The 141176-nt window shown below is 52.0% G+C and overlaps 5 protein-coding genes and 2 long non-coding RNA genes across 16 annotated transcripts; 3 read left to right on the top strand and 4 right to left on the bottom strand.

Moving 5' to 3' along the window:
* The first annotated feature begins 11733 nt into the window (after positions 1–11733).
* Positions 11734–14235, top strand: LOC135291644 (uncharacterized). Its single transcript, XR_010354408.1, has 2 exons — positions 11734–11897; positions 13911–14235. It is a non-coding gene; the product is annotated as an uncharacterized LOC135291644 (long non-coding RNA).
* Positions 14236–39805: 25570 nt separating this feature from the next.
* Positions 39806–43256, bottom strand: LOC135291662 (uncharacterized). The gene is made up of 2 exons (XM_064405923.1): positions 42282–43256; positions 39806–41016 (listed from the first exon to the last, which is right to left on the bottom strand). Exons 1-2 carry the CDS (start codon positions 43221–43223, stop codon positions 40933–40935), a joined length of 1026 nt encoding a protein of 341 aa, XP_064261993.1. The 5' UTR covers positions 43224–43256; the 3' UTR covers positions 39806–40932.
* Positions 43257–55952: 12696 nt separating this feature from the next.
* On the bottom strand, positions 55953–63917 carry LOC135291672 (uncharacterized). Of its 2 annotated transcripts, XR_010354429.1 has the most exons (4): positions 62775–63917; positions 61471–62478; positions 58427–61235; positions 55953–58243 (listed from the first exon to the last, which is right to left on the bottom strand). XR_010354429.1 is itself a non-coding variant. In XM_064405931.1 (3 exons), exons 1-3 carry the CDS (start codon positions 63801–63803, stop codon positions 60369–60371), a joined length of 2904 nt encoding a protein of 967 aa, XP_064262001.1. In that variant the 5' UTR covers positions 63804–63917; the 3' UTR covers positions 55953–60368. The 2 variants fall into 2 exon arrangements, 1 of the variants encoding a protein (XP_064262001.1); XM_064405931.1 differs by having other exon boundaries at positions 55953–61235.
* Positions 63918–64078: 161 nt separating this feature from the next.
* On the bottom strand, positions 64079–66907 carry LOC135291665 (uncharacterized). Its single transcript, XM_064405927.1, has 3 exons — positions 66785–66907; positions 65427–66425; positions 64079–65014 (listed from the first exon to the last, which is right to left on the bottom strand). Exons 1-3 carry the CDS (start codon positions 66797–66799, stop codon positions 64757–64759), a joined length of 1272 nt encoding a protein of 423 aa, XP_064261997.1. The 5' UTR covers positions 66800–66907; the 3' UTR covers positions 64079–64756.
* A 3048-nt stretch (positions 66908–69955) lies between these two features.
* On the top strand, positions 69956–81176 carry LOC135291654 (uncharacterized). Of its 7 annotated transcripts, none has more exons than XM_064405904.1 (4): positions 75930–76746; positions 77118–77227; positions 77992–78118; positions 79276–81176. In XM_064405904.1, exons 1-4 carry the CDS (start codon positions 76732–76734, stop codon positions 80140–80142), a joined length of 1119 nt encoding a protein of 372 aa, XP_064261974.1. In that variant the 5' UTR covers positions 75930–76731; the 3' UTR covers positions 80143–81176. The 7 variants fall into 7 exon arrangements, with proteins under 7 accessions (XP_064261976.1, XP_064261974.1, XP_064261973.1 ...); XM_064405908.1 differs by lacking the exon at positions 77118–77227 and adding an exon at positions 77228–77415 and having other exon boundaries at positions 75933–76746; XM_064405907.1 differs by having other exon boundaries at positions 76727–76746; positions 77118–77415.
* On the bottom strand, positions 80977–83403 carry LOC135291656 (uncharacterized). The gene is made up of 2 exons (XM_064405911.1): positions 83251–83403; positions 80977–83016 (listed from the first exon to the last, which is right to left on the bottom strand). The coding sequence occupies exons 1-2, from the start codon at positions 83263–83265 to the stop codon at positions 81829–81831; spliced, it is 1203 nt and encodes a 400-aa protein (XP_064261981.1). The 5' UTR covers positions 83266–83403; the 3' UTR covers positions 80977–81828.
* Positions 83404–88208: 4805 nt separating this feature from the next.
* Positions 88209–105452, top strand: LOC135291667 (uncharacterized). 3 transcript variants are annotated; one of them, XR_010354424.1, is made up of 9 exons: positions 88209–88282; positions 89875–89992; positions 90808–91501; positions 93453–93582; positions 94398–94428; positions 98872–101413; positions 101956–102067; positions 103639–103873; positions 104986–105452. It is a non-coding gene; the product is annotated as an uncharacterized LOC135291667 (long non-coding RNA). The 3 variants fall into 3 exon arrangements; XR_010354425.1 differs by lacking the exons at positions 101956–102067; positions 103639–103873; positions 104986–105452 and having other exon boundaries at positions 88249–88342; positions 98872–101637; XR_010354426.1 differs by lacking the exons at positions 94398–94428; positions 101956–102067; positions 103639–103873; positions 104986–105452 and having other exon boundaries at positions 98872–101637.
* The last annotated feature ends 35724 nt before the right edge of the window (positions 105453–141176 follow it).

The raw sequence follows: 141176 nt of genomic DNA, 5'->3' as shown, positions 1-141176 counted from the left end.
AGCCAGCATTCAGGCATGATTTTTTTAAAATTTATGTTGAAAATAGTGTGTGGGAAAGCAGCATTTAGTTACCAGAGCCTGAAGAGTACTTGAGATGGACTGGGAAAATACGTGTGAATGGAGTAGAGTAAGATTTGCTTGAAATTTAAGAAAGAAGGAAAAAAAAGTTGTGGGGACAGTGCTGGGATAAGCCAAGAAAATGGGACACAAAGCAAGCAAAGAGAAAACCCCCAGGGGAAAGGGGAGCAGGGAAACATCAATGGATATACCTCCAGATAGGCCCTAGGGATAAAACTGGCACAGTGGGAACATAACCCTGACACAAAGAATAAAAATAAAATTAAAATATACATTATTATGTAAGAAAACAGACTAATCAGGAGATAAGGTCTGATCATTTATCATTGATGTGATCTGGCCAAAATAGAGTTCCTTAGAGGGTTGGATGTGCCAAACTTTGAATATTCATGTGAATGCCTAAGAACCAGACAGTCAGGAAAAAACTGATTCTGCTGCCAGTTGGAAGGGTGAGGCTTCCGTGGAAAAGGAGAACTTGTTTAAATAAAGAGAAATGAAAAACTGGGACCCCTTAGAGTATGTGTCCCCTCCATATCTGCCAGCACCCGATGCACCCCCTGCAGCCCCTGATGGACCCAGCCAGAATATCTGGGGCAGACCGGTCCAGCCAGAGGAGTGGAAAAATGAGAACCAAGCAGTGGCACTAAACCCCCTCTGGGAAGTGACATTGGCTGGGGCACACAGGGGTTCAGGTTTGTCACTGCCCCACTTAATTCCTGCAAAGTGAGAGCATTTAAAAAGGAATTAAAAATTCTACGAGAAGATCCGATTGCATTAGCAGAACAAGTAGACCAATTTTGGGACCCAATGTTTATACCTTGGACAAAGTACAATCTATAATAAACCTTTGGTTTAAAGCTGTGGAAAGACAAATTATCTGAGCAGCAGGGATGTGGATTTGGGAGAGGGAACATGTACACCACGGACGCCCCGAGGAGCAGAAAATGCCCTTGCAATGCCCTAATTGGGACCACCATAACCCCGGGGGAAGGCAAAACATGGAAGATTATAGAGCATTAATTGTCAGGGGGAATTAGAGAGGCTGTTCCCCCCAAACTCAGAACGCCCACAGGGCATTTGCTGAACAACAAAAGAAGGAGGAGACTCCAAGTGAGTGGCTGGAGAGGTTAAAAAGAAATACGAGACAACACTCGGGTATAGACTCTGATACAACAGCTGGACAAGCTTTATTGAAGATAACCTTTGTCACTCGTGCTTGGCTGGATATAAGGAAAAGCTTGAAAGACTGGGGGAATGCAGGATAAGGGATTGAATGACATGATTAATGAAGAAGCCCAGAAGGTCAAGGTACGGAGGGACGAGGAGAAAGCCACGGGGAAAGTGAAAATAATGGCAGCTGCTATTGCTGAGGGGAACCAGCGTGCACGGACCCACCCCCAGAGGGAGGTGAAACCCTGTCAGGGCAAGGCAACTGGGAGCAGGGGGAGGATAATGGGACCAGAGCTCCCTGGGGGTGAGACCCTAAAAGGGAAAAGGGCAATTGAATAACCCCAGGCCAATCTGTCACCAATGCAGGGAAATTGGGCATTTGAGATGAAACTGCCCACAAAGGGAAAGGGACCTGAAGGTTTTTGAGGAGGCTCAAGAAATGATCTGCTGCACCCATGATGGAAAGTTGCCTCATTCACCACCACCAAACCGCCAATGAGTGTCCCTGAGTGGCCCCAGAGTGTCCCAAGAGTGTCGGCATTGATATGACCCCAGCAATTTCCATCAGGATTTTGAGCAATTTGAATGAAAATTCCCAGGAAATTCCCCTAACTTGTCTCAAATCTCTGGCGGGGAGGAGAGAGTGCACTGGTGACACCAGTGATGTCCCTGATGATTTCACCACCCCTGATGACATCACAGCGGTGACTTTACTGTCCCCGCAGCATCTTTGGGATGTCCTCAACGGCTTTTTGGCACTGCATGGCCACTGCATGGCCAGTGGGGCCACCAGGGCCACCAGGGACACTCGAGAGGAGCAGGCGGATGTCCCTGAGTGTTCCCAGCAGGTGACGTGTGGCCAGGCAGGTGCTGGCATTCCACACCTGCTCGGCCTCGGCCACCGCAGTCACCAAGCTGTTGGGGACATCAGCTGTTTGGGACATCCCCTCCAGGGAGGCCTGGATGGCCCTGAGCCGGCGCAGCAGCTCCTGGGGGAACGCGGTGGCTTTGTCACACGCAGCCACCAAGCGCTCCAGTGGGCCCAGGGCCACCTCTGCCCGCTGTCCCCTCTTGGTGGCCGCCCTCGCCTTGTTGGAGGCCACCACGGCCTCTTCCATGGCCTTGGTGGCTGCCTGCTCCTCATTGGCAGCCAACTCCATACGGGCATCGTACTCAGTGATGGCCGAGGCCATCTTCTCCTTGGCCTGGACCAGCGGCGGCTGCCGGGCCGTGGCCACCAGGCTGTGCCGAGATTTCTCCCAGCGTTTTTCCTTGACCCACAGGTCCCCGGCCCAGGTGTTGGCAGTGGCCGCAGTGGTGGTCTCCCTGCTGGCTGTGTCCCTGCAGGTGTCCCGGAGCTCGGTGGCCTCCCTGGCCAGCCGGGCCCAGCTGTCCTCCAATGTGGCCACCGAGTCCCGCCAGATGCTGGCCGCATCTCTCACATGAGCCCAGGTGGCCCCCAGGTTGTTCCTGAGGGCAGCCAGGGCCTGACCCAGGGAGGTGACTCGGGGGTGGTCCAGGGTGTCCCGGAGGTGGCTGATGAAGGTCTCCAGGGCCTTGTGCAAGGACCATGGGGACACGGCCAGCAGCACGTCCCCGTACGGCCCAGCCACAGTGGCTGCCAGCTCACCAAGCCTGGCCACCACGTCCACCAGCAACTCCAGCAGCTGTGGAGGGGACAGGGGAGGTGGCAGGGACCTCGTGGCACTTGTAGCCTTCTGGGATGGTCCCTCTTCCCTCCTGGGGCTCCCATTTGTGTGCTCCCTGGAGGGCTCTGCTGTCCCCTCTGTCCCTTTGTCACCCCCTCGTCACCTCTGCCACCCCCTGCAAACCTCCACTGTTCCCCCATGCCACTCTCGGTCCCCACCACCCCTCTGTCACCTCCCCGTTCCTGCCACGCTGCTGTCCTCTTTGCCATCCCCTGTCCCCTCCTGCCCCCCTGCACCTGGATTGTCATACCTCGCAGGGTTCCATGGCCTCAGGGGACAGGACAGGGACACGCCTGGGAGACACTCGGGTGACACGCAGGAACGCAGGAAAGTGGCACAGCCAGCAGTAAACAGGAAGAGGTGACATCACCACCCCAGCCCCGCCCCCCCATCTACCGATGTCCCCTCAGGGTCTCCACATGGCCCCAGTGTCCCCCAACAGACCCCCAGTATCCCCTCAGTGTCCCCAACAGGGCCTCAATGTCTTCCCTGATGTCCCCAACAGGAGCCCAATGTCCCCAAAATTCCCTCAGGGCCCCCAACAGAGCCCAAATATCCTCCCGGTGTCCCCAACGGGACCCTGATGTCCCCTGAGTGTCCCCAACAGGCCTTGATGTCCCCCCCATGTCCCCAGCAGGGCGCAAATGTCTCCTGATGTCCTGCTGGGGACACTGGGATCCTGTTTTGGTCACTGTGGGGACATCAGGGACATTGTGGTGCCCCAAAACAGGACAGGGGATGTCAGGGTGGCCTGGGGGTCCCCAAGGGAAGGACACGGGGATGTCCCTAAGGTCCCCAATGTCCCTCAGGGTGTCCCCGTGCCCCAGCGGTGACAATGCCACCCCCATGTCCCCAGTCCGTCCCTACCCCTGCCCCACCAGCGCTCTATGGGCCGCCTCCAGCCTCTGCATCAGCTCCTTGTCCACCTCCCTCCATTTCCCCGAGGCCTCTACGATTTCCCCGAGCTTCTTGGCAGCGCTGGGGAAGCCCTGTCCCCGTGTTCCCCACGGCGTCACCTCCCTATCCTGGTTGACAGCCTTCACCAAGTCCTTCAGTGCCTCCTTCACCTCCTCCAGCCGCCCCAGTGCATCCGCGGTGGCCCTGTTGGTGGCTGTGGCGGCCTCGGCGCTGGCCCTGTTGGCCGCCACCTGCTGGGCACGGTCATGCAGGCGCAGGGCCATGTCCCGCTGGTGGCCTGCAGCATTGGCCAGGTGACGCCGCGATGTCCCCAAACCCCGCAGGGCCACCTCGCAGGACACGGCCACCACAGTCAGGGCCAGCAGCAGGTGACCATCGTCAGTCACCCCCAGGGCAGTGCGGGCCGAGTCCAGAGACACTGCAGGGACATGGGGACACTGGACATGTGGCACCAGGGACACGGCAGTGCTACCTGTCTAGTGCCACCAGACTGGTGGCACCAGGGGCAGAGCAGTGGCACTAGTTCCACCCCCGTGCTAGCACCCCAGTGTCACCAGCTCCATCCCAGTGCCACCAGTTCTGTCCCACTGTCACCACCTGAATGCCACCAGCCCAGTGTCACCAACCCAGCTGCAGAAACAGTGTCCTCAGTCCTGTCCCAGTGCCACCATCTCAGTGTCCCCAGCTCCATCCCAGTGCTTCCATTCAATCCCAGTGCTTCCAGTGTCAGCCCACTGCCACTGCCCCATTGTCCCTATACCATTGTCAGCATCCCAGTGTCACCAGATCCATCCAAATGTCCCCATTCCAGTGTTCCCAGTGTCACCAGTTCCCTCCCAGTTTCCCCAGTCCTGTCCCCCTGTTCCCCCCTCCTGTCCCAGTGTCCCTGTCCCAGTGTTCCCTGTTGTGTCCCAGTGTCATCAGTACCATCATTGTTCCACCAGCCCAGTGTCCCCAGTCCTGTCCCAGTTGCCCCATCCCAGTGTCACTGGTCACCTCCCACTGTGCCCAGTTCTGGCCCAGTGTCCCCGTGCTGGTGTCACCACCCCAGTGCCAACAGGGTTGCTCCAGTGTCACTACCCCAGTGTCACCAGTTCCATCCCAGAGCCACCAGTTCCATCACAGTGTCACCACCCCAGTGTCCCCAGGGCTGTCCCGATGTGACCAACCCAGTGTCACCATCCCAGTGCTCCCAGACCCAGCCCAGTGCGCCCAGTTCCAGTCCAGTGCCACTGCCCCCTTGTCCCCATACCAATGTCATCATCCCACTGTCACCAGATCCATCCAAATGTCACAATCCCTGTGTTCCCAGTTCCCTCCCAGTGTCACCAGTCCCATCCCAGCGTCTCCCATCCTGTCCTAGTGTCCCTGCGTCAGTGTTCCCAGTTGTGTCCCATGTCCCCAGTCCCTTCCTGATGTCTCCATCCCAGCGTCCCCTCCCAGTGTTCCCAGTTCCATCCCAGTACCCCAACCAAGGAAGTCATCCCAGTGACACCAGTGCCACCCATGGCACCAGCCCAGTGTCACCAGTTCAATCCTAGTGTCCCCAGTTTCACCCCAGTGTCCCCCGTTCTGCCCCAGTGTCCCCATCCCAGTGTCACCAGTCCCACCCCAGTTTCCCCAGTCCTGACCCAGTGTCCCCCATCCCATCTCAGTGTCCCTGTCCCAGTGTTCCCAGCTGTGTCCCAGTGTCACGAGTTCCATCCCAGTGCCACCACCCAATTGTCCCCAGGGCTGCCACAGTGCCACCAGCCCCATGTCAACATTCCAGTGTCACCAACCTAGTGTCCCCAGTTCCATCCCAGTGCCACCACACCCGTGTCATCATTCCAGTGTCACCACCCCAGTGTCCTGAGTTCCATCCCAGTGCTCCCACTGCCAGCCCAGTGCCACCACCCCATTGTCCCCATACCAATGTCACCATCTCAGTGCCACCACCCCATTGTCCCCATACCAATGTCACCATCCCAGTGCCACCACCCCATTGTCCCCATACCAATGTCACCAGCCCAGTATCACCAGCCCTGTCCCAGTTTCCCCAGTCCTGTCCCACTGTCCCTGTCCCAGTGTAACCAGTTCCATCCCAGTGTCCCCATCCTGGGGGCAGGGGAAGGTCTCTACTGGTCGGTAGGGCTCCATACTGGTCTGAACTGGTCTGTACTGGTTGCTGCATCCCCTGCTGCCCCATGATGCTCTACACTGGTCCATACTGGTCTATACTGGTCTGAACTGGCCTATACTGGTAAGGAAAATCTATCTTGGTCTGTAGATATTCATATTGTCCATATTAGTCTGAACTGGTTTATACTGGTTCATACTGGTCTGAACTGGTCCCCACAGCTCTGTACTAGTCCATACTGGTCTATACTGGTAAGGGCAGGAGAAAGTCCCTCCTGGTCTGTAGAAACTCACACTGGTCTGAACTGGTCTGAACTGCCTCCCACTGTTCTATAAAGATGTATACTGGTTTGAACTGGTTTATACTGGCCTATACTGGTTCATAATGGTCTCTACTGGTCTATAGTCGTCCATACTGCCTCCCACTGCTCTAAACTGCTCCATACTGCTCCATGCTGGTCTATACTGATCACTGCTGGTCTGTAATGGTTTACACTGGTTTATACTGGTTTCTACTGGTCCATACTGGTGTTTTACTCACACACGGCCCCGCACAGCATGATCAGCCCCATGGTGACCCCGTGCCAAGCCCGTAGCCAGTGCTGCCACTGCCGTGCCCGTCCCTCCTCGCGTCCCAGCGCCGCCGCTGCCGCCTCAGCCTTGGCCACGAGATGCCGCAGCCGCTGCTCATCCTCGTCCCCCAGGGTCCCCAGGGCCACCGCTGGGGCCACCGCAGCCTCCCGGGCTGCCTCCAGCCCCTTCAGGGCCCCCTGGGCCTGCCTCAGTGCGGCCTCGGCCTCGGCCAGAGCCACAGGGACACTGTCCGGTATCCCCAAGGCCTCGGCCAGGGCCACCAGGGCCACCAGGGCGCTGTGCCGTGCGTCCATCGCCGTGTCCACCTCGGGAGGGAGGGCAGGAGGGGACACCTGGGGACAGGAGAGGGGGGTTGGGGGGGGGGGAGGGGTTGGGGGGGCTTCTGGAGATGGGGGAGCTGGGGGGACCCAGGTGGGGTTTGGGGGTTCTGGGGGAGATTTTTGTGGGTCCTGAGGGGTATTCAGGGATGACCCAAGGGGGTTTGGGGTGTCTCAGGCGAGGTTTCTGGGGCATGGGGGGCCCCAGGTGAAGTTTGGGGGTTCCTCCGGGGGCTTTTGGGGGCCCTGGAAGGGTTTGGGGGAGGGGTCCACATGGGGTTTTGGGGGTCTCAGGTGAGATTTTGTGGGTCCCAGGTTAACAGAGGAGTCCCAGCTGCACAGGTGAGGATTTGGAGGGTCCCAGGGGTCCAGGTGAGGGTCCCAAGGGACTCCCAGGTGAGATTTGGAGGGTCCCAGGTGAGAATTCCCAAGGATTTGGGGTTTCCCTGGTGTCCCAGGTGAGGCTCCAGGGAGGTTTTGTGGTTCCCAGGTATCCAGGTGAGATTTTGAGGGGTTCCACCTGAATCCCCCCAGGAATTTGAGGAGTCTCACCCCTCTTTGCCCCCTCCCCGGCCCCTCTGAACTCCCCAGACTCCGGAACTTTCCATTTTCCTTTTCCCCAGCTGCAGCCCCCCAAATCCCCTCAGGTGCCCGCTGGGGGTGATCCCAGGGTTTTGGGGTACCCACCTTGGACTCCATCCCTGTCCCCCTCCGGAGGCTGCGGCCGGAGCTCTGAGGGCAGAGGGCGTCGAGGCTGGGAGGAGGGAGGGCCCCACGCCCTGATCCTCCCCCGAGGGGCAGAACTGGCCCTGCCAGGACCTCAGGGAACCTTTCGGGGCTGGCTTTAACCCTTTGGGGCCTGGATCCACCCCCCAAGGCTCCATTTCCCTGCTAGGACCCCACTGACCCTTCAGGGCCCTGATTTCCCCTGCCAGGACCCTGATTTACCCCCATTCATCCTTTCAGGACCCCACTTACCACTCAGGGCCCTCATTTAACCCCTCAGGATCCCATTTACCCTTCCAGGACCCCATTTATCCTTCCAGGACCCCACTGACCCCCTCAGGGCCCATTTACCCCACCCAGAGCTCTGATTTCCCCTGCCAGGACCCTGATTTGGAATTGGTTTTTTGGGATTGTTTCTGGAGATCCAGCAGGATTTGGGGTCTGGGATTTGGGATTGTTTGGGGACCCAGGGCTGGAGATCTTTCAGGATCAGATTTGGGGTATCTTGCAGCATTTGGGATCTGGGATTTTTTGGGATTCAGAGTTTGGGATTTGAGAGGATTTAGAGCTGGTTTTGATTGTCCAGTAGGATTTGAGATCTGTGATTTGGGATTGCTTGGGATCCAGGATTTGAGATCATTTGGGACTACGCCTTAGGATCCAGCAAGATTTGGGATCTGGAATTTAACACTGCTTGGGATCCGGGATTTGGTGTAATTTTGGGATTGCTTGGGATCCAAAGTTTGAGATAATTTGGGATTATTCCTTGGGATCCAGCAGGATTTGGGATCTGGGGTTTGGGATTGTTTGGGATTGGTTTTGTGTATCCAGCAGCATTTGGGATCTGGGATTTTTTGGTATTTGAGGATTTGGGATTTGAGATCATTTGGGATCATTCCTTGGGATCCTGCAGGATTTGTGATCATTTGGGAACCCAGGGGCCCCCAAACCCCCCCGATGTCCCCAAGGGGTCCCTTTTACTCCCCTTCCCACGTTCCCATTGATAGCCCCACCCCTTTCTCACGCCCCATTCATTGCCCGCCCCTTCCTGCCCCTCAGGCCACGCCCCCTCCACTCCCCATTGGCTGATGCTCCCGCCCCTTTCCCACGCTCCCATTCCCAACTCTCCCCAATCCCCGGCCCCTCCCCACTCCGCCGCTTCCCATTGGCCGAATCACGCGGCCCCGCCCCTCCATGGGCGTGGCTACAACATCGATCGGTGTTCATTGAAAGGCTCCGAACAGCGGCGGCCCCGGGGGTGGAGCCAGCCCGGCCCCATCGGGGGGATCAGTGCGGGCCGGGGGTCAGGGCAGGGGCTGGGGGTGTTCAATCAATGGGGGGCCCGGGGGGTGCCGAGGGGGGGCGTGGTGAGTGTGAGGGGCGGTCCCCCACACATGGATTGGGGGTTCCTGGTGAGTGGGAGGGCAGTGGGGGGGGGGAGGGGGGTCCCCTGGGTGAGGGAGGGGCGGTGAGTGAGGGGTCCTGGCGCACTGGGGGGGGGTCAATGGACTGGGGGGGTCCCAGCGCTTTGGGGGGGTCGGTGAAGGGGGGGAAGCAGTGAATGGGGGGGTCCCGGTGCATGGGGGGACTCTGCTAAATTGAGGGGGGGGTCACAGGGACCATTACACTGCCATTAAATCGGCTGCACGGGGCACACGTGAGCAGATGGATTATATTGTACCAACGAGCAGCTGCAAGGGATTATCAATAATCAATAATCAAGTACCAGTGCAAAATTCTCGTGAAATTTTTTTTTTGCAGAAGCCAATGCAGGATTGCAGAAGCCAATTATTAAATTGTCATTCATGACCCAGCTCTGCTGCAGCCACTGTGGAAAGCTGGAAGCTGCTGAGGGGACTGATTCACCCCTGTCCCTGAGTGTCCCTGAGTGTCCCTAAGTGTCCCCAGAGTGTCCCTGAGTGTCTTCCTTGAGTGTCCTCCCTGATTTTTCCTCAGTGTCCCTACGTGTCCCTGAGTGTTCCCAGACTGTGCCAGCACGCCCCGGAGTGTCCCCAAGTGTCCCTGAGTGTCCTCCCTGATAATTCCTGAGTGTCCTCCCTATGTGTCCCTGAGTGTCCCCAGTGACATCACCCCAGGAATTCCCATCAGGATTTGGGACAATTTCAATGAAAATTCCCCAGATTTGCCTCAAATCCCCTGTGGGGAGGGGAGAAGGGACAGGTGACAGCAGTGATGTCCCTGAAGATGTCACCACCCCAAAGAGGTCACAGCAGTGACATCACTGTCCCCGCAGCAGCCTCGGGATGTCCTCGATGGCTTTTTGGCACTGCTCGGCTGCCGGGGCCACTGGGGCCACCTTGGCCACCATAGGGACTCAAGAGGAGGTTGTGGGTGTCCCCAAGTGTCCCCAGCAAGTGATGCGTGAACTGGCAGGTGCTGGCCCCCCCACAGCCACTCAGCCTTGGCTCAGGGTCATCGGGGAACACCTCTTGTGCCCACTTCAGGGTGGTCTCAATGTCCTTGAGTCAGCACTTGATGTAACTGATAAACTCGGTGTCTCTGTCACACGCATCCACCAAGCATTCCAGCGGCCCCAGGGCCACCTCTGTCCAATGTCCTGCTCCTGATGGTCGCCCTTGCCTGCCTAGTGGCCACCACGGCCTCTCCCATGGCCTCCCTGGTGGGCGCTGCCACCTGGGCATCGTGCATGGCCCCCGCCGAGGCCTCCTCATCCCTGTCCAGGGCCACCATCAGCTGCTGGGCTGTGGCCACCAGGGTGCCCCCAGCTGTGTCCCTGTGGGTGGCCTCATCCTGCTGATCCCTGGCCTGGGTGATGGCCACGGCGGTGGCCGTGTCCTCGCAGGTGTCATCGAGCCTGACGACCTCCTGAAGCAGCCGTTCCCAGCTCTCCGTGAGCACTGCCATCAGCTCTCACCAGGCCTTGGCTGCAGCTCTCACATCGGCCCAGGTGGTCCCCGGGGTGGCCCTGAGGGTGGCCAGGGCCTGACCCAGGGAGGTGACACCAGGATAGCCCAGGGTGTCCTGAAGGCTCCAGGTGAATCTCCTCAGAGCCACGTTCGGGGACTTTGGGGGCACACAGTGCCACATGTCCCTGTGTGGCCCAGTCATGGTGGCCGCCACGGACACCAGAAACCTCAGTGGGAATGGGGACAGCTGGGGAGGGGAAGGGGCAGTGGCAGGGACCTGGTGGCATTTGTGGCCTCCTGGGGTGGCCCCTGTGCCCTCCTGGATTCCCCTTTGTCCCCTCCCTGGAGCACTCTGATGTCCCCCCTGTCCCTTTGTCCCCCCCTCGCTCCCTCTGCAACCACCTGCCACCCCCTGCTGTCCCCTCTGTGACCCTCAGTCCCCTCCTGCCACCCTCCATGTCTCCTCCATCCCCCACTGCCCCCTTTCACCACCCCCTGTGTCCCACCACCCCGCCTGTCCTCCCCCATTCCCTCTGTCACCCCCGTGTCACCCCATCCCCTCCCACCACCCCACACCGGGATTGCTGCACCTCGCCGGGCTCCATGGTCACTGGGGACACTCTGGGGACACTCCGGGAGGTGAACACACCCGGGTGACACTCAGGTGACACTCGGGTCACACTCGGGTGACACGCAGGGACATGGTGCAGCCGGATGTGGGAAGCAGGAAGAGGGTGCATCACCATCACCCCCTACCCGTGGGACCAGGGCAGGGTCCCCAGTGTCCCCCCGACATCCCCAACGGAGTCCCAATGTTCCCTCACGGTCTCCACATGGCCCCGATGTCCCCCCCATGTCCCCAACAAGGCCCAAGTGTCCCCCCATGTCCCCCTGTGTTGGGGACACCGGGAACACACCGAGGTCCTGTTTGGGACACTGTGGGGACATAGTGGTGACCCAAAATGGGACAGGGGATGTCAGGGTGGCCCTGGTGTCCCCAAGGGAAAGGACACCTTGGGGGACCTCCACAACAGAATCCCAGTGTGTCCCTGGTGTCCCCAGCTGGAGATCAGGGGACACTTGGGCCTTGTTGGGGACATCGAGGCAACACCAGGGCCATGTGAGGACACTCAGGGGACATCGGGATCCCACTGGGGACATTGGGAGGATATTGTGGACCCCACCCTGGCCCCAGGTAGGGGGAGCAGGGGGGACAGTGACGTCACCTCTTCCTGCTTCCTCCATCTGGCGGGGCCACGTTCCTGCGTGTCCCCAACTGTCACCCGGGCGTGTTTGTCACCCAGACTATCCCCAGAGCTTCCTCAGAGTGTTCCCAAGGTGTCCCTGGAGTGTCTCTAGTGACCATGGAGACCCAAGAGGTGCGACAATCCCAGCACAGTGCTGGGGGGGAGGTGACGGGGGGACAGAGGGGTGACAGAGGGGACAGGAGGGCGTGGCAGGAAGGGGGGAGGTGACAGAGGGCCAGAGGGGACTGAGGGTGACAGGTCTGGCGGAGGTGACGGGGGTGGCAGAGGGGATGAGGGGATGAGGGGGTGACAAAGGGACAGAAGGGGCAGCAGAGCCCTCCAGGGAGGGGACAAAGGGACCCCAGGAGGGCACAGAGGCAACCGCAGGAGGCCACAAATGCCAGCAGGTCCCCGACACCTCCCCTGTCCCCTCCCCAGCTGCTGGAGGCACTGGTGGCCATGGTGGCCACCCTGGGCAAGGTGGTGGCCACAGTGACTGGGCAACACAGGGACGTGCAGCAGCGTGTGTCCCCAAAGTTCCTGCACACGGCCCTGAGGAGATTCACCTGGAGACTCCATGAGAACCTGGACCTTGGCAATGTCACCTCTCTGGGCCACCCTTGTGTCACCTCCCTGGGCCAGGCCCTGGCTGCCCTCGGGGCCACCCCTGGGACTACCTGGGCCGATGTGAGAGCTGCAGCCGAGGCCTGGCAGGAGTTGGTGGCCACACTCCAGGACAGCTGGGACTGGCTGGCCATGGAGACCTCTGAGCTCCATGAAGCCTGTGCACACGGTCTTCAACATGGCCATCGCCCGGGCCAGGGACCCGCAGTACGAGGCCACCCGCCAGGCAGATTGGGACACAGATTTGGACAAGCTGGAGGCCATAGTCCGGCTGCTGCCGGTGCCCCTGGGCATGGATGAGGGGCCTGGGCACGATGCCCGGGAGGCCGCGGCCACCAGTGAGGCCATGGATGAGGCTGCGGCAGCCACCATCTGGGCAAGGGCAGCCACCAGGAGGGGAAATTGGGCAGAGGAGCGCCTGGGGCAGCTGGAGCGCTTGATGGAAGCGTGTGACAGAGCCGGGTTGTTCCTCCAGGAGCTGCAGGGGCAGCTCGGGGCCATTGAGCTTTATCTGGAGGGTACAGAGGAAGTGTTCCCCAACGTCCCCGAGGCCTTGGTGGCCCAAGTGGCCAAGTTTGAGCAGCTGTGGAATGCCAGTGCCCGCCTGGCCAAGGATCACCTGCTGGGGATACTTGAGGTCATTGACAACATCCTCTTGAATCCCTATGCTGGCCCTGGTTGCCCCAGTGGCCACAGTGGCCCTGGCAGCCGTGCAGTGGCTGAGCAGTGCCACAAAGCCATGGAGGACATCCCGAGGCTGCTGCGGGGACAGTGATGTCACCGCTGTGACCTCATCGGGGTGGTGACATCTTCAGGGACATCACTGCTGTCACTTGTCCCCTCTCCCCTCCCCACACGGTATTTGAGACAAATCTGGGGAATTTTCATTGAAATTGTCCCAAATCCTGATGGGAATTGCTGGGGTGATGTCACTGGAGACACTCAGGGGAGGACACTCAGGGACACACAGGGAGGACACTCAGGGACAATCAGGGTCACCTGGGGACACTCTGGGGACAGTCAGAGACACTCAGGAACACTCAGGAACACTCTGAGGACACTGAGGGACACTGTGGAGACACTCAGGGACAGGGGACAGGGGTGAATCAGTCCCCTCAGCATCTTCCAGCCTTCCACAGTGGCTGCAGCAGAGCTGGGTCATAAATGACAATTTAATAGCTGGTTTCTGCAATTCTGCATTGGCTTCTGCACAATGTTATTGATCACAAGTATTTTGCTCTGGTATTTGATATTGATACTGATTATCAACAATTCCTTGTAGCTGCTCGCTGGTACAATGTAATCTATCAGTTTATGTGTGCACCGTGTAACCAATTTAATGCTGGGGTAAGAAATAGATATTATATCATACGCCTTAAAATATTAAAAATAGACAAATATTAAATAGATAAGTAATAAATGTTAAAATAGAGACTGTGCAATGGTAAAATGCTTTTGTGTAACTGACTCAAGTGTAAAACAATTCCCTTGTTTCTCACACCTGTGGACTGGCCTCTCCAGGTGATAACAGTGACACAAACCTGAGAAGAATTTATCAATTGATCAGGGGGTGTGAAAAAACAGGATGGAACCAGGAGAAGAAATCAAATATATTGACCGGTATCTACAGAATGTCCCGCAGACAAGTCGGAGGTTAAAACCAAACAAGAGTTCCTGAAACATCCAAACCTCCCAGGAATATTTGAAGAATGTCTAAACTCAGGAATGTGTTTGTAGCCCTGCGGTGGATGCAGATCTGGAGAACAATGGGTTAAGTTACAGGCGAGTTGTTTGGCCCACTGCCAAAATCCTTTATATCCCTTATTAAACTTCTACAATTTCCAAAGAGTGAACTTTTTTTTTCACACCCGGATGTGGTTTGGCGGGGCGGGGGGCCCACTGCTGAGCACTGACCCTGCCCCGGGTGTCGCTAGAACCCCCAAAAACTGCACCCAGCACCGCTTTGTTGGGAGTTGGGTTTTTCCTGTTCTTTCCTTGTCACTTGTGGATTTTTTTCCCATTGACTTGCTAAGAGGCACTGCTGGCTGAGTGCTTGAGAAGGCGGGGAGGGGAAACTCCTCTGGTTTTTGGGAGTTCCTCTGGGAGTGTGGGACAGATATACCAGGAGAATGGGGGGCAGGTAAAAACGATGGGGTTGGAGGCATCCTCTCTCTCTTTCTCGCTCTTTGTCATTAGTGGAGGACAGGAGGACAGCCAGGCTGTCGCTTACTGCAGAGAGAATACACTGCCACCGCTGGAGCTCAGCCCCAGGGATCCTGAATTTCATGTGCCCTGGGAATCCTGAATTTAGTGTTGTTAAATATGAAAGCAGGTTCCCGGTACTAAAAGTGATTTCAGCATTTGTTATAAGGAAAAAAAAAAGCCTAAAGCAAGGGGCCCCACGGGCTGAGCAGGAGCATTGGCCAAATTTCACTTAAGTGTGTCCTCCCGCACACCCAGCAATCAGTCAAATTAAATTCTTTCATCATTTTTTCCACCATGTATTTGTCCCTCTCCATCCCTTTGTCTTTTCAATTGCGCTTCTTTCTCTTTGAATGTGTGCTCTAAATTATTTTCACTTTTTTGTTCAAAACATACCTATCTTTCTTTCATAGGACACTCTCCTGACATCTTCTGGCTTGGGTTTGCAATATTTTTAGCCAGCTGTGAAAAATGCGTATTTTATGATTGGCTTTTCGCAAATATTAAAATGAATATTATATGTGTTATTTTAGAAAGTTATGCTGTTTTAATATTTTTAAGTACTGTGTTAAATATAGCTCTAGGTTATAACATAATATTAAAATGGAAACTGTGTATGTGGGATATTTTTTTAAAGAAAGGAATGAGGTACTCACACCGAGATAGCATCCACAGGACACCTAAATCTTTCAGAAAAAAAGAATTTATGGCTTCATTACCAGAAGAAATGAACTTCTTCCCGCCTTGCTCAGCCATGAAGACAACTTAGGATGAAGAGGAAGAAGTTGACATTGACTGGACAGAATCCTTTTTTTGAATGGCATTTATGCATCATGTATGAGATGTATGAATGTGCAACAGGCTATTGCTTTTAAGGGTTAATCCTCTGGTAACATGTGTCCTTTTTTGGGCTTATTTTGCCCAGAAAGAGGTACCTGGACCATCCGTAATGCTTTATTCTTCTTGCCTCATATTGTCCTAAATCTCAATTGTTCAAATATTTATTACTTTAATTGTATTGCTATTTTTCTAACCATTTTATTACCATTAAATTTTTAAAACCAAGTGAATGGCATTTTTCACACCAGCCAATATATTTTATTATCCTCTTTACAGGCTGTTAACTGGCAGTGACTGATACATTTGGGATTCATGTTTGTGTGCACTCTGATTAATTCACTTACTGTATCTCCTCTATACAAGGGACAGGAACACTTCTCACAAGTGTTTCCTCCTCTTCCTTTGGACTGAGTGAGCAGTAGCATTGCTACCAGTGGCAGTCTGGTACGGGCTGGCCTCCTCACCTCTCAATCCACAGGGGTTTTCTTGGTGCCCTGAGAGTTTTTCCTGGAGGGATTTCCTGATCCAGTCTTGCCTCCCACCTCTGGTTTTCCGTTCTTCTGGAGACATTCTGCCATGACCCTTTGTTGCAGTGTGTTATCATGGTGTGCCTCAGTTTCCCCGGTTTCTCCCTGATGGTGTCAATTACCTCTCCTCTCCCCCTCCCTGACCTCTGCCGAATACTGTCTGTCAGTCCTGAAATTCCAGGGGAGCATCAAGTGATTGGCAGATTCAAAGGATGCTTTCCACACACCTGGCCCATCCAGGTGTCCTTTTCACCTGACACCCCCTCCCCTTGTACCTGATTGGTGTTCTTTGGGTTTCTCCCCTCTCCCTCTCCCCAGGTAAAAGGGCAAGCACACCACGCGTTCGGAGTTCTGTTGGAGCTGTTGGTGCATTCAGGGGCCATGCAGACCAGAATAAAAACTCTGAATTAAAAGCTCTCCATCAGGACCCACTCCTTCCTTCACCATTCACCTTAACAGCTCCTCCAGTCACAGGGAGGGCTGAGGAGTGACCCTGTAAGAGAATAAGCTGCAGCTTGCAACCATCGGAGCTCGGACATGCCTGGACTTGTCCCCACATGCTCAGCTGCGACTCACAGCTAGCCATAGAGTCTCTGGGGAGAAACACCACAGCTGCCGCTATTTGGTTTGGCAGCAGGGGCCAGACAAGCCAAGGCACATCCCATTCAGTAATATTGGTACAAACCAATATTTTGGCACCCAAAATTTGCGGCTGATTCATTCCTGCAGCTCAAACAGATTCTTCAGAACATTAAAAGACCAGAGAGACTTTAAAGGCAGCTTGACGTCTGCTGGCAGAGCTGTGAGGACAGAGCTCTGCAGTAGAGACTTTGCAATTTATTCCACAAAAGCCTCACGGATGTCCTGTGCCTCTGGGAAAGAAGCTGCTCCTTTTTGGTGAGCAGATCTTCCCAGGGGGAGAATAGGGGAGCTTTTTCTTGCCCTGAAAAGTCCTATTCAAGTGAAGAGACCTGCCAGACCATGGCACTGATTGCACCAATTTGCTGAGTATCTCCACTCTGAAAGCGGGACGGGGGAGTTCAAAAACAGTCTCTAAGGAGAGACTTGTTCTTTTTTGCTCTTAATTCAGAGCACGGGAAGGCTGCGCAGCCCCACACGGTCAGGGGTGAGAGCACGTTCAGTATAGCCACAGACAGCGTGGCTTTGCTGCTTTTAGAACCCACGCGTCAGCAGCGGCAGTGCGATGATGGCACAGAAAGAGGGGCAGGGGGGGCTTTCCCTACTCCTCCCCTTTAAAACCCCCCTTACACTAAAAGATACGCTTCTAGTTTGTAACAGAAAAGTGCCTCTGATGAGTGTGGCTCAGGACACCAGACCAAAGCTGCTGCCAAGATCACCACAGGGAGTCGCCGTTGCCAGCCCAGCGCCCTTTCCTTCAGCACAGCGACACACTGGGCAGCAGCAAAGACCAGCAATGGTCGACCCCACAAGGCCATGCCTGCTTTGTAAGAACCTTGCGCACTGGGTTAACCAGTGTCCCCTGAAAAAAGAGTTTGATGAATTTAAAAATAGCAGGGAGGAGTACTACAAGTGCTCCCAGGAGGTCAACAATAACAAAAAAACTGAATGGGGAGCGCCAGCCTGCCAGGCGCACAGACACAAAAAGAGCAGGCCAAGGGAATGGGGGAAGAGATAAAGACCAAGCATGCGGTAACATTGAGATTTCTGAAAGTGAAGCAGATGCTTCAAGGACCACGTCTGCTGGTCCACCACCAAATGTGAAACCAAATAACCTTTGCTATGACTTAGGCAAACCTATGTTAACCACAACTTCTGTTAATGAACCTTTCAGGTTGCAGCTGACAGAACCACTCCACCTGAAAGACACTGACTGGCATTTTGTCTCCGTTGACCCACAAAAGCAGGGTACTTGGCACCGAGCTGTAAGTACATCCTCACTGGGGACACCAGACACACACAATGAAATAAATGGGCAGGAGATCTTTCTGCTTTTTAATGCCTTTATTAAGAAGAATCAGCTCAGGTGGGGAGAAATTGACGCGTCGCGCCCACGCCGCTGCTGCTCCCAGGTGTGGCACGGAGAAGGAGGATGATGCAGCTTTGTCCACTGGTCTGCAGACAGAGCTGGGGATTCCGTCCTCACGGGAGAGTAGCAGATTCCTGGCTTTTTCGTCTAACACCTCGGGACGTCTCTTTAATCAACATCTTTTCAGGTTAGGGTGAGAAGCAAATAGGGTCCAAGCAGGTACGGGACTACGCTCCCATCCTTAGACGTCACTTAGGTCACTTGTTGGCTCACAATTTTAGGGGTTTTCCTGTAAAAACTGTAAAAATTCGGGGCGCAATGCATTTCTCATCTGCATACGGGCTCTGATGCCACTGCTATTTTCCTGGTACTTGAAGGGTCTGTCCTGGTGTCCCTCCCTGGCAAGCGGCCAGCATCAGGGGGACAATGGTTAATCACCAGCCATTAACAGGTAATTGAAGAACTTTTATTTGGCAGTGAAACTAACTTACAACAACTGGTCTGACTTGTTTTTTAACTCTGCAACCAAAAAAATTAGATAGCTTTCTATTCATAACACACAAGAGATCATAATTGCCCCAGGAATGATAACATCAGATCCTGAGCAATTTGTTCTCTGGCTGCACTGTTTCCACCCATCCCTGTTTCTTCCCAAAGGACAAATCATATCACAAGCTATCCCAGTGCTGAGTCTGCCTGAAGGCACCGAAAAACAAGGGCCTGGGTCCAAGCTTGGAAAGGACAAACCCAAAATCTGGTGTAATGTCAGAGGGAGAGGGGAGTTAAAACGAATGGGCATTCTTGTAGACACAGGTGCAGACTGCACAGTGATGCCAGCACAGGATTGGCCAGCACATTGGCCTTTGCAAAATGTGGCTGGTCACATTCGAGGTATAGGGGGCATGCAATTAGTGAGACAATCTAAGAATGTCGTCCAAATCGAGGGCCAAATGGACAATTGACAAATCTACGTCCATTTGTGTTAGATTATCCAGAGCCCCTGTTAGGCAGAGACTTGGTGACACAATGAGGTGTCACAATTGACATTCCAGACTCTCCACAGGATTTTGGGGCAGCGGTCACTGAAAAGCCCCCTACCTGAAAGCTGAATTGGAAGACAGATACACCAGTCTGGGTAGAACAGTGGCCGCTCAGTAAACAAAAACTGAAGGCGCTCGAGGAGTTAGTGGAAGAGCAAGGGAAAAAGGTCACATAGTGGAGACCACGTCTCCATGGAACACTCCAGTGTTTGTCATGCAGAAGGCTGACAAAAAGAGATGGCGGCTCCTCCACGACCTCTGACAAATTAACAATGTCATTGAAGATACAGGGTCTCTATAACCCGGTATGCCATCCCCAGCAATGCTCCCACAATATTGGAAACTAGCTGTCATTGATATAAAAGATTGTTTTTTCCAAATTCCCCTACACCTCTACGATGCACCGCGTTTCACATTCTCAGTCCCTACTATCAATAGAGAAGTCCCTTAGAAAAGGTACCATTGGAAAGTTCTTCCTCAAGGATTAAAGGCCTCGCCACTGATCTGCCAATGGTATGTCTCTACTGTCCCCAGTGCGTGCAGCTGCAGAAAAGGCCATTTTATATAATTATATACATTATATCCTTGTGTGTACCCCCAATGATGATTTACTCACCCATGCGCTTGACCTAACAATCGATGCATTGATTATTGCAGGATTTGAGCTCCAGGAAAAGAAAATTCAGAAGATGCCACCTTGGAGGTATTTGGGCTTAGAAATTGGGAAAAAGCACCATTGTTCCTCAAAAACTAGAAATCAAAATGAGGATTGAGATCCTTGTGGATGTCCACAAGTTGTGTGGGTCTTTAAATTGGGCAAAGCCCTGGCTGGGTCTGACCAACGAAGACCTTGCCCTTCTTTTTGATTTATTGAAAGGTGGGGGGGAAACCAAGTTCCCCTAGGGCTGTTACCACAGAGACACAGAAAGCTCTAGAAAAAGTTCAGACAGCCATGTCCACAAGACAGGCCAACCAATGTCGGCCTGATCTGCCATTCAAATTTATCATTTCAGGTAAGCTGCCACACGTCCATGGAATAATTTTCCAGTGGGAGCAGAAACAAACACTTAAGGCAAAAGAAACACCTAAAAAGGGCCAGGACCAGAGGGACCCTCTGTTGATCATAGAGTGGGTTTTCCTCAGTCACCAAAGGTCCAAGAGAATGACAAAGCCCCAAGAGTTGGTAGCAGAACTGATCCAGAAAGCTAGGACCTGGATCAGGGAGCTGGCAGGATGTGACTTTGAGTGCATTCACATTCCAGTCGGGTTAAAATCAGGCCAAATTACCAAGGCAATGTTGGAATATTTGCTCCAGGAAAACAAGGCATTGCAGTTTGCTCTGGATTCCTACTCAGGACAAATTTCTATCCATCGGCCTGCCCACAAACTTTTTGAACAAGAAATTCAATTTATTCTGAAATTGGAAAGCGTTCTAAGTAGGAGACCTTTAAAAAAGGTTCTGACCGTCTTTACAGACACATCTGGGAGATCCCACAAGTCCATTATGACTTGGAAGGATCCTCAAACCCAGCAGTGGAAAATGACATTGCTGAGGTGGAAGGTTCACCTTAAGTTGCTGAATTGGCTGCAGTTGTTAGGGCCTTCGAAAAGTTCTCAGAACCATTCAATCTGATTACAGACTCTACCTACGTGGCAGGAGTAGTATCCAGGGCAGATCAAGCAATACTGAGAGAAGTTTTTAACTTCACACTTTTCGAACTGCTCTCAAAACTTGTAAAGTTGGTCTCTCACTGAGAGCAACCATTTTATGTGATGCACATCAGGTCACACACTGATTTAACCAGGTTTATCGCTGAAGGCAACAGAAGGGCAGATGCTCTTGCTGCGCCTGCAGAGATGGCCCCTCTCCCAAATGTTTTTGAACAGGCAAAAATCAGCCACCAGCTTTTCCACCAAAATGCACCTGGTCTAGTTTGTCAGTTTCACATCACTCGAGAACAGGCCAAAGCGATTGTGGCCACATGCCCCAACTGCCAGCAACACACACTCCCTATGATAAGCATGGGAGCAAACCGGAGGGGGTTGAACAGTTGTGAACTGTGGCAAACAGATCTAACACACATATAATCATTCGGACGGCAGAAATATGTTCCTGTCAGTGTAGACACCTTTCCTGGAGCAGTCTATGCCTCTGCCCACATGGGAGAATCATCCTCTGATGCCGTAAAGCACCTGTTACAGGCTTTCTCATTCATGGGCATCCCCAAGGAGTTGAAAACTGATAATGGTCTCACTTACAAATCCAAGGAATTTGGGGGCTTCCTGCAGCAATGAGGAGTAGAGCACAAAAACGGCATCCCCTACTCCCCTACAGGTTAAGCTGTAGTGGAAAGGACTCACTGTGATATCAAAAGAGTCCTGGACTAGCAACATCCGGTCCTGAAAGTGGAACCTCCCACATGCGGTTATCCAGAGCACTGCTGACAATCAATTTGCTGAGCTGCTCTTTTGACAGCCTTAGTCCACCCATTGTATGCCACTTTGGGGGGAGCAATCAGATGTCAGTGAAAGAAAAGCCTCCAGTCCTAATAAAGGACCCTGAGACTTGGAAGACAGTGGGACCTTACAAATTAGTTATATGGGGATGTGGATATGCCTGCATGTCCACCCCCTCTGGTTTAAAGTGGTTCCATCCAAATGGGTAAGGCCCTACATCCCCAAGGTCTCAGGGAAGTCTACAGAAGCGCCCCAGGTTGCTAATGCTGCCTGGAGGAGACGCTGCGCGTGTTCACTGGAAGAAATTCCATTGACACCTCCTATCTGGAACAGTTTTAAAGATATTTTTGTCTTAAGTTTCCTTGTACCAGTTTAGATCCCACTGTTCATGTGCAGTCTCGAGACACCATGAGACGGAGTCTGCTCCTCGTCTTCTGGATGGTCCCTCAGCCCAAAGCAAATGTATAGACCACTTCAGCCAAAACCTTTGGACAGGATCACAGCTGTGAAGAGTTTGAAAGTCTCTGCTGCCTCAACTTGACATTGAAAGCAGAGAACACCCAAGCCACGATTGACAAAATGAAAATCATGGTGAACAACATCAAGAGAGAAACAGACGACTGGCTGAGTAGACTGTTCAGGGGCTGGGGACTCTGGGGTTGGTTGGGATCTATTCTGAAAACTGTGTTGTTAGTACTGTTGATTCTAGTTATTGTTTTATTGTAGTTGTTAGCATTGTTTTCAGGCTAATCAAGCACATGGTTCACAAGATAATTTCAAGCTCATCTTCCTCTCCTGAAGTCTTCCATTTGGAAGCCCCTAGTACTCCAATGGATGACCTGGAAGCCTCAGTAGAAAATACTGACCCTCCAGAAGAGGAGGAACCAATTTACCAACCGTGGTTTGGTGAGCATTCTGCCCCCCAAACCCAGTCCTCTTCATTTTAAACAACACAAGGGGGAGATGTTGTGGTGTGTTGTCATGGGTTGCTTCAGTTACCCTGGGTTTCTCTCTGAAGTTTCCTTCCTCAGGTGTCAATCACCTCTCCTTTCCCCTACACTGACTCATGCTGGGCACTGTCTATCAACCGAGAAATTCCAGAGGAGCATCAAGTGATTGGTCAGATTCAAAAGCTGCTCTCCATCCCTGGGGGCCATTGGCCCATCCAGATGTCCTTTTCACCTGAGACCTGCCCGGCCCATATCTGATTGGTGGTCCTTGGTTCCCCCCTCCTCCCCCTCTCCCCACAGTTGAAAGGGCAAGCACACCATGCGCTCAGGGGTCCTGGCGGAGCTGTTGATACATTCAGGGGCTATGCAGCCCAGAATAAAAACTCCGGAATAAAACCCTCCATCAGGACCGACTCCTTCCTTCACCATTTGCCTCAAAGCTTCTCCGTCGGAGGACCTGAGGAGCAGACCCTCCATGGGAGGAAGTTCTACCCCGCAATACCGGAGCTCGGGCATGCCTGGGCTTGCCTCAACGTGCCCAGCTGTGACTCACAGCTAGCCAAAAGTGTCTCTGGGGAGAAACACCACAGTCGCCACTATTTGGTTTGGCAGCAGGGGCCAGACAAGCCAAGGCACGTCCCGTTCAGTAATATTGGTACAAACCAATAGGGTTGTCATCAGGATGCAAAGGAATCGTAAAAAACAATCCTTCAAATCAATGATCAAGATCTCCCATCCTGTGGGGAGCATGGTGGGTGAGGGCATACCAGGCTGCAATGCTCCCGTGCTTTCCATGACTGCATTAACCTTACGGAGGTCCTGCAACAGCCTTCACTTCCCAACTTTTACTCGATCACAAAAACAGGAGCGTTCCAGGGACTGGTAGAGTGTTCAATGTGTCCCTCCCGAAACTGGTCCTGAACCAAATCACGAAGGGCGACTAATTTACCATGTGGTAGGGGCCACTGGTTCTCCCAGACGGGTTTAGTCACTAGCCACAGTAAAGGCAGCATAGGATATTTTGTGCCCTTCAGCACAGTGACCCCCATCAAAAATCCATCCAAATCCAAACCCCCCAGGCTGCCAGCACATCCCGTCCCCAGAGGGTGATTGGAGCTGCAGTGACATAGGGCTGCACCTTGGCTGTCTGCCCATCTGAGTTTTTGATCAACACGGCCCTTTGGCTTATAAAGGTCTGTGTTGTACCCCCCAACCCTTTGACAGCCGCACCCAGAGTCCAAAGGCCACTTAGGAGGCCACGCAGAGGAGGAGATGACAGTCACATTGATCAAACCTTGCAGCTGAACCTGAGGCAGGCTGGCACCCGGTAGAATCATGGAGCACGCCACCTGAGGCTGCAGAGTAGGTATGTCTGTGGACCAGAGGACTTGTGGCAGTCCTGTGGATCCGAAGCCACCATCTCCACACAGCCGCTGGTCAGCCCTGGGAGCACATGACTGGAAAGGCACAAGTTGAGCAATGTGAGCCCCGGCTGGAATTGTGATGGAGGGGTGGGCGTGGAAACCATGGCACAAATCTGGCCCGTGAAATCAGAGTCAATGACACCTGGGTGCACAAAGATCCCTAGAAGGATGGTACTAGATCATCCTACCAGCAATGCACTCAAGTCCGTGGCCCAAAGGCCCAAATGCATTCAGAGGAACCTTATGCACACTACAAGAAGCTGACTGCTGCTGTGGTGTGCACATCCACCCTGGCAGAACCTGGGTGCCTGCCCTGAGTTGGCTGAGACACCCTGTGCCATTGCCATGTCCTAAGGAATCATTTGTGTCAATGTGCAGTTCCCCTGTGCACTCCGTCCCCCGCTTCCCGAACCTGCCAAACATTTGCCATTGGCATGGTGGGTGGACCTGCATTTATTTGCAAAATGACCTGGCTTCCCACACCTTGAGCACAAGAAATTAGTTTGTTCCCTTTTTCACCACTGTCCCCTTTTTCTGCTTGCTCATTTTCTTCCCTTTCCTACAGTGGCCATCTCCAGAGAGTGCCTGGTCTGTCTGCAAAGCAGCTTCCAGAACAGACATTTTGTGGTCCACAGTAACTATCTTGTACATGCTTCGATCATGTGTGTCAATGATGGGTCACCTGGCAGCGCATTTAAGATCTTTCTGCAATCATCATTTGTGTTATATCTCCCTAAAGTCTTACATAGAATTTGCCTCAAATTATCATCCCCAAACTGCTTCTCTAACGCTGACGCAAACCTTTCAACAAAGGGCAAGAACAATTCCTTCGCTCCCTGGGTTATTTTCACATATTGTGGCCTGGGAGTGGCTGTTTCTATGGTTTTCAACAATGCCATGAAGCCTACCTTTTGGGCCTGCTCGATAATGAGAGGGTCCCAGGTGGCCTGAAGATCAGGCTTAGAAAAGGCCCACGAGCGCATCCACACCCACTAGGATGGATGAGGATCTAAGATGAGGCAAATGCTGCCACCCTTTCAGCCATCCATCCCCAGCTGGTTATGAAAACGTGAAATGGCACTGGCTGGAACAACACAGAGGCCAAATTCTTACTATCATAGAGAGCAAGCAGGTCAGGGTTTATCACTCTGAGAACCTGCATAAGTTGAGCAGAACCCAGCCCGTACTTCACCACCTTATCTTGCAAATCTTCAACAACCCACCAGGCCATGACCTTATGTCTGTCATTTTGTCCCATATTCGGGACCACTTTGTGCATGGCAAAAACCTGAATTGCACCTTTCAGTGAACCCCCATCACCCTGATCCCTCTGTACCATATCCTGAGCTGGCAGAGGAACCATCTGACCGTCACTTATGGTCTCTTCCCCCCAGAGTGGTGGGTCAGTCTGATTTATACAGAGGGTATTTATTTATTTATAGGCTGTACGGTGCACACATAAACTGATAGATTATATTGCACCAGCCAGCAGCTCAAGGAATCATCAATAATCATTATCAGTATCAAATACCGTATCAAACTGCAGGTAACAAATAACAATGTGCAAAACGCAATACGAAAGTGCAAAAGGCAATAAAAAAGGATAAAGGCATTACTGAACTGCAAAAGCCAGGACAAAAGTGCAAAAGTCAATTATTAAATTGCCATTTATGACCTGGCTCTGCTGCAGGCACAGTGGAAAGCTGGAAGCTCTTGAGGGGACTCATTCACCCGTGTCCCCTTCCCTGAGTGTCTCCACAGTGTCCCTGAGTGACGTCACCGCAGAAATTCCAGCCAGGACTTGGGGCAATTTCAATGAAAATTCCCAGAAAATTCCCCAGATTTGTCACAAATACTGCATGGAGAGGGCACAGGTGACTGCAGCGGTGTCCCCAGTGATGTCACTGAGGCGATGATGTCACAGTGGTGATGTCACTGCCTTGAAGCAGCCTTGGGATGTCCTCGATGGCTCTTTGACACCGCTCGGCCACTGCGCTGCTGCCGGGGCCACCGGGGCCACCTGGGCCACCATAGGGACTCAGGAGGAGGTTGTGGATGTCCCCAAGTGTCCCCAGCAGGTGACAGATGAACAGGCAGGCGCTGGCCTCCCACAGCTGCTTGGCCTTGGCCACTTTGGCCACCAAGTGCTCAGGGTCATCGGGGAACGCCTCGTGTGCCCACTTCAGGGTGGTCTCAAAGTCCTCAAGCCGGCACCTCATGTAACTGATAAACTCAGTGTCTCTGTCACACGCGTCCTCCAAGCGCTCCAGCAGCCCCAGGACCACCTCTGTCCAATGTCCCCTCCTGATGGCCACCCTTGCCTGGCTGGTGGCCACCACGGCCTCTCCCACGGACTCGCTGGTGGGCGCTGCCCCCTGGGCATCGCACATGGCCCCTGCCGAGGCCTCCTCATCCCTGTCCAGGGCCACCATCAGCTGCTGGGCTGTGGCCACCAGGTTGTCCCCAGCTGTCCCCCTGTGGGTAGCCTCATCCTGCAGGTCCCTGGCCTGGGTGTTGGCCACGGTGGTGGCCGTGTCCTTGCAGTTGTCACGGAGCCCAGTGGCCTCCTGAAGCAGCCATTCCCAGCTCTTCTCGAGCGTGGCCACCAACTCCTGCCAGGCCTTGGCCACAGCTCTCACATCGGCCCAGGTGGCCCCCGGGGTGGCCCTGAGGGTGGCCAGGGCCTGGCCCAGGGAGGTGACACCAGGGCCTGGCCCAGGGAGGGGACACTGCCATGGTTCAGGGTCTCACAGAGGCTCCAGGTGAATCTCCCCAGGCTGCGGGCAGGAACATTGGGACACTCGCTGCCACATGTACCAGAGTGGCCTGGTCACAGTGGATGCCACCTCGCCCCGGGTGGCCATCATGGTGACCTGCCACTCGAGCAGGGGCAGAAACAGCCAGGCCAAGGGAGGGGACATCAAGGTGGCTTAGGGAGGTGACACCACGGTGGTTCAGAGCATCCCGGAGGTGCCAGGCAAAGCTCCTCACGGCCACGGGCAGGGACTTTGGGGACACGCGCTGCTGCTTGTCCCTCTGTGGCCTGGTCACTGTGGCCACCACCTCACCCAGAGTGGCCACCACGGACACCAGAGCCTCCAGCAGCTGGGTAGGGGACAGGGGAGGTGTCAGGGACCTGGTGACATTTGCGGCCTCCTGCGGTGGCCCCTGTGCCCTCCCGGGGTCCCCTTTGTCCCCTCCCTGGAGGGCTCTGCCATCTCCTCTGTCCCTTTGTCACCCCCTGTCCCCTCTGCTTCCCCCTGCCACCCACCCCCGCTGTCATCTCTGCCACCCTCGGTTCCCTCCACCCCTCTGTCACCTCCCTGCTTCCTGCCATGCCCTCCTGCCCCTTCTGTCACATCTGAGTCCCCCTATGCTGGGATTGTCACACCTCTTCAGGCTCCACGGCCACTGAGGACACTCCGGGGACCCTCTGGGGACACTCTGGAGATACTCCGGGGACACCTTGGGGACGCTCTGGGGATACTCCAGGTGACAAACACGTCCAGGTGATAGCTGGGGACACACGGGAATGTGGCACAGCCAGAGGGAGGAAGTAGGAAGAGGTGATGTCACTGTCCCCTCTGCCCCCCTGGCTGTGGGGCCAGGGCAAGGTCCCCAATGTCCCCAACGAGACCCCGATGTCCCCTGAGTGTCCCCACATGGCCCTGGTGTTGCCCTGATGTCCCTCACAAGGCCCAAGTGTCCCCCAATGTCCAGCTGGGGACACCAGGGACATAGCGGGGTCCTCTTGGAGACCTTGGAGATACCCCCGTGTCCTTCTGTTGGGGACACCGGGGCCACCCTGACGTCCTCTGTCCCGTTTTGGGTCACCACAATGTCCCTGATGTCCCCACAGGGTCTCTAACAGGACCCTGTTTTGTTGACAGTGTCCCCAACAGGACATCAGGGGAAACGTGGACCTCGTTGGGGACTCTGAGAGGACATTGGGGTCCCGTTGGGGACATTGGGGGGACTTTTGGGGGCACCTGCCCTGGTGCCACGCGTCGGGGGACAGTGACGTCACCTCTTCCTGCTTCCTCTATCTGGCCACGCCAAATTCCTGCTTGTCCCCAGCTGTGACATGGGCGTGTTTGTCACCTGAAGTGTCCCCAGAGTGTCCCTGGAGCATCCCCAGGGGCCATGGAGCCCCTCGAGGTGAGACAATTCCAGAGTGGTGGGGGGGAGGGGACAGAGGGGACACGGGGGTGGCAGACGGGACACAGGGGCTGGTGAAAGGGGGCAGTGAGGGACGGAGGGAACACGGGGGTGGCAGGAGGGGACAGGAGATCACAAAGGGACAGGAGGGAATAGTAGGAAGGAAGAGGGTGACAGAGGGGTGGAGACGGGGGACAACAGGAGGTGGCAGTGGGTGGCAGAGGGGATGAGAGGGTAACAAAGATAAAGAGGAGGCAGCAGAGCCCTCCAGGGAGGGGACAAAGGGGACTCCAGGAGGGCACAGGGGACTCCGCAGGAGGCCACAAGTGCCACCAGGTCCCTGACATCTCCCCTGTCCCCTCCCCAGCTGTCCCCAGCCCTGCTGCAGCCACAGGTCACTGTGGTGGCCGCCCTGGATGTGCTGCTAGCCACTGTGCCCAGGTGGGATGCGACGATGATGCTGCCCAAGTCTGCAGAGAGCCTGAACTGGGACCTGGAGGACTTCACCAGGGAGCTCCGGGCCACCATAAAGTGCATTGATGGCACCTGGTGGCCCGACATTGTCACCTCCGATGGTGATGATCCTGTCACCTCCCTGAGCCAGGCCCTGGCTGCCCACAAGAGCACCCCATGGACCGCCTGGGACCATGTGAAAATGGAGGCCATCATGTGGCAGGGCTTGGTGGACGTGCTCATGGAGAGGTGGGTCAAGCTATCTGGGAAGGCCACCAAGCTCCGCAGCCTCTGGTGGGAGGTGGTCACTGAGGCGGCCGACATAGCGATCACCATCACCTACTTGGCAAGCTACCGGCAGGACAAGGCTGCATGTGATGGGACAGCTCAGGAAAACATGGTGGAGCTGGGTCAGGCCCTGGGCAGGGAGGAGGGGGCCAAGGGGGTGGCCAGGCATGAAGCCCGGGTGAGGAGAGAGCCCAGGGTGGCTGCCAGCAAGGCAACAAGGGCCACCATGGAGAGACAGTTAGCGGAGGTGGCCAAGGGGCCACTGGAGCGCTTGGTGGCCGCATGTGACGGAGCCACCGCCCTCCCCCGGGAGCTGCAGTGGCGGCTCGAAGACATCGAGGCCACCCTGAAGGGGACAAATGAGGCATCCCAAGATGTCCCCGAGGACTTGGTGGCCAAGGTGGCCGAGGCCAAGCGGCTGTGGGAAGCGAACGCCCACCTGGCCAAGGATCACCTGCTGGGAGTAGTTGACGACATCGTCAAGATCTATTTCTATGGTGCTCCCGCCAGCCCCAGTGCCTGTGGGGTGGCCGAGCGGTGCCAAAGAGCCATCGAGGACATGCCAAGGCTCCTTCAACTCCCGGATCGTCCCCAGAGCATCCCCAAAGTGTCCCCAGTGAGCATGAAGCTGCAAGAGGTGCGACGGGGTGGGGAAGATGGGAACAGAGGGGACACTGAGGGAGGAAGGGGCATGGGGGTGGGGACGGGGCAATGGGGTGTGGGGGGGACACGGGGGCAGGTGGGAGGGTGGTAGCAAGTACAAGAGGCTGACAAAGGGACGGAGGAACAAAGGGGACCCCTTGGGGGCACGGTGCCACTGTAGGAGGTCACAAGTGCCACCTGTCCCCTCCCCAGGTGTCCCCTCCACAGCTGCAGGCGCTGGTGGCTGTGGTGGCCACCCTGGACAAGGTGGTGGCCGCTGTGACCGGGCCACACAAGGACAAGTTCCTGCACCAGTCCCTAGACTCCCTGCATGAGGACCTGAAGAACTTCACCCAGAGCCTCTGTAAGATCCTGGACCACAGCGATGTCACCTCCCTGGGCCACTGTGGTGTCACCTCCCTGGGCCACCATAGTGTCACCTCCCTGGGCCACCATAGTATCCCCTGCCTGGGCCGGGCCCTGGCCACCCTCGGGGCCACCCCAGGGACAACTGGGGCCAGTGTGAGAGCTGTGGCCAGTGCCTGGCGGGAGTCAGTGGCCAAGCTCGTGGACAGCTGTGACCAGCTGGCCAGGGAGGCCACCAAGCTCCGTGACGCCTGTGGGAAGGTGGTCATGGACCAACAGCGGATGGTGTCCCGGGACAAGAAGGAGGTGGCCCGGGAAATGGCCACACATGATGCCCAGGTGGTGGCAGCCACCAACGAGGCCATGGGAGAGGCTGTGGTGGCCACCAGGTGGGCAATGGTGGCCACCAGGTGGGGACATTGGGCAGTGGTGGCCCTGGGGCTGCTGCAGCGCTTGGTGGTTGCGTGTGACAAAGCCACCTTGTTCAACTGGAACATGGAGTGCCGGCTCAAGGACATCGAGGCCATCCTGAAGGGGACAAATGAGGTGTCCCCTGATGTCCTCCAGGCCTTGGGGGCCAAGGTGGCCGAGTTTGAGTGGCTGTGGGTGGCCAGCACCCGCCTGGCCAAGGATCACCTGCTGGGGGCACTTGGGGTCATTGACAACATCCTCTTGAGTCCCTGTGGTGACCATGGCGGCCCCGGTGGCCCCAGCAGACGCGCGGTGGCCAAGCGGTGCCAAAAGGCCATCAAAGACATCCCAAGGCTGCTGTTGTGGTGGTGTTTGTAGGTCCCAGGATGAGAGAAGAGATGAGAATCCAACTCCATTTTTCAGGATGATTTATTGTTTTATGATATGATATTATGTTATATTAAAAACGCTATACTAAAACTATACTAAAGAAATATAGAACGGATACATCAGAGAGGTAGAAAAGAATGAACAATAAAAACCCGTGACAGAGCAGAGTCCGACACAGCTGGTTGTGATTGGCCATTAATTAAAAACAATTCACAAGTTTGGATAAACAATTCTCCAAATCACATTCCAAAGCAGCACAACATGGATAAGCTGAAGCTTGCCAGCTTCCCAGGAGAAAAAGTCCTGGCAAAGGGATTTTTCATAAAATATCAGAGTGACATGCTGTGGGGACAGTGATGTCACTGGAGAGACTTGTGGACACTCAAGTGCCACTCGCTCCTCGTGTCGCCAAGAGCTCCTCAAGTGTCACCAGCTCCCCAAGTGCCACCAGTTCCTCGAGTGCCATCAGCTCCTCGTGTCACCAAGAGGGCCTCAAGTGCCACCAGCTCCTCATGTCACCAAGACCCCCTTGAGTGTCACCAGCCTGGGACAGAAATGGTGCCACCGGGTGGGTGGTACTGCTATGTCCCTGGTGCCACCTGTGTGCTGTCCCTGTGTCCCCACAGAAGGGACACAAGAGGTGGCAGAGGGGACAGAGTGGTGGCAGGAGAGGACAGGGGGTCGCAAAGAGACAGAGGGGACCCCGGGAGGTCACAAGTGCCACCAAGTCCCTGAAACCTCCCCTGTCCCCTCCCCAGCTGTCCCCTCCACAGCTGGAGGTGATGATGGACATGGTGGCCATCATGGGCAAGGTGGTGGCCACTGTGACCGGGCCATAGAGGGGCAAGTGCCTGCACAAATCCCCAAACTCCCTGCATGAGGACTTGAGGAGATTCACCGGGAGGCTCTGTAGGACCCTGAACCACGGCAGTGTCACCTCCACTGTGGTGTCCCCTCCCTAGGCTGGGCCTTGGCCACCCTCAGGGGCACCCTGGGACCACCTGGGCTGATGTGAGAGCCGTGGCCAGCGCCTGGCAGGAGTCAGTGTCCAGGCTCATGCACAGATGGGCCCGGCTGGCCAGGGAGGCCACTAAGCTCCGTGCCACCTGCAGGGAGGTGGCCACTGCTGAGGCCACTGCTGCAGCCACCGTCCAGGCCAGGAACTGGCAGGACACAGCTGCCTGCTTGGGGACAGCTCAGGAAAACACAGTGGCCACAGAACAGGAGCTGCCACTGGCCCTTGACAGGGAGGAGGGGCCTCGACAGTGGTTGCGCTTGAGGTCTGGGTGGTGGCGGCCACCAACGAGGTGCTGGCGGCCACCATGGCCATGGGAGAGGCCGTGGTGGCCAAGAGCCAGGCGTTGATGGCCACCAGGAGGGGACAGGAGGTGAAGGTGGCCCTGGGGCTGCTGGAGTGCTTGGTGGCCGAGTGTGACGAAGCCACCGCCTTCCCCCGGGAGCTGCAGTGCCTGCTCAGGGACATCGTAGACACCACAGAGGGGACAGAGGAGGAGTTCCCCAATGTCCCCAAGGCCTTGCCAGCCAAGGTGGCCATGGCTGAGTGGCTTTGGGTGGCCAACGCCTGCCTGGCCAAGGATCACCTGCTTGGGACACGTGATGACATCAACAACATCTTCAGTTGTGATTCCAACAGCTCCAGTATCCGTGTGCAGACCAAGAATGCCAAAAAGCCATTGAGGACATTGTGAATTTGCTGCAGGGATGGTGATGTCACTGCCGTGACATCATGGAGGCAGTGACATCATCTGGGACATTGCCGGTGTCAACTGTCCCGTTCCCGTGCATTATTTGAGAAAAATTTGGGGAATTTTTTTTGGAATTTTCATTGATAGTGTCCCAAATCATGATGGGAACTTCTGGGGTGACATCACTGGGGACAGTCTAGGGACACTCTGAGGACACTCTGGGGACAATCAGGGACAGGAGTGACTGAGTCCCCTCAGCAGCTTCCCGCTTTCCACTGTGCCTGCAGCAGAGCTGGGACATAAACGACAATTTAAAAATTGCCTTCTGCAGTTCTGCATTGGCTTTTGCACTTTTGTATTGCCTTTTGCAATTTTTTATTGACTTTTGCACTTTTGTGTTGCCTTTTGCTCATTGTTATTATTCAACAGCAATTTGATGTGTTATTTGATACTGATATTGATTGTTGGTAATTACTTGTATCTGCTGGTTGGTGCAATGTAATCTATCAGTTCATGTGTGCACCGTACAGCCTATACGTAAATAATTTAATGAAATCATTTATTAATTAATATTCTCTATATAAATCAGAGCTGGCTGATCTGAACTCTCTGTCAGACACATCACCTGACCCCAGTGAGAGACGAGTGGTCAATAAAACCATCCCAGCCTTCCTTGATGGGAGCACAGCCAGGGAGCTGCTTCAAGGCGCTGTCACTGAGACATTTCCCCTTGGAAACCCTGGGTGGGATGCAAATACACCCGAGCAGTTGGCAAAATTAAAATGACATCAAAGCCTCGTGATATGTGGGTTAAAACAGGGGTTCTCTAAAGCTGTAAATTGGTAAAAGCTCTACCAAGTCAGGCAAAATTAGGATGAATCAAACACTGGTTTTTTAAGCAGGTGAAGAGAAACTGCCATCAAATATACTGATGTAGATCCTGAACCAGCTGATGGTAAAGCACAGCTGGTTTTGTTTTTTGTGGGTCAGCTTTCAAATGATATAAAAAGCAAAGATAAAGGGAGTTCAAGAGAGAGATAAACTCCTGGAGGTTGCCTGGAAGGTGTTTTGAGACAGGGGCCCAACTGAAAGAGTTAATCCCAACCTAGGAGGAAAGCAGCTCAGGAAAAGTCACCCAAGAAAGCTTCCCCTGTGGAGAAGGACCAGAGTGCATCCTGTAAGAAATGGGGGCATTGGAAAAAGGACTGTCCAGTGATGAAAGAAAAATCATCAGTCCCTATTGCAGCAGCGGTCCCCAGTGGGGAATAATGAGCATTGACTCCATGATTGCAGCAGGCTGATCAATCGCTGTGTTATACCATACTTTACTACTAAGAAAAACCCATTGCCCTTGCCAGACAGTCACAACACACAGGTGGATCCAATGGGTCAATCAAGCCAAACAACCATTACCAGTGGCCAATTGTTGTGGTTTGAACGCAAAACCAGTGAGAAACTCCACGTCAGAAATACAATTTATTAGGAAAAAGTGGAAAAAACCCAAAATACGTGCAATAGTACAAAATGAAACCACTGAGAGTGTCAGAATAGTGACAGTGACACCCTGCTAGTTAGGGTGGTGGTAGCAGTCCAGATGAAATGGTCTTGTTGAAGTGGTGATCCCATAGAAAAGATCTGGTAGCTCTTGTCCTCTGGAAACCAGTGGGTAAGGGCTGCCTGTTCTGTCCCAAAGCCCAGATTATATCCAGGTGGGGATGCTGAGCTCCTCCCCCTGGGCGGAGCATCTCACAATGGGCTGATATCATTCTATGAGTCATGATTTGTCAGAACCCAGGACACTCCTCTGGCTGCCCTGAAGGACTCGAGACCCTGGCAGGGGGCTCAGAGACCTTGGCACGGAGTTAAAAGCACCTGTACCTTTGACTTTACCCCATGGAAAAAGCCACCAACTTTGCATGAAGATGTACAAGCCACAAGAGTTTGAATAGAATGATATGAATTTGTCACAGGTAGAAAATGCAGAATTTTGGGGTTTTTAGAATGGGGGTTCAAGAGGCAAGATGGACGAATCTGGGAGTGTTCTGTCTTTCTCCTTCTTCTTCTGGTCCTCCACCTTCTGCTGTGATGGTGGCACTTTTGGATTAGTCTAGAGGCAGACTGTCTAACATAGGTGATTAGGTATTGGAAAATTATTGTAAATAAAGTACACGTCGTTTTTAGTATAAAAAGATAACACCACCCTGAGGGTGGTCAGTGTGCCACAAACCAAGGTCTGCTAGACCTCAGCAGGTCAGAGAAAGAATGTCACAGATGAGGAAAAATAAACAAGCTCGAAACCAGAGCTGAGGAATCCTGACTCCTTCTTTGATCGCGGGGCTGGGAAAAAAGAGACTTTCTAACAGCTCAGGGTCATCTTGACCACAGAGACTCTGACACTGGCGTCCCTGGGTGGGCATGGGCTTGCCTGCCCAGGCCACTGAACATCAGACATCGAATCCCAGCCCGAGAAGAGGCACACCATTGGAGAAAGATTCCTGAACAGACAACTTGACCTCTGCTGAGACAAGTCACTTCAAACTTGGCCCGGAAAAGAGGAAACTCGGAAGGCGCCTGGGAGTTCCTCACCTGAGATCTGCTGGCCAGTGACCAGGAAAACCTCCAGATTGATTTTGCAGATGACGCAGCTTTTTGTAAGAGGGGTCAAAATTAAGAACATGAGGGGAGCTTATTCCCAGGAGCAACTTAGCATCTTGTCCACCCTGCAGCGCGTGACGGCCACATATCCTGTGGAAATTCCTGAGAAGGAACTCAAGGATCTTTTACTATGGGTTCTCTGTCATTACCCGTATTCAGAATCCTGTTTGTTTTTTTGAGTCAGGGTTTTGGCAAGAAATCAAGAGACACCTTTATCATTGCCCTGGTTCAGGCGAAATTTGGGAGAGAACCCCCAATACCTGAACCCAGGACATCTCTCTGGATGCCCTGGATGGCTCAAAGCCCTGGCAGGGGCTCGGAGACCCTGGCCGGAAGCCAAAGACACCTGGAAATTCAATCTCAACCCATGGAGCAAATTACCAACTTTATATGGAGAAGTCCAAATCACAAAACTTTAAGTAGCATAGTAATAGCAATCACAGGGTGAAGGGAAAAATTTTGGAGCACTGTACAGGGGGGTTTTCAACCTTGTACAGGGGGGTTTGGAACTCTGTACATGGGGGTCAGGGGTTCCAAGATGGAGGGATTTGGGCGTGCCCTGTCCTTCTTCTTTCTTCTCCCTGGCATCCATGTTCAGGATGATGTTGGCATTCACAGATTGGTTTAGAGTAGAAAGTCACTGTCTAACATAGGTGATAGGTATTGGAACATAATTGTAAACATAGTATATGTAGTTTTTAGTATAAAAGATTGCACCAGCCCGAGAGGCGGGGAGTGTGCCTCAGACCGACCTGCAGAACAGACCTTGGCAGGCCAGACAGAAAATGTTTGAGATAAAGAAATAATAAACAACCTTGAGAACGACAACTGAAGACTTCTTGACTCCTTCTTCGGCTGCTGGGTTGGGGAAAAGAGACTTTTAACAGAGACACACCTTGGGATCTTCCCAACCAGACCAGACCAGAGGAGATCCCGAGAGATTTTCAATCATCCACACCCAGGTAGAGTAAGGACCTGGCCACAGCCCAAGCTCAAACTGGATGGTTTTCAGGATTACCTTTTCTGTGTAAAACTGTTATCAAACTCAGAAGTGCTGAGAAAATCTCTAGAATGCCATAGCCACAGCCTTTAATTCAACCACTTGGGCTGAGGCTGGCTGGTGGCCTTCTGGCACTATGAGCTGTCAGTGAAGATGGTAGTTCTTTCCCCCTCCTTTTAATTACTTTTTTTATTATTATTTTTGTTTTTTCTTCAGAAGGCCAGCAGCAGCGGCGGGCAGTGGGACCCAGACGTGGTGGGCGGGATGGGAGACCCGGCCCTGGTGGGCAGGCCAAGGGACCCAGACCATGTGGGCAGGGCGGTGACACCGCCACTGCCGAGCCCAGATTCATTCGGCTCGTTGTCTTCCCCCAGCTTTGCACTGGTGTCATTTGGGGCCCCTGGATCTGGGGTCCCTGGGACAGCCTGTGCCCATCCCCAGATGGGTGATTCACTTCTGCCTTCTCCTTCACCACCCACCCCCACCAAGCAGCCAACGTCTCAGCAATCCCCCCGGCATTTCGCCCTTCCCTCACTCCTCCTGTGTCATCATCATATTTTCAGGAAAAATTCCCTTGCCCAGGATTCTTCCCCTGGGAAGCTGAGACATGTCAGAGAAAAAGGAAAACAATATTATCTCATTTTCTTCTCCTGTGTTTTGCTGCTTTGGAATGTGGTTTGGACATTGTTTATCAACAGGTGCATGTTTCATTGGTTTCATGTGAATCGTTTTGACTTAATGACCAAACTCTGTTGGGGCTCTGGAGACAGTAATGAGTTTTTCATTTTTATCTTTTAGCCTTCTGTAAGTATCCATTCTCTATTCTTCAGTACAGTTTTACTATTGTATTTTTTAATATAATATAGTAACACAATAAATTAACCTTCTAAGAACATGGAGTCAGATTCATCATTCCTCCCAATGATGGGGGACTCTGAAAATACCACACTCCCGGGCATGGACCAGGGCACAGCCTCTCGGGACCCGGCTCCTCCTACCCTGTGAATGAGAGCAGAGCACACGCGGTGCCCCAAGGCACAGCAAGGAAGGTGCTGGTTCCAGGGAATGTTGACCTTTAGATTTTGCAGTACAGTCAGGCTGGTGCCCAGCTGTGAGAGCACACCCCTGCTGAGGGACAGGCTGTGGGTGCTCGCTGCTGGCCCTGTCCCTGTTCCCTGGTGACCTGAGGGAAACAGCAGGGAGTAGGACAGCTGGGAGTGGCAGGGCAGGCCGGGGATCTTCTTCAGCACCACAGCTCACATCCCGGATGGGAGCCGGGCTGGCTGGAGGTGGTGGAGCCAGCAGTGGGGCATTCCTGGCCAGCACTGCAGGCACCACTGCTGATGAACCGGCTGCAGGCTGCGGTGTCTCAGGATCTCCTCTGGTCTGGTCTGGTTGGTGTGATTGGGAAGATCCCGAGGTGCGTCTCTGTTAAAAGTCTCTTTTCCCCAACCCAGCAGCTGAAGAAAGAGTCGAGAAGTCTTTGGTTCACATTCTCAAGGTTGTTTATTATTTCTTTATTTCAAACATTTTTTTGTTTGGTCTGCTAAGGTCTGTTTTGTAGGTTGGTCCGAGGTGCACACACAGCTTCTTGGGCTGGTGTTATTTTTTTTTATTAAAAACTACATATACCATGTTTACAATACTGTTCTAATACTTATCACTTATGTTAGATAGTGACTTTCTGCTCTAATTTGTGAATGCTAACATCATCTTGAACATGGATGCTAGGGAGAAAAAAGAAGAAGGATATGGTATGCTTAAGTCCCTCCATCTTGGAACTCCAGAATCTTATGTACAGAATTCTAAAGCTCCTTGTACAAGGTTCAAAACCCCCCTGTACAGTGTTCTAAAATTTTTTCTTCAGTCTGTGATTGTTACTACTATACTTAAACTTTTGTGACTTGGAATTCTCCACATAAAGTTGATAATTTGCTCCATTAATTAAGATTGAATTTCCAGGTGTCTTTGGCTTCCTGCCAGGGTCTCCGAGCCCCTGCAAGGGCTTTGAGCCATCCAGGGCATCCAGAGAGATGTCCTGGATTCCGACAGCGATGCAGGGTATTGGATGAGGTGCAGGGGGTTGGATGAGGTGTGGGGGCCCTGGATGTGGTGCAGGAGGGCAGGATGTGGTGCAGCAGGGCTGGATGTGGTGGAGCGTGGCTGGATGTGATGCAGGGCGGTTGGATGTGGTGAAGGGGGGCTGCATGTGGTGCAGGGTGGCTGGATGTGGTACAGCAGGGCTAGATGTGGTGCAGGAGGGCAGGATGTGGTGCAGGGTGGTTGGATGTGGTGCAGCAAAGCTGGATGTGGTGCAGGGTGGTTGGATGTGGTGCAGCAGGGCTGGATGTGGTGCATGGGGGCTGGATGTGGTGCAGGGCTGCTGGATGTGGTTCAGCTGGGCTGGATGTGGTGCAGGGGCCCTGGATGTGCTCTCCAGTATGAGGCTGCCAGCCGCAGTTATGGAACCAGCTGCCTCCCTTGTTGGTGGCTCCAGCAGTTCCTCTCTCTCCTGCAGTGCAGAGTTGGGGAGAACCAGTCAGCCTGGCCTCAGTACCTGGCAAGATAATGGAGCAATTTATACTGAGTGTCATCATGCAGCATCTACAGAATGGCCAGGGTATCAGACCCAGCCAGCATGGGTTAAGGAGGGGTAGGTCATGTCTGACCAACCTGATCTCCTTCTATGACCAGGTGGCCCTCCTGGTGGATGTAGGAAAGGCTGTGGATGTTGTGTACCTGGACTCCGGCAAGGCCTTTGACACTGTCTCCCACAGCACATTCCTGGAAAACTACAGTCCACGGCTTGGACAGGAACATTCTTTGCTGGGTTCAGAACTGGCTGCATGGCCGGCCCAGAGAGTGGTGGTGAGCAGTGCTGCATCCAGCTGGCATCAGTCACCAGTGGTGTCCCTCAGGGGTCTGTGCTGGGACCAGGTCTATTTAATATTTTTATAGATGACATGGATGAGGGCATTGAGTCTTTCATTAGTAAATTTGCAGACAACACTAAGCTGGGAGCTTGTGTCCATCTGTTGGAAGGTAGACAGGCTCTGTAGACAGACTTGGAATGGTTGAATGGATGGGCAGAGTTGAACAGGATGAAGTTTAATAAATCCAAGTGCCGAGTTCTACATTTTGGCCACAATAACCCCCTGCAGTGCTATAGGCTGGGGGTGGTGTGGCTGGACAGTGCCCAGGCAGAAAAGGACCTGGGGGTGCTGGTCAACAGCCAGCTGAACATGAGCAACCAGTGTGCCCTGGTGGCCAAAAAGACCAAGGGCATCCTGGCCTGTATCAGGAATAGTGTGTCCAGCAGGACCAGGGAAGTCATCCTTCCCCTGTACTCGGCACTGGTGAGGCCACACCTTGAGTGCTGTGTCCAGTTCTGGGCCCCTCAGTTTAGGAAGGATGTTGAGATACTTGGGCATGTCCAGAGGAGGGCAACGAGGCTGGTGAGGGGCTTGGAACACAAGCCCTGTGAGGAACAACTGATGGAGCTGGGGTTGTTTAGCCTGGAGAAAAGGAGACTCAGAGGTGACCTTATCACTCTACAGCTTCCTGAAGGGTGGTTGTAGTGAGGTGGGGTTGGTCTCTTTCTCCAGGCAGCAGTGACAGAACCAGAGGACACAGTCTCAAGCTGTGCCAAGGGAAATACAGGTTGGATAGTAGGAAGTTTTTCACAGAAAGGGTGATAAAGTTCTGGAATGGTCTGCCTGGGGAGGTGGTGGAGTCACCATCCCTGGGTATGTTTAAGAAAAGACTGGAAGTGGCACTGGGTGCCAGGGTTTAGTTGAGGTGTCAGGGCATGGGTTGGACTCGATGGTCTTGGAGGTCTCTTCCAACCTGGTGATTCTGTGATTCTGGGATAATCATTTGTACATATTCAGACATTCCTGTGAGTTCAGATGTTCTTTTATTTGGTTTTAACCCTTGACTTGCCTCCACGCCATCTTGTGCATTAAACCAATTTATTTTATTTCTCCTTGCGCTTCCATTGTGTCGTGTGGTCACTCTCTGGTGACGAGAGAAGAATTTGTAAATTCTTCCTTTTTTTCACTGTTTTGGAACTGCGATGGGACTGGGGACACTGGGACACAACTGGGAACACTGGGACAGGGACACTGGGACAGGATGTGGGACACTGGGATGGGACTGGGTTGGTGACATTGGGCTGGTGGCACTGGGATGGTGGCAGTGGGACAGAAGTGGGGACACTGGGATGGAACTGGGGACACTGGGGCACAAATAGGAGCCCTGGGATGGGGACACTGGGATTGAACTGGTGGCACTGGGATGGGGCTGGGGACATTGGGATGGTGACAGTAAGACTGAACTCGGGACACTGGGATAGAACAGGGACACGGATGCTGGGACAGGATGGGGACACTGGGACAGGGTGGGGCCACTAGGATGGTGACATTGGTATGGGGACAATGGGGCGCTGGCACTGGGATGGAACTGGGAGCACTGGGCTGGTGGCACTGGGACAGGACTGGGGTCACTGGGCTGGCACTGGGTTGCTGATGTCAGCATTAATTAATTAATTAATGCACCAAGCCCCAATTATTTGCAAAGGCAAATCTCTTTTTCCATTCATCAATCAGGGCAACCGTTCCCATTGTCCCTTTGGTCTCTCAGTGCCGCTTTGATCTCCCCCAGAGCCAGAGCGAATGTCCAAGGAATGGCACCTGCCGGACAGGGGCAGGACGAGGTGATGTCACCTCCCAGGCCCCACCCCCCGCAGGGCCATGGCCCTCTGGTGGCCAGGTGACACTGCGAGGTCCTCTCCCCCCGCCAAACCACTTGGCAGTCAGCACGGGCAGGGCCAGCAGCAGGTGACCGTCCTCGGCCACCCCCAGGGACACTGCGGGGACACGGGGACACCACACAGGTGGCACCAGGGACATGGCAGTGCCACCCATCCAGTGGCACCAGTTCTGTCCCAGACTGGTGGCACTTGAGGGGCTTTTGATGACACGAGGAGCTGGTGGCACTTGAGTGGCCACAAGTCTTCCCAGGGATGTCACTGCCCTGATGACGTCACTGTCTCCGCAGCAGCCTTGGGATGTCCTCGATGGCTTTTTGGCACCGCTTGGCCACCGTGTGTCTGCTGGGGACATCAAAGATACTGTGGCCACCACAAGGACTCAAGAGGATGTTGTCGATGACCCCAAGTGTCCCCAGCAGGTGATCCTTGGCCAGGCGGGTGCTGGCCACCCACAGCCACTCAAACTCGGCCACCTTGGTGACCGAGGTCTGGAGAACATCAGGGGACACCTCATTTGTCCCTTTTAGGGTGGCCTCGATGTCCCTGAGCCGCCACTCCAAAATCCAGTTGAACAAGGTGGCTCTGTGACATGTTGCCACCAAGCGCTGCAGCGGGCCCTTGGCCACTGCTGCCCAATGTCCCCTCCTGGTGGCTGGCATTGCCCGCCTGGTGGCTGCCATGGCCTCTCCCATGGCCTCGTTGGTGGCTGCCGCTACATGGGCATCGTGCGTAGCCATTTTGCAGGCCACCTCCTTCGTGTCCAGGGCCACCATCAGCTGCTGGTCCGTGACCACCTTCCTGCAGGTGTCACAGAGTTTGGTGGCCTCCCTGGCCAGCTGGTCACAGCTGTCCACGAGCTTGGCCACTGACTCCCGCCAGTCACTGGCCACGGCTCTCACATTGGCCTGACTAGTCCCAGGGGTGGCCCCAAGGGTGGCCAAGGCTAGTCGCAGGCAGGGGACACCAGAATCTCCCAGGGAGGTGCTACCGCCATGGCCCAGGGTCTCACGGAGCCTCGAGGTGAATCTCCCCAGGGCCATGTGCAGGGACTTTGGGGGCTCAGAATGCCGCATGCCCCAGAATGGCCAGGTCACGGTGGCTGCCACCTCACCCAGGGTGGCCACCACGGACACCAGAGTCTCCAGCAGCTGTGAAAGGGACGGCTAGGGAGAGGACAGGGGAGGTGTCAGGGACCTGGTGGCACTTGTGGCCTCCAGGGGTGGCCCCTGTGCCCCCCCAAAGTCCCCTTTTTCCTCTTCCTGGACGTCTCTGCTGTCTCCCCTCTGTCCTTTTGTCACCCTCTCGTCCCCTCTGCCACCCCCTGCCACCACACTCCTAGCCCCTGCCACCCTCTGCTGTCCCTTCTGCCACCCCCTGCCAGCCCCTTTGTCCCCTCCCCACCCAGTCATTCCCATCCTCCACTGCCCCCTAACCCCCACTTTCCCCACCACCCCCCTTCTTGCCACTCCCTCCTGTGCCCTTCATAAGCCCCTGTCCCCTCCTGCCAGCCCCATGTCCCATCCATCCCCCATTGCTCCCTCCCCCACTGTGCCCCCTCCCCCACCAATGTCCCCTCTGTCCCCTCTCCCCCTACCCGGTCGCACCTCTTGGAGCTCCATGCTCACTGCGGACACCTTGGGGATGCTCTGGGGATGCTCCGTGGGTTGAAGGAGCCTTGGGATGTCCTCGATGGCTCTTTGGCACCGCTCATCCACCCCACAGGCACTGGGGCTGGCGGGAGCACCAGTGAAATAGAACTTGATGATGTCTTGAAGTGTCCCCAGCAGGTGATCCTTGGCCAGATGGATGTTGGCCTCCCACAGCCGCTCGGCCTCGGCCACCTTGGCCACCAAGTCCTCGGGGACATCGGAGGACTCCCCGTCTGTCTCCTCCAGGGTCATCTCGATGTCCTCAACCCTGTGCAGCAGCTCCCGGGGGAACGCCGTGGCTTCGTCACACGCGGCCACCAAGCGCTCCAGCAGCCCCAGGGACACTTCTGCCCACTGTCTCACCTTGGTGGCCGTTGTTGCCTTGCTGGCAGCCACCCTGGCCTGTCTGCTCACCCAGGCTTCATGCCCGGCCACCACCTCATCCCCCTCCTCTCTGCTCAGGGCCTGACCCAGCTCCACCATGTTTTCCTGAGCTGTCCCATCACGGGCAGCCTTGTCCTGCATGTGCCTTTCCCAGGTGGTGGCAGTGGCTGCCATGTCGGCCGCCTCAGCGGCCACCCTCCTGCAGGCATTGTGGAGCTTGGTGGCTGCCCAGGTCAGCTCAGTCCAGCTCTCCTCAACTACAGCCACCGAGTGCAGCCACTCACTGGTCGCCATTGTTACATGGTCCCAGGGGGTCCATGGCGTGCTCTTGTAGGCAGCCAGGGCCCGGCTCAGGAAGGTGACAGGGTCATCATCATCGCAGATGACATTGCGGCGCCACCAGGTGTGATCAGTGTGGTGCAGGGTGGCCCGGAGCTCCTTGGTGAAGTTCACCAGGTCCCAGTACAGGCGCAATGCAGACACGGGCAGCATCTCCTCCTCCAGACTGGGCATGGTGGCCAGTAGCTTGCCCAGGGTGGCCACCACGGTGACCTGTTGCTGCAGCAGGGCTGGGAACAGCTGGGGAGGGGACAGAGGAGGTGTCAGGGACCTGGTCTCACTGCTGTGCCACCACTGCTGTCCCCTCTGCCACCACTTGCCCGCCCTCCCGTCCCCTTCCCCCCATGTCCCACCTATCCCTCACTGTCCCCTACCTGTGTCCCCTGCCCCCCTTTGTCATCTCTCTTGTTCCTGCCACTCCCTCCTTTGTGACTGTCCATCCGCTCCCGCCATGCCCCTTGTGCCCCCCCGGGTGCCTCCAACCCTCCAACATCCATTGCCCCCTTCCCTCGCCATGTCTCCTCTGTCCCACTCTCTCCCCGCTCCCCATTGTACCTCTTGGGGCTCCACGCTCACTGGGGACCTGGCGGGGACACTCTGGGGACACGCCGGTTGTTGAACGAGCCTTGGGATGTCCTCGATGGCTCTTTGGCACCGCTCGGCCACCCCACAGGCACTAAGGCTGGCAGGACAACCACCAAAATAAAACTTGATGTCTGGAAGTGTCCCCAGCAGGTGGTCCTTGGCCAGGCGGGCATTGGCCTCCCACAGCCGCTCGGCCACAGCCACCTTGGCCACCAAGTCCTCGGGGACATTGGGGGATGCCTCATTTGTCCCCTCCAGGGCAGCCTCAGTGTCCCTGAGGAGGCGCTGCAGCTCTCGGGGGAACGCAGTGGCTTTGTCACACGCGGTCGCCAAGCGCTCCAGCAGCCCCAGGGCCTCCTCCACCCGCTGTCTCACCATGGTGTACCTGGATGCCCAGCTGGCAGCCACCCTGGCCTCTCTTCTCACCCGGGCTTCATGCGCGGCCTTGGCCTCCTCCTCCCTGCCCAGGGCCTGACCCAGCTCCACCATGTTTTCCTGAGCTGTCCCATCACGAGCAGCCCTGTCCTGCAGCTCCCTGGCCCAGGCCATGTCCTGGGCCACCATGTAGGCTGCCTCAGAGGCCGCCTCCCTGCAGGCATTGCAGAGCTTGGTGGCCTCCCTGGCCAGCCCGGCCCAGCTGTTGACAAGCGCATTCACCAACCCCTGCCACTTGCTGACCACCATTGTCACATGGAACCAGGTGGTGCATGTGGTGCTTTTGTAGGCAGCCAGGGCCTGGCTCAGGGAGGTGACAGGGTAATCATCATCGAAGGTGATATTGTGGCACCACCAGGTGCCATCAATGCAGTTCAGGGTGGCCCAGAGCCCCCTGGTGAAGGCCACCAGGTCCGAGTACAGTCTCACTGAGGACCCGAGCATCATCTTCTTCCGCCTGGGCAGGGTAGCCAGCAGCTTGCCCAGGATGGCCACCACGGTGACCTGTGGCTGCAGCAGGGCTGGGGACAGCTGTGGAGGGGACAGGGGAGGTGTCAGAGACCTCATGGCACTTGTGGCCTCGTGTGGTGGCCCCCTGCTCCCGAGGGGTCCCCTTTGTCCCCTCTATCCCTTTGTCAGCCTCTTGTTGCCTCTGCCACTCCCTGCCCCTCCCCTTGGAGCCCCTCCCACCCCCTGGCCCCACTGCTGTCCCCCTCTGTCACCCCCTACCACCACACTCCTAGCCCCTGCCACCCCCTGCTGTCCCCTCTGCCACCACCTGCCAGACGCCCTGTGCCCTACCCTCGTGTCCCTCCCATACCCCATTGCCCTCTCCCCCCACTTTCCCCTCCACCCCTCTGTCACCTCTCCACTTCCTGCCACTTCCTCCTGTCCCCTTTGCAAACCCCTCTCCCCTCCAGCCATCCCCCGCCTCCCTCCACAGCCCATTGCACCTCTTGGGGCTCCATGTTCACTGGGGACACCTTGGGGACACCTTGGGGACGTGTCGGGAGTTGAACCAGCCTTGGGATGTCCTCGGTGGCTCTCAGGCACCGCTCAGCCACCCCACACGGACTGGGGCTGGCGGGACCACCAGTGAAATAGAACTCGATGATGTCATCAACTGTCCCCAGCAGGTGAGCCTTAACCAGGTGGGTGTTGGCCTCCCACAGCTGCTCAGCCTCAGCCACTTTGGCTACCAAGTCCTCGGGGACATTGGGGGACACCTCATTTGTCCCCTCCAGGGCAGCCTCGATGTCCCTGAGCCTGCGCAGCAGCTCCCGGGGAAAGGCGGTGGCTTCGTCACACTCGGCCAGCAAGCGCTCCAGCAGCTCCAGGGCCTCTTCTACCTGCCGTGTCTCCTTGGTGGCCCTGGTTACCTCGCTGGCAGCCACCATGGCATCTCTCCTCACCCGGGCTTCATGCCCGGTCACCACCTGGGCCCCCTCCTGCCTGCCCAGGGCCAGACCAAGCTCCACCATGTTTTCCTGAGCTGTCCCACCACAGGCAGCCTTGTGCTGCAGCTCCATGGCCCGGGCTGTGGCGGTGGCCACCCTGTCGGCCGCCTCAGTGGCCACCTCCCTGCAGGTGTTGGAGAGTTCGGTGGCTGCCCCGGCCAGCTGGACCCAGCTGTCCAGAAGCGTCGCCACTGACCCCTGCCACTTGCTGACCACCGTTGTCATGCGGTTCCTGGGGGTCCCTGGGGTGCTCTTGTAGGCATCCAGGGCCTGGCTCAGGGAGATGGGAGGATCATCATCATCGGAGCTGACATTTTGCTGCCACCAGGTGCCGTCAATGTGGTACAGGGTGGCCCAGAGCCCCCTGGTGAAGTCCGCCAGGCCCCAGTGCAGGCTCTCTGCAGACCTCAGCAGCATCGTGTCCCGCCTGGGCAGGGTGGCCAGCAGGTCATCCAGGGTGGCCACCACGGCAACCGGTGGCTGCAGCAGGGCTGGGGACAGCTGGGGAGGGGACAGGGGAGGTGTCAGCCCCTCCCTTCATAGCCACTCCCATCCTCTGCCCTTCTGCTGTCCCCTCTGTTAGCCTTGCCAGGACACTCGTAGCCCCTGCCACCCCCCGCCAGTGCCTGTATCCCCAACTCCCCATGTCCCCCCATCCACCACTGCCCCCTGCCCCCACTTTCCCAACCACCCCTCTGTCACCTTCCTGCCACTCCCTCCTGTCCCCTTTGTGATCGCTCGTCCCCTCCCACCACCCCTCGTGACCCGTCCATCCCCCATTGCCCCCTCCCCGCCCCATGCCCCCTCCCCTCCAGTGTCCTCTCTGACCCCCTCTCCCCCCACACCATTGCACCTCTTGGAGCTCCACGCTCACTGGGGACACATTGGGGATGCTCTGGGCACACTCTGGGGGTTGAAGGAGCCTTGGGATGTCCTCGGTGGCTCTTCGGCACCGCTTGGCCACCTCACAGTCACTGGGGCTGGTGAGATCACCAGTGAAATAGAAATTGATGTCTTGAAGTGTCTCCAGCAGGTGTTCCTGGGCCAGGCGGGCGTTGGCCTCCCACAGCTGCTCGGCCTTGGCCACCATGGCCACCAAGGCCTCGGGGACATCAGGGGATGCCTCATTTGTCCCCTTCAGGGCGGCCTCGAAGTCCCTGAGGAGGCGCTGCAGCTCCCGGGGGAACGCAGTGGCTTTCTCACACACGGTCACCAAGCGCTCCAGCGGCCCCAGGGCCGCCTCCACCCGCTGTCTCACCATGGTGGCTGTGGTTACCTCCCTGGCATCCACCCTGGCATCTTCCCTCACCCGGGCTTCATGCTCGGCCGCCACCTCGGCCCCCTCCTCCCTGCCTAGGGCCTGACCCAGCTCCACCATGTTTTCCTGAGCTGTCACATAATGGGCAGCCATGTCCTGCAGGCACCTTGCCCAGGTGGTGTCATTGGCCTCCTTCTCAGCTGCCTTGGTGGCTACTGTCCTGCAGGTGTTGCAGAGCTTGGTGGCTGCCCTGGTCAGCCGGGCCCATCTGTCCACGAGCGCGGCTACTGACCCTTGCCACTCGCTGGCCACCGTTGTCACACAGTTCCGGGGGGTCCCTGGGGTGCTCTTGTAGGCGGCCAGGGCCCGGCTCAGGGAGGTGGGAGGGTCATCATTATTGGAGGTGACATTGTGGCGCCACCAGGTGTCACCGGTGCGGTACAGGGTGTCCTGGAGGTCCTCGGTGAAGTCCACCAGGTCCCAGTACAGGCGCCCTGCAGACTGGTTCAGCAGCATCATCTCGTCCAGACTGGGCATGGTGGCCAGTAGCTTGCCCAGGATGGCCACCACAGTGACCTGTGGCTGCAGCAGGGCCGGGGATAGCTGGGGAGGGGACAGGGGAGGTGTCATGGATCTGGTGGCACTAGTGGCCTCTTGTGGTGGCCTCTGTCCCCTCCCGGAATCCCCTTTGCCCCCTCCCTGAAGAATTCTGCTGTCCCCTCTGTCCCTTTATCACCCCCTCATCCCCTCTGCCACCGCCCGTTGTTCCCCCCCGTCACCTCCTCCCATCCTGCTATTCCCTCCTGTCCTCTTTTCAACCCCCTGCCCTCTGCCGACACCCACGTGTCCCCTCCGTACCCCACCATCCCCTCCTGCCACTGCCTGCCCCCATCTGCTCTGTCACCCCACTGTCCCCTCTGTCCCCTCCCCCCCACCACTCTGGGATTGTCTCACCTCGAGGGGCTCCATGGTCGCTGGGGACACCCCGGGGACACTCTGGGGACACCCCGGGGATATTCTGGGGCGTGTCTGGGTGACAAAAACACCCAGGTCACAGCCTTGGACACGCAGGAACGTGGCACGGCTGGATGGAGGAAGCAGGAAGAGGTGACGCCACTGCCCCCCCTGCCTGTGGGACCCGGGCAGGATCCCCAGTGTCCCCCCCCATGTACCCAGGGGGGACCCAATGTCCCCTCAGGGTCCCCAACAAGGCCCAAGTGTCCCCTGATGTCCTGATGGGGACACTGGGGACATAGCAGTGTCCTGTTGGGGACACTGTGGGGACATCGGGGACATTGTGATGACCCAAAACGAGACAGAGGATGTCAGGGTGGCCGCAATGTGCCCAAGGAAAGGAAACGGGGTGTCCTCAAGGTCCCCAACAGGACTCTGGTTGGCCCTGGTGTCCCCAGCTGGAGATTGGGGGACACTTGGGTCTTGTGGGGGACATGGGGGCAACACCAGGGCCATGAGGGGACACTCAGGGGACATCGGGGTTCTGTTGGGGGCATTGGGGGGACATTGGGGACCCTGTCTTGGCCCCACAGTCAGGGAGGCAGCAGGGACAATGACCTCACCTCTTCCTGCTTCCTGCATCTGGCCGTGCCACATTCCTGTGTGTCTCCAAATGTCACCTGGGTGTGTTTGTCACCTGGAGTATCCCCAGAGAGTCCCCAGAGTGTCCCCAGTGGCCATGGAGCCTGAAGAGGTGTGACAATCCTGGCATGCGAGGACACGGGGGTGACAGAGGGGACAGGAGGGCATGGCAGGAATGGAGGAGGTGACAGAGTGGTCAAGGGAACCAAAGGTGGCAGAGGTGACGGCAGGGGGATGGCAGGGGGTGGCAGAGGGGACAAGGGGGTGACAAAGGGACAGAGGAGACAGCACAGCCCTCCAGGGAGAGGCAAAAGGGACCCTCGGAGGGCACAGGGGCCACCGCAGGAGGCCACAAGTGCCAGCAGGTCCCTGACACCTCCCCTGTCCCCTCCCCAGCTGTCCCCTCCACAGCTGCTGGAGGCTCTGGTGTCCGTGGTGGCTACCCTGGGCAAGGTGGTGGCCACAGTGACCAGGCCATAGAGGGTCGAGCAGCAGCCCATGTCCCCAAAGTCCCCATCTGTTGCCCTGAAGAACTTCACCTGGTGCCTCCGGGATGCCCTAAACCACTGTGGTGTCACCTCCCTGGCCGCGGCAATGTCCCCTCCCTCAGCCCAGCCCTGACCAGGGCCACCCCAGGGACAACCTGGGCCAATGTGAGAGCCTCAGGCTGGGCCTGGAGGGAGTTGGTGGCCGTGCTGGCCCAGAGCTGGGGCCTGCTGACCTGGGGGGCCTCCGAGCTCTGCAAGGTTTCGAGGACAAGGCCACCACTGAGGCCACCACCAGGCTGGGGACCTGCAGGGTGAGGCCACCCACAGGGAGACAGCCAGGGACAACCCTGTGGCCACGGCCCAGCAGCCACTGGTGGCTCTGGACAGCGAGGAGGTGGCCTCCATGGGGGACATGTCGGAGGTCCGGGTAGCAGCGGCCACCAACGAGGAGGAGGTGGCCACCAGGAGGGGACAGCGCTCGGAGGTGGCACTGGGGCCCCTGGAGCACTCGGTGGTTGGTGGTTGCGTGTGAAAGAGCCCAAGAGTATTTCCTGTGGGAGCTGCGGCACTAGCTCGAGGCCATTGAGGCCATCCTGAAGGGGACAAAGGAGGCATCCCTTGATGTCCCCAAGGCCTTGGTGGCTGTGGTGGTGGCCACCAGGTGGCCGAGCAGTGCCAAAATTCATCGAGGACATCCTGAGGCTGCTGTGGGGACAGTGATGTCACTGCTGCGATGTCATCAGGGTGGTGACATCATCGGGGCCATCTCTGCTGTCATAAATGACAATTTAATAATTGGCTTCTGCAATTCTGCATTGGCTTCTGCAGTTCTGCATTGGCTTTTGCAAAGAAATACTTTCAAAAGTATTTTGCTCTGGTACTTGATTATTGATTATTGGTAATTCCTTGTAGCTGCTTCTTGGTACAAAATAATCCATCAGTTTATCTGTGCACCGTGCAGCCAATTTAAAGCTGGAGTAACAAATTGATATTATATCATAGGCCTTAAAATATTAAAAATAGACAAATATTAAATAGATAAGTAATAAGTGTTAAAATAGAGACTATGCAATATTAAATTCTTTTGTGTCACTGACTCAGGTGTAAAACAATTCCCTTGTTTCTCACACCTGCGGACCAGCCTCTCCAGGTGATAACAGTGACACAAACCTGAGAAGAATTTATGAATTGATCAGGGGGTGTGAAACAACAGGATGGAACCAGGAGAAGAAATCAAATATATTGACCGGTATCTACAGAATGTCCTGCAGACAAGTCAGAGGTTAAAACCAAACAAGAGTTCCTGCAACATCCAAACCTCCCAGGAATGTCTGAAGAATGTCTCAACTCAGGAATGTGTTTGTAGCCCTGCCGTGCATGCGGATGTGGAGAACAACGGGTTAAGTTAAGGAAACTTGTTTGGCTGTCTGCCAAAATCCTTTTCTATCACTTATTAATTTTTTACAATTTTCAAAGAGTGAACTTTGGTTTTCACACCCGGATGTGGTTTGCAGGAGCCGGGGACCCCCGCTGCTGAGCACTGACCCCGCCCCGGGTATTGCTGGAACCCCCAAAAACCGCAGCCACCACCGCCTTGTTGGGGGTTGGGGTTTTCCTGTTCTTTCCTTGTTACTTGTGGATTGTTTTCCCCTTTGAGCTGCTAAGGGCACTGCTGGCTGAGTGCTTGAGAAGGCAAGGAGGGGGAACTCCTCTGGTTTTCGGGACTTCCTCTCCAGGGGGGACAGAGATACTGGGAGAATGGGGGTCAGGGTTTGGGAGCAGCCTCTCTCTCTCGCTCTTTGGCATTGGAGGAGGACGGCCAGACTGCCACTTACTGCCAGGAGAATTCACTGCCACCGCTGGAGCTCAGCCCTGAGGGACCAATCATTGTCTGCGTGTGTGCCCCGGGAATCCTGACCAGGAACTGATCTGTTTGTGTTCCCCAGGAATCCTGAATTTTGTGTACCCCAGGAACTGACCTGTTCAGGTGCCCCTGGAATCCAGCACTTTGTGTGCTCCAGGATTCCTGAATTTCATGTGCCCCAGGAGTCCTGAACTTTCTGTGCCCCAGGATTCCGGAATTTCGTGTGCCCCGGGAATTGATCTGTTCGTGTGCCGCGGGAATCCTGAGTTTCCTATGCCCAAGGAATTCTGAATTTTGTGTTCTTAAAAACGAGAGCAGGCTCCCAGTACTAAAAGTGATTTCAGCATTTATTATAAGAAAATGAAAGGCCTAGAGTATCGGGGCTAATGGGCCGAGCGGGAGGGTTCCCATCGAGGATGTTGCAGCTCCGCTGCTGCGTCTTCTTCAACAAAGCTGGTCACTATGCGGACTACACATGGAATTACACATGGTAGTAATATTACACTTGCCAGTGCACACTCCACAAACAAGACTAATTCCTTCCACCATTTACCCTTCCAGATGAACAAGTCCCTCCAATCAGAGTCTCCAAAAAGGGGGGTCCATTTTTGTGCTCCAACACAGGTTAGTTTTCTAATAATTTGAGTAGTGTTTTTAATTACGTGACTGTGGTCATCAATCTCTCAGCAGCATTCTGAAGTATTAAATTTCCCACAGATCCCTCCTTCCTCTGAGAGGAGGTAGTCCACTGCCAATCACATCTGGTAAATTACTGATCATGTTTGTTGTTGCTGCTGGTCAGAGCTGCTGGATTGGACATGATTTCACGTACTGCTTGCAGATGGATGATTCCATTGAGCATGTATTTCGGGGTTCTGTACCCCCAGGATCCATCTTGGACCCAGGTAGCTGGACCATAAGAATCTATAATCCTATCTGGGGGCCAAATTTCATTGCTCCAATTTTGGGTTCTTCCAATTAAGCTCCTTTTCTTTCTGGCCAGATCATCATATACTGGGACTCCCAAGTTTGATTTTGCATCCTCAGGCAGTAAGAAAAAGGATGGTTTTCTTGCTCCAGTTGTGCAGCTCCTGCTCCACCCTACAGGTAACTTCACATATGCTGTGTTACCACAGATCCAAAATAGATTTTTCAGTGCATCCCAGAAATTAGAATCTCGATTTGTTATATATTTCCAATATTTGGATAAGATTTCTATTGCCCAGAATGGGTTGATATAATGCCCTAAGCATTCAAATATTTTTTCTTTTTCACTGTATAGACATGGATTTTCAGTTTTTTCTATTGAACAATATAAATGGGGGGTTTCTGGGATCTACCTGGTGAAGTTTGTGTATCATTTGCTGCTAGATGTCTTTTACATGATGTTTCTCCTACTTCTATCATGTACATTTTCTCCTTTCTTTATCAAAACACTTCCCCTATGATTGTTGATTTTAGCTTCCACTCTCCTTCCATTCTTTTGGGTACTACCACGTTTTTTCTTGATGTCATCCATTTCAAAATATCTCGAGGACTTAAACTGTTACTGTCCTATGGCCAAATTTCAATTAAGTGTGTCCCCCCACACACCAAACAGTCATTCAAATTAAATAATTTTGTAATCTTTTCAACCTTATCAATGAAAAGATTTTTTCTATGTGTTTGTCCCTCTCTACCCCTTTGTCTTTTCAATTGCACTTCTTTCACTTTGAATGCATGCTCTAAGTTGTTTTCACTTTCTTGTTCAAAACATACCCATCTTTCTTTCACATGGCACTCTCCTGACATCTTCTGGATTGGGTTTGCAATATTTTTAGTCAGCTGTGAAAAAATGCATATTTGTTGGTTGGCTTTTCACAAATATTAAAATTAATATTAGATGTGTTATGTTTAGAAAGTTATGGTGTATTAATTTTTCAAGTAGTGTGTTAAATACAGTTTTTAATTATAACATAATGTTAAACTAGAAACTATGTATGTGGGTTGTTTTTTTAAAGAAAGGAATGAGGTACTTGCACCAAGATAGCAGCCACAGGACACTTAAATCTTTCAGAAAAAAAGAATTTATTGTTCCATTATCAGAAGAAACTAACTTCTTTCCACCTTGCTCAGCCCTGAAGATGCCATTAGGATTCAGAGGAAGAAGCTGACACTGAGCAGACAGAATCCATGTTTGAATGGCATTTATGCATCATGTATGAGGTGCATGAATATGCAACAGGCTATTGCTTTCAAGGGTTAATCCTCTGGTAACATGTGTCCTTTTTTTGGGCTTATTTTGCCCAGAAAGAGGTACCCCAACCGTCCTTAACTCTTTGTTCTTGTTGTCCCCTATTGTCCTAAACCCTAATTGTCCAAATATTTATTATTCTAATTATATTACTATTCTTATAACCATTTGATTACTATTAAAATGTTAAAATTTTAAAAACCAAGTGACTGGCATTTTTCACACCACACAATATATTTTATTATGCTGTTTACAGGCTGTTAACTGGGACTGACCGATACATTTGGGATTCATGTTTGTGTGCACTCTGATTAATACACTTACTGTATCTCCTCTATACAAAGGACATGAACACTTCTCACACGTGTTTCCTCCACTTCCTTTGAAGTGAGTGAGCAGTAGCATTGCTACCAGTGGCAGTCTGGTATGGGCTGGCCTCCTCACCTCTCAATCCACAGGGGTTTTCTCGGTGCTCTGAGAGTTGTTCCTGGAGGGAGTTCCTGATCCAGTCTTGCCTCCCACCTCTGGTTTTCCCTTCTTCTGGAGACATTCTGCCATCACCCTTATCCTACCAAATCACTTACCTCAATTTGGTCCCGATTAGAGTCGCAAGGAGAGTGCTCTGTTGAACAGTACCAGGAACTGAGATATTATTTTGGCTCTCAACACTTAGCTGAACAAAACTTGAACTTTATAACTAAAACATACATGAACAAACTTGAAGGATATACGGATGACACTGTAGATGTTTCCCGTTGGAGCTTGTGTTCAGAGTTGCGCTTCTTTTGGTGTTTTCCTCAGGACCAATTTCAAGTCTATATCCTTTCTGTTGGCTCTAGTCCCTTTGCTTGCCTCAGCTGGGGGTTGTACTTTTGAGAAATGCCAATCACTTGTTTTTAGAATTTCAAAAGTTTAATAGTAATCAAATGGTTATTAAAATAATAATATAATTAAAGTAAAAAAAGTTTGAACAATTGGGATTGAGACAATGAACACAAAGAGTTATGGACAGTCTGGGTATCTCTTTCTGGGCAAAATAAGCCTGAAAAAGGACACGTTACCAGAGGATTAACCCTTACAAGCAATAACCTATTGCATATTCATACATCATGATGCATAAATGCCATTCAAACAAAGGATTCTGTCTGCTCAGTGTCAGCTTCATCCTCTGAATCCTGACGGTGTCTCCAGGGCTGAGCAAGGTGGGAAGAAGTTAGTTTCTTCTGATAATGGAGCCATAAATTCTCTTTCTCTGAAAGATTTAGGTGTCCTGTGGATGCTATGTCAGTGCGAATACCTAATTCCTTTCTTTAAAAAAATATCCTACATACATTGTTTCTAGCTTAACATTCTGTTATAACCTAAAACTATATTTAACACACTACTTTAAAAAATTAATACAGCATCACTTTCTAACATAACATATATAACACTCATTTTAATATAGGTGAAAAGCCAATCGTAAAATACGCATTTTTCACACACTGGACCCCTCACTCGACTTGCATGAGTCCACCCTTGCTCCTTTGTTCTTATTGAGGTGTTTGTTGTAAGCAGCACCTGGAAGGATCCTTCAAAGTTAGCAGTTAGTGGAGTGTTTTTCCATGTTTTAATCAATACCCAGTCTCCCCGGTTAATTCAATGTATTTTACAGTCCAGTGGGGAATTTTGGGGGAGGTAGCCCCTTTTCCTTAGTTCTTCTAGGGTTGTTGTTAATGTTTCTATACATTTCTGCATTGTCATCCCCCCCTAGATGTTCCCCAGTACTGTACGGGGTAAGCAAGAAAGGCAGCCTAAACAACATTTTGTAAGGAGAGACCCCTAAATCTGTTCTGGGTCTTGTTCTTATTCCTAGTAGAGCTAGTGGTAAACATTTGACCCCGTACCATTTGGCTTCTAAGACCAATTTGGTTAAGATATTCTTTAAGGTTTGATTCACCCATCGACCCTCCCAGAACTCTGAGAGTGCCAAGGGATGTGTAACTCCCACTTTATTCCCAGGGCCCTGGTGATTTGTTGCAGAACTCTGGATGTAAAGTGGGGGCTATATTCCAAATCAATAATATTTACGGGTCCGTATCTTGGAGTAATTTATTCCAAGGGAACTTTTGCCACGGTTTGGGCTATCTCTCTTCTCGTGGGGAAGGCTTCAACTCAGTGGGTGAGATGGCCAGCTATGACCAATAAGTGTTTATATTTTTGGGCTGGAGTTAACCCTCCTACCTCTGCCACCTAGTAGAGCTTCCCTCAGGGGAAACAGCCTGTCCTGATTTACCTCTGCCCTTACACCACTTCTTGATCTGGTATTACAGTAAGGGCCAGTATCTGAAAGGTCATTTGACTGGCTCACTGATTCTTTGTTATCATTTTGGGAGGAGGGTTCAGTTGTTAGGTTGGGAGATATATCCAGAGGATTTTCTCAGGGAAAGGTGTTGTATTCTGACTTACAGGCTGAGCATGCTGCAAGTCAGTGTGGGTAGGAGGCAGCTGGGAAAAAGCATCAAGGGGTGGATATATATGGGGGAGTGGGGTCGTTGGAGGAGGTAAAAATGTCCTGGAGATTGCCTAAGGAGATAGAGGAGAAGCAGGGATCGGTGGAGAGGATAAAGATAGGTTTTGAGAAGCAGGAGGCTGGAAGTGGGGGGTAGCTTGATAGTTAGGAGGCAGAGCTGGTGGGGCTACATAGTCCAAGGGATCCCACCTGACCTGGGTTGACTCTACGATGCTTTTATCCCCAGTTGTCTTGTTGTGTTTATACTGAACAATAACTTTTGCACCTTTAAGTCTTGTTCTAAGAGTGAATGGGGAAGAGAAGATGTGCACAGTTTGCTTTCAGAAACTGCAGTCACTCCTCCACATTCCTCCCCCTGCACTGTGCTGTCTGTGGATGGACAGACAGCAGGACGGAGCCCTCCTTTGCTTTTAGTTAATTTTAGCTAGCTGAGGTAAAGAAGTTCCCTGCACTGTGGGGTTTTTTCCCTTTTCTTTAAACCTGTTTAAACCTGCTCTGGACTGAACACCAGAAGAGCAGCGCCAGCTCACACCTGTGGCCCACAAGGCCGGGCCTGGGTTGCGGCATTTCCAGCACTGCAGGGACTGATCAGAGACTGAGTGAGCCAAGCTGCAGTCCAGGGAAGGGACTTCTCTGAGTTTGGATCAGCAAGAGGTTTTATTGTTTAATATTGTTTGGGTTCTATTGTTTAATAAACAGGTTTTTTTCCACTTTTCTCCAAGGAGGTATTTTCTCCTGAACTGGTTGGGGGGAGGGGCCATTGAATCTGCTTTTCTAGAGGAACCCCTTTGGGGGTTTTCATCCAAATTTGCCCTGAAGCAGGACAATGATAAAGGTGTCTGCTGGCCCAAACAACAAATGGGATTCTGAATGTGGGTAATGACAGAGAACCCATAGCAAAAGATCCTTGAGTTCCTTCTCAGGAATTTCCACAGGATATGTGGCCATCATGCTCTGTAGGGCAGACAAGATGCTAAGTTGCTCCTGGGAATAAGCTCCCACCATGTTCTTAATTTTGACCCCTCTTACCAAAAGCTGCATCATCTGCAAAACCAATCTGGAGGTTTTCCTGGTCACCGGCCAGCAGATCTCACGTGAGGAACTCCCAGGCGCCTTCCAGGATTCCTCCTTTCCTGGTCGAGTTTGAAGTGACTTGTCTCAGCAGAGGTCAAGTTGTCTGTTCAGGAATCTTTCTCCAATGGTGTGTCTCTTCTCGGGCTGGGATTCGACATCTGATGTTCAGTGGCCTGGGCAGACAAGCCCACGTCAACCCAGGGAAGCCAGTGTCAGAGTCTCTGTGGTCAAGATGACCCCAAGGTGTTGGAAAGTCTCTTTTTTCCCAGCCCCGTGATCAAAGAAGGAGTCGGGATTCCTCAGCTCTGGTTTCAAGGTTGTTTATTTTTCCTTATCTGTGACATTCTTTCTCTGACCTGCTGAGGTCTAGCAGACCTTGGTTCGTGGCACACTGACCACCCTCAGGACGGTGTTATCTTTTTAAACTAAAAACTACATGTACTTTATTTACAATAATTTTCCAATACCTATCACCTATGTTAGACAGTCTGCCTCTAAACCAATCCCAAAGTGCGACCATCACAGCAGAAGATGGAGGACCAGAAGAAGAAAGGCAGAACAAGCCCGGATTCCTCCATCTTGCCTCTTGAACTCCCATTCTAAACCCCAAAATTCTGCATTTTCAACCTGTGACAATTTCATATCATTCTATTCAAACTCTTGTGGCTTGTACATCTTCATACAAAGTTGGAAGCTTTTTCGATGGGCTAAAATCAAAGGCACAGGTGTTTTTGACTCCGAGCCAAGGTCTCTGAGTCCCCTGACAGGGTCTTGAGTCCTCCAGGGCAGCCAGAGGAGTGTCCTGGGTTCCAACAAATCATAACTCATAGAATGATATCAGCCCATTGTGAGATGCTCAGCCCAGGGGGAGGAGCTCAGCATCCCCACCTGGATATAATCTGGGCTTTGGGACAGAACAGGCAGCCCTTACCCACTGGTTTCCAGAGGACAAGAGCTACCAGATCTTTTCTATGGGATCACCACTTCAGCAAGACCATTTCATCTGGACTGCTACCACCATCCTAACAAGCAGGGTGTCAGGTTGTATTCACACTCTGTCAGTGGTTTCATTTTGTACTATTACATATATTTGGGGGTTTTTTCCCTTTTCCGAATAAATTGTATTTCTGACTGGGAGTTTCTTCCTGGTTTTGTGTTCAAACCGGAACAATTGGCTACTGGCAATGGTTGTTTGGCTTGATCGACCAATTGGATCCACGTGTGTGTTGTGACTGTCTGGCAAGGGTGATGGGTTTTTCTTAGTAGTAAAGTATGGTATAACAAAGCGATTGATCAGCCTGCTGCAATCATGGAGTCAATGCTCGTTATTCCCCACTGAGGATTGCTGCTACAATAGCGACTGATGATTTTTCTTTCATCACTGGACAGTCCTTTTTCCAATGCCCCCATTTCTTACAGGATGCACTCTGGTCCTTCTCCACAGGGGAAGCTTTCTTGGGTGACTTTTCCTGAGCTGCTTTCCTCCTAGGTTGGGATTAACTCTTTCAGTTGGGCCCCTGTCTCAAAACATCTTCCAGGCAACTTCCAGGAGTTTATCTCTCTCTTGAACTCCCTTTATCTTTTCTTCTTGTACTATTTGAAGCCAGACCCACACAGAACAAAACCAGCTGTGCTTTACCATCAGCTGGTTCAGGATCTAGATCCATATATTTGTTTGCAGTTTCTCTCAACCTGTTTAAAAAAATCGGTAGGAGATTCATCATAATTTGGCCTCATTTGGTAAAGCTTTCACCAATTTACAGCTTTAGAGACCCCATGTTTTAACCCACATACCATGAGGATTTGATATAATTTTGATTTTGCCAACTGCTCGGGTGTATTTGCATCCCACCCAGGGTTTCCAAGGGGATATACCTCAGTGAAGCAGCTCCCTGGCTGTTCTCCCCTCGAGGAATGTTGGGGTGGCTTTATTGACCACTCGTCTCTCAGTGGGGTCAGGTAATGTGTCTGACACAGAGTTCAGATCAGCCCGCTCTGATTTATATAGAGAATATTAGTTAATAAAATATTCAATTAATTAATTTATTTAGAGGCTGTACGGTGCACACATGAACTGATAGATTTTATTGCACCAACCAGCAGCTACAAGGAATCACTGACAATCAATATCAGTATCAAACACCATATCAAATTGCTGTTGAATAATAACAGTAAGCAAAAGGCAATAGAAAAGTGCAAAAGCCAACGCAGAACTGCAGAAGGCAATTTTAAAATTGTCGTTTATGTCCCAGCTCTGCTGCAGGCACAGTGGAAAGTGGGAAGCTGCTGAGGGGACTCAGTCACCCCTGTCCCTGAGTGTTCCTGAGTGTCCTCAGAGTGTTCCTACACTGTCCCCGGTGACGTCACCCCACAAGTTCCCATCAAGATTTGCAACAGTATCAATGAAAATTCCCAGAAAATTCCCCAAATTTGTCTCAAATATTGCACGGGGAGGGGACAGGTGAGAGCAGCAACGTCTCCCATGATGTCACTGCCCCCATGATGTCACGGCAGTGACATCACCATCCCTGCAGCAAATTCACAATATCCTCAATGGCTTTTTGGCACTTTTTGGTCTCCACACGGATACTGGAGCTGTTGGCATCAGAACTGAAGATGTGGTTGATGTCATCATGTGTCCCCAGCAGGTGATCCTTGGCCAGGTGTGCATTGGCCACCCAAAGCCACTTGGCCATGGCCACCTTGGCTGGCAAGGCCTTGGGGACATTGGGGGACTCCTCCTCTGTCCCCTCCGTGGTGTTTACGATGTCCCTGAGCAGGCGCTGCAGCTCCTGGGGAAAGGCGGTGGCTTTGTCACACGCGGCCACCAAGCACTCCAGCAGCCCCAGGGCCACCTTCACCTCCTGGTGGCTGCCATCGCCTGGCTCTTGGCCACCACAGCCTCTCCCATGGCCACGGTGGACACCAGCCCTTTGTTGGTGGCCGCCACCACCCGGGCCTCGAGCGCAGCCATTGCCGAGGCCCCTCCTCCCTGTCAAGGGCCAGTGGCAGCTCCTGTTCAGTGGCCACCGTGTTTTCCTGAGCTGTCCCCAAGCAGGTGGCCGTGTCCTGCCAGTTCCTGTCCTGGGCGGTGGCTGCAACTGTGGCTTCTGCAGTGGCCACCTCCCTGCAGGTGGCACGGAGCTCAGTGGCCTCCCTGGCCAGCCGGGCCCATCTGTGCATGATCCTGGCCACCGACTCCCGCCAGACACTGGCCACGGCTCTGACATCAGCCCAGGTGGTCCCAGGGTGGCCCCAAGGGTGGCCAGGGCTCGGCCCAGGGAGTGGACACCACGGTGGCACAGGCATGTTCAGCGTCCTACAGAGGCTCCCGGTGAATCTCCTCAAGTCCTCATGCAGGGAGTTTGGGGCCTTGTGCAGGCACTTGCCCCTGTATGGCTCGGTCACAGTGGCCACCACCTTGCCCACGACAGCCACCATGTCCATCACCAACTCCAGCTGTGGAGGGGACAGCTGGGGAGAGGAGAGGGGAGGTGTCAGGGACCTGGTGGCACTTGTGACCTCCCGGGGTTCCCCTTGTCCCCTCCCTTGAGGGCTCTGCTGTCCCCTCTATCCCTTAGAGACCCCCTGTCCCCTCCCACCACCCCTGTGTCCCCTCTGTGGGGATGCAGGGACTTGGGGACAGCGCACAGGTGGCACCAGGGAGATGGCAGTACCACCAGCCCGGTGGCACCCGTTCTGTCCCAGGCTGGTGGGCATTCAAAGGTCTCTTGGTGACATGAGGAGCTGGTGGCACTCGAGTGTCCACAAGACTCTCCAGTGACATCATTGCCCCAGTGAGGTCACAGTGGTGGTATCACTGTCCCCACAGCAGCCTTGGGATGTCCTCAATGGCTTTTTGGCACTGCTTGGCCACTGCGTGGCTGCTGGGGCCAATGGGGTCACCATGGTCACCACAGGGACTCAAGAGGATGTTGTAAATGACCCCAAGTGTCCCCAGCAGGTGATCCTTGGCCAGGCGGGCGCTGGCCACCCACAACCACTCAAACTTGGTCACCTTGGCCCCCAAGTCCTGGAGGACATCAGGGGACACCTCATTTGTCCCCTTCAGGGCGGCCTCGATGTCCCTGAGCCGGCACTCCATGTTCCAGTTGAACAAGGTGGCTTTGTCACACGCAGCCACCAAGCGCTCCAGTGGTCCCAGGGCCACCTCGGTCCAATGTCCCCTCCTGGTGGCCACCACAGCCTTTCCCATGGCCTTGTTGGTGACTGCTGCCACCTGGGCATCATGCGTGGCCATTTCCCAGGCCACCTCCTTCGTGTCCAGGGCCACCATCAGGTGCTGGTCCATGATCACCTTCCCACAGGCGTCACGGAGCTTGGTGGCCTCCCTGGCCAGCTGGTCACAGTTGTCCACAAGCTTGGCCACTGACTCCCACCAGGCGCTGGCCTCGGCTCTGACATCAGCCCAGGTTGTGTCAGGGGTTGCCCTGAGGGCGGCCAGGGCCCGGCCCAGGGAGGTGACACCACGGTGGCCCAGGGAGGTGACATCACCATGGTACAGAATCTTACAGAGGTTCTGGGTGAAGTTCTTCAGGTCCTCATGCAGGGAGTCTGGAGATGGGTGCAGGAACTTGCCCCAGTGTGGCCCGGTCACAGTGGCCACCACCTTGCCCAGGGTGGCCACCACAGCCACCAGCGCCTGCAACTGAGGAGGGGACACCTGGGGAGGAGACAGGGACGGTGTCAGGGACCTGGTGGCACTTATGGCCTCCTGCAGTGGCCCTTGTGCCCTTGAAGGGTCATTTTTTCCCCTCCGTCACACTGTCAGTCTCTTGTCCCCACTGCCACCCCTGACGAGCCCCCCTGTCCCCTCACTCCCCGTTGCCCCTTCCCCCGCCATGCCTCCTCCCCCACCAGTGTCCCCTCTGTCCCCCTCTCCCCCTACCCGGTCGCACCTCTTGGAGCTCCATGCTCAGTGAGGATGCCTTGCGGACACTCTGGAGACAATCCGGGGATTGAAGGAGCCTTGGGATGTCCTCGATGGCTCTTTGGCACCGCTCGGCCACCCCATAGGCACTGGGGCTGCCAGGACCACCAGTGAAATAGAACTTGATGGTGTCTGGAACTGCCCCTAGCAGGTGATCCTTGACCAGGCGGGCATTGGCCTCCCACAGCCGCTCGGCCACGGCCACCTTGGCCACCAAGTCCTCAGGGACAGCAGGGGTTTCAAAATATGTCTCCTTCACAGAAGCCTTGATGTCCCTGAGCAGGCGCTGCAGCTCCCGGGGGAAGGCGGTGGTTTCGTCACACGCGGCCACCAAGCGCTCCAGCAGCCCCAGGGCCTCCTCCACCCACTGTCTCACCATGGTGGCCCTTGTTGCCTCGCTGGCAGCCACCCTGGGCTCTCTCCTCACCCAGGCTTCATGCCCGGCCACCACCTCGGCCACCTCCTCCCCACCAAGTGCCTGACCCAGCCCCACCATGTTTTCCTGAGCTGTCCCATCACAGGCAGCTTTGTCCTGCAGCTCCGTGGCCTGGGTGGTGGCCGTGGCTGCCATCTCTACCGCCTCAGTGACCACCTCCCTGCAGGTGTTGTGGAGCTTGGTGGCTGCCCTGGCCAGCCGGGCCCAGCTCTCCTCAACTACAGCCACCAACCCCTGCCACTTGCTGGCCACCGATGTAACACGGTCCCAGGTGGTCCATTTGGTGCTCTCGTAGGCATCCAGGGCCTGGCTCAGGGAGGTGGGAGGGTCATCTTCATCGGAGGTGACATTGCCAGGCCACCAGGTGTCATCAATGCAATACAGGGTGACTCGGAGCTTCTCGGTGAAGGCTACCAGGTCCCAGTACAGGCACCCTGAGGACTCGAGCAAAATCACCTTGTCCCGCCTGGGCAGGGTGGCCAGCAGCTCACCCAGGATGGCCACCACAGTGACCTGTGGCTGCAGCAGGGCCGGGGACAGCTGGGGAGGGGACAGGGGAAGTGTCAGAGACTTGGTGGCACTTGCGGCCTTCTGGGGTGGACCCCTGCACCTGAGGGATCCCCTTTGTCCCCTCCATCCCTTTGTCAGCCTCTTGTTCCCTCTGCCAGCCCCTACCCTCATAGCCTCTCCCAGCCCCTGCCCCTCTGCTGTCCCCTCTGCCACCCCCTGCCATTATATTCATAGACCCTGCCACCACCCACTGTCCCTTCTGCCACCCTGCGTGTCCCGATCCGCCTGTGTCCCCCTCTTCCCCCCCCCCACACACCATGACGCACCTCTTGGGGCTCCATGCTCACTGGGGACACCTTGGGGATTCTCTGAGGACGCTCCGGGGGTCGAAGGAGCCTTGGGATGTCCTCGGTGGCTCTTCGGCACCGCTCGGCCACCCCAGTGGGGCTGGTGGGATCACCATCAAAATAGAAGTCGATGATGTCATCAACTGTCCCCACCAGGTGATCCTTGGCCAGGCGGGCGTTGGCCTCCCTCAGCCCCTCGACTATGGCCACCTTGGCCACCAAGTCCTCGGGGACATCGGGGGATGCCTCATTTGTCCCCTTCATGGCGGCCTGGATGTCCTCGAGCCGGCACTGCAGCTCCCGGGGGAAGGCGGTGGCTTCGTCACACGCGGCCACCAAGCCCTCCAGCAGCCCCAGGGCCACGTCCACCCGCTGTCTCACCATGGTGTACTTGGCTGCCCAGCTGGCAGCCACCCTGGCATCTCTCTTCACCCGGGTTTCATGTGCACCCTCGGCCCCCTCCTCCCCACCTTGTGCCTGACCCAGCTCTACCATGTTTTCCTGAGCTGTCCCATCATGGGCAGCCTTGTCCTGCAGCTCCCTGGCCCGGGCCGTGGGGATGGCCACCTTGGTGGCTGCCTCATTGACCACCCTCCTGCAGGTGTTGCGGAGTTGGGTGGCCCTCCCGGCCAGCTGCGCCCAGCTCTTCACAAGGTCAGCCACCATCCCCTGCCAGTTGCTGGCCACCATTGCCACATGGAACCATATGGTCCATGGGGTGCTCTTGTAGACAACCAGGGCCCCGCTCAGGGAGGTTGGAGAGAAATCATCATCGCAGGTGACATCGCCACGCCACCAGATATGACAAATGCACCCTACAGTCTCCCTGAGGTCCATGGTGAATTTGTCCAGGTCCAAGTACAGCTGCCCTAAGGACTTGAGCAGAATCAACTCATTCTGCCTGGGCAGGGTGGCCAGCAGCTCGCCCAGGATGGCCACCACTGAGACCGGTGGCTGCAGCAGGGCCAGGAACAGCTGGGGAGGGGACAGGGGAGGTAAGAGGGACATGGTGGCATTTACGGCCTTCTGGGGTGGCCCTCTGCCCCTGAGAGATCCCCTTTGTCCCCTCCATCCTTGTGCCAGCCTCTTGTTGCCTCTGCCATCCCCTGCCCCTCCCCTCGTAGCTCCTCCAGCCCCCTGCCCCCTCTGCTGTCCCCTCTGCCACCCCCTTGCCCCACTGCTGTCCCCTCCTGCCACGCCCCATGTCCCCCCCATGCCCCATTGCACCCTCCCCCCCAGTGTCCCTTCTGCTGTCCCTCCGCCCCACCCCACCCCACCCTGTCGCAACTCTTGGAGCTCCATGCTCACTGGGAACACCTTGGGGACACTTTGGGGACGCTCCAAGTGTTGAAGGTGCCTTGGGATGTCCTCGATGGCTCTTTGACACCGCTCGACCACACCCCTGGGGCTGGTGGGACCACCAGTGAACAAGAACTTGATGGTGTCTTGAAGTGTCCCCAGCAGGTGATCCTTGGCCAGGCGGGCGTTGGCATCCTACAGCCGCTCGGCCACAGCCACCTTGGCCACCAAGTCCTCAGGGACATTGGGGGATGCCTCATTTGTCCCCTTCAGGGTGGCCACGACATCCCCAACCCTGCGCTGCAGCTCCCGGGGGAATGTGGTGGCTTCGTGACATGCAGCCACCAAGCGCTCCAGCAGCCCCAGGGCCACCTCCAGCCGCTGTCTCTCCATGGTGGCCGTGGTTGCCCGGCTGGCAGCCACCCTGGCATCTCTCCTCTCGTGAGCGACGGTCTGCGGGAGCGACGGTCTGCGGGAGCCATGCCCAGTCAGTGGCAGTGGCCACCATGCTTTCTGCCTCAGTGGCCACCCTCCTGCGGGTGTTGTGGAGCTTCGTGGCTTTCCTGGCCAGTCGGGCCCAGCCCTCCAGAAGAACAATCACTGACCACTGCCACTTGCTGGCTGCCATTGTCACATGGTTTCGGGGGGTCCATGGGTTGCTCTCATTGGCAGCCAGGGCCTGGTGACAGGATCACCAATGAGGTGACAGGATCATCATCATGGGAGGTGACATAGTGGTGCCACCATGTGTCATCAATGCGGTACAGGGTGACCCAGAGCTCCTTGGTGAGGTCCACCAGGTCCCAGTACAGGTGCAATGCGGACATGACCTTCATCTCGTCCCGCCTGGGCAGGGTGGCCAGCAGCATGCCCACGGTGGCCACCACAGTGACCTGTGGCTGCAGCAGGGCCGGGGACAGCTGCAGAGGGGCAGGGGAGGTGTCAGGGACCTGGTGGCGTTTGTGGCCTCCTGGGGTGGCCCCCTGCCACCGAGGGGTCCCTTTTTTCTCCTCCAGCCCTTTGTCAGCGTCTTGTCCCCGCTGCCACCCACTGCCACCACACTCATAACCCCTGCTACACCCTGCTGTCTCCTCTGCCACCACATGTGTCCCTTTCTCCCACTGTCCCCTCATCCCCCACTGCCACGGCGCCCCCCTTTCCCCCCCACCTGTCTGTCACCTCCCCCATTGCTGCCACTCCCTCCTGTCCCCTTTGTGACTCCCTGTCCCCTCCTGCCAGCCCCACGTCCTCTCTATCGCCCATTCTCCCTCCCCATCCCCGTGCTCCCTCCCCTCCAATGTCCCCTCTGTCCCCCTGTCCCCCATATTGCACCTCTTGGAGTTCCATGCTCACTGGGGACACCTTGGGGACACCTTGGGGACGCTCCAGGGGTCGAAGGAGCCTTGGGATGTCCTCAATGGCTCTTTGGCACCGCTCGGCCACCCCAGTGGGGCTGGTGGGATCACCATCAAAATAGAAGTCGATGATGTCTTGAAGTGTCCCCAGCAGGTGATCCTTGGCCAGGTGGTGGCTGGCCTCCCACAGCCGCTCGGCCTCGGCCACCTTGGCCACCAAGTCCTCAGGGACAGCAGGGGATGCCTCATTTGTCCCCTTCACAGAGGCCTCAATGTCCCTGAGCCGCCACTGCAGCTCCCGGGGGAAGGCGGTGGCTTCGTGACACGCGGCCACCAAGCGCTCCAGCAGCCCCAGGGCCGCCTCCAGCCACTGTCTCAACATGGTGGCCGTTATTGCCCAGCTGGCAGCTACCCTGGGCTCTCTCCTCACCCAGGCTTCATGCCTGGCCACCACCTTGGCCCCCTCCTGCCTGCCCAGGGCCAGACCCAGCTCCACCACGTTTTTCTGAGCTGACCCATAATGGGCAGCCTTGTCCTGCAGGCGCCGGGCCTGGATAATGGTTGCCATGTCGTCTGCCTTGGTGGCCACCTCCCTGCAGGTGTTGCGGAGTTGGGTGGCTTTCCTGGCCAGCTGGGCCCACCTGTCCAGAAGCCCAGACACCGACCACTTCCAACTGCCGACCACCGATGTCACACTGTCCCAGGGGGGGCGTGGGGTGCTCTTGTAGACAGCCAGGGCCCGGCTCAGGGAGGTGTAAGAACAGTTACCAGAGTAGAAGAGAAGGCTGCGCCACCAGATGCCACCAGTGCTGGACAGGTTTTCCCGGAGCTCCCTGGTGAAGTCCACCAGGTCCCAGTACAGGCACCTTGCCGACATGGACAGCAGCATCTCCTCATCCCGACTGGGCGCGGTGGCCAGCAGCTCTCCCACGATGGCCACCACCGTGACCTGTGGCTGCAGCAGGGCCGGGGACAGCTGGGCAGGGGACAGAGGAGGTGTCAGGGACCTGGTGGCATTTGTGGCCTCCTGGTGTGCCCCCCTGCCCCCGTGGGGTCCCCTTTGTCCCCTCCCTGGAGGACTCTGCTTTTCCGCCCTGTCCCTTTGTGACACCCTCATCCCCTGGGCCACCCCCCCCACCTCCTGTTGTCCCCCCATCCACCCCTCTGCCACCCTCCCCAATTCCTACTATGCCCTCCTGTCCCTTTGTGACCCCCTGTCCCCTCCTGCCCCACCCCGTGTCCCCTCCATCCCCCACTGCCCCCTATCACTATCCCCCGTGTCCCCTCTGTCACCCCCTCTGTCCCTCCCCCACCACCACTCCAGGACTGTCACACCTCGAGAGGCTCCATGGTCACTGGGGACACTCCAGGGACACTCCGGGATGCCTTGGGAACACTGTGGGGACACTCTGGGTGACAAACACGCCCCGGTGACAGTTGGGGACAAGCAGGAAAATGGCACGGCCGGATGGAGGAAGCAGGAAGAGGTGACGTCACTGCTCCCCTTCCTGTGGGGCCAGGGCAGGGTCCCCAATGTCTCCCTGATGTGCGCAATGGGACTCTGATGTCCCCTCAGGGTTCCCAACAAGGTCCAAGTGTCCCCTGATGTCCTGTTGTGGACACTGGGGACACACCTGTGTCCTGTTGGGGACACTGTGGGGACATCAGGGACATCGTGGTGACCCAAAACAGGACAGGGGATGTCAGGCTGGCCCCAGTGTCCCCAAGAGAAGGACACGGGGATGTCCCCAAGGTCCCCAAGAGGACCCCGGTGTGTCCCTGGTGTCCCCAGCTGGACATTGGGGGACACTTGTGCTTTGTGGGGGACATCGGGGCAACACCAGGGCCATGTAGGAACACTCAGGGGACATTGGGGTCCCGTTGGGGACATTGCAGGGACACTGGGGACCCCGCTCTGGCCCCACAGCTAGGGGGGCAGGGGGGACAGTGACGTCACCTCTTCCTGCTTCCTGCATCTGGCCGTGCCACCTTCCTGCGTGTCCCCAACTGTCACCTGGGCGTGTTTGTCACCTGGAGTGTCCCCAGAGTATCGTCAGTGTCCCCAAGGTCTCCACAACAGCCATGGAGCCCCGCGAGGTGTGACAATCCTGGCATAAGGGGACATGGGGGTGACAGAGGGGACAGGAGGGCGTGGCAGGAAGGGGGGAGCTGACAGAGGGGTGGAAAGAACCGAGGGTGGCTGGGGGAGGAGGGACAATGGGAGGTGACAGGGGGTGGCAGAGGAGATGAAGGGGTGACAAAGGGACAGAGGAGACAGCAGAGCCCTCCAGGGAGGGGCAAAGGGGACCCCGGAGGGGCACAGGGGCCACCGCAGGAGGCCACAAGTGTTACCAGGTCCCTGACATCTCCCCTGTCCCCTCCCCAGCTATTGCTGTCCCTGCTGGAGCAGCAGATCACTGCGGTGGCCACCCTGGGTGAGGTGGCATCCACTGTGACCGGATCACACCAGAGGGTGTGGCAGTGAGTGTCCCCAAAGTTCCTGCCCTCGCCCTGGTGAGCTTCACCTGGAGCCTCCCTGAGACCCTGAACCACAGCAATGTCACCTCTCTGGGCCACCCTTGTGCACCTCCCTGGGCCAGGCCCTGGCCACCCTCAGGGCTACCTCTGGCACCACCTGGGCCGACGTGAGAGCCGCAGCCAAGGCCTGGTGAGAGCTGATGGCAGTGGTCACGGAGAGCTGGGAATGGCTGCTTCAGGAGGCCGTCAGGCTCGATGACACCTGCGAGGACACGGCCACCGCTGTGGCCATCGCTCAGGCCAGGGACCAGCAGGATGAGCCCACCCACAGGGGGACAGCTGGGGACAGCGTGGTGGCCACAGCCCAGCAGCTGATGGTGGCCCTGGACAGGGAGGAGGAGGCCTCAGTCGGGGTCACGTGCAATGCTCAGGTGGTGGCGGCCACCAACGAGGCCGTGGGAGTGGCCATGGTGGCCACCAGCCAGGCAAGGGTGACCATCAGGAGGGGACATTGGACAGAGGTGGCCCTGGGGCCGCTGGAGAGCTTGGTGGACACGTGTGACAGAGACACTGAGTTTATCAGTTACATCAAGTGCCAGCTCGATGACATCGAGACCATCCTGAAGTGGGCACACGAGGTTTTCCCCGATGACCCTGAGCACTTGGTGGCCAAAGTGGCCAAGTTTGAGCAGCTTTGGGATGTCAGCACCTGCCTGTTCACGTGTCAGCTGCGGGGGACACTTGGGGACATTCACGACCTCCTCTTGTGTCCCTGTGGTGGCTGCGGTGGCCCCAGTGGCCCTGCCAGCTGCGTGGTGGACGAGTGGTGCCAAAGAGCCAGGGAGGACATCCCAAGGCTGCTGCAGGGACAGTGACATCACCACTGCAACGTCATCATGGCAGTGACATCATTGGGGACATCGCTGCTGTCACCTGTGCCCTCTCCCATTCCCATGTGGGATTTGAGACAAATCTGGGGAATTTTCTGGGAATTTTCATTGATATGTCCCAAATCCTCATGGGACATTTCCTCGGTGACGTCACTGGGGACACTCAGGGACATGCGGGGAGGACACACAGGGACACTCAGGGACAGTTTGGGGACACTCGTGGGCATGCTGGGACAGTCTGGGGACACTCAGGGACAGGGGACAGAAGTAAATTAGTCCCCTCAGCAGCTTCCAGCTTCCCCCTGTGCCTGCAGCACAGCCGAGTCATAAATGACAATTTAATAATTGGCTTCTGCAATTCTGCATTGGCTTCTTCAATTCTGCATTGGCTTTTGCAAAAAAATACTTCCACAAGTATTTTGCTCTGGTACTTGATTATGGATTATTGAGAATTCCTTGTAGCTGCTTGCTGGTACAATAAAATCAACCAGTTTATCTGTGCACCGTGTAACTGATTTAAAGCTGGAGTAACAAACTGATATTATATTGTATGCCTTAAAATATTAAAAATAGATATGTCTATTTATATACTTATATTTATGTAACTATATATTTATTCTTATATCTATTTCTTATAATTACGCTTATATATTCACTATAACTATAGTAAATAGATAAATAATAAATGTTAAAATAGAGACTATGCAATATTAAAATGCTTTTGTGTAACTGAGTCAGGTGTAGAATATTCCGTTGTTTCTCATACCTGCGGATCAGCCTCTCCAGGTGATAACAGTGACACAAACCTGAGAAGAATTTATGAATTGATCAGGGGGTGTGAAACAACAGGATGGAATAAGGAGAAGAAATCAAATATATTGACCCAATCTACAGAATGTCCTGCAGACAAGTCAGAAGTTAAAACCAAACAAGAGTTCCTGCAACATCCAAACCTCCCAGGAATATTTGAAGAATGTCTCAACACAGGAATGTGTTTGTAGCCCTGCAGTGGATCCGGATCTGGAGAACAATGGGTTAAGTTAAAGAAACTTGTTTGGCTGTCTGCCAAAATCCTTTTCTATCACTTATTAATCTTTTACAATTTTCAAAGAGTGAACTTTTTTTTTCACACCAGGATGTGGTATGGGGGGGCCAGGGGGCCCCCGCTGCTGAGCACTGACCCTACCCTGGGTGTCGCTGGAACCCCCAAAAACCACAGCCAGCACCAATTTGCTGGGGGTTGGGGTTTTCCTGTTCTTTCCTTGTCACTTGTGGATTTTTTTCCCATTGAGTTTTTAAGAGCACTGCTGGCTGAGTGCTTGAGAAGGTGCGGAGGGGGAGCTCCTCTCATTTTTGGGAGTTCCTCTCCGGGGGGGACAGACATCCCAGGAGAATGGAGGGCAGGGGTTGGGGGCAGCCTCTCTCTCTCTTGCTCTTTGGCATCGGAGGAGGACTGCCAGGATATCGCTTACTGCCAGGAGAATTCACTGTCACCGCTGGAGCTCAGCCCTCAGGGGCCGATCACCGTCTGCTCGTGTGCACTAGGAATCCTGACCAGGAACTGATCCGTTCAGGTGCCCCTGGAATCCAGCACTTCATGTGCCCCAGGTATCCTGAATTTCGTGTGTCCCGGTAATCGTGAGCTTCGTGTGCTCCAGAAATCCAGATTTTTGTGTTGTTAAATACGAGAACAGGCTCCTGGTACTAAAGTGATTTCAGCATTTATTATAAGCAAATGAAACGCCTAAACGTCGGGGCCCATGGGCCAAGCAGGAGCGCTCCTGTCGAGGATGTTGCAGCGCCAGCACTGGGTCTTCTTCAGCAGTGATGCCCCCGATGTCCCAGATGGAGCGGCGCAAAATCACTGGGTCAGAAACTCCTTTTTATCCTGCATTTTTGTCCCTTTGCATTGGTTTCTTTTTGGATCCTTCATTTGTATGAAGGATTAAGGCACTTGATTTGCCCATTACAGTTCTGTCCTGGCTTGCTCATTTCGCTTGGGGTATGCTGCACTTTACTTAGGTGTGCTATGGTACGTTGAGTACTGTATTTCTTATAACTACCCTTGTAACCCCTTTTCCAGCCTTCATCAACTTTTTAAAGTTCAACTTCTATTTTTCTCAGTTTCTCATACTGTTCAAGCATATCTCTGGCATTCTGATAATTCTGTTCTTTCATTAACATTGCTTTTCCACCATTGTTCCCTTCTACGTGCCCTTGCAGCATGATGCTGCTGTGGACAATGCTGGTCACTCTCTGGACTAGACATGGAATTGCACATGGTAGTAAGATTACACTTGCTAGTGCACACTCCACAAAGAAGACCAATTTCTTCCACCATGTACCGTTCCAGATGAACAAGTTGTCCCACCAATTGGATTCTCCAATGAAGGGGGTCCATTTTTGTGCTCCAACATAGGTTAGTTTTCTAATATTTACAATACTGTTTTTAATTACATTACTGTGGTCATCAATCTCCAGGCAGCATTCTGAAGTATTAAATTTCCCACAGATCCCTCCTTCCTCTGAGAGGAGGTAGTCCACTGCCAATCACATCTGGTAAATTACTGATCGTGTTTGTTGTTGCTGCTGGTTTAAGAGATTGATGGTCAGAGCTGCTGGATTGCATATGACTTCAAGTACTACTTGTAGATGGATGATTCCATTGAGCATGTATTCTGAGGTTCTGTACCCCCAGGATCCATCTTGAGCCCAGGTAGCCGGCCCATAAGTATCAATAATCTTTTCTGGGGTCCAGATTTCATTGTTCTAACTTGGGGTTCCACCCAATAAACTCCTTTTTTTCTGGCCAGATCACCATTCACCGGGACTCCCAAGTTTGATTTTGCATCCTTAGGCAGTAAGAAAAAGGATGGTTTTATTGCTCCAATTGTGCAACTCCCTCTCCACCCTCCTGGTAACTTCACATTGGCTGTGTTACCACAGATCCAAAATAGATTTTTAGGTGCATCCCAAGAATTAGACTCTCGACTTGCTATATGTTTCCAATATGTGGATAAGGTTTTTATCCCATCCATAATGGGTCGATATAATTTCTTATACATTCAAACATTTTTTTCTTTTTCACTGTATACGCATCAACTTTCAGTTTTTTTCTGTTAACCAGTATGAATGGGCGGTTTCTGGGATCCACCTGGTGTGTGTGTCATTTGCTGCCAGATATATTTTACATGGCATTTCTCCTGCTTCATTAGGACACATTTTCCCTTTTCTTGATAAGCACTCTTCCCCTATGATTGTTGATTTCAGCTTCCACTCTCCTCCCACTCTTTTGGGTGCCACCATATTTTTTCTTGATGGAATCCCTTTTAAATATCTCAGGGACCTAAACTGATACCGTCCCATGGCCAAATCTCATTTAAGCGTGTCCCTCTGCACACCCAACCATCAGTTAGATTCAATTCTTTTGTAATCCTTTCCAACATATTAATAAAAAGATTCTTTCCATGTATTTGTCCCGCTCTATCCCTTTGTCTTTTCAATTGTACCTCTTTCTCTTTGAATGCATGCTCTAAGTTGGTTTCACTTTCTTGTTCAAAGCCTACGCATCTTTCTTTCTTTCAAGTTCAAAACATACACATCTGACATTTTCTGGCCTGGGTTTGCAATATTTTTTGCCAGCTGTGAAAAATGTGTATTTTATGATTGGCTTTTCACAAATATTAAAATGAATATTATATGTGTTATATTTAGAAGGTTATGCTGTATTAATTTTCTTAAGGAGTGTGTTAAACATTTTTTAGGTTGTAACATGATCTTAAAATAGAATCTATGTATGTAGGATACATTTTAGAGAAAGGAATGAGGTACTAACAGCGAGATAGCAGCCACAGGATACCTAAATCTTTCAGAAAAAAAAGAATTTATTGCTCCATTATCAGAAGAAACTAACTTCTTCCCACCTTGCACAGCCCTGAAGATGCCATTAGGATTCAGAGGAAGAAGTTGACACTGCCCAGACAGAATCCTTTGTTTGAATGGCATTTATGCATCATGTAGGAGGTGTATGAATATCCAAGAGGCTATTGCTTTTAAGAGTTAATCCACTAGTAATGCGTGCATGTGTGTGTGTGTGTGTGTTTTTTGGGCTTATTTTGCCCAGAAAGAGGTACTGGACTGTCCATAACTCTTTGTTCTTATTGTCTCGCATTATCCTAAAACCCAATTTGTCCAAATATTTATTACTCTAATTATATTACTATTTTTATAACCATTTTATTACTTGTAAACATTTAAAATTTAAAAACCCAAGTGATTGGCATTTTTCACACCAGCCAATATATTTTAATATCTTCTTTACAGGCTGTTGACTGGGAGTGATTGATACCTTTGGGATTCATGTTTGTGTGCACTCTGATTAATACACCTCCTGTATCTCCTCTATACAAGGGACAGGAACACTTCTCACAAGTGTTTCCTCCACTTCCTTTGAACTGAGTGAGCAGTAGCATTGCTACCAGTGGCAGTCTGGTACAGGCTGGCCTCCCCACCTCTCGATCCACAGGGGTTTTCTCGGTGCCCTGAGAGTGTTTCCTGGAGGGAGTTCCCGATCCAGTCTCACCTCCCACCTCTGGTTTTCCATTCTTCTGGAGACATTCTGCCGTGACCCTTATCCTACCAACTCCTTTCCCAATGAGGGTTGCAAGGAGAGTGCTCTATGGAACAGTACTGGAAATTGAGATACTATTTTGATTGTCAATTCTGAGCTGAACAAAACTTGAACTTCTACTATAATTATAACCAACATTAACAAACTTTAAAGATACACTGATAACAATGTAGATGTTTCCCATGGGGTGTTGTGTTCAGGGTTGCGGTTCTTTCCTTGTTTTCCTCAGGACCAGTTTCAAGTATTTATCGTTTTTGTTGGCTCTAGTGCATTTGCTTGCCTCAGCTGGGGGTTGTACTGGACCTTTCATTCGACTTGCATGAGTCCACCCCCGCTCCTTTGTTCTTACTGCCCCGGGTGCTGGAACAAGGGGGGTTGGGGGCCGCCTCTTTTGCCTCACTTCCCTCTTTTGCTTCCCTCCGTTCCCAGCCCGTCGCCTCATGGAGATCTCTGAATCATGGTAGTAGAAAGTCCACACTCATTTCACAGCTCTGAGCCGCTTGGGCTGCTAGCCCCATCTCAAACACCCCCCCCCACACACATTTGCCCCCCCTGTCCCCTCGGGGCCCACCGCTGCCCGTGGATGGGTGATACTTACCTGCTCCACTGTGCCTCACATGTGCCTCAGGCCTTTTTCCCAGATGCCAACGCAAGGTCCCAGGCGGCCTGGTTGGGCAAGGTTGTATCCTGGCAGAGCCTCCAAGCTGTTAAAAATGAGAGCAGGCTCCCAGTACTAAGGTGGTTTCAGTATTTATTATAAGGAAAAGAAAGGCCTAAAGCAAGGGGGCCCGCGGGCCGGGCAGGAGCGTTCCTGTTGAGGATGCTGCAACGCTGCTGCTGGGTGTTCTTCAAAAGCGATGTCCCTTAGCAGTGATGTCCTTTGGAGCGGCACAAATTCAGTGGGTCTGAAGCCCCTTTTGATCCTGCTTTTTGTCCCTTTGGATTGGTTTCTTTTTGGATCCTTCATTTCCATGAAGGTTTAGGGCTCTTGATTTGCCCATTACAGTTCTGTTCAGGCTGGCTGGTTTTGGTAGGGGGGTGGTGCACTTTAGTTAGGTGTCATACGGTACGTTGAGTACTGTATTTCCTATAACTACCTTTTAAAATGTGTTAAATATTACTTTGATTGTTAATTCTTAGCTGAACAAAGCTTGAACTTACACTGTAAAAAAATATTAACAAACTTTAAGGATAGACAGATAACAATGTGGATGTTTCTTGTGGGGGGTTGTGTTCAGAGTTGCGCTTCTTTCCGTGCTCTCCTCAGGACCAGCTTCAAGTCTTTATTGTTTCTGCTGGCTATAGTCCATTTGCTTGCCTCAGCTGGGGGTTGTACTTGTGAAAAACCCCAATCACTTTTTTTTTTTTAATTTTAAAAGTTTAATAGCAATAAAATGGTTAGAAAAATAGTAATATATTTAAAGTAATAAACATTTGAAGAACTGAGATTTAGGACAATATGATACAATGAAAAGAAAGATGTACAGACAGTGGGAGTACCTTTTTCTGGGCAAAATAAGCCTGCAAAAGACTCACGTTAACAGATGATTAACCCTTAAAAGCAATAGCCTGTTGCATATTCATACATCTCATACATGATGGATAAATTCCATTCAAACAAAGGATTCTGTCTGGACAGTGTCAAATTCTTTCTCTGAGTCCTGATGGCGTCAGCTTTGCATCTTCAGAGATGAGCGAGGCAGGAAGAAGTTAATTTCTTCTAATTTCTTCTGCTGAGGCCACCTCTTCCAGGGCCATGGCAGCTGCTGGGCTGTGGCCACAAGATTGTCCCAGCTGTCTCCCTGTGGGTGGCCTCATCCTGCTGATCCCTGGCCTAGGCGATGGCCACGGCGGTGGCCGTGTCCTCGCAGGTGTCATGGAGCCTGACGGCCTCCTGAAGCAGCCGTTCCCAGCTGTCCGTGAGCGTGGCCACCAACTCCTGCCAGGCTTTGGCCATGGCTCTCACATCGGCCCAGGTGGCCCCGGGGTGGCCCTGAGGGTGGCCAGGGCCTGGCCTAGGGAGGTGACACCATGGTGCCCCAGGGAGGTGACATTGCCGTGGTCCAGGGTCTCAAGGAGTCTTCAAGTCAATCTCCTCAGGGCAAAGGCAGGAGCAGTGGGGACACACACCACTGCACGCCTCTGTGTGGCCTGGTCACGGTGGCCACCACCTAACCCAGGGTGGCCACCATGGTGACCTTCTGCTCCAGCAGGGACAGGAAGGGCTGGGGAGGGGACAGGGGAGGTGTCAGGGTGTCAGGGACCTGGTGGCATTTGTGGTCTGCTGCAGTGTCTCCTGTGCCCTTCTGGGGGCCCCTTTGCCTCTCCCTGGAGGCCTCTGCTGTCCCCTCTGTCCCTTTGTCAACCCCTCGTCTCCTCTGTCACCCCCTGCCACCTCCTATTGTCCCCCCTCCCCCAGCCACCCTCAGTTCCCTCCACCCCTCTGTCAGCTCCCCCCTTCCTGCCACGCCCTCCTGTCCCCTCTGTCACCCCCATGTCCCCTTATGCCAGGATTGTCACACCTCGCGGGGCTCCATGGCCAATAGGCACACTCCGGGGACCCACTGGGGACACTCTGGGGATATTCCAGGTGACAAACACACCCGGGTGACAGTTGGGGACAGGCAGGAATGTGGTGCGGCCAGATGCAGGAAGCAGGAAGAGGTGATGTCACTATCCCCCCTGCCCTCCCCACCTGTGGGGCTAGGGCAAGGTCCCCAATATCCCCCCAATGTCCCCAACAGGACCCCGATGTCCGCTGAGTGCTCCCACATGGCCCTGGTGTTGCCCCGATGTCCCCCACAAGGCACAAGTGTCCCCCAGTGTCCAGCTGGGGACACCAGGGACACACTGGGGTCCTGTTGGGGACATTGGGGACATCCCCCATCCTTCTCTTGGGGACACCGGGGCTACCCTGACATCCTCTGTCTAGTTTTGGGTCCCCCGCAATGTCCCCGATGTCCCCACAGTGTCCCCAACAGGACCCTGCTGTGTCCCCAGTGTCCCCAACAGGACATCAGGGGACACTTGGGCCTTGTTGGGAACCCTGAGGGGACATCGGGGTCCCGTTGAGGACATCGGGGGACATTGAGGACACACCCCTGACCCCACAGGCGGGGGGGGCTGTAACGTCAGCACTTCCTTTTTCCTCTATCCGGCCGCGCCATGTTCCTGCGTGGCCCCAGCTTTCACCCGGGCGTGTTTGTCACCTGAATTGTTCCCAGAGTGTCACTGGAGTGTCCCAAAAGTGTCCCCAAGATGTCCCTGGAGTGTCCCCAGCGGCCATGGAGCCCCTCGAGGTGCGACAATCCCAGAGTGGTGGGGGGGGAGGGGACAGTGGAGACACGGGGGTGACAGAGGGGACACAGGGAGTGGTGAAAGGGGGCAGTGGGGGACGGAAGGGACACGGGGCAGCAGGAGGGGACAGGGGGTCACAAAGGGGACAGGAGGGCACAGTAAGAAAGGGGAAGGTGACAGTGGGGTGGGGGTGACAGTGGGGAGGGCAGGGGGTGGCAGAGGGGACGAGGGGGTGGCAAAGGGACAGAGGGGACAGCAGAACCCTCCAGGGAGGAGACAAAGGGGACAAGGACACCCCAGAACGGCACAGGGGACATCCCAGGAGGTCGTAAGTGCCGCCAGGTCCCTGACACTTCCCCTGACCCCTCTCCAGATGTCCCCAGCCCTGCTGCAGCCACAGGTCACCGTGGTGGCCATCCTGGATGAGCTGCTGGCCACCCTGCCCAGGCAGGATGTGGAGATGATTCTGCTCGTGTTCCCAAGGTGCCTGGACTGGGACCTGAAGGACTTCACCAATGAGCTCTGGGCCACCATCAAGCGCATTGAGGGCGCCAGGTGGCGCCACAATGTCACCTCCAATGATGATGACCCTGTCACCTCCCTGAGCTTGGCCCTGGCCGCCTACAAGAGCACCCCATGGACCACCTTGGACCATGTGACATTGGCAGCCAGTGAGTGGCAGGGGTCGATGGCTGTTCTTGTGGACAGGTGGGCTGAGCTGGCCAGGAAGGCTGCCAGGCTCTGCAACATCTGCAGAGAGGTGGTCGCTGAGGCGGTCGACATGGTGGCCAATGCCACTGCCCAGGCCATGGAACTACAGGACAAGGTTTTCTGTCATGGGACAGTTCAGAAAAACGTGGTGGAGCTGGGTCAGGCCCTGGGCAGGGAGGAGGGGGTCGAGGTGGTGGCCGGGCATGAAGCCCGGGTGAGGAGAGATGCCAGGGTGGCTGCCAGCAAGGTAACCAGGGCCACCATGGTGAGACAGCGGGTGGAGGAGGCCCTGGGTTGGTGGCCGTGTGTGACGAAGCCACCACTTTCTCCCAGGAGCTGCAGCGGAGGGTTGGGGACATCAAGGCCTCCCTGAAGGGGACAAATGAGGTGTCCCCCAATGTCCCCGAGGACTACTTGGTGGCCAAGGTGGCCGAGGCCAAGCGGCTGTGGGAGGCCAACACCCGCCTGGCCGAGGATCACCTGCTGGGGACAGTTGACAACATCATTGACTTCTTGTTCGATGGTGGTCTCACCAGTCCCAGTGCCTGTGAGGTGGCCGAGAGGTGCCGAAGAGCCATCGAGGACATCCCAAGACTCCTTCGACCCCCAAAACATCCCCGGAGCGTCCCCAAGGTGTCCCCAGTGAGCATGGAGCTCCAAAAGGTGGAACGCGGTGGCAGGGGAGAGTGGGACAGAGGGGACACTGGTGGGGGGAGGGGGCACAGTGTGGGGAGAGGGAAATGGGGGATGGGGAAGACACGTGGGGTGGTGGAAGAGGGCAGGGGGATGCAAAGGGGACAGGAGGGAGTGGCAGGAAAGGGGGAGGTGACAGAGAGGGGGAGGGGAAATGGGGGGGAGGGGGGAGTGGGGGCTGGGGATGACAGGGGGAGGGGACAAGGGGGCTGGCAGGTGGTGGCAGAAGAGACACCAGTAGGTGGCAGGGGCTATGAGTGTGCTGGCAGGAGGTGGCAGAGGGGACAGCGAGGAGGGTGGCAGGGGTTAGCAGAGGGGACGAGGGGGTGACAAAGGGACAGAGGGGACTGCAGCGGCGGCTGGCCTCGAAGTGGGGAGATGATCATCCCTTCGGGACGTCCCTGCTAGCTGTGGCCAGCACCACCAGCAGCACTGGAGGCACTCTTCCGACCCTGGGTTTGCTCAGGAGAGCGCCTAGGCTTTCGCCTTGAGGGACGAGGATCCGCAGTGAAAAGGCTGCTACCCAACAGGAGAGAAGAGACGGACTCCAGCTGTAGTAGAGTCCACATTTATTCCAGGGGAACTAACAGCCGAACACCCTGAACTGGGGTCAGACATGAGCTTATAAAGAGGGGAGGGTGCAGACACGGAGTTTAGTCTTCAGCCTATGAACGTGAGGGGTGGGAGTGAAGAGAGAGAGACAGGCATAATGGGAAAAACAATAGGGAAAGGTCTGGGGAGGGACCCTGGCCCCTGAACCAATCACTTGATGCCCTAGCTGGAAAATTCTAGACGGAAAGGATGGGCCACCAAGTGACGGACAGGGTACCAGGGAGGGACTAAGCAGCTGATACATAGGTTGTCAATGGCAACGGGGAGGGGAAAAAACTGTATTGACGGCGATGAAGGAGAGGGAGAACCAGGGCAGAACCATTACAACTATATGGGTACACAGAACGAACCAATTTACAACTTAATCAGGCTAACGTATAAGAAACACACCACAACAGGGGACAGCACAGCCCTCCAGGGAAGGGGACAAAGGGGACCCCCGGAGGGCACAGGGGCCACCACAGGAGGCTGTAAGTGCCTTGAGATCCCTGACACCTCCCCTGTCCCTTTTCCAGGTCTACCGTACACAGCTGAAAAAGACAGTGGATGTGGTGGGCAACCTGGGTGAGGTGGCGGACACTGTGACCGGGTCACACAGGGGCAAGTTCCTGCATGAGCCCCCAGACTCCCTGCATGAGGCCCTGAAGAACTTCACCCAGAGCATCTGTAAGATCCTGAACCACAGCGATGTCACCTCCCTGGGTCACTATAGTGTCCCCTCCCTGGGCCGGGCCCTGGCTGCCCTCTGGCCCAACCCAGGGACAACCTGGGTTGATATCAGAGCTGTGGCCAGCGCCTGGCGGGAGTTGGTGGCCAAGCTCGTGGACTGCTGGGACAAGCTGGCCAGGGAGGCCACCGAGCTCCGTGATGCCTGCAGGAAGTTGGTCATGGAGCAGCACCTGATGGCCCTGGACAAGGAGGAGGTGGCCCGGGAAATGGCCACACATGATGCCCATGTGGTGGCAGCCACCAACGAGGCCATGGGAGAGGCTGTGGTGGCCACCAGGCGGGCAATGGTGGCCACCAGGAGGGGACATTGGGCCGAGGTGGCCCTGGGGCCACTGGAGCGCTTTGTGGCCTCGTGTGACAAAGCCACCTTGTTCAACTGGAACATGGAGTGGCGGCTCAGGGACATTGAGGCCATCCTGAAGGGAACAAGTGTGGTGTCCCCTGATGTCCTCCAGGCCTTGGTGGACAAGGTGGCCGAGTTTGAGTGGCTGTGGGATGCCTTGGCCCGCCTCGCCAAGGATCACCTGCTGGGGACACTTGGGGTCATTGAAAAATGTCTCTTGAGTCCCTGTGGTGGCCCTGGCAGCCGCACGGTGGCCGAGCAGTGCCAAAAAGCCATCAAGGACATCCCAAGGCTGATGTTGGGACAGTGACATCACCGCTGTGATGTCATCAGGGCAGTAATGTTACTGGAAAGGCTTGTGGCCACTGGAGTGCCACCAGCTCCTCATGTCACCAAGAGCCCTTCAAGTGCCACCAGCCTGGGACAGAACAGGTGCCACTGGAACTGGTGGCACTGCCGTGTCCCTGGTGCCACCTGTGTGCTGTCCCCATGTCCCTGCAGTGCCCCTGGTGGTGGCCAAGGACGGTCACCTGCTGATGGCCCTGCTCGCGGTGGCCGTGTCCTGCCACTGGCCCGGTGGGGCGAGGGGACATCTTGGTGTCACCTGGCCACCAGCGGGCCACCAGTGGGCCATGGCACCTGGGGGGTGATGTCACCTCGTCCCACCTCTTTCCGGCAGGTGCCATTCCTTGGACATTTGCTCTGGTAATGTTCAAGTAGTGTTCTGGTTAATTAATTAATGCTGACATCAGCACCCCAGTGCCAGCCCAGTGCCCCCACTCCTGTCCCAGTGTCCCTGTCCCAGTTGTTCCCATTTGTGTCCCAGTGTCCCCAGTTGCACTCCAGTGTCCCCAGTCCCATCCCAATGCCAGCATCCCAGTGTCCCCCATCCTGTCCCAGTGTCCCCATCCCAGTGCTCCCATGTGTCCATGTCCAGTTCTGTCCGTGTCCCTGTCCCAGTGCCACCAGACCAATGTCACTAGCCCAGTCCCATCCAAGTGTCCCCCATCCTGTCCCAGTGTTCCCAGCTGTGTCCCAGTGTCCCCAGTCCCATCCCAGTGCCAAAACAGCAAAAAAAAAGTAGAATTTATGAATTCTTCTCTCGTCACCAGAGAGTGAAAACACAACATGATGGAACCGCAAGGAGAAATAAAATAAATTGGTTTAATGCACAAGATGGTGTGGAGGCAAGTCAAGGGTTAAAACCAAACAAAGTACATCTGAACTCCCAGGAATGTTTGAATAGAATTTATATAGAACATAGGAAAATGTATGTATGTTTATGTATATAAAATATTAATATGAAATATTGTTTTGAATAATAAATATAATTCTATCTCTAAATATGTTGGTAGAAAATATATTATTGTAAAATATTTTATACAATATATATTTCAATTTTATTACTCATATATATATATATTTTTTTTAGATCAATAATATATTATGAATATGCACCAACTCTCATGAATATGCATGAATCTCTGTGATGTAACAGAATATAAAGAACATGGTTTAATTAACAGGGAGCTATTGGCAATTAGCACCAGGATTTTATCCCTTAACAAACTTTTATAAAAATTTCAATTCTGATCCCGGCCGCTCACAGGGTGGGTCCCAGCTGATAACGGGGCGGTGGGGGACAGGACTGAGCCCCAAGGGATCCACCAGGTTCTCCTGCATGAGAGTCCAGTGACACGAGGGGCTGGTGGCACCTGAGGGGCTCTTGGTGAAACGAGGAGCTGGTGGCACTTGGGGAGCTGGTGGCACTTGAGGGGCTCTTGGTGAAACGAGGAGCTGGTGGCACTTGGGGAGCTGGTGGCAGTTGAGGGGCTCCTGATGACATGAGGAACTGGTGGCACTTGAGGGGCTCTTGGTGACACAAGGAACTGGTGGCACTTGAGGGGCTCTTGGTGACACAAGGAACTGGTGGCACCTGAGTATCCACAGGTCTCCACAGTGACATCACTGCCCCGATGATGTCACAGCAGTGACATCACTGTCCCCACAGCAGCCTCGGGATGTGCTTCATGGCTTTTTGGCACTGCTTGTCCACTGCGCGGCCACCGGGGCCACCAGGGTCACCTGGGCCACCAGAGGGACTCAAGAGGATGTTGTCAATGAGCTCAAGTATTCCCAGCAGGCGATCCTCAGCCAGGTGAGCGCTGGCATCCCACAGCCCCTCGGCCTCGGCCACCTTGGCCACCAAGGCCATGGGGACATTGGGGGACGCCTCATTTGTCCCGTTCAGGATGATCCCGATCTCCCAGAAGCAGTAATCCATATTCCTGATGAACATGGTGGCTCTGTCACACGCGTCCACCAAGAGCTCCAGTGGCCCCAGGGCCACCTCTGCCCAATGGCCACTCCTGGCGGCCACCCTTGCCCGGCTGGCGGCCACCACAGCCTCTCCCATGGCCTCTCCCATGGCCTCTCCCATGGCTGCCTCCTCCTCACTGGTGGCCACCTGCTCCTCACTATTCACCAGCTCCTCCTCATCAGTGGCCACCTCCTCGTCGCTGGTGGCCAGCTCCTCATCGCTGGTAGCTGCCTGCTCCTCGTCACTGGCCAGCTCCTCCTCACTGCTGGCCGGCTCCTCCTCGCTGGTGGCCAGCTCGTCCTCTTCACTGGTGGCCAGCTCCTCCTTGTCGGTGGCCACTGCCTCCCAGGCATCGCGTGTGGCCCCTGCCCAGGTCACCTCCTCCTCCCTGTCCAGGGCCACCGGTGGCCGCCGGGCCGTGGTCGCCAGCTTGTGCCAAGCTGTCCCCCGGCGGGCGGTCTTGTACCACAGGTCCCTGGCCCGGGCTGGGGCCACGTCCGTGCAGGCAACACAGAGCTCAGCGGCCTCCAAGGCCAGCCGGTCCCAGCTCTCCCTGAGCGTGGCCACCAACTCCTGCCAGGCGCTGGCCGCAGCTCTCACATCGGCCCAGGTGGTCCCAGGGGTGGCCCCGAGGGTGGCCAGGGCCTGGCCCAGGGAGGGGACACCACGGTGGCCCTGGGAAGTGACACTGCCGTGGTCCAGGGTCCTATGGACGTTCCAGGTGAATCTCCTCAGGTCCACGGGCAAGAACATTGGGGACACTCGCTGCCACACGCCCCTGTGTGGCCCAGTCACAGCGGCCGCCACCTTGCCCAGGGTGGCCACCACGGCCACCAGAGCCTCCAGCAGCTGGGGAGGGGACACCTGGAAAGGGGACAGGGGAGGTGTCAGGGACCTGCTGGCAATTGTAGCCTCCTGCGGTGGCCCCTGTGCCCTCCCCGGGTCCCCTTTGTCCCCTCCCTGGAGGGCTCTGCTGTCCCCTCTGTCCCTTTGCCACCCCCCCGCCCCCTCTGCCACCCTCCGTGTCCCCCCATCCCCCACTACCTCTTTTCACCACCCCACGCGTCCAGTCCCCCACCCCCGCCCCCCCCGTCGCACCTCTTGGTTCTCCATGCTCACTGGGGACACCTTGGGGCCGCTCCGGTGGCGGAGGAGCCTCAGGACAAGCGCCGGTCCCGACCCAGAACCGGCCCCAGCAGCGGCGCGCGCGGAAATGGCGGAGCCGCCGCGGGACGAGCGCCGGAAAGGGGCGGGGCCAGGCACGGTGACGTCACCGCCCCAGGACCGGCCCAGGCCATGGGAAGCTCCCGAGTTTGGGCTGTGCGGGCTCCGCCCGGGGGTGCGGGGTCAGTCCCGGGGGGTGCAGGGTCAGTCCTGAGGGGTTTGGGGTCAGTCCGGGGGTGCAGGGTCAGTCCGGGGGGTTTGGGGTCAGTCCGGGGGTTTGGGGTCAGTCCGGGAGGTTTGGAGTCAGTCCCGGGGTGCAGGGTCAGTCCGGGGGGTTTGGGGTCAGTCCGGGGATGCAGGGTCAGTCCGGGGGTGCAGGGTCAGTCCGGGGGTTTGGGGTCAGTCCGGGGGGTTTGGAGTCAGTCCCGGGGTGCAGGGTCAGTCCGGGGGGTTTGGGGTCAGTCCGGGGATGCAGGGTCAGTCCGGGGGTGCAGGGTCAGTCCGGGGGTGCAGGGTCTGTCCCAGGGGGTTCGGGGTCAGTCCCGGGGGTTCAGGGTCAATTCCTGGGGTTTAGGGTCAATGCCAGGGGTTTAGGGTCAGTCCCAGGGGGTTTAGGGTCAATCCCTGGGGTTTAGGGTCAATCCCAGGGGGTTTAGGGTCAGTCTCAGGGGATTTAGGCTCCATCCTAGGGGAGTTAAAATCAGTCCCAGAGGGTTTAAACTCAGTCCCAGAGGATTTAGGTGAAGTCCCTGGGGATTTAGGCTCAGTCCCAGGGGATTTAGGTGAAGTCCCTGGGGATATCACTGGCCCACACTATTGGATTGACTGCATTTTCAGCTTCAGCAGGGATTTCACTACATTTTTCCTGTATAAAAAGTGCAGAACTTGGACAAATTTGGATTCAGGAATTACAGCTCGTATGCCCATTCCCTTTTTTGAATGTAATTTCTGCTTCCAATTTTTCTAGCAAATCCCTCCCCAGCAATGGTTTAGGGGAGTTGGGCATATAGAGGAATTGATGAGTTCCCCAGTGCTTTCCCACTTTTGTAAAGGTTGAAAGAAACATTTAATTTAAATTTTAATAAATAAATAAAATAAAAATTAAATTAGTAATAAAAATAATAAAATAAAATTTAATAAATAAAATTTAATAAATAAAATTTAAATTTTAAAGGTGCAAAGAAAGGCCGTGTTTTGCTTACCCCGGTCGCCCCAACAACATGTACAGTATCGTGACTCAGTTTCCCTTCTGCAGTATTTAACCCCAAATGCACCACTCCAGTGTCTATCAGAAACTCTGTGGGAACCCAGAGCACAGGGAATATTTCTCTGCCTGCTCTGAGGGGCCCTGACCCCCTGAGAAGCACTGCCTTTGACCCTTACCCATGGAGAAAGCTTCAAGAAGGATTTCAAGATACACTGGAGTCTACAAGAATGTGAGATAGATAATGGAGAATAGTGTGATATGTGACTTGGGTGAGAGTTAGAGGCTGAATGAGGGATGTGGGACTCTGCCACCCTCGGTCCCCTCCACCCCCCTCTTCCTGCAATGCCCTCCTGTCCCCTTTGCGACCCCCTGTCCCCTCCTGCCACCCCCCATGTCCCCTCCATCCCCCTGTCACCCCCCATGTCCCTCTGTCCCCTCTGTCCCCAGTGTCACCAGTTCCATCCATGTGTCCCCATTCCCATCCCAATGCCACCATCCCAGTGTTCCCAGTTCCATCCCAGTGTCTCCATTCCAGGGTCACCAGATGTGTCCCAGTGCCACCAGTTCCACCCCAGTGCCACCGGCCCAGTGTCGCCAGTCCCTTCCTGATGTCTCCATCCCCATATCCCCTCCCAGTGTCCCCAGTCCTGTTCCACTATCCCTGTCCCAGTATCCCTGTCCCAGTGCCACCAGTCCCCTCCCACTGTCCCCAGTTCCATCCCAGTGCCACCAGTTCCATCTCAGTGCCACCAGTTCTGTCCCATTGTCACCACCCCAGTGTCCCCAGGGCTGGGTGTCCCCAGTGCCACCAACTCAGTGTCATCATTCCAGTGCCACCATCCCTGTGTCCCCAGTTCCATCCCAGTGTCACCAGCCCAGTGCCACCAGTTCTGTCCCACTGTCACCATTCCAGTGCCACCAGTCCAATGTCACCAACCCAGTTCCAGCCCAGTGTCCCCAGTCCTGTCCCAGTGCCACCAGTCCAGTGCTCCCAGTTCCATCCCAGTGCTCCCAGTGCCAGCCCAGTGCCAGCACCTCATTATCCCCATACCAATGTCACCAGCCCCGTGCCACCAGTTCCATCCCAGTGTCCCCAGTTCCATCCTAATGCCACTAGCCCAGAGTCCCCAGTTCCATCCCAGTGTCCTCATTCCAGTTGTGTCCCAGTGTCACCAGTTCCACCCCAGTGCCACCAGCCCAGTGTCTCCAGTCCCTTCCTCATGTCCCCATCCCAGTGCCACCAGTCCCCTCCCATTGTCCCCAGTTCCATCCTGGTGCCACCACCCCTCTGTCCCCAGGGCTGTCCCAGTGCCGCCACCTCTGTCTCATCTTTCCAGTGCCACCAACCCAGTGCCACCACTTCTGTCCCACTCTCACCAGTGTTTTTGGGGTTTTGGGAATCCCAGATGAAGTCTGTGAACATCCTTGGGGGCTTTGGGGAGATCCTGGAAGGGTGTTGGGGGGCTCCAGGTGAGGTTTGGGAACTCAGGTTAGGTTTTGGGGGATCCTGAGAAGATATTGGGGGTTTCCAGGTGATGTTTGGTGGTCTGAGGTGATGTTTGGAGGTTCCAGGTGAGGTTTTGGGAGGCCCAGGTGAGGCTTTGGAGAGCCCAAGTCAGGTTTTGGGGGCCCCAGGTGAGGTTTCCAAGGATTTGGGGCTTCATAGTTGAGAATTCCCAAACATTTGGGGTTTCCCAGGTGAGAACAAAGGCCAGGGGCTCAGGGGGGCTGAGGGAGGAGGGACTGGGGGCTTTTTGGGGGGCTTCAATCAATGGAGGGGGCCCGGGGGGTGCCGAGGGGGAGGCTTGGTGAGTGGGGGGGCATCCCATGCATTTGATGCCTCAGGTTTTGGCTTTTCTGTTTTTCAGATTCTGGGCTGCTTTACTCTCTGGGTCTGGGCTTCATATTAAGGGATGGTGAGCTCTGTTCCCAGAGCAGGGAGACAAAACAATTCCTGCTCTAGCTGGGAACCCAAGGACAAATAATCCAAACCTCAGGCCCAAGAGCATAAACAACCTGGACTGAAGAGAGAAAAACAAGAAGGATGGGACTTGATCACCTAAAGCTATAATTGGACAATGAACTCCAACATGCAAATGGCCCAGAACTTATAAAAGTGACAGACCTCGTGACCCATCGTCCATTTTGTGGCCATTTCGGGTTCATCTTGGGCGCAGCCCTGGCTGGGCTCTTGTTCTGCCCAAGGTGCACCCATGGAGGCCTTTTAAGAAATGCCCGCTTTACTGTGTGTGTGTGGCTGGCCTCTGTTGCAGGTCAGCCTTGTGAAGGCAGCAGGGAGCGGCGGGCACGGAGGGAGCCGGGGCAGCGGGGCCCGGCTGGAGCGGAGGCAGAGGAAGGCGCAGCCGCTGCCCCCAGGCCGCGGCGGCGGCGGGGCCCAGGTGCGGCGCAGAGGGTGAGCGAGGCCGAGGAGCTCGGGAGCCGCGAGCGAGGCGTGAGCGGCTGCAGGGCTGCTGTGTCCGCGAGGTGGGTGCGGTGGAAGGGGTGTCTGTGCCCTGCAGGGCGGGCGGTGCTCGCTGTGCCCGGGCTGAGGCCGGGCGGGCGCTGTGGGCAGCGGGCTCGGATCGCAGCGCTGGGCTCGGCGTGAGGCCCGCGCTCTGGGGCCGGGCATCGCTCTGGGGCTTGAATGCCGCTCTCTCTCCTTCCCTGCTGCTTTGAATTTCTCCTCGTCACTGTTAAAATTCGGTGTGTATATTCTGCTGCGAGTGTTGTAGTGATAACATTCCGAGAGGCGTTCCCGTGGGATTAGTACTGAGAAACGGGGTGAGGGGGGGAGCCTTGTTTTTCAAATACAAACTTATCAGACTCTCAGGAAAGATCTGAACTAGATCGGTATGAACTAGAGGACAATCAGACGAAGCCCGAGTTTGGATGAGAGATTAATATCAGGTTTGATTTCCCGTATACCCCGGGATGAACACTCAGGGTGCTCAGGTGAGCTGGAGTATGCGAGGCTCTTCATGGTGTCAGCAGGGCAGCGGAGCCCAGCAGCAAAGCAAAAGGGAGAGCATGCCTTAGTCTGAAAGGGAAAAGGGGAAAAAAGGAAAAAGAGCCAATATCGGACAACGAAAGTAAAACAAAGTAGGAAGAAGACTTAGATCGAGTTGCTCCCGCTCTGAGGGTGGGGTCGGGCCGGGCCAAGGCGTGCCCCCTCCGCCGCCACGATCGGGGGCGGGGGAGGCGCAGCTCAGACGGGGTCCCGGGCAGTGAAGGAGGAGAAAGGCGAGCCTTGGCAGGCGGGGATGCCGCCGCCACCGCCTCCACTGCGGCCACCGCCCCCACTGCGGCCACCGCCCCCGCCCCAGGAGGAGCAGCCGGGGCAGATCCTTGTACCGGGAGAGGGGAGGGGATGGATGGCGGGTGCAGCCCCCGGCAGCGCCCCGAGAGGAGGAGCCGGGGCAGAGCCTTGTACCGGGAGAGGGGAGGGGATGGATGGCGGGTGCAGCCCCCGGCAGCGCCCCGAGAGGAGCAGCCGGGGCAGAGCCTTGTACCGGGAGAGGGGAGGGGATGGATGGCGGGTACAGCCCCCGGCACGGCCCCGAGAGGAGGAGCCGGGGCAGAGCCTCGTACCGGGAGGGCGGAGAGGGAACCTCCCATGTGGGGAGGAGTCTCTCGGCTCTCAGCCCTGTCAGTTTCCATGGCAACCCCGAACGCCTGGGAGTGACGTCACAGATGGAGGCGGACGCGCAGCCCGGGTTAAAAGACGCAGCAAATCCTGCGTGGTGCTTCCTAGGATCGGGGGTAGGCAAAATAGATTATATGGTACAACCGGGTCCGCCGAATCAGAGAGCTCTTGCTCAGGTAGCTCCGAGGAAGATGAAATTGATGAACTCATTGCAGCCTCGAGCAAGCCCCACTGCTGTTACATTAATATCCTGTGGTGTTCGTCTCGCTGAGACACAACACATTACAAACTCCCTTTGCTCATCAACAAACTGCCTCATTTATTACCTCCAGCAGCCTTTTATAGCCCATTCCAAACTGCCGGGTCGAGACAGCTCCTTGGTCTATCTCTGTGCCCCCAGACTCTGAACCAATGCAATGCCTGCATCTTAGGAGAGCTTGCATTGGCTGTGAGCTTCTGTCAGTCAGCCCAGAGGCTGCTTCATGGAGCTGAGCTGGGCTGCTTATTATAACATGATCAGTGCTAATGCTACACACACTGTGCACCACTATCAACTAACACTTGCTCTTTTTGTGGCTCTGATGTGCCAGGCCATCAGATCCACACTGCCTACAACTGTGATTTTCCTGTGCTTCTTCCTGGCTAGAGGCAGGACCCCTCCAGCCCTGGTTATTATTTCTTTGCTGGGCATACATGCTAGAGGTACCTTCAAGGGGATCTGACAGATCATACCTGGCAGCTCAGTCATGGGAGGTTGAGGCTGCCTTCACTTTAGTGGAACTCCCTTTGTTAGTGTTTCCCTCCTTGAGTTGATGCAGCCGTGCTGCCAGGACAGAAGTGTGTTTCCCATCCCACCTTCCCATGTCTTCCCCATGGTCATGCAGGGAGAACCACAGGTCAGCTCTTGGGGTGCACCCTCTCTGTCTAGCTGGGGGATGCTGGTCTCTGACTTTGGGGTCTGTGACTTGCACTGGTGCAATGTGGGAACTGTTCCTCCTCATCTCCTCCCTCACCACTTCCCTCATCTCCTCTTAGAGCTCCTTGGCCATTGCAGGGACATGAGCCTGCATTGGGCTATTGATCACACTCTCATAATTTCTGAGCTTGTTGGCAACAGAGCCCACTGTCTCTTGGTTGGTATCAGCATTGATCGTTGCAGTAAAGGTGGTGTATTGAGATGGCCCTGGATTTGCCAAACTCCACAACATTTGCCCTGTGCACCTGACCTTGTCAGGGTCATTATCATGCTGTCCATCCCTCCCAAAGAGTACCTCCAACACTGCCACTTCTCTCAGCTGTTGGATCCCTTCCTCAGGGGTCTTCCAGCGCATTCTATGGTGGTACTCCTGCATTCTCTGCCTGTGGACAAACCTCTCTCTGACATTCATTAAAAGCCACTCCCAGAGGGAAAGGGACCCTGTCTCCCTTACAAAAATCTGACTCACACCTGAGTCCTGGGTCAAGAGTCCCCAATTCCTTGCCTCATTTCCATCCAGTTGCACTCCTGTACCCATAAGGTGCCAGATCCAAAGTAGCCAGGTTGTATAAGCCTCACATCCCCATCGTACAATGTCTTTGTGCAGATTTTGGAAACTTTCGTTCGTCGGGGACTCAATGATGATTGCAACCTCTGGGTCTCCTGAGGGTTGTGAGGGCCCTTCTTTACCTGGGTGCTTTGATTTCATCTTGGATCTCCTTGTTTCTACAGGGGCAGCTGCTGCTGGCTGTGAGTGCCCTTGCAGTTCAGCTGGAACCAGGACATGTTGGTTCCATTGCTGCACTGTTAGATTCTCCCTCTTCAAGTCAAGGGGAGAGCTTCTCACCAGGTGGGGAAATACACAAGATGGGACAGATGCTAAAGGAGTATATCTCCTTCAACAGAACCCCCATCCAATCTGGGTAGTTTATATCTGAGGTGGGCTGTGGGGCAGGCTCAGGTTCTGGGGCAGCATCCCTTGTCTCTGGGGTAGGTGTCAGGGTGGTTATCCAGGTTAATCTTCCCTTATCTCTACATGCTAAATAGAACAAGCCTATCAGCAACTCCAGCCACTGTATGATATCATTAGTCTTTAGGGTGGATCTGATCCCTTCAAAAACTGGTGGGATAGATCCAAAGAGATGGTTAAAGGATTGGGAGAAAATTTCTCCCAGTGTCATTTCCTTACAGGAGGTGCCATTATTAAATTAACCCCAAAAACTTAAGAGTTAGGGTGTGATAGCTCTGAATCCATGTACCTGCTTTCCAGAGGAAATAAAAGATGCATGAATTTCTCACCTTATTCACCCATACAACAAACCAGATTATCATTTTTCCCCTCAAATTCTCATTTCTCCACCCCCAAACTCCCTGTATTTTCCCCCAAAATTCTGATTCTTTTCCCCTAAACTCTCGTTTAAAACACCCTAACCTCAAATCCTCTTTGTGTTCCCCTCAGACCATGGGAGCAGCCCTGGCGGTGTCCCTGGCCCCATACCTGGTGCTGCTCCTGGTGCCAGCAGTGTCTGGTCCCACTCAGTGTCTCTGGTCACCAGGGCCACTGGTGCCACCAGGGCCACCAGAGGGACTGAAGAGGAGATAATGGATCTCCTTAAGTCTTCCCAGCAGGTTACTAATGAACTTGTATGTGCTCTCCTCCCACAGCTGCTCAGCCTCATCTACCACAGCCAGCAAGGTATTGGGGACATCGAAGGACATGTCCCTTGTCTGCTCCAGGGTGGCCTCAATGGCCCTGAGCTGGCAGTGCAGCTCCCAGGAGAACACAGTGGCTTTGTGACACGCGGCCACCAAGTCCCCCAGGAGCCCCAGGGCCTCCTCCGCCTGCTGTTTCCTCTTGGTGGCTGCCATCCCTCGGATGGTGAACACCACAGCCTCTCTCCTGGCCATGGTGGCCATCTGTTGCCATCTTACTGCAAAGGTTTTGTACCTTCTTGGTGATCCCTCATGGGCAGCTCCTCACAGCATTGACTCCTTCTTCTCAGTACAGCCAACAAACTCCATCTAACTTCTCGAGCAGCTAACCTACTCTTTTACAATTCCCATCCTAATTGGATCTAGTGGCCTATTAAGGGCAGGCCTGTTCCTAATGCTTGATAATTTGCACAGCTGTAGCTCCTTAGGAGTGAGATTACCTTCATCACTGTTATAAATAAAAAATGCGAATTAGCCAATTTTAATAAAAATATGAGAAATAAAATTTATTTCACGACCATAAAAACAGTCTCGACAGCCACCACCGAAACGGCCAGCATATCACCCCCGGGAAGTGATACGGGTGAACGTGAGGAAAGGACCAACTGGTACCTAGAGCTCCCCATCCACACCTACTGCTTGCAAGGTAGCAGTTTTTATACAGTTTATTTGGCCTGCGTCAGAAAGTCTTTGTTTCCTTTTGAGTTCTTCATATTCAAGGTGGTTTCTTTCTCTGGACAAAGCCTCGTCCGGGGGTAGAATGGTCCATTTCCCTGGTTCCCGGAATCTGGCATTCAGATTCCATGTGTTGATGGTTCTGATCCCCACAGATAGGCATCTTGTCTGGGCCATCAGCACCTGGTGTCTTTGGGCGTAGGTGCTGATGAATGCTCATCCCTGGTGCAGCTGGAGTTCCCTTTGGATGCAAATACTGAGATGTGCATCTGCTGCGGTTTCGAGGTCTTGTGATCTCGTCATCCTGTTGGATTTCTCAACCTAAAGGGAACGAAGGGATTTCCCACCCCCTTTTTCTCTCCCCAGTTTACTCCGTTCACATATATATTTTTATACACTATTTATCTCCACGAATTACTACTTATATTCCTAACACTGGCTACAGGCAGGGTCCCCCTAACCCTGGTTTGAAGGAGTGTAGGGGGATGCCCCCAATGAGAGAGGGACAAACTAGCCTTTGTCCCCCAAAAAAGGAAGGAGGCCCAGAAGTTTCTCCCAACGATCAGGTGAAAAGCCACCTTATAGGACCCCAGAGACTTCACTAAAACCTTGGGGTCACCTAATTGGATGAGAGCCAAAAGATCCCGCCTGGGCCATCAGGTAGAAAAAGAGAAGACAAAAGAACTACGAGACTTTTGTGAAGGTGTTTTACCAGGAGCAGACCTCTGTACCTGGATCGGATTTTCTGTTTATTGTTTTTCCTTTTATTAAACAGTTTTGTTTCCAACACTGCAGCAGAAGCCATCCTGCTCATTATTTGCCTCCAAAGGTAATAGCTGAGCTATCCTTTGTGTATTAAGTTCTCTTTTAAAGGCTCATAAAACCCTGGCCCGACAAAACAAAACTTAATACTGGTTATTATTTCTTTCTGGGCTATATGCTAAAGGTACCTCCAGGGGGACTGACAGATCATACCTGGCAGCTCAGTCATGGGAGGTTGAGGCTGCCTTCACTTTAGTGGAACTCCCTCGGTTAGTGTTTTTCTCTTGAATTGATGCAGCCGTGCTGCCAGGACAGAAGTGTGTTTTCCATCCCACCTTCCCATGTCTTCCCCATGGTCATGCAGGGAGAACCACAGGTCAGCTCTTGGGGTGTGTACCCTCTCTGTCTAGCTGGGGGACATTGGGCTCTGACTTTGGGGTCTGTGACTTGCACTGGTGTGATGTGGGAATTGTTCCTCCTCATCTCCTCCCTCATCCCCTCTTTGAGTTCCTTGACCATGGCAGAGACATGAGCCTGCATTGGGCCATTGATCACACTCATAATTTCTGAGCTTGCTGGCAACAGAGCCCACTGTCTCTTGGTTGGTATCAGCAGTGATCGTTGCAGTGAAGGTGGTGTATTGAGATGGCCCTGGATTTGCCAAACTCCACAACATTTGCCCTGTGCACCTGACCTTGTCAGGGTCATTATCATGCTGTCCATCCCTCCCAAAGAGTACCTCCAATACTGCCACTTCTCACAGCTGTTGGATCCCTTCCTCAGGGGTCTTCCAGTGCCTGCATTCTCTGCCTGTGGACAAACCTCTCTCTGACATTCCTTAAAAGCCACTCCCAGAGGGAAAGGGACCCTGGCTCCCTTACAAAAATCTGATTCATACCCAGAGTCCTGGGTCAAGGGTCCCCAATTCCTTGCCTCACCATCATCCAGCTGGACTCCTGTACCCATAAGGTCCCAGACCCAAAGTAGTCAGGTTGTATAAGCCTCACATCCCCATTGTACAATGTCTTTGTGCAGATTTTGGAGACTTTTGTTCATCAGGGACTCAGTGATGATTGCAACCTCTGGGTCTCCTGTGGGTTGTGAGGGCCCTTCCTTACCTGGGTGCTTTGATTTCATCTTAGATCTCCTTGTTTCTACAGGGGCAGCTGCTGCTGGCTGTGAGTGCCCTTGCAGTTCAGCTGGAACCAGGACATGTTGGTTCCCTTGCTGGTTCCATTGCTGCACTGTTAGATTCTCCCTCTTCAAGTCAAGGGGAGAGCTTCTCACCAGGTGGGGAAATACACAAGATGGGACAGATGCTAAAGGAGTATATCTCCTTCAGCAGAACCCCCATCCAATCTGGGTAGTTTATATCTGAGGTGGGCTGTGGGGCAGGCTCAGGTTCTGGGGCAGCATCCCTTGTCTCTGGGGTAGGTGTCAGGGTGGTTATCCAGGTTAATTTTCCTTTATCTCTACATGCTAAATAGAACAAGCCTATCAGCAACTCCAGCCACTGTATGATATCATTAGTCTTTAGGGTGGATCTGATCCCTTCAAAAACTGGTGGGATAGATCCAAAGAGATGGTTAAAGGATTGGGAGAAAATTTCTCCCAGTGTCATTTCCTTACAGGAGGTGCCATTATTAAATTAACCCCAAAAACTTAAGAGTTAGGGTGTGATAGCTCTGAATCCATGTACCTGCTTTCCAGAGGAAATAAAAGATGCATGAATTTCTCACCTTATTCACCCATACAACAAACCAGATTATCATTTTTCCCCTCAAATTCTCATTTCTCCACCCCCAAACTCCCTGTATTTTCCCCCAAAATTCTGATTCTTTTCCCCTAAACTCTCGTTTAAAACACCCTAACCTCAAATCCTCTTTGTGTTCCCCTCAGACCATGGGAGCAGCCCTGGCGGTGTCCCTGGCCCCATACCTGGTGCTGCTCCTGGTGCCAGCAGTGTCTGGTCCCACTCAGTGTCTCTGGTCACCAGGGCCACTGGTGCCACCAGGGCCACCAGAGGGACTGAAGAGGAGATAATGGATCTCCTTAAGTCTTCCCAGCAGGTTACAAATGAACTTGTGTGTGCTCTCCTCCCACAGCTGCTCAGCCTCATCTACCGCAGCCAGCAAGGTATTGGGGACATCGAAGGCCACGCCCATTGTCCACTACAGGGTGGCCTTGATGGCCCTGAGCTGGCAGTGCAGCTCCCAGGAGAACACAGTGGCTTTGTGACACGCGGCCACCAAGTTCCCCAGGGCCTCCTTCACCTGCTGTTTCCTCTTGGTGGCTGCCATCCCTCGGATGGTGAACACCACAGCCTCTCTCCTGGCCATAGTGGCCATCTGTTGCCATCTTATTGCAAAGGTTTCGTACCTTCTTGGTGATCCCTCCTGGGCAGCTCCTCACAGCACTGACTCCTTCTTCTCAGTACAGCCAACAAACTCCATCTAACTTCTTGAGCAGCCAACCTACTCTTGTACAATTCCTATCCTAATTGGATCTAGCTGTGGCCTATTAAGGGCAGGCCTGTTCCTAATGCTTGATAATTAGCACAGCTGTAACTCCTTAGGGGTGAGATTACCTTCATCACTATTTTCCTACATTCCACCCATCCACAGCCACCAGCACCTTGTTGCTGGCCGCCACCACCCAGGCCTTGAGAGCAGCCATTGCCTCCATTTCCAGGGCCAGTATTGTGGATGGGACATGCCTTGGCTTGTCTCACCCCTGCTGCTGACCCAAATAGCAGCAACTGTCACAGTTGTTTCACCCCAGAGACACTTTTGGCTAGCTGGATGTTGCAGCTGGGCGCGTGGGGACAAGCCCAGACGTGCCGGGGCATAGAAATATGACTGGTCCTTTAGTTCTCGTGATGTGGGTCCAACCCTTTTCTCTGGTCCACACAGCCCAATTAGCAATGAGGAGTACCTGAAAGGGGTCTTCAAATTTAGGCATTAATGGTCCACTATTCCAGGATTTTATCAAAACCCAGTCTCCTGGTTTAATGTTATGTAGTTTTGTGTCAAGAGGGGAGGTTTGGGGGGGCATATCCTCTTTTTCTAAGTTCTTCCAGGGTTCTTCCAATGACTTCTAAATATTTTCTGGTAGCTTCTTCTCCTTCCAAATAGTCTCCTGTGCTACAGGGCGTTAACAAGAATGGCAGTCCAAACATCATTTCATAGGGTGAAATCCCTATATCATACCAGGGCCTTGTTCTGAGGTGCAAAAGCGCTAGGGGCAAACACTTTAGCCAATTCATTTTTGTTTCTTCAATCCATTTAGTCAATACATTTTTGAGAGTTTTGCTCATCTGCTCCACCCTCCCAGAACTCTGGGGATGCCACGGAGTATGTAATGTCCATTTTATTCCTAAAGCTTCAATTATATTTTGGGCCACAAAATGTGGACCTTGGTCTGAGTCTATGGTGTTCACTATTCCATATCTGGGGACAATGTTCTCCAAGATTACTCTTGCTACGACCTGGGCTGTTTCCCTTTTAGTTGAGAAGGCTTCCACCTAACGTGCCCAGTCTCTCTGCAATTATAGCAGCGCGTTTGTCTCAAAGGGACTTGAGGTCTCTCCATTCCTCCTGTACTTGGTGGTACTGGCCTATCCTTGCCTGCTCCTGGTAGTGGACCTGCCCACTCTTTTGTTACCTTGGATTGTGGGATAGAGTTTCTTTCCTCCACACTTTCTCTAGCTATAGCGACCAGGATCCTAGCCTTGGCCTTTGCTCTTTCTTCTTCCCTCCTTAAATACACCTTCAATGCTTCTCTCAATAACTCATTAATGTCCTGCTCTTGCTAATCTTCAATCTTTTCCAGTTTTCTCCGTATATCAGGCCAAGATTTAGTAACAAATTGGACCTTTAGTAGCACTTGACCTTCTGTGGTGTCTGGGTCTATTTTGGAGTACAACTGGAAGTTCCTCTTTAGGTGATTAAGCCAAGTAGCAGGAGTTTCATCCTTCTCTTGTGCACCCTCAAATGCCAATTTTGTATTAGTTCCTTTGGGAACTGATCCTCTGATCCCCTGAATTATGAAAGACCTGTATTCTATCATGGCCTTCCTCCCTTCCTCCTGATTAGGGTTCCAGTTGGGATCAGCTAGTGGCAATTTCTGTTCACCTGATGGCACTCGGGGTCCCGGACAGTTATCTTTTTCCCAAATTCTTATGCTAGCAACTCTAATCATCCGGACGTCTTCTGGGGAAAATAATATATTTAAATGGAATTAATCTCCCCCCAAGTGTAGATATTTGGATCTAAGAATTGATCCACTTGGTTGGCAATGCCCACAGGGTCCTCAACTAAATTCCCTAACTCCTTCTTGAATCCTGACGTCAGAAGTGGTTAGAGGAGCGTTCTTCACAAAGCCAACTCCTCCCATAGGAACTTCTCTGAGGGGAAAAAGTCTCTCTACCTTGGAGGTCCTGGATTGGATACTGCAGTATGGCCCATCCTCAGACACAAAATTATTAATTTGAGGGGTATTAGCATTAATCTGGACTGGCTGTAGGTCAACAGCTGTATCCGGTGATAAGAGGTTACCAGATAAGGAGGCATTTGTGTCCCAGTTAGGAGGAGGTGAAGGGACAGCAGTAGGAGGGGGAGAAGAGCCTGAGTGTATGTTAAGTGGAGCTGGAGAAGGGGTGGAGAGTGCAACAGGTGGAGTAGGCACTAGTGGTGGTGCAGAAACAACTGAAGGAGTCGAAGGGGGTGGTAAGGGAATGGCCACCAGGGATGTTACCAGGTCTACCAGAGAGGAAGCCAAAGAGGTAGAAGAAGGAATTAGAGGAGGCGGTAATGGAATGGCAGCCAGGGGAAGAGCCGGATCTGCCATTTGATGTGCCTGAAGGAGAGAATGATAAGTTGGAGGGGCATCAGGAGGCAAGTAGTCCAGGGGGTCCCACCTTTTACTAATCTCTTTAACTCCAGCATCCCCTCCTTCATTCCCCTCTTTCTTCCTCTGCACCTTACAAATTCACACTCCTTCATCCTCAATAGCACTCTTCAACCAACAAGATACATATAATAATTGCCCGGGATCAGTATTCTCTCGAGCTGTCAGATAGTGACTCAGTTGTTGGCACTTTCTCTTGTCTTTTGTCTCACACCACGGCCATCCTCCTTGCACATCTAACTCTGGCCAGACTTCTAAACAGTAGTGAATCATCTTCACCTTATCTAATCCCCCTGTGGCCTCTCTAGAGCCCCATCTCTCTAATAGTTCACCTAAGGGACTCTGGGGGGTTATATTCCTCAGTCTCTGGCCTCTCTTCTTACTATTACATCGTCCCATTTTTTCGGGCCTCAAAAAATAATCACAATGGTGCCTCTACCTAAAGGAAATATACTGACAGTCAACTCAAAAAAAACCAAAGAAAACCTGTTTGAGAAGTCCTGGCCTCCTCTGCCGAAACTCCAATTTGACTGACCCCTTTTCGTCAGGGCTTTGTTCAGACCTTGGCCTCCCTTCACTGAGACGCAACAAAAAAAACAACCTTGAGACCCCAGCCTCTGAGGCTGAGTTTGCCGGACCTCCCTCCTTCGTCAGGACTTTGTTTGCCTGCAGGACTTTTGGACTTGCCCGAATCCTTCTTGGGACTTGTGATTTTGCCTGACTTTCTTCATCAGGACTTAAAACAAAACCATGGCCCAATTTTTAGTTTGCCTGACGTCCCCCGTCAGGACTTACATTATCAGGATTTTTAAAACTCGAGATCGGCTTCCTCTGCCGAGTCTCATGCCTGACCTCCGTCATCAGGACTTAAAAACAAAACTGCCTGATTTTCTAAATTGCCTAACTTCCCTCGTTAGGATTTGTATCAGGGCTTTTGCGTGCCCCTCACACACTATTTCCTCTGTACGCCTGGAGGGGGGCCCTCTTTACCCCTTTGGAGGTGCCTCAATCACCAATTCCACTCGCTTCCCCCTGTTCCCGGCCGGCCCCCTCGCGGGGGTGCGGAACCACGGTACTGAGGGGTCCTCACTCACTTCGAGGAGCCAAGCTGCTCGCCCTTGTCTCACTCACACACCACTCGCTCGCCCCCTCCTCTCACCACTGGATACTCTCACCAGTCCAGTGCTCCTCTGCATCACTGGTCCCAAGCCGATCTCTGGTCCTGATAGCCACCTGTCCTGCAGGTCCAGAGTGGGTGGCCGTCCCAGTCCTGGTGTCCTCTTCAGGCATGGCTCTCCTGAAGAGACCCCAACTGAAATGAATATGGCAGGAGATCTTTCTCCTTTTTAATGCCTTTATTAAAAAGATCGGCTTGAGTGGGAAGAAATGACGGGTCGTGCCCATGCCGCCCCTGCTGCCAGGAATGGCACAGAGGAGGAGGATGATGATGCAGCTGTGTCTGCTGGTATGCTGGAAGACCTGGGTCTTCCGTCCTCATGAGAGATTAGAACATTCCACCTTTTCAGTCTGACATTCAATATCCTCTTTCTAGTCAACCTCCTTTTAAGTTATGGTGAGAGGCAAAAAGGATCTTAATAGACACAAGATTAAGTTCCTCACCTTTGGACATCACTTAGATCTCTTAATTCCGTGATGGCTCATTGTTTTTAGGGTTTTTTTCAAGATTTGGTGAGGGGCTTCCTCATTTGCATACTAGCTCTGACGTCGCCTCCCCACCACTACCTGCAGCCTTCAGGTGCCAATCCTCTGGGAAGCCGCAGGGGGACAATTGGGCTGATTTCTAACCATTAACAGGTAACTGAAGAAAAATTATTAACAACAGGTGATTACAACATGAAGTTATTAACAACAGCAATTGGTTTAACTTGTTAACTCTACAACTTAAAAAAAGGGACAACTTTTCTACTCATAACATCTCATCAGTAGAGGAAGTGATCCCTGATAGCAAATCAAACAATAGTTGCATCTGATGATTGGTTATGCCTAAATATGATTGAGTCCAACCTATTGAACCAACCAATTTCTGTACATCAGTAACAGTTTTAACACCAATGTCTAATTTCACAGGTTGAGGCATAACTTGAGTCACCAACATCCCTAGATATTTCCAAGGCATGTATTCCTGTACTTTCTCTGAGGCAATGATCAGACCAAAGGCTTTCAAATTTGTAACAGCACATTGTTTAAGAGCTGATAACTGTTTGTTGTTCAGATGCCAACAAGATATCATGCATCTAATGATAACAATAGCAGTTATTATAATTGCTCCTGCACTTTTGACAAGGCCTGTGCCCACGTACCATTGACAAATAGTTGTAGAGTTTTTCAGGCCTTGGGGGAGTACCCTCCATTGATATCTTTTGTTGGGTTCAGCATGATTTGTGGAAGGCACAGTAAAAGCAAAAACAATTTCTTTGTCTTGCACAGCCAGTGGAATAGTAAAGAAACAATCTTTCAAATCAATGACAGCTATTTGCCATTCCTGTGGAATCATTGTAGGTGTAGGAAGGCCTGGTTGTAAAGCTCCCATTGTTGCCATTACAGCCTTTGTCTGCTGTAAATCATGTAAAACTCTCCATTTTCCTGATTTCTTTTTTATTACAAAACCAGGGGTATTCCAGGGGCTGAATTATTCTTCAGTATGTCCTGCTTGCAATTGTTCTGTGACTAATTCTTGCAGGGATGTAAGCTTTTTGGTAGTAAGGGGCCACTGGTCAACCCAGACAGGTTTATCTGTCAACTGTGTCAAGGCTACAACTGGATGTTCACCGCCCTGCATCACAGTGGCCCCTATTAAAAATCCGTAGTAATTTTGACACCTCATTGAGGTAAGCAATCTCGTCCCCACAATCTTTGAGGAGCATCAGCAACGTGGGGTCTGATGTTAACTTGTTGGTGACACGATCCGTCCTAAGGACGTGATTCGTGAAGGTTCTTTTTCTCTAATCTCAATGTTCAAAACCTGACACGACAAGGCGATTTTGCAGTAAAATCAAAACAGATATACTTTTATTGAATAGCCACAGCAAAGACGCGTTAGAGAGAAGGGGAATGAAGAAAAGGGAAAGAATAAGGAAAAGAAAAGAAGAGAGGAAAGGCAAGGCGGTGTATAGCTACCAGACGTGTAGATGACAAAGTCCCTCAAAGTCCGGTCGACGAAGAGCCTGTCGTCTTCATGTCAGGGGAGATCTCCAGGGTATCAGTCAGCTCTAACCTCTTTTATAGTCCTTTTGAATGGGGCAAGGGGACACATTTCAAAATAGTCTATTGAGAAAGGGTACAAAAAGTCTATCAGTAGTCCGTCAGCAGCAGGCGTCGTACAAAAAGTCCATCAGCAGTAGGCAAGAACCATTGTATTCTCGGTCCAGTGGTCGCTTGCAAAACTTGCTTTGGTCCCCATGCACGCCTTCCCTCACCCTACAGTAGGGATTTCAGTCTCAATCCTTTTGGGAAGAAGAGGGGGCTTTTCCATGTAGGGGTCGCATGTCTCAGTCCTTGAGGGGAGAACCTTCTCCCATCTCAGTCCATCTGTCACGGTGGTTGATGTACAGTGAATGGAGGGTCTTTTAGTGGTGACCACCAAGAAGGTCATTCCAGAGAGAAAGTCCAGCCAAGTCAGAAGGGTGGAGAAATTCCAGGACTAGCGTTGCTAGGTGATGCAGGCGAAGGAGAGCACACTGCCCCTTCTTGGGTGCAGTGTTCCATGAGTTGAGCAAACACACCCATAGACAATAATTTGGCTTGGTGGACCAGTCAGACCTGGATTTTCAGAACAGGATCTTTTCCTTTCCCCGGTGGTCTTGGCTTTCATGATGGTCGAGAGGCAAAAAATGAGGGAAGTTTCGGACAGACACTCACAGTTGGCCATCAGGATGTTTCACATTAATTACAATGGCTGACAAGCCACCTGTTGTAGCACCACCCAACCCTATAAGTCCAAAATATGCATGAGTGAGAGGCCACGATTGAGGCCAACAAAGTCGCGACAGTATTGTAACATCTGCTCCAGTGTCAATCAAACCTGTTACTGATATGGTTCTTGGATGATATCCACTGGCTGTGAGGATGCATGTCTTTTCCAGATGGTTTTCTGTTACTTTCTCAGTCCAGAACACTTGAGGTACCCCTGTTGATCCAAAACTTCCTGTGCCACGACTTTGGTCCACTGTATTTGGAACAGAACCCACAAAAGGTACAAGTTGAGCAATGCAAATTCCTTTCTGAATAGTGACAGGGGGGTCATAGATTGATACCATAGCATGAATCTATTCTATATAATCAGCATCAATAAATCCTAAATGCACATGAATACCTCTAAGTGTGGTACTTGATCTCCCTATCAAAAATGCATTCAATCCTCATCCTATTAGACCGTAGGCATTGAGGGGAACTTCGCATATTTCTTTTGTCAAAATGGTTACTGTGTCAGCAGTGGGTATATCAGTCCCTGTGGACCCCTGAGTATTGTTCACAAATGGGTAGCTTTGCAGTACCAGGAAGGCCTGTAGTTGCTGCTGTGGTTGTCTGGGTATTTGGGTTCCCATGTGCTTCTTTGTGCTCTTCCTCCCATTTCCCTACAGTAGCTGACCATTTGCATGATATTTACTCCTGCATTGTTTAGCATGGTGCCCAAATTTGGCACAACAATTGCACATAGTATTGCTGCTTGCATTTGACTTAGATGTTATTTTCTGGGTATTACACTGTGCCCTTACGTGCCCTTGCTGTCCACAGCTATAGCATTTTGATGGAGGTCTTAGAACTGCAGCAAGAGCTGCCATGTTATGCTCTACTGAATCAACTTTTGAGCAAGCAGTTACCATTTCAGACAATGTGGGCTCCCCAGGTAAGGTGTCAATAATCTTTCTACAGCCTGGGTTTGCATTTTCTTTAGCCAATTGTATACACAATCTGTGTGGCAAAGGTTCATCATCTACCTGTTTCTCAATAGCTGCAGCAAGCTTTTCCACAAATTGCAAACATGGTTCTCTCAATCCTTGTTGTATAGTAACATATCTCTGTTTTGGAGCTGCCATTTCCATTGTTTCAATTAAAGCACTCACACCTATTTGCTGAGCTTGTGTCAGAATTGAAGGATCCCACCTTGCCTGTAAATCTGGGTTGGCAAAAGGCCCAGTGCCCAATAAGGCATCAACACCCACAGCATGACGAGGCTCGTGTTGAACCAAGCCTGTTCCTTTGGCTGTGGTTTCGCTGGATAGTAGGTAGGGACAGTGGGACTCTTGTTCATCCGTTCATACGCACGTCACTAATTAGATGACGAGGCATTTGGCTGTTTAATAAACATATATAAATAATACAGATCTCTTTTCCGGGTTAAGTAAGGTGGCCCGTCCACCTGAAGGTCCAGATTAGAATTTAAAGCCCAAAAGATGGGCTTTGAAAGACACGGTTATGAAGGATGAACCCCTCCTACCCAAAACCAATTCCACTGTCCAGCAAAAACCAGCCAGGGAAAGGGGCCTAATTTATTCCTATAGTAATGTTACACAGGTACAATCGATCTGGCTTTGCTCGTGAATATATGTACAATATCTACAGACACAAGGACTCTGGATGCTAGGGCCCGGGTAGTCTTCTCTAGCCTTGTTTTAGAGAGACCGAGGGCTGAAAGCAGCTCAGAGTTCTTGCAGTACCACTTTCCACAGGCCCCCATGGCGGAGCCTACATATTCAATGTTCACTGCATTAGTCAGTTGTTGTATCTGTGGGTGAAGGCACTGATATTTTTTGGCCTTCCCTGCAGCAGCCTGCCTCAGTGAGGAGTTACTGTGCTCATATCTAACCATAATGTCAACCACAATGCCTTGGAATCCTTCACAAAGATTAGATCTGGCTTTAACAGTTTGTTAACCTCATCTCACAAGCATGGTTCCTGGAAGACTGTCCAATCCGCTTTCTTAGTTTTGCAGCTAGGAGTTTCATAGATGGCATTATGTCTCTTAATCCTGGCATCCTGTCTAATTGGACAGTTCCCGACAATGTGAGCTAGAGTTTCAAATCTAGCAGCACAATGCCGGCATAATTGAACAAAATTCTCCTGTCTACCCCTAGCCAGGAATTCCCTTGTGAGGTAGACATTTGCTCTTAACTGTAGGGCCGTTATAAGTTTTTGGTGACGTATGCCGCTGTAGTGCCTAATTCAGGCGTTACTGATGTCATCATTCTCAAAATTCTCGATACTATGTCCCTGGGCAACCAGATGTATCCACTTTTGAAATTCTATTTTCCACCAACTGCACAGTTTTGGGTAGCGGATCTTCGGAATAGGTACCTCCCATTCTGACTGGCCTTCATCACCACCGTCTTCTATCCCTGGTATAGGTTCCCAAATCGATGGGATGGACTCTTTTCTTCCACCAGCTCTTACCCACAGTTTCTCATATACCAATTCCAGATGTTCATCCCTTAAAAAGCCCAGCAGAGCCGCATCAGAAGACTGCGCCAACCTATGGAGTCTTCTCGCCTGTATGCTTGGAATAAGCACCACCGATTTGATGATACCCAGACCACCATCCTTAAAACTCGAATACAAGATGGCATCACATGTACTCAGTGGAAGATGAAGCCATTCCTTGACCGCCTTACGAATCAACAGGTCAAGGGATTCCAGAAGGCCCACGCTCACCTCGGTATGGTCAGCCAAGTATACTAGTCTCTGGATGGTATAAGTCCTAAGTATCTTGACTTTCTGAAGAGGTTTGAGGAGTGAGTTCCCAATCCGATGTAACCAATCTATGAGCTTCTCTGACAAACCTGAATCTGCAAAGCCAGTTCAGGGGTCAACCCATGTGCCGAGAAATTTCTCTGAGCTCCCTGGGTCAATCATCTTCAGGGGGGAACTATTTATTTCCCGACGGGGACAATCATTGATAGTATACGAGTCCTGAGTAGGCTTGATATAAAAGCCATGACATTTCTCCCCCTGAGTCCGAAGACCAGTAAGTTCACAAAAGGTCTCCAGAATTTTGATGTTACGATTCATGCCATCACAGGAGTCACTCAGCAGCTCTAGATCGTCAGCAAAAGTCATGGCCATTATTTTTAAATTCCCATGATGGAAACCTTCACCTTCACTTTCGAGTTTGCATAGAAGAGGGTCCATCGCCAAGTTGAACCGTACAGGTGACATGGGATCACCTTGCTTGACACCTGAGCAAATGTAAATGGGATCTGTCTTTTCCCTCCCAACGGAAATGTACGTTTTGATATCTTTGTACATTTCCCTTACCAACTTCACAACATGCAAGTAAATCCCTCTCTGGATCCTCAATTACATGCTGATGACTGTCAGTGTCAAAGGCCTTTGCAATGTCCACGAACACCACCCCCAGATGTTTATGCTCCCTTTTCGCATACTTCACCACAAGTTGCAATAACTTGAGGTTTTCAGCACAACCCGGAGCACAAATAAAACCCCGTTGACGAGAGTTGATGGGACATGCCCTAGACAGTCTCACAGTAGCGATCCTGGAGAGCAACCTAATCACCATGGAACCAATGGTGATAGTCTCCAGTTATTGATATAACCAAGTCTCACCACCTCGGAAGACTTGGGTATCAAAACTGTCCGGCAGTCCTGCAGCGCGTCTGGGATAGTGCCAGTAAGCAGCCAGAGGCTGAAGATCTCAGTCAACTGGGAAAACTTCGGGTCTTTTATTAAGATGACCCAAAGTAATCCCATCTGGCCCAGGACCAGAGGACTTAGCCATCTCACTCACGTATTTCTCAATCTCCTTTTCAGTAATCAGGCCTTCAAATACGATGTTATCTGTCTCCGCATGCGGAGGGAAATTCGCCAAGCTACCAAACTCTCCAGTTGTATCCCATTGTATCTTAAAGTGATCGTGGACAACCCCAGATGGTAACTGGAACCACACAGTTTCCGTACTGTCCAGAATAATAGGTGCCAGATGCCTTCTATGCAACTCGTACAACACCTGAAAACTGAGAAATTTCCCTCTTTTTACCGCCCTTTTACGCATCCAATTAGTTGCTGTTTTGGATGCACTCCGACCACGAACCATCTGCCTTTTTCAACCCCTGCTAGATCTCATATTTTGGCCTGGCACACCCAGGCTATTTCGAAACTCATCAAAACCCTCATTCACCAGCTTTGGCAGATTTTGACCCTTCAATGCCTTCTTGAAGACTTCATGATACCTGGCAAATATGCCAGGCAATAAACCAGTTTTGATGGCATCACGGTAATGGAGCCTCAACCGTCCCTCCTTTGGCAGTTTAGCAGACCCGGAGTGATGTACCATCTCCCTCACGCATTCCAGCCCAACCTGATCTTTCACAGAGGGACCTCTCCCCAGAAGGTGCCTCTTATCACTGATCTGCTTAGGAGTTTGCATGGAATCTGCTCCGCAATAAGTTGGTTAATATGTCCGCTAATTGTACCAGGAGAGCCTCCTCCTCTTCAGTCCATACCCTCTTGTGGGCCCCCCTCAATGATGACACCTTGGGATGGGAGGCATCAATCTGTTCAAGATATCTCACAAGAGGATGTCGTATCCTTTTGTGTCGGCCCAGGCCAATCTTGGTGGCAAACCCTCGTTGGCATACCTCACAGACCCACTTGCCAGTAGGAACCACACACACTTGTACCTTTACACGCTATACTGTGGTAATTAAGATTTTGCTTACCACACTTTGAGCACTTAAATACCACCTTTTTCTGCCCGTGTGCCCTCTTCAGATGGTCAATCAGGCCCAGCATCCTCGTAAACTGGGTCAAGCAACAAGGACAAGATGGATTTTTGTCAGGTACGGATACAACTGGTGTTCTTATTGTACCGTCATGGTTTGACCTTGGCACAGTGCCAGTGCCTCCATGAAAGGTATATTTTTAAAATGGTTACTGTGAGATATGACTCAGAAACAGAACAAAGCAGGGTCCAACTTGGGAATGGAGGGAAAAGACAACACTTTATTAATTTACAACATGGAGGCAAAAGGGAAAAAAAGAAAAAAAGCCCACACACAGCAATCCACAATGGAACACCTCCAAAACACTCCTCCTCCCCCCACCCCTCTAACACGCAATCCTCTCTAACACTCAATTCTCAGTTTAATACTATGCTTCACACAACCTCCCCCTAGTTCACCAGGAGAGTGGAGTCTCTCTCTTGCACTATGGGCCTCCCCAGGAAACATAGTTGGAACTTCTTGTGCTTCCATGTCACATGTGGCAGCCGCCCAGAGAGAATCTGCTGTAGTGACCATCTTCTTTCTATGTCCAGTGTTTTTACCACTGTCCATGGATCTAAACTGCTTCTTAGGTTCTTTTAAGAATTCCTTGCCCACTTCCAAGAAGTGGCAGCCTCTCACTATTTGGGACACCTGTCCCCCCTATATTTCACCCCCTGGGGTCGAAGGGCTTCATGAACAGAGATTCTTCTCTGCTGAAGGCAGGGAGCTCCACTACACCCTCCTCATCAGTCTCTGTTCCCTCTACTTCTTCTTACAATAGCTTTGTCACTCTTGGCTTCTGGCCAACTGCCTCTCCCAAGGTGCAGTCTCTACATTACAGGAAGAAATTGGTTCTGTCCCGGGGCCATGTAAAAGTCCAGCCAAAAGGTCACTCCAAATCATCTCCTCCATCTAGGGCACTTCTCATCTGATAGCATTTCTTCACCTACTCAAGCTTTCTTCTCATTTGCCCATCCTCTGTCCCCTCTCAATTCTCAGCTGGGGAGGATCAGTGTTTTTTACAGCTTCCATTATCTCAGCACCAAGGGGGTTAAAACCTCAGCCGCGGTCTGCTGGCGGCTGGGCACCTTGCCCCCCCCTTCTTCTCCAGGCCATGGTGCCGGGACAAGATATCAAATTTCAAGCCAGCACAGTCTATCATTCTCTTCTGGGGGGGGGGGGGTTCTGCCCAAACATCCCAGGTCTCCTCCACCCCTGCACCTTGCAGGGCTCCGGCCTCCCTTCCCACAGGTCACATGGCCTCCCCTGCCCCACCCAGACGCAGCTGGGCAGAGGAGAGGTGAGATTGACTCACCGACTGGACTCAAAAGAGAAAGTGCCTCTGGGAATCCTCTACTTTTAACCCCTGTGTGTTCTCAGAGGCGTATCCAAGTCCCCAGTGGCCATACCAAGTGCCAATTTTCAAATCTGGCCACTGATTGGTTTGACCATAACTTTCCCAGAAACTCACTTCCTGGTCAAACCACGACACAGCTGCATATTTGTTGAAGCTGTGCGCTCAAGCCACTTGCCTCCAAGTTTCTTGAAATACACGGTATTGTACTGGTTGGACTAAAATTGTAGCAAGATGCATGATGTCATAAGGTGCAAGCATATCCGCATTAATTATATGTATTTATTGCATTGCCTCTGAGGAATTAATACCAAACTGTGGCACTTTCGATTGGAGATCTTGCACAACCTTCCAGGCAAAGACGTGATGACTATCATGCTGCCCTGTTCCAGGAACTGCTTTAAAAACTGCTGGAAAAGCCGTTCCCTTGGTTGTGGTTTCACTGGATAGTAGGTAGGGACAGTGGGCATCTCGTTCATCCATTCATGCACGTCACTAATTAGATGACGAGACATTTGGCTATTCAATAAACATATATAAATAATAAATGTCTCTTTTCTGGGTTAAGTAAGGTGGCCAGCCACTGGAAGTCCAGATTAGAATTGAAAGACCAAAATACAGGCTAGAAGGACACGGTTATGAAGGATGAACCCCTCCCACGTGAAACCAATTCCACTGTCCAGTTAAATTGGCCAAGGGAAGGGGCCTAGTTTATTTCTACAATAGTACTAAACAGGTACAATCGATTGAGCTTTGCTAGTCAATATATGTACTATATTTACCAAGGTGACAAGTACTTTGGATGCCAAGGCCCAGGCGGTCTTCTCTAGCCTAATTTTAGAGGGACCGAGGGCCAAAAGCAGCTCAGAGTTCTTGCAATACCACTTTCTACGACCCCCATGGGGAAGCCTCTATATTCAATATTTACCGCATGAGTCAGTTGTTGTATTTGCAAATGAAAGCGCTGATATTTCTTGGCCTTCTCGGCAGCAGCTTCCCTCAATGAGGAGCTACTGTGCTCCTATCTCACTGTGACATAAACCACTAACACCTTAAGAATCCTTCACAAAAATTAAATCTGATTTAAACACTTTGTTAACATAATGTCTCAGGTGTGGCTCTTGAAAAACCGTCCAATCCTCCTTCTTAGCTTCACAGCTAAGGATCTCACAGATGTCTTTTGATCCTGGCATCTTGAGTGATTGGACAATTCCCAACAATGTGAGCTACAGTTTCAAACCCAGCACCACAATGTCGGCATGATCGAACAAAATCCTCATGCCTAGCACTAGACAGGAATTCTCTTGTCAGGTAGACATTGGCTCACAGTTGTAGGACCGTTATAAGTTTTTGGTGAGGTATGCCCTTATACTGCCTAATCCAGGCATTACTGATACCGTCATTCTCAAAGTTCTCAACACCATGGCCCTGGGCAACCAAATCTACCCATTTCTGAAACTTCATTTTCTGCCAATTACAAGGTCTTGGGTAGCAGACTTTAGGAACAAGTGCCTCCTGTTCTGACTGGCTTTCATCACCAGCGCCTTCAATCTTTGGTATAGGTTCCCAAATTGGTGGGATGGACTCTTTTTTTCTGCCTGCTCTCAACCACAACTTTTCAAATAGCAATTCCAGCTGTTCCTCTCTTTAAAAACCCACTAGAGACTCATCAGAAGACTCTGCCAATCTATGGAGTCTTCTCACCTGTATACTTGGAATAAGTGCTGCCAACTTGATAATACCTAGACCACTGTCTTTAAAACTCAAATACAAGATGGCATCACATGTGCTCGGAGGGAGATGAAGACATTCCTTAACTGCCTTTCAAATCAGCAGGTCAAGGGACTCGAGATGGCCCACGCTCACTTTGGTATGGTTAGCCAGATATACCAGTCTCTGGATGGTATAAGTCCTGAGTGTATCGACCTTCTGAAGAGGTTTAAGAGGTGAACTCCCAATCTGATTGAACCAGTCCATGAGTTTCTCTGATAAACCTGAATCTGCAAAGCCAGTCCAGGGGTTAACCCATGTGCCAAGAGCTCCCTGGGTGGATCATTTTCAGGGGGGAACCATTTATCTCCCAAGTGGGACAGTCATTGATGAGTCCCTTTTAGGCTTGATGTAAAAGACACTTCTCCCCCTGAGTCCGGAGACCAGTAAGTTCACAGAAGGTCTCCAAAACTCTGATATTATGATTCATACCATCCCAGGAATCACTCAGCAGCACTAAATTGTCTGCAAATGCCATGGCCATTATTTTCAAATTCCCATGTTGGAAACCTTCACCTTCACTTTTGAGTTTCCATAGAAGAGCATCCGTCACCAAATTGAATAGTACAGGTGACATGGGATTGCCTTGCTTGACACCAGAGCAAATGCAAATGGGATCTGTCCTCTCCCTTCCAATGGAAATGTACATTTTGATGTCTTTATACATTTCCCTTACCAGCTGCACCACATGCAGATCAACCCCTCTCTGGACCAGACCCTCAATTACATGCTGATGACATACAGTGTCAAAGGCCTTTGCAATGTCCACGAACACCCCCAGGAGTTTATGCTTCCGTTTTGCACACTTAACCACAAGTTGCAATAACTTGAGGTTCTCGGCACAAACCAACACGCAAATAAAGCCCCATTGTCAGGGGTTAATGGGACATGCCCTAGACAGTCTCGCAGTAGCAATCCTGGAGAACAACCTAATCACCACGGAACCAATGGTGATGGGTCTCTAGTTATTGATATCACCAAGTCTCTCCAACTTGGAAGACTTGGGTATCAAAACTGTCCGGCAGTCCCACAGTACATCTGGGATAGTACCGGTAAGCAGCCAGAGGTTGAAGATCTCAGTCAACTGGGAAAACTTAGCGTTTTTAATGTGTAATTAGATTGAGAGGTTCTCGAAACAATTTAAATGCGCTGACTACTACTGCTAATTCTACCATTTGAGGTGAGTCCTGTATTGTTTGAATGTCTGATTCCCACTCTTTTGTGGTTGCGTTCTGCCAAGTAATTACTGATTTATGTGTTCTTCCTGAACCGTCAGTGAATAATGTTATTGCATCCAATAGTACTTCACTTATCATGGACTTTTCTCTGAAGCTTAGTTTTGTTTGCAGCAGCTTGTGTCATGGGAAATGAATTGAACAAGCATTTGAATAATTTAATAATGCAATTTGCAAATCCAGTAATCTTTGCAATGTCCGATATTCTTATTTCAAAGACAGGTAGATTGTTTCAAAATCTTTGCCTGCCATTACTAACAATCTGGCTCTGGCTCTGATTATAATTTGGGCTGTCATTTTGAATGTGGTAAAAATTGTTTTGGGAGATCTGTAGGGTAAAAAAATCCATTCTCTTATCATCAACGGTCCTTTTCTGAGGAATCCCATTGGAATATGAGACCATACAATTGTATTTTTTTCTCCCAAGACTGCAAGGAAAAATGGTTGCATCATTATAAAACAATGTGCTTGTCTCTGTTGAAGAGCTTCAGCAATCTTCTCAAGGGCATCTTGAGCCTCAGGGGGATTTGATATCACATTCTCCTTGTTATAAATGAGCACAAAGGGCCATTCGAGTCAATTACATAGCCAATTTATTAATACAGAAAAGAGAAAGCAAGTGCAGCGCTGGGCGGCAGGGGAGTCCCCGCTCCACCAACTGCCGCCCCTGAGGTTGCTCTGTTCTTCCTTTTATACCCTCCTCCTTCTTGGCCACGTAGCGCTTCCCGTGTCCCTCTGCGCATGTTCGCCCAGTTGCTAGGGGGTCTTCTTCTGCCTCCTGGTGGTCGTTGATGAAGGCCTTCGGTAGTCTTCCTCGATGCCCTCTGCTTGAACCTTTGAACCTAGTACTTGGAACAACTTGTAGTTTGATTAGTTCAGCGAACCTAGCAATGTTTGTGTTTTGTGGTTTTCGTTTTCGTAAGCAGACTGCCTTACGGATTACTTATTTACATCACGTTCTTTTTCGTATCGGTGAACAAAAAGGTCAAGTTTCCATCACAATTCCCGCCTTTTCTATTTCATTCTTTTTGTTCACTAAACCGGGCAAGCTCTTTTCTACTGAGCTCTAAATAGTCTTCTGTTTCCCTACCATTCAGAGGTTCATACCTTGCTCTAATAAGCATAAGGTGGGCAGCTTCTAATCTTCCCTTTACTATGTTAATTATTTTATTGAATATGCAAGGCCCGAAAGTTAATGTTAGGATAAATAATATTAAGGGTCCTGCTATAGTGGACAGGAGTGTTGTGAGCCAAGGAGAGTGGTTGAACCATGATTCATACCAGCTTTGCTGCACTTCCCTTTCCTTTTTACGTTTTTTCAATTGCTTCCTGAGCTCGGCCATGGTATCTATTACTATTCCAGTGTGATCTGCATACGTGCAACATTCCTCTCGTAATGCTACACACAGCCCTCCTTGTTGTAAAAACAGTAAGTCTAACCCTCGTCTATTTTGGAGCACTACTTCCGATAATGATCTTACTGATTTTACTAGTCCATCTATGGCCTTTTCAATTCTACTTAAATCTTCATCTACTGACACTCTTAGGTCCCTCATTCCCTTCTGATGGTTTACTAGAGCGGCTGCCCCTGTTCCTACTCCTGCTCCTCTTATCCCTAGCAATATAGCTAGCGTGAGAGCTAAGGCTGTGAAGGGCTCCCTTTTCATCAAATGATATTCGGACACGGTCTGATGTTCGTATACGTACTCCTTTGGGTGATATATAACCCGGGGGAGTATCACCACCTGTATGCAATACTCGGAAGACTCGTTAAAATGAGGTATGGATATGCATGGAGTTACTCCCAACGTATTACACACCCATTTGGCATTCTCTGCTGGGAGGAGCCATTGAGCGGGTTGTCCTTTTCCTTTCCCGGTGTCTGCTGTGATGTTACACAAATGTTGTTTGTCCTCGGGAACTTTCCCTATACATTTCCCTTTCCCTGTTACTTGAGCTACTGATATACCTGGAGTTCTATCTGTTCCCTTTTTCCAATAACATTTTCGTGGATTAGATCCATTAATTCTGCGAAGCTCTGCTATAGTACCTATAGCCTCGTAGAAGGGGGGAGCAACAGCAAAGCACAACCAACATTCTTTTGTCAAATTTGGGTTTGTATGGTTTAAAACTCCAAATGATGCTTGCATTACTTTCCATAACACGCTATGCTCTTGGGTGGTTTGGTCAGTTAATGGCCACTCACTTGATCTCTCGGTGGAATTTTTTACCTCGGAAGTGTTTGCATTCTGTATTTCTCCAGTTATTATTCTATTAGGCCCCACCGCTCGACTATCTACTGGTGCTGCCTCTTTTTTTATCAAAATCATCCCTCTTCTATCCCTTCCTGGTTCCCAGAGTTGTAGACCCCATGTTTTCCCTATGAGCCAACTAGAATCCTCAGGTTGTGTTACATTTAGACATATGTACTGGCACCACCGCGAGTTTCCTCCCTGTACTGTCCCATCATACCCATAACGTGGGTCTTGACATCTTGGGGGCCCACGGTTCACCCTTAAGTATCTATTTGGCCCTCCTCCGGGGGAGAATCCTAGTGCTATAGTCTCACATCCCCAATATGCACAGTAATTATATCTAGGGTAATTACAATAAGACTTCCCGGGATTCGAGGCTGGACACATGTAAAAGGTTTTATATCGTCTCTGGGGGTTATGGGGGCTTGTTGGAGCATTTCCTTCGGGCCATATGGTGAGCAATTCAGTTAAGTAAACACAAAAGGCTGGGGCTCTTGGTTGGGTAAGGTTCTTGATTACTCTCTGATCTTCCCATTTAACTAGAGACCATTTAAAGGGCTCGTGCGATACGCTGGCTTTTGCCCCAGACATCATTAGCATTATCCACACACTCCAGCCCCACCTGGAAAAATGGAAGGACCCACTGCCAGAGTGGTTCATTCTATTAGTTCTCTGCTTTGTCTTCTCCCCTCTGTTATTCCCCTCGCCCAGTTTCGCCATCGTCATATTGTGGTCTCTATTTCTGGTGCTGTGCAAGAGTCGCCCTTCCCCATGAATCATTCCTCTGCCTAACCCGTCAACCCGGTTGCTTCGAGCTACGGGGTAACTCATCTTCTCGGCAGCAAGAATTTTCTTCGGGGATGGGTTCAACTCCTCCTTCTCACTTTCTTTCCGGCACTTGGTCCACAAAATATCGACAGCAGACAGAATAAAGGGCTCGATAGGGTGATAACAGTAAAGCTCTGGATCGATTCCGTTAGGGTAGATTTTTCGCCATGCAAGGGGTCTTTTTCTTAATTCCCAGGTGGCTACCTTATATTTCAAAACCCCGGTTGGTTAGATCCCTCTATTATTCCCGACAGGGTGGGCATACACCTCGGGGAACCCTCCCCCTCTGGCAGTGAATCCACCACTTCTCCTTACAACTAAGTCTACAGTTAATCAGCTATAAGTATAATTTCGCAACCTGGTCCGCTAAAGCGTCCTCTGGAGTCTTGCCTTCTGGGACAGGTCCTATTACTGAAGTTCTTAGGGAGGGAACCGTATATAAACACTTAGTACTCACTATGAGAGAATGAGCTATCTCTGAACACTTATGCAGCCATCCTTTGACTTCCCATCGAGCCCAGGCTAGCAACAACTGTTCTGGGGTTTCATAAACTGCCCTAAATTGAGAACAGGGTACTCTATTTTCCTGCTTTAGTGCAAGACTCCAGTCGCCCTCTCTGAGGTCTCTACTCCGACATTGCCCACACCACAATTCATTCAATACCCTTTGTACTGTCCAATACACTTTATGGCAACCCCCGCACCTGAACGCTACCCATGCCTCGCAGCACTCCTTGCCGCAGTTACAACATGGACTGCGTCTAAGGGGTCGGAACGAAGGTTCTTCCTGATGTCTATAAGTCTCAATCCACCAAACCCAGTTGTCCGGGGGGTTCGTTATGGCCTCTCGCGCTGCTGAATTGAAGCGTGCTAAACTTAGTAGATATGGCTGCAGAACTAATGACAGCTTCTGTTGGACTCTCCTTTGGTCAGCCCGTTCCAGTCTTTCCCATTGCTCAGTCATCAGGATGATGTCCCATTTTTGGGGTTTTGGTGAAAGTTAGTTTTAGGCCATCTGGGGGTCCTTTTATTCTCCACTGAGGGTTCTGTGGATGCTCAGGGAAGTTGGAAGGGTTCACTGGTCCTTTTATTCTGCTGGCGTGAGTCCACCCTCTTTCGGCTGTCCGTACAGCAGTGTCTGTGGTGAGCAGGGTGAGATATGGGCCTTCCCACTTTGGGGCTAAAGGGTTTTCTTTCCAGCTTTTGATTAACACCCAGTCTCCTGGCTGAACCTGGTGTAATACAAGATTTAGAGGAGGTCTCTGGACCCACATTCCCTTTTCCCGCAGTCTCTTCCTGTATTTTTCTAAGGTGACCAGATAGCTGTTCAAACTTTTATTACTGATATTAGGGTTTGTCTGTACTTTTTCTAGGCTGTAGGGCATTCCATATAACATCTCAAATGGGGATAGCCCTGTGTCTGCCCGGGGTTGCGTCTTAATATTTAGTAATGCCAGTGGTATACACTTTACCCATGACAATTTAGTTTCTAATACTAATTTGGTTAACTGCTTCTTTATTTCCCCGTTCATCCTTTCTACCCTTCCCAAACTCTGGGGATGGTAGGGGGTATGCTGCTCCCACTTTATTCCCAGGGAGTTGGCAAGATCTTGGGTTACCTTCGAGGTAAAGTGTGGTCTTTTATCTGAGTCTATAGTTTCAGGTACCCCATATCGTGGCACAATCTCCTCTAACAAGATTTTTACCACAGTATGGGCGGTTTCCCTGGTGGTTGGAAATGCTTCTACGTAATGGGTAAGATGGTCTACCATTACCAAGAGGTATCGTGTCCGCCCTACCTTTGGAAGTTCAGTGAAGTCAATTTGTATGCGTGAAAATGGTCTTTTTGCTAACGGCCGACCCCCTGGGGGCAGCTTCCTTAGGTTGCTTCGATTGACCCGTAAACATGTTGGGCAGCTTTTGGTAATGTATTTGGCTATATCATGTAGTCCTATAGTCATATATTGGGTTGCGAAATGGTCTGCTAACCCCTGTGCTCCCCAATGTGTACTTTGGTGTAGTTTATACAGGACTCTCTGGGCTATCGCTTTTGGCAGTATCTTCCGCTTATCCTGAGTTACCCATTCCCCATTGAGTTTAGACAGTCCCATTTTCTTCAGTTTGTCTTCCTCCTCAGGAGTAAAGATCAGTGTTGGATCTTCTTGCCTATCCTGCTCCCTTGATTTTTCTTTTAGGAGCATTACTCTAGCTGCTGCTCGTTTGGCCTCTTGATCTGCTGCATTGTTACCCCTAGTCTTGAGATCTGTTCTTGTTTGATGGCCTTTCAAGTGCACTACTGCTATTCTCCTTGGTCCTCTCAGGGCTTGTAGTACTTCAGTTATCAATTGCTGATGAATTAATCCCTTCCCCTGTGAATTTACCAATTTCCTCTCTTCTCATAATTTTCTAAAGGTATGTACCACCCCGAACCCATATCTAGAATCAGTATATATTGTTCTCTCTTTCCTTTTTAAGAGCTTCAAAGCCTTTAGGATAGCATATAGCTTACAGGCCTGTGCTGACCAGGATTTATCTAAGGCCCCTGATTCCACCACTTGTAGATTTGTGCCTTCAATAATTGCGTATCCTGATTGGCGTTTCCCGTCTACCACCCGGGAGGACCCATCTACAAATAACCTTTCTCCCTCGTCTAATTCTTCTTCTTCTAGGTCAGGTCTAATCTTGGTCTGTTCTTCGATGGTTATTAAACAATCATGTATTAAAGGTGTGTCGTCTACATTTCTGAACAAAAAGGTAGCTGGATTTTGAATAGCGGTTGTTTCTAATGTGAAATTTGGTGCTTCTAATAAAATCCCCTCATACTTCAGGAGCCTGGTGTCAGATATCCATTTATCTGCTTTTTGCTGCATTACACTCCTGATATTATGGGGAGAGTAAACCTTTAAGTTGCTGTTAAAGGTAATTTTCTTAGCTTTTTCAACTAATAAAGCACACTTGGCTAACATTTGCAGATACGTTGGCCATCTCCTGCTTACGGGGTCCAAAAGTTTCGATAAGTATGCTACAGGTTTCTTCTTGTCTGCTCATTCTTGGGTTAGTACTCCAAAGGCAATTCCCCCTTCTATATTAACGAATAAATAAAAGGGTCTTTTCAAGTCGGGGAGACTTAAAACTGGGGCGTGCACCAGGCTCTCCTTTAGTTCCTTCAGGTTCTCTGCGTCCTCCTGAGTCCATTTCATCCACCCGTCCTGAGTCAGTTTTTGATATAAAAACCTTGCCTTACTACTGTAATTCTCTATCCATTGTCTACAATATCCGGTTAAACCTAAAATTTGTTTGACTTGTCTCTTATTCCTGGGGGTTGGTAATGATAGGATAGCTTGCACCCTTTCCGGATCTATCCTTTTTTCACCTCGTCTTAAATAATGTCCCAAATACTTTACTTCTTCTTCTACAAACTGTAGTTTAGCCCTTGAAACCTTCAGTCCTTTAAGCCCCAGAAAATTCAAGAGTTTTATACTCTCTCTTCTCACTCCTTCCTCATCCTTCCCTGCTAACAATAGGTCATCTACCTATTGTATCAGGGTTATCCCAGGTTCGGTTTGGTAATCCTCCAAAATTTGTTCCAAAGCTTGTCCAAATAAATTAGGAGATTCTGTAAAGCCTTGGGGTAATACCGTCCATCTAAGCTGTTGTTTTCTCCCTGTCTCCGGGTCTTCCCATTCGAAGGCGAAATAATCCCTGCTTGCCTCATCTAAGGGGCAAGCCCAAAAGGCATCCTTCAGGTCGATTACACTGTACCAGTGGTTGTCCGGACTCAGTTTGCTCAATATTGTATAGGGATTAGCTACCACTGGAAACCTAGCTATTGTTCTCTTGTTTATTTCTCTCAGATCATGTACTAAACGATAAGACCCATTTGATTTTTTCACTGGTAAAATCGGAGTATTATAAGGGGACATACAGGGTTCTAATAACCCTTGTCTGACTAGTCGGTCGATTTCCGGTTTCAACCCTTTTCTCCCTTCCAAGGACATCGAGTATTGTTTTATTCTTACTGGAATCTCCGGATTTCTAATGGTTACCTTGAAGGGGGTAATTTCTAATCTGCCGGCATTGTCCGGATTATACCATACTTCGGGGTTGATTTCTCCCTCATCTTCTAATCTTAAGGGACACAACTTAATCTGAATCTCCTGTTCTATCACCTTAATTTGAATACCTAATTCTACAATCATGTCTCTACCTAATAGGTTATAATCTGATTCTGGTACTAATAGAAAATCCCCAATGCCCATCTTAGAGTCCGATTCTACTGCTACCTCTTTTATGATTTTAACTTCAAACGGTTCCCCTTTCGCTCCCACTACTGTAGCAGTTTCTCTAGATAATCTACACCCTTTAGGTAAAAACTGGAGCGTGGACCTTTCAGCTCCAGTGTCGACCAGGAAAGTAATGTCCTGGCCCTGGGGACCCACCTTCAATTTTACCAAGGGCTCTCTTCGATGTTTCTGGGTCCCCAAGAGATAGAGCCCCTGACCCCCCTAGTCCTCCTTAAACTCCTTCTCGTCCCTAATCCGTGTTCGACATTCCCTCTTAAAGTGTCCTCTCCTTCCGCAGTAAAAGCACACCTTCAATTCCTGTCTATCCCGTGGGCTCTTCCACCCTCCTGGGGGAGGCCCATTCCACCTCGGTTCTCCTTTGCTCTGTTCGGGTCTCCTATCCTTTTCCTGACTTTCGCGCACTGCTGCCACCATTATCCGAGCTTGTCTCTTGTCTCGCTCTTCCTCCCTTCTTACATACACCTTCTGGGCCTCCCGCAACAATTCATCCAATCCTCTGTCCTGCCAATCTTCCAGTTTCTGTATCTTTTTCCTGATATCTTCCCACGACTTAGAGACAAAGTGTACTTTCAGTACTGCCTGTCCCATTTGTCTATCTGGGTCCATTTCTGAATATAACTGGAAATTCTTTCTCAACCTCTCTAACCATTCAGTAGGGGTTTCATCTTTCTTTTGCCTTTCATTAAAGGCCTTGTTAATGTTCTGTCCTCGCGGGACTGATTCCCTAATTCCTTGCACAATTATAGTCCTGAGATCCTGCATGTGTATCCTATGGGCAGGATTTTGATGGTCCCAATTAGGGTTTTGCAGGGGCCATTTTGTGTCTGCAGCTGGCCCTTGTGCATGTTGCGCGTCCCAGATACGCATTCCCTCTCTCCTAATCATATTCTTTTCTTCTGCAGTAAACAAGATATTCAATATAGATTGTAACTCCTCCCAGGTGTACATGTTGGGCCCTAAGAATTGATCTACCCGCTCGGCTACTCCAAGCGGGTCCTCCAAAAGGTGCCCCATTTCCTTCTTAAACTCCCTAACATCTCCTGAGCTTAGGGGCACTGATACAAACCCTATGCCAGCCTGAGGTCCTCCCATAGGCATTTCTCTTAAAGGGTATAAACCTGTTTTGGTTCGACTTCGAGTTACTGGCCCCGTGTATTCGGGTTCCTCCGAATCCGAATCTGTCCCTGCTGGCGCACTTGGAGGAGCCACTGCCGCTTGTGCTTGGGGTGGAGGTACATAGGGTGGAGGTGGCACTAAAGTGTCTTCCGGTTTACTTCCCTTTTTCTTGCTCTTATTTCCCTTTGATGTTTCGGAGAGTCTAAAGAGAAACACCCCGGGTCTCTCTACCCAGATTTTAGCATAATCACTCTCCTCCTGAGTACAGGGGGGTTTTCTACTATTTACCCAGATGTTTAAAGTTTGCCTGACCCAATCTTCCGAGGAACCAAATACGGGCTAGAATACACTCTTAGAGATTTCTTTCCCTCCCCATACTTCCACACAGTAATGAATCATTTTAGCCTTATCTTTATCCCCTGTACCTGGAAAATGCCGCCAGTTTTCTATCATAAATCCTAAAGGACTTTCCCTGGGTATCGGAGGGAGTTTTGCCTCGACAGGGGGGGGCTTACTCTTTCCCTGCCCCATTCTTCCGGAGTGCCTTCTTTCACACAATCAACTTTCGCTTCCCCTGGTTCGTGGCCCAAGCCCTCGCAGGTCTGTGGGAACCGCACTACTAAGGGTCCACACTCACTTAGAGGGTCTGGCTGCCAGCCCTCCTCTCATGCACATCACACAGTCGCACTCCGGGATCCCGACCCCACCCGAACGGATCCCGTGATACTTATGCGTCCTGCGTCTTCGTCCGGACTTTGTGCACAAATCTTTTAAGGGGTCTCCTTGGGCCCGTAACCTCCCTTTGCTTCCTCTTTTCCTCTTTTCGGGGTTCGTCGGTCGGGGCTGGGGGAATCCTTTCAGGTCCTGGGGCCTCCGGATTGGAGGGGTGCCTCCCCAGTATTGAGAGAGCTCCCCAACGGCCACCGATCCGAGTCACGGCACCAAGTTGTTATAAATGAGCACAAAGGGCCATTCGAGTCAATTACATAGCCAATTTATTAATACAGAAAAGAGAAAGCAAGTGCAGCGCTGGGCGGCAGGGGAGTCCCCGCTCCACCAACTGCCGCCGCCGAGGTTGCTCCGTTCTTCCTTTTATACCCTCCTCCTTCCTGGCCACGTAGCGCTTCCCGTGTCCCTCTGCGCATGTTCGCCCAGTTGCTAGGGGGTCGTTGATGAAGGCCTTCGGTAGTCTTCCTCGATGCCCTCTGCTTGAACCTTTGAACCTAGTACTTGGAACAACTTGTAGTTTGATTAGTTCAGCGAACCCAGCAATGTTTGTCCTTTGTGGTTTTCGTTTTCGTAAGCAGACTGCCTTACGGATTACTTATTTACATCACGTTCTTTTTCGTATCGGTGAACAAAAAGGTCAAGTTTCCATCACACTCCTTTCAAAAAATTGAGAAGTGATGCAAGTTCGTCATTTGTGATCCCCAAAATCGGCCTGATCCTATTGATCTATCCCAAAAGTTGCTGTAGATCCTGTAGATTATTGATTTGAGTCCTGACTTGTTTCTTCTCTGGTCATATAGTTTGTTCTGTGATCTTCCATCCCAAGTATTTCCATGGCAAGATTTCCTGGATTTTTGAAGTGGAAACTTCCAACCCAGCATTCTGGACTTCCACAATCATGCTACTAGGAGCCTCTCGCAACTCTTGATGTGTTGGTGCTGCAATGAGCAGATCATCTATAATAATGAATGATCAATACCTGTTGTCCTGGTTTAGGGCAAGTTTGGGAGGTAACCCCCAAAGGGGCTTCTCTACAAAAACAGATTCAATTGCCCCTCCTCCCTCAACCGGTTTGGGAGAAAATATCTCCTTGGAAAAAAAAGTGGAAAGAAACCTGTTTATTAAACAATAGAACCCAAACAATATTAAACAGTAAAACTTCTTGCTGCCTCAAGAAAAAAAATGGCAAACTCAGAACAGTCCCTTCCCCAGGTTGCAGCTCGGCTCACTCAGTCTTTGATCAGTCTCTCTGGTGCTGGAAATGCCGCGGCCCAGGCCAGGCCAGGGGGGCCACAGGTGGAGCTGCTAGTGCTCTTCTGGGTGTTCAGTCCAGAGCAGGCTTGAACAAGTCGAAGAAAAAAAAATCACAGTCCAAGGAACTTCCTTGCCTCAGCTGGCTAAAACTAACTAAAAGCAAACAAAAAAAAAAAAAAGGGAAAAAAAAAGAGCTCTGTCCTGCTGTCTGTCCATCCGCAGACAACACAGTCCAGGAGCAGGAATGTGGAGGAGTGAGTGCAGTCTGAAAACAAACTGCGCGCTTCTTCCCTTCCCTCTTCACTCTCTAGAAGAGAGTCTTAAAGGTGTAAAACTTATTATTCAGTATAAACAGAACAAGACAACGGGGGATAAAAGCATCATATAGTCAACACAGGACATTCCACCCTTTATCCCCATATTGTCAGCTTACTTACTAAAACTAATATATATTCTAACTCTACAAACACATACATTATACATCCAATATACAGCTATACACAGACAATGGTGGTAACATTCAGCAAACAGTGATATTTATACATAGTTCTCACCCAACAATCAGATCTTCCTGAGGTACACATCGCTTTCTTCCATCTTTTTGCATTATTCACCATGTGCAGCCTGGTCCTTGAGCAAAAACAACCCTGCAAATGGGTTTATTTGTACTCAAGGCAGGATTGATCCAAACTGTCTTCTCTAACAAACCCCTGGCATGTACCACTGGGACTTTGTCTCCATCTACTCTGTGCAAAAGTTCAGATTGGGCAGGGCCCACTTGGTTAGTAGAGCCTTGGGTATTAACTAACCAGGTGGCTTTTGTCAGATGCTGCTCCTAAATTTTGAAAGATCGCCCACCTAAGGCTTTTAAGGTGGTTTTTAGCAGTCTATTGTACCTTTCCACTTTGCCTGCAGCTGGTGCGTGGTAGGGGATATGTTACACCTACTTAATGCCATGTTCTCTGGCTCAGGTGCTGATAAGGCTGTTCTTGAAATGAGTCCCGTTGTCTGACTCAGTCCTCTCAGGGGTACCATGCCTCCAAAGGATCTGCTTTTCAAGGCCCAGGATGGTGTTACAGGCAGTAGCATGAGGCACAGTGTAGGTCTCCAACCACCCTGTGGTGGCGTCTACCATTGTGAGCACGTAGCGCTTGCCTTGGCGTGTCTGGGGCAGTGCGATGTAGTCAATCTGCCAGGCCTGCCCATACTTGTACTTGGGCCACCGCCCACCATACCATAGGGGCTTCACCTTCTTGGCCTGTTTGATGGCAGCACACGTCTCACAGTCGTGGATAACCTGAGAAATACTGTCCATGGTTAAATCCACCCCTCGGTCTTGTGCCCACTTATAGGTGGCATCTCTGTCCTGATGACCGGAGGCATCATGAGCCCATCGAGCTAGGAATAACTCTCCCTTGTGCTCCCAATCTAGGTCTAACTTGGACATCCCTATCTTTGAAGCCTGGTCTACCTGCTCATTGTTTTTGTGCTCCTCATTAGCTCTACTCTCGGCGACATGGGCATCTACATGGCGGACTCTCACAGGTAGCCTCCCTACCCTGGTAGCGATGTCTTTTCACTCTTCAGCAGCCCAAACTGGTTTTCCTCTACGCTGCCAATTAGCCTCTTACCACCTCTCCAGTCATCCCCACAGAGCGTTGGCTACCATCCATGAATCAGTGTAGAGGTAGAGCTTTGGCCACCTCTCTCTTTCAGCAATGTCCAAGGCCAGTTGAACAGCTTTGGGTTCAGCAAGTTGGCTTGATCCACCTTCTCCTTCAGTGGCCTCTGCGACCTGTCGTGTGGGGCTCCATATGGCTGCTTTCCACTTCCGATTCATTCCTACCGTGCGACAGGAACCATCAGTAAAAAGAGCGTATTGTGTTTCTTCCACTGGCAGTTGGTTATATGGTGGAGCTTCTTCAGCACGTGTCACTTCTTGTTCCTCTCCATCAGTGAGACTGAAGTTTTCACCTTCTAGTTTGTAATTATTTCCAGAATCCCAGGGTGATTCAGCTTTCCAATACGGGTGTGCTGTGTTATGAGAGCAATCCACTTACACCCTGTAGCACTGGTGGCATGGTGGGTAGAGGGAACCTTTGCTTTGAACATCCAGCCCAGTACTGGTAGTCGGGGTGCCAGGAGGAGTTGTGCTTCAGTGCCTATTACCTCTGAGGCAGCTTGGACTCCTTCATAGGCTGCTAAAATTTCCTTCTCTGTTGGAGCATAGTTGGCTTCAGACCCTCTCTAGCTTCAACTCCAAAATCCCAGTGGTCGGCCTCGAGTCTCCCCAGGCACCTGCTGCCACAGGCTCCAGGACAAACCATGGTTCCCGGCTGCAGAGTAGAGCACATTCTTCACATCTGGTCCTGTTCTGACTGGGACATGGGCTACCGTATGAGCAATCTCCTGCTTAATCTGGATGAAGGCTTGTTGCTGTTCAGGGCCCCAGTGGAAAGTGTTCTTCTTACGGGTGACTAGATAGAGAGGGCTCACGATCTGACTGTACTCAGGAATGTGCATTCTCCAAAATCCTATGGCACCTAGGAAAGCTTGTGTTTCCTTCTTGTTGGATGGTGGAGACATTGCTGTGATCTTGTTGATGACATCAGTGGGAATCTGTCAAGAAGCCTGCGGAGGCTGATGTCCGGTGGTGTTGCACCAGGGATGGACAGGGTACACAGCATCTCAGGACATTCTTTGGTCAGGACCGTGGTCCAGTGAACTTGAAGCAGCCCAGTGGATCAAAAGCCGCCATCTCCTTGCAACGGTTCAGCTGTCCTGCAAACAGAGGACTTAAAGGGCACAAGTTGAGCAATCCATGTCCCTTCTGGGATAGTGATGGGGGTGGGCGTGGAGACCATGGCACAAATGTGTCCCATGAAATCTGCATGAATGAGTCCCATGTGCACAATGATGCCCTGAAGGGTGGCACTAGATCTCCCCATAAGGAGAGCACTCATGCCCTCACCCAAGGGACCAAAGGCATCCAGGGAGACCTTGTGTATTTTGCAAGAATCTAAGACAACTGTTGCTGTTGTGCAGACATCAACACCTGCTGAGCCGTGGGTGCTGGCTGCAAGCTGGCTAAGCAGACCTCCATCAGCTCCAGGGCTTGGAAAGAAGCTTGTGTCTGGGCGTGTCTCCCTTTTGCGCTCTGCTTCCCATTTTCCAAGCCTGGCAAAGCCTGGCCATTAGCACAAACAGTTGCCTTACAGACATCTGCAGTATGGTTTGGCCTTCCATGTCGACCACACAAAAACAAGGGAGTTGTGACCTTCTGTACCTTCTTTCCCTGTTTCGTGCTGGCCTGAGCATTCCCCTGCTGTCGTTACCTGCCCTGCGGCACTGTCCAGACTGGCTGCACAGCAGTAGCCATGGCAGGCTGCGCAGCAGTAGCCAAGGCAGCCATCTTATGACCTGAGGTGCCTACCTTTGCACAGGCCTCCGCCATGTGGGAGACAGAAGGATCACCAGGAAGAGCCTCTGTGTTTCTCCCTACAATCATCATTGCAGTTACATCTTGTAAGGTGTGTAAGCACAAGCCTCCTTGCCTCAGGATCTGCCACCTGATTCTCCACAGAGGCAGTCAGCCTCTCTGCAAATCATAGGAAAGACTCACCTGGATAACAGCCTCCTGGATAACAGTCACAAATGACTCCTTTGGAGAAGCCATTTCTATGGTCTAAATCAACGCTGCCATGCCTATTGTCTGGCACTGATTGAGCACAAGGGGATGGAAGCCAAGCTGCCCATTAGGACCAGCATAATTGCCTGTGCCCAACAGCACAATCACACGTCTGTGATCCTGTAGACCCAGTGTAGCATTCTGCTGCAGGAAATGGAAGCTCATTTCTGCTCCATGAGATCCTTCCAGATATCCAAGACCAGTAAGTCCTCCATAGAAACCACATGGGTTGGCATTATCACAAGAGCTGCAGGCAAAGTGCCAAATGGCTCACAGTCACTGCACCAAAGCAGGGAGCAGCGGGTAAAAACTGTAAGACCTCACCCATGGCTGTCTTACACACGGCAGTCACCAGATCTCGCAATCAACATGAAATGAACGACACTCATATGCTGAGATGTCCAAGGCAAAAAAGGCGCGTTTAATTCCAGACCTCGATATTTATAGAATTCCAAAAGTGACCATGGATTGGAGGATGAAATTGCCACCTCTTCAGCCACACTGGTCAAACCAACAGTCATCAGTTCTCTCCTCCTCCAGAAAGGAATGCCAAACAGTCATTATTTAGATGAAAAGTGTGTGAGAAACTCCATTACAAAAATGTAAACATCAGAAGGCTTAGAAGAACTTTATAAGAGCAGGGCAACAGTAAGCAACTGCCCTGTGGTACAGGCCCAGATCTTGTGCTAGTAATCCCAAAGCAATTCCCTGCTTTTGGTGAGAAAACAAGAAGAATGTTTTTTTCACATCTGGAAGTCCCAGGGCTGGAGCTGACATGAGGACCTTCCTCACTTAGCCAAAGGCTTGTGTTGCTTCTTTCGTCCATTGGCGATCTCTGTTTCCTTCCATAATCAAGGCATATAGGGGTTTGACTAACAGTCTGTGATTATAAAGCCACAGCCTGCACCACCCAGTCATGCCCAAGGAGGTTCTCAGTTCTTTTACTATCTGGGGTTTTGAGGTTGGGCATATTGCTTCCTTTTGATCTTGTCCTAAAGTTATTTTCCACCGCTAACCTTGTAGCCCAAATAAGTAACTGTTTGCTTCACTATCTGGGCTTTCTTCTTGTCGTTGTTGAGGCGGTCACGACACAAAGCAGAGACCTCAAGCAGTCTCAGATGGCAACACTTTATTATTGAACATGGCTGACCTTTTATACACTTTTTAATTGTTTTTGCTTCTTCTACCCTAACTATTGGATACAATAAATCAACATAACACCATTGGTGAAAAGTTACAGTGACTTAACTAACTTTCTAAATATACTTCGTGCAGCTGTGAAGTTCTTATCTTTCTTCAGTCCCTCAATTCTCTTGGTCTCCTTGGTTACAGCCTCGGAGAGAGCTCCTTATCAGCTTCTTCTTTCTTCTCAGCTTCTTCTTGCTCCTTTAGCTAACAGGCCCACTGTTAGCCCCTTCCACAATTCCCCCTTTTTGTTTTTAAACACAGCTGCTATGAATTTTTGCAGGGCCCTTTGCAAAAATCCAAGTAGACAGGGGAAACACAAAACAACAATCATAACCATCAACAAAATCAACATTCCCATTCTTAATACAATCATTCCTGTCTTTCATCCATCCATAGGTGCTTTAAAATTTCTTAACTACTTTATCCCATAAAGCCGTGAACTATAACCACCCCAAAGTGCTCAAAAGGAGCTGCAGGAATACTAGAACAAAGGTTCCAAAAACCTGCATTGTCTCGGTCAGCCTAAACCAAAACCACACCCTTTAATTACTATGAAAGCACATGAAGAGCAATGAAATACATATCCTGATTTATATATCTAGATATAGCCTTAGCCAATGTCATCCGCACGTTCTGCTTCAGCTGCGGAGCCATCCGTCTTGTCCCTGCCTGCTCGCTCCAGATAAGGTTTGACACAGCGAGCAGGAACCCATCGAGGACCATTATCTGTCAAAACACAAGCATAACCTCTTCCCCAGGTTATTAATTCCACTGGGCCAGACCACATGCCAGTAATTAAATCCTTGACCCATACCTTAACATTTCTACGGAGATCTGGTTGCCTAGCATTCAAAGAAGAAAAATGGTAAAAAATTGGAGATAACTGTAAGTCAGGTAGGGGACGCAAGAAGTTCAACACATAAACAGCTTTATCTAATCTCACTTGAGGTGACTCCTGTTGCATTCCCCCTTTTTGTTTTTGAACCTGACGTTTAAGAAGACCGTGAGCTCTTTCAATAATTGCTTGGCCCGTGGGGACATGTGGAATACCTGTTGAATGTTCAATGCCCCAAGCACGAAAGAATGCTTGCATTTTCTGCGAAACATATGCTGGGCCATTATTTGTTTTTATGTGACACGGAACACCTAGAACAGAAAAGGCATGATAAAAATGACGAATAGCATCACGAGTTTTTTCTCCTGTGAATGCTGAAGCAATCATTGCATGAGAAAAGGTATCAACCGTAACATGAACATACTTAAAGCGACCAAATTCTGGCATTTTCGTAACATCCGTCTGCCATTCCTCTAAAGCGGAAAGACCCCTAGGGTTGGTACCATAATATTGAGTGACATGAGTCATGTGACAGTCAGGACAAGAAGAAAGAATTGATCTCGCTTCACCAGGAGACAATTTAAATTGTTGCTGTAAAGCTCGAGCACTTTGATGAAAAAATTGATGAGATAAAATTGCCTGCTGCAACACATTAGGTATGGTTTTGATTGCAGCAGCAGCTACTAGAGAATCTACATAGGCATTGCCTTCAACAAAAAATCCTGGTAACGATGTGTGGCTGCGAACATGCATGATAAAATAAGGATGTTTTCGAGCACCAATGACTGTCCATAACTTCATTAACATGGTAAACAGTGGTTTCTCTTGGATATTATACAACACTGCTTGATCTAACTGCTTAACCAAATTGGCAACATAGATAGAATCAGTGACTATATTTAGAGAATCAGGAAATAAAGTGAAAGCCAGAAGAACAGCACAGAGTTCAACCAATTGAGGAGATCCTTGCTGAATCATTGTCTCATATTCCCAGTGGTCATCCTTTTTCCAAGCTACAGCTGCTTTTCCAGATTTCCCGGATCCATCTGTAAAAACCGTTATACCTTCCACTGGAACAGGAGAACAAATTTGTTTTCCTTCAAAAGGAATCTCCTTGGTCAGTTTTAAAATTGGATGAGAAGGTAAATGATATTTTATTTGGCCTGTAAAAGAAGACAAGGCAGACTGCAATTCATGATTATTTTGAAAGCACCATTCAAAATACCACTGTTGCACAGGTATCACAATGGTCACAGGGTCGTGTCCCAAAATTTCATGACAACGCCTGTGGCCCTTGATGATAATATCTGCAAAAAGCTCATAAAGTCCTGGAGCTGTTTTCCGAGATCTGAAAGACAAAAATATCCATTCCAAAATATGCAGTTGATCTTCCCAATTATCACTCCATTGACACAGTATTCCACATGGTATTTCATGGTCTCTCAAAATAAACAATTGGACACCAACAGAGGTATCTATTGATTACACGTATTAATTACATTACCTCAGAGGAATTAATACTATATTGAGCTACCTTCGACTGGAGATCTTGTACAACTCTCCAGGCAAAGACATGATGACTGTCATCCTGCCTTGCTCCAGGAGCTGCTTTAAAAACTGGAAAAGCCATAGGGTTAGTACAGGCAGCAATTGCATCAGCACTCTTCTCCTGAGGTACTTTTGGAGGACCTAATCTTTCTATTATGTCCGAATTGTTTTCTTCAACTGCTTTTTTTCTAACAAATTCCCAAAACTCCTGAGGATGTCGAGGAAGCACAGTTACTTGACATGGAGGCAAAGTCCATGGGGCAGTAGGGCTAGAGCTATTAAAAGGTAAACTGACAACAGTTCCTTGCCCCAACTCAGGTGTTACTGCGGGTGACTCGTCACTTGATTCGCTGTCACTGCTAGGTAACTGAGGATACGACCTTGCAGATTGTTCATGCAGTTGAAAGCGGAGCGGGGGGGCAGATGGCTGGACTAGAGCAGAGGGAAGCGGGGGGGCAGATGGCTGGGTTTCTCTCTCTGCTAAAGACAGTTCAGCTAGCTGGCGTAGCGGTGTATCGTATACAGGCACCATCGCGAGCTGCTGCGCAGGTGTGAGATACAGAGGTTTAGGAGTCTGATAAGGAGACGCCACAGCGGTTTGCCCAGAAGTTTTGGCAGTTCTCCCAGAAGCTTTGGCAGCTTTCCCAGAAGTTTTGGTAGCCTGCCTGGTAACTTCCACGGCACCTGCACCTTCTTCAAGGATGGTTTCAGCAAGTTCCCCATCAGAGGCCCCGTCTGCCTCATCCCCCCCGTCAGTTTCTATTATCAACCCTGATTCTTCGTCCACATCCCGCTCTGCTTGTTTCTGCTCTGTTTTCCATTGTTTCAACGCCTCAAAGAGCGATCCCCAGGTAACAGCTAAATCGACAACACTTTTATCTTCCGCTCGGATAACTTCCCACAGTCTGTCCCCGACTTTTTTCCATGCCTTAACACTAAATGCTGTACCAGGGTCCGTGCCAAAACCCTGTGATTTAGCCCACAGCAATAAACTTTGAAGGGCATAGTCTGAAGTAAAGATTCCCTTATTTCTTAACAAAACTTTCCATGTAGCCAAAACACTTTCTTCCTCTTTAGATAAATTATTTCCTATTATTGCTGGTTGGTGGCTCACCTAATTCCAGGTGTCTTGATAGGAGAAAATCAGGTCCGGACCTCCCTGTGGCTTTCACCGGCCACTCTCAGCTACACCAACGCCGCCTCCCCCACTACGTCCCAGTGGGTCACGGTTGCCAATTGCTAGGACCCCGAGTATCTCGTTAAGGGTCTTGTACCACGTCAGGGATCACCAAATGTCGTTGTCGAGGCGGTCACGACACAAAGCAGAGACCTCAAGCAGTCTCAGATGGCAACACTTTATTATTGAACATGGCTGACCTTTTATACACTTTTTAATTGTTTTTGCTTCTTCTACCCTAACTATTGGATACAATAAATCAACATAACACCATTGGTGAAAAGTTACAGTGACTTAACTAACTTTCTAAATATACTTCGTGCAGCTGTGAAGTTCTTATCTTTCTTCAGTCCCTCAATTCTCCTGGTCTCCTTGGTTACAGCCTTGGAGAGAGCTCCTTATCAGCTTCTTCTTTCTTCTCAGCTTCTTCTTGCTCCTTTAGCTAACAGGCCCGCTGTTAGCCCCTTCCACATCTTCTGGGATACTCAATACCCCTGCAGGCCCAGAAAGTTGAAGAGGCTTACCATCCACTCCACATATGCCTCTTGTATCAAGGAAATGAAGAAGCAATGGTTGAATCCACTGTGTGTGTTGCTGTAGATGAAGTTGCTGTAAAAAGGGAGCTGCTATCTGGCTATGATAAGGAGGGTTGAAGAGAGCATGCATGACGTTGTGATCGAAATTGATGAGCACATTACTGAAGCTGGAAAAAGAGCTGCCTTACAAAGTCTTTAGAAAATGAGAAAAGCTGTGGGCCGGAGAAGGAACTGGATTGTCGCCCTGAAAGCCAAGCCTTTGAAGCAGGCATGTAAAAAGCTGTAATGCAGCCTGATGTGGTCCAGCAGCCTGGTGGGTCTTGGGATGACATAGAAATGCCTTGTCCAGCTGACGGAGAAGGAAGACTCGTTCACCAGATGATGATCTACAAGTCTCGTCTTTATTCCCGAATCGCCAATTATTATACACCTTTTAATTAGCTCATGCATAATGCAAAATCCCAGCTCACCATTGGCTAATTAGTTATCAGCTATCTACGTGCTGTTTTGGTGCAACTACTACTACTTTCCCAAGCTGTTTTGCTTTACCACCTGTTTTGTGCATTACTTCATCCGTGGGACAAGGACACAGTTTAATTGGAATGGCAACTCCCCTCATTCTCTGTCTCGGTCAAATTAATCTCACTGTGACCTTTAGCTCGGAGCCAGCTTGTTACAAAGCTCTCAACATTTCCCCCATTTTCTTTTTGGGCCAGAAGTGTTGTTTTCCAAGCCCTTTCCATCATCTGACTCACCATTCTTTGTACGCAATTAAGCAAGCATGGTAATACAAGCATTAGCAATACTATCACACCTAATATCCCTATAGCATACATGATCATTATTCTCAGCCAAGGGCACAGTCCCAGGCTCTTTAACCATCCTTCTAATCCCAATCCATCATCCTCCTTCAGGGCGTGTAGCCCTTTCTGGAGCTCTTTAATTTTCGTGTGTATTGATACAGAATGATCCGATAAATTCATACAACACATACCCTCAAATTCCTCACAACCATGGCCTTGAGCTAATAATAAGAAATCGATTGCTGCTCTATTCTGCAATACTGCATGATTTACACTTTGCACATCTTGAGACAGCATGTCCAATACCTGGGAGGTGGCGTTCAGTTCGTCTTTGGCCCAGCAGCCTAATTGCTTGGCCAAATTCATGGCCTTATTAGCTGCCCCTCCAGGTAAAAGTGTGGCTACTACTACCTGTTTCAGCTCGCTCCAGAATGCGGGTTGCCCTATATTCTCGCAATTAAACTCATGCAGACTTCAGCGCTGTCGTGTAGTGTTATGGCTCCACTGCATAAGGAGGGTTATATTAGGGTGAAATATTGTGAGTTTCCCTAAATAACAAGGCCCTCCTTGAGGCTTTACAGGAATTCCGTTCCAGGCCCGATCCCCACAGATCAGAAATATTCCTGGTGGTAATGCCTTAGGCACTGTAATGCCACCGCCCTTACATTGACTATACAATTGGGCATGTACCATCGACGGCGGAAGGTGGGAATCTAAGTTTGCCCAGTGTTTTCTATGCCTATTAAGGCCCCCAGAATCCTCTGGTTCAAAGCTGAGCCATCCCCCCGTGTTTTTTCCCAAGCTGGCATTGGCACTGCCAAATAGATCAAGCTCCTCAGGTGGGGAAGCTAACGTTTTATTCAGAGCCAGAATAATTCGGCATTGCCAGCATCCATCTTGCTGACTGGGTGTTATCCCCGGGTTTGTACTGCAACGGCCCTTCTGTATTAGAGTCTGATTAATAAGGGTGTTATTATTAATGTAGCTCCTAAACTCTGCTACTTTCCATACCAGGAGTCCAGCTAAGCAGGTTCTGAACGGGTTACGCACCCCACCAAGACTTAAACATATGGAGCTTTGCTTGGTCTTATTGGCAATGGTCACCCAAACATTGTCACGAGGTGTGTTATACTGAGTGAACCCCAATACACACGACAACAGCCCTATGAACACAGCAGTCCTCATTTTCCTTTCCTGCCCTTTTTCCTGCCTCCTTTTAATTTGGCAGTCCCTCTGGAGCAAAGAGAACAGGACTTAAGTTGCTTGATGCAGTCGTCTAGTGCCTCCTCAACCCCACAGTCCTTTTTAATCGGTCCAACAATGGATGTCTGTGTGAGGGCCACAAGCTTTCGACAGCGCGAAGCTATTATGTGAGTACGCGCTTGCTTTTCTTCTCGCTCACACAAGGTCTTAAGTTGCCAAGTAACATATGCCAAGATAATTTGCTCTGGGGCTTCATATAAGTCTAACGATCCTCTCAAATCAAGCCCTGTGAAATCTCTTAGTGCTCGCTGCCACGAGTTCTGCAAGTTCCAGGAGACTCGGCAGCTTGGGCACCAGTTCTGCCGAACGGTCGATTGCTCCAACCAAAACACCTTATTACAGCCTCCACAGTCTAGCGCGATCCATGCAGCGCATTTATTGTCCCCACAGTCCAAGCATGGCTGTAATTGAGGAGCTTTTACTTCTACCGTAAGGTCCTGACACCACTCGATCCAATCGTCAGGAAGATGAACGCAGGCACGTCGCGCGTCGTTAGAGTAGGGCTTGAGGCGTTGCAAATAGGGTCGCAATATCAGCATCAGTTTGTTGTGCACCCTCTCTTTGTCCTCCGGTGACAAGGCCGCGACGGTCCTCAACATCTGGTACAGCTCGAGTCCACTTCGCGGGGATCCATAAGGGTCCTGTTGGAGAGGAAACACAAAGATATCCCCTCCCCCAGTATAGTACCCTGGCAGGCTCCTGCCAAATGCCAGATTTGGGATCCCTATATCGTATCCAAACTGCTGGCTCTATCCCCTGTTCCTCGTTTTCCTTCTGGTGATGCTTCTGTGCTGGCGGTATTTCCTCCTCCCCAAAAACACACAAATGGTTTATCACAAACAATGCTCTAGCTAGTCGTGTTACAGGGTCTCCAATATCTTCACGCTTTGCCAGATATCCCTTAAGAGTCCCATTTGCTCTCTCTATAATTGCTTGCCCTGTAGGGGAGTGAGGAATTCCGGTAACATGCTTTATACCCCAGTCTGCAAAGAACCTCCTCATCTTCACGCTAACATATGCTGGACCGTTATCGGTCTTGATCGACCCCGGGACTCCCATCACTGCGAAGCAGCTACACAGATGTCTCTGAACATGTATGGCCTTCTCACCTGCCTGTGCTGTAGCCCAGATAAATTTACTGTATGTATCAATGCTAACATGCACATACTTCAGTCTACCAAAGCTTGCAACGTGAGTAACATCCATCTGCCAAATCTCATTTGCCTTCAACCCTCTTGGGTTTACTCCTGCCCCTAAACCTTGACCCCCGTTATGATGACTGCAGATGGGGCAAGAGCGGACAATTGCTCTGGCCTCTGTAATGGACAACTTATCCCTGGATAATCCCTTAGCATTCTGGTGGAACTTGCTATGGGCCTCTCTTGCCAACACATGCTTGCTAATAGGCGTGCTCTGCCTGGCAGAAGCCATCACCAATTTATCAGCTGTGGCATTCCTTTCTCCCAGGCCTTGCTCCCATTTATGGCTTCTAATGTGGATAATGGAGTAAGCTTCTGCTCTTGATCTGGTTGCCTTTTTCAGCTGTAGCAATAACTCGTACAGTCTCTTATTCTGTACTTCTTTTATCGCCGCATCCTCAATCCTGGCAGCTACTCCTGCTACATAAAGGGAGTCAGTCACAATATTCAAAGGACCTTTTAAATTCATCATTGCCCATACTACAGCTAAAAGTTCCAATGTCTGTAGACTGTCCCTGGCATCTGCATCCAACAAATGTTGTCGCCACTGTCCTTGCTGTTTCCATGTCACGGCTGCTCTCCTGGACTTTTTACCAGCGTCCGTAAAGGCCGTGATAGCCCCCCTTAATGGTGACAGACTCCGAATAGGCTTTGTTATCCAGTTCCATTCTGTCATCCACTGGAGGGGACTAGGATGCAGTTTCCCAGTCTCCACGACAGCTCCAGCTCCTAAAAGAGCTTCCTGGAGCTCCCCAGAGTTCACCAAATACCAGTCAAGCGTGTCCTTTTTGATGGGCAATCGTATTGTGGAAGGCTCTGCTCCTGTAACTTGGATTGCTCTAAGACGTCCTTTCTTTATGAGGGATGCAATCATTTCAATTTTCAGTCTCAAAGTTCTTTGTTGCTGTGGCGGTGGAGAGAGCCACTCCAATACCCTGAGCTCCCCCGTTTTCTTTTCAAGCTGAGACAGGGCACCTAAGACATGTGCAGAGCTGTTCCACACAGTAATATCAACAGGTAAATCAAGGGACCGCCGCTGTACCTGTCCAGAACTTACACAGTCAATTATACCTTGCAGCGCATCTCATTGTTGAGCTGTCAAAGCAACTGGTGCAGCAGGGTCTGTGCCTCTCAATAAGGGGCATAACTGCTCCAATAGCTGATTGGGGATCCTGACTATCGGTTTTAGCCATTGTAATTCCCCAAGCAGCTTCTGTGCATCATTCAGTGTCCCTATATGAGTAGTGGGTTCCAGCTTCTGAGGCCTAATAGTCTGCTCGGTTAAGGTCCATCCCAAATATCTCCATGGCGCCAATCGCTGAATCTTTTCAGGAGCGATTACAAGATTATGCTGCAGCAGCACTGTACGGATGAAATCCACCTGATGATCCGTAATTGGCTCGGGCTGTGCAAACAAAATATCGTCCATATAATGATAAATCATGCACTGGGGCCATCTCTGGCGCAAAGGCTGTAGCGCAGCGTCCACATACAGTCGACACAAGGTGGGGGAGTTGCGCATGCCTTGCGGAAGGACAGTCCATTCAAAGCTACGATCTGGCCCATTTCGATTGACAGCTGGTAAAGTAAATGCAAACCTTTTTGTATCCTGCAGATGTAGGGCAATTGTGAAAAAACAGTCCTTTAAATCCAGTATCAATAATGGCCAACCCTGTGGAATCATGGCTGGGTTTGGCAGGCCAAGTTGTAAAGCTCCCATAGGTTCCATTTGGTTGTTGACCGCTCCCGGATTTCTTTTTAGTAACAAAGATAGGAGTATTCCATGGACTGGTAGACAGTTTAAGATGTCCCTGTTGAAATTGTTCTTCCCCCAATTGATGAGCATGCTCCAGACTTTCCCCTTTTAACGGCCACTGCTTAACCATCACAGGTGTATCAGTCCTCCATGTGAGTGGAATGGGGAAAGTCCAAGCAATGGCGATTACCCCAAAGGGTGTTCGTTGGTCAACACCACCCCTAACTGGGCCAAAATGTCCCGGCCAATAGGGCATTGTACCGTCGGTGGCAAAGTGACCACCGAAAAAAACGTGGTAAGCCGCTGTCCATCCATTCTCACTTGCAAAGGTGGCGTTTTACTGGCCAAGGTGAGGCCCCCTACTCCAGTCAAGGTGTCTGCAGAAGGGTAGAGTGGCCACTGACGAGGCCAATTCTCCAGGCTAATTACACTGGAATCAGCTCCAGTGTCCAGTAGTCCCATAAGGACAATAGTCCGTCCCTGAAACTGTAATTCCACCTTTTTCTGAGGTCTCTCCCCCAAGTTCATAGTTAGCAAGGTGATTCCCGTAGATCCAAACCCTGCGTCTGCTCGTGTCCTCCTTTCACGTGGAGAGATGCCAGTAGTAAGTTGTGGCAGTGGTACCAATTGTGCAATGCGCTGGCCTTTTGCAATAGTAACCGGGGGAAAAGGAGTATGTACCATCACCAGGATCTCCCCTGTATAATCAGCATCGATAACCCCTGGTAGCACAAATAGTCCCATCATTGTGACAGATGAGCGTCCCAGCAACAAGGCACCAACAGATTTGTTTTGAATTTGTAATGGTCCGTGAACTCCTGTAGGTATCTTGTGTGGCTGGGTGGTTAAAATAGAAACGTCTACTGCTGCTGCCAGGTCCAGGCCAAGGCTCCCTGCTGTGGCTGGCTGGAGACTGCAGGGGGTGCTGACGTCATGGCGGCGATTTGTGCCTGGGCGCGGCCACGCCTCGCGCTCCTCGATCCGTTTCCCGAGCGGCGGCGACAGGCATTTGTATTATGAGTATCCAAGCGGCAATGTTGGCACCAGACACCTGTAGCCTGACAATCTCGGCGAAAATGACCGTTTCCACCACATCTGTAGCAGTGAGCCGAGCCCTTTTTTGATGCCGAGGCTTGGAGGGGTGCAAGAGCGGCTAAGACCTGATTCCGTGAGGCTTGAGCTGTCTCTTTTACTGCCTCTTGTAACCCTACACCAATCTGCTTAAGAGCATCCACTAAAAAAACTTGAGAGCCAGTGGGCAGCAACGCTGTCCTTTCTAAAGCCTCCTCAATAGTCCAATTAGCCCCCAATGTGCTTAGCAGCCTCTGAGTGGCTGGATTACTGTTCTGCAATGCACATTGCTTTAAAAGGGCGCCTTTCATATATTCCGGCACTGCCGCTCTGTCTATAGTCCCCGCAGCTCTATCGATGAACGACCCAAAAGGCTCATCTCTCCCCTGTTTAATTCCCATGTAGGCTGGTACCCCTCCCGGTTCTTTCTCGCGATCCATAGCGGCTCTTACGAGTCGCATAGCCTCCCTGGTCTTATCCGCGCCTACGAGGAGCTGGGCTTCCGTGCAGGAAAAAGTGCCGAGGCCCATTAATTCATCCATCGTAATGCCATGCAGGTGGTCCCCGGGAGGATGCTGTACCCCCACGCAGTCATTAACAAGGGCTTGCCAATGAGCATTAAACAGCAACTGCTGGTGCTGGGTGAGAATTAGTCTAACAAGTCCTTTCATGTCATTTGCTGTTAACAAGGACATGTTAAAGATATAATCTAACATCTGCCGTGCCGGCTAGCTCTTAAAACCAAACTGGCTAACCGTCGACCGCAGTTGTGACAAAAGTTTCCAGTCTAAAGGGGTATATTCATCCTGATCCTGGGTATGCTGGCCTTGGGCATCATAAACTGGTGTATAAACTACCGGGCAGGCAAGGGTTACAGCATCGAGCATATCGGCATCACCTTTCCCCATCGCCTCACGAGCAAGGGCAGCCCATGCCTCCCGCCTTTGCCTGGCCATCTCCTCCGCCACGGCAGCCCGCGTCCCAGGGACAGCTCTCGGGACGGCTGTCGGCGTGCCAGCGAGGGGGGGTTGTTGTGGGTTTCGAATTGCCGGCGCGGGGGGGCGAGGCTCCCTGCGCAACGGGGGGGATTCCGGCCGTAGCTGCTCGAGCTCAGAATCAGAGCTACAACATTCCTCTACAAGAGGCGGTGCCGACGGAGGGCAGTTGCCTGAGCCGGCTGTCTCGGCTGCCTCATCCGAGCTGCCTGTGACCTCTGGCTCCTTAGGCAAGATAACCTTTGACACCGAAGGCGCCAGCGGCGTGTAAGGATCGTAAACCGCATTCCGCTTGTGCGCCTCCGTAGCCCGCTCCGCTGCCTTCTTCTCAGCTACAAACTGCAGCAACTCATTATGCACAACTCTCCAAAGTTTCCCCAATTTCTTAGCTGTTTTATCATCCTCCAAAATCTGCTCATACAAGAGATCCCCGAGCTTACGCCACTCGGTCAGCTCATGGACCGTATGGGGGTTGAAAAACAACCCTCTAGCGTACCCGTAATCTAACAACCCAGGTAAATCCTTTTTCAAGTCTATCCCCTTAATCTGCCTTTTACGCAGAAAACTAGTAAAAAGATCATATGCTGCTTGCCTATCCATACCTAATCAGCGCTGTTGCAAGGCTCCAGGCTTTGGCAGCACGTAGGCTGAGACTGTCTCTACAGCTCCCAGGGCCGCGAACTCGCAGTGGTTCGTTTGCCGTCCCACCCCTTGCTTTAGAGGGACCCGCTCCTACTTCTCCGATCTGTGGCAGCCGTGTCCGTCCGTAGTCGTCTTACGGGTCGACGTCGGGGTCAGCCATTTGACGGAGAAGGAAGACTCATTCACCAGATGATGATCTACAAGTCTCGTCTTTATTCCCGAATCGCCAATTATTATACACCTTTTAATTAGCTCATGCATAATGCAAAATCCCAGCTCACCATTGGCTAATTAGTTATCAGCTATCTACGTGCTGTTTTGGTGCAACTACTACTACTTTCCCAAGCTGTTTTGCTTTACCACCTGTTTTGTGCATTACTTCATCCGTGGGACAAGGACACAGTTTAATTGGAATGGCAACTCCCCTCATTCTCTGTCTCGGTCAAATTAATCTCACTGTGACCTGTAGCTCGGAGCCAGCTTGTTACAAAGCTCTCAACACAAACGCTCCACACTTGTAGCATTGTCCTCCTGATGAATTGTTCTTCTTCTGGATGGCTGCAATGACTTCATCTAACTTTTTCTCCAGCATCTTTTCTTCGGCTGTCTTCCCGAGTGTTCTCTCAGCTGTTCTTCCCATTCTCCTCTCAATTCGTCCTTCACAATCGACGCAACATGCTGAGGTGTTCCCACCTTGCTGCATGCCTCCACCATCTCTGCCAACGATGGCCGTCCTGGCATTGCAGTGATGACCCGTTGACAATCCAGGTTGGCATTGTCAAATGCTAGACTTTCTAAAAGAGGTTGCTTCGCACCTTCAATTGTCACCTGCCGATCCACAGCTTGCGTGAGTCGATCTATGAATGACGAATATGGTTCCGTGGGACCATGCCTGATGGTTGAGAATGGAACTTCTGGAACTCCTGCTGGAGCAATCTGCAAGATCGCTCTTCGCGCCACGTCCTTGATGTCATTCAACACTCGCCTCAGAAGTCGTACTGCTTGCTCTGCTGGATTGTTGTCTGGAAGATCTCCTACCAACTGTGCTTCAGTGAGGTTCGCATTTGGCCCGCCTTGATAACTGCTCCTCGAGTCTGTGAGATATCTTCGCCATCTACTTTCCCAGATGAGATTCTGTGTGTCTGTGAGAATCATTGACACAAGGCTTCGATTATCAAATGGTGTAAGGTCATACATGTTAAATGTCCCCCTCAGGAGTTGTTTGAAGTATGGTGAGTCCAGTCCATTGCGTTGAACAGCTCTCGCTAAGTCTTTGATCACATCGTGACTCAACCTTTCCCACTTTGGATTCTGTCCCTGCGCATCATATGTCACTGGCATTGTCAGATCTCCTGATCCTTGCAGCAAATCTTCTTCTGTCAATTCTTTTCTGATTTGTTTCCAGTCTACCGTCTTCACTGGTTGTTCTTCTTCCTCTTGTAGAAATTCTTTTGGCAATTGCATGCACAGTGGAATCTTTGATGTCAATGGTGATTCTTTTGCAAACAGTCTTTGACTTGAGGTCTTTGGCCTCGCTCCTGAACTTAATAAGGAATTTGAAATTCTTGTGATTGAATCTTTTTTATTCAAAAATGATGGCATATATCCTTTCCTTGCTTCTGCTGCTGAGAACATCCATGCCGGCATCCCTTTTGATGCTGCGATTCGTATCATATTTTCTTCTTTCCCTTGAGCTTCGTTTAATGTGTCTTTGAATTCTAGCTGTTGTGTCGTTTTCTTTGATGTTGTCTTCCTTTTATATGTTGTTGGAAAAAACTGCTGCATTGTTGCAGTCCAGCCACGAGATGGCGTTGTGGCTCTGCCCTGCATTTCGGTCATCCCCCCACTGGTGCTGTCATCTGCCTGGAAAGCCATGATGACGTCACAAACTCGATCGGCTCCTCAGCCGTGTCGACTGAGTGCAGCAGTTGTGATGGCTGGACCCAAGCCTGCACGAGCTTTGACTGAGCTACCGATGGAGGTTGAATACATGAACACCTCCCTGGGATGGGACAGGTTTGAACCACAGGAATCGAAATTGAAGAAACCGGAACCAGAGAGGGGGAGGAGCCTCTGGATATGGAACCCCAAGAACAGCCCCTCCTCCTCGCTTGAGACGTCACAGGAGATCGGACCCACCCCTGAACATGCTCCGTCTGCATTTTCCGCATGCGCGCTCTTCCGGGAATGTTTCCTGTCTCCCCTAGACTGACGTCACTGTCTCCGTCCCGCTCCTCCTCTGATGTCTCCTCCCCAGTGTCTGTTTCCGGTTCTCTCTCTTCCTCCTCCGACGCTGTATCCACACCCCCTGCCCGTGCGTACAGGCCTCGCCCCGCCTGTACCTGTGTTCGCTCCACGATGCAAGCGGATCGACGCGGCTCGACTTCTGGGTCCTGTGTCACTGCCATGCATCTCCTACGTCTACTTACGGGTGCCGCTTGGAGTCCTGCAGCTGCTTCGAGCTTGCTGCCTGCTTCTGACGTGGACGCTGTAATTTGAGAGCCCTTCCCAGATGTCCCGCGTGTCCCGCCCCTCCCATGCATCTTTGGTACCGTGCCAGCCGAGGCCGCCTCCCCCGGTGCTGCGCTCGCAAAGTCCTCACCAAAATTCGTGTCCCCCTCTGCTTCCATGCTCCCCCCACTGGCTACGACCACCGCCCTCACTGCCATCGCTGCCACGCAGCCGCACCCGCCTCGAGAAAGTGTTTCCCCATCTCCTTTCAATCCCCCTTCGACCCACCTTCCCGATTCTGCCGCTTTTCCTGTTCCATCTCCCCCTGGCTCCCGCGGATCGGGATCGACCACCCCCACGGGATGTCCCGACTCTTTGATCTCGCTGGGCAAAAATCTCAGTTCTTCTAGGATTGGGATCGTGTTCGCTTCTGAATTGGAGCCTGAGCCCCCTTCAATTTCTGGGGTTTCAGGGCATTTTGGAGGTCTCTTGGATTTCTGGGATGGTGAGGCTGGAAGCAGTGACTTTCCTGCCTGCTCCTCTGCCTTGGGAGCTGTCTGGCCTGGGCCAGTTGGGACCAGAGCCAATCTCTGCTCCAAGCCTTGCTCTTCCCCCCCGCCACTGTGGGAGTTGTAACAAGTAATTGCCTGGCTGATCTCCGAGACCTAGCCGAGATAGCCTCTAACATGATCCTTGCCAGAGACAGCAATTTAAAAGCCATCTCATCCTTTCTTGTACCTAAAAGAAATATGTGCCTATTAACTTCGTGCCAAAAACCCAATTCAAATAACAAACGTGTCTCAGAAAATTGCATCTCACCCATAATAATAATTCTTTGAGCTCTTTCTTAGAAATCCCCTCTGCATATGCCTGTGTCACGCCTTGTAAGGCTGACAGTGTTTCTATTTGTTCCTGTGTAAGTGTGTTCCCCATGTTTCTTAATTTTGACCTTCTCACTGAATCTGTGTTGTCAGAGCAGTCTGGAGGCTCCCGGTTCCCGTCCAGCAGGTCACAGGAGATGGATTCAGAGGCGCCTTTCTGATTCTGGTCTGGGCTGTTCTGATACGAGCTCTCTTCGGCAGAATTGGAGTGCGATGTTCTCAGTGGCTGCTGCTTCTTCAGACTCTTCTGGCTGCCTTCCCAAGGAGTTCTCAGTGCTCTCCTGGGAACGAGTCCAGCTCCGGGAACTGCCCGCCTGGGAGCTGCCCGCTCGGGTTCTGCCCACCTGGGTGTTCTCTCTG

The sequence above is a fragment of the Passer domesticus genome, assembly GCF_036417665.1.
Source record: "Passer domesticus isolate bPasDom1 chromosome 26 unlocalized genomic scaffold, bPasDom1.hap1 SUPER_26_unloc_1, whole genome shotgun sequence".
NCBI classification, from domain to species: Eukaryota; Metazoa; Chordata; class Aves; order Passeriformes; family Passeridae; genus Passer; species Passer domesticus.
Note: the sequence above shows the minus strand (reverse complement) of the source record. Positions and strands in the feature narration are given on the sequence as shown.

Excerpts from the sequence above, each read along its gene's own strand:
- LOC135291665 (XM_064405927.1), bottom strand. Across the intron at positions 65,015-65,426 it reads TGAGCATGGAACTCCAAGAG|CTGTCCCCGGCCCTGCTGCA; the intron begins GTGCAATATGGG and ends GCCCCTCTGCAG.
- LOC135291654 (XM_064405903.1), top strand. Across the intron at positions 78,119-79,275 it reads TGAGCATGGAGCTCCAAAAG|GTCTACCGTACACAGCTGAA; the intron begins GTGGAACGCGGT and ends TCCCTTTTCCAG.
- LOC135291662 (XM_064405923.1), bottom strand. The coding sequence starts at position 43,223 with ATGCCCAGTCTGGAGGAGGAGATGCTGCCCGTGTCTGCATTGCGCCTG. Across the intron at positions 41,017-42,281 it reads TGAGCATGGAGCTCCAAGAG|ACACACGGTGGCCAAGCGGT; the intron begins GTGCGACCGGGT and ends TGTCCCCAGCAG.
- LOC135291672 (XM_064405931.1), bottom strand. The coding sequence starts at position 63,803 with ATGTCCCTCTTACCTCCCCTGTCCCCTCCCCAGCTGTTCCTGGCCCTG. Across the intron at positions 62,479-62,774 it reads TGAGCATGGAGCCCCAAGAG|CTGTCCCCGGCCCTGCTGCA; the intron begins GTGCGTCATGGT and ends TCCCCTCCCCAG. Across the intron at positions 61,236-61,470 it reads TGAGCATGGAGCTCCAAGAG|GTGTCCCCTCCTCAGTTGCA; the intron begins GTGCGACCGGGT and ends TCTCCTCCCCAG.